The sequence below is a fragment of the Populus euphratica genome, unplaced genomic scaffold (assembly GCF_000495115.2).
Source record: "Populus euphratica unplaced genomic scaffold, PopEup_1.0 scaffold6.1, whole genome shotgun sequence".
In the NCBI taxonomy this organism is placed as follows: Eukaryota; Viridiplantae; Streptophyta; class Magnoliopsida; order Malpighiales; family Salicaceae; genus Populus; species Populus euphratica.
In genome coordinates, this window is record NW_011499849.1 from 1177228 (window position 1) to 1313085 (window position 135858).

Here is a 135858-nt window from a genome sequence, read left to right on the forward strand (position 1 = left end):
GGCCTTGGATGGGTTGGGGGGGGGGGCCTGCTTCAAACTGAAACAAAATCCAGCTATTATGGCCTCTGTGACTCTGTCTACTTCTCAGATGACAAAAAAACGAGCAGTGCCTCTGCGTTGCCCAGTTCCCCACCTCCCCCCACGCCCCACCATCCCAGGCTCCATTTTGTTCTGCTTCTGCATATAACTAGCTTTCCTCCCGCAAGGCCACAACATGGATTTAATATGCATTTCTTCATTATATATATGGATTCAAAAAGGCAGACTATTTATAATAGCAGCAAGAAGAAAACAAGTTATATAGCATGTGAATTCAAATCACACTATAAATTTATATTTACGCGTATGTAAACAAACACGAAAAAGAGGATGATAACATGGGGGGTGGCCCATTTCATTGCTGTTCATGAGGGGTACAGGTTAGACTCTCTTTCTTTTTGGTTACTTGTCTTTTAAAATGTAAATGCTGTACGTGTTCTTGTGTGCAGGTAGTCCTACAAGATAGGCCACTTCTCATTTTTACTTATTCTCTCTCTTGCAAGAAAGTTATTTTTTTTAAGTAAATTATAAAAAAAAAAAAAATTTAAAAATAAATTATTTTTTGATATGTAGTAGTGTTATAAAAAACAAACTGAAAAATATTTTTTAGTATTTGATTATGTTATGGAAAATAAACTAGAAAATAACTTATTAATATTTTATTTTTCTTAAGTTTATTAAAATAATGAGGAACAAACCTTACAAATTAAAAAATTGAATGAGAATGAAATTAAAAAAAATATAATTTTATAAATTATCTTAAATAAAATAAATAATAATCAAAATAATAGAGATCAAATCTTTAAAATAAAAAAGATGAAAAATTTAAAATAATAATAATCAACATTTCATAAATTATTTCAAATAAAATAAGTAACAATCAAAAGAATGAGGATTAAATTTGATAAAAAAAAATTTAATAAAAAAATAATTAAAGAAAAACAAGTAACAATTATAAAAATAAAAAAGTTTGAGAATCAAATAAATTTTAAAAAATAAAAAAAATATTAGTTTAATATATTTTTAAATAAAAAATATTTTAAAAAATTATTATTATTACCGTACTAAAACTAATTGCATGGCGTGGTGGTGTGCTATGGTGTTAACATTAATTAGATAATCTTGCCCACGGAGCATGACTTGTATGGACCAGTCGCCTTCTACAGTTTTATTGCAAGCTAGCCTCACGATTTGTTATTCTACTATTTTCGTCCATGATGTCTTGTCTTTTCTCATTAAGCATTATGAAACTACAAACAATACAATATATTACAAGTAACATTAAATTAATTTTTGTATGAGAAAGGTGTGATCCCCCCAGGATATTTTTAGTTGAAAAACATTATTAAATTAAACCAATAAATATAAAACAAACCCTTCAATATATATATATATATATATAAGGAAGTTAACTACGTAAGTAAACGCATGCTAGGGACTAGCCAGCGATTGAGGAGTCATAGGATTCCAGTTATAAACAAGGGCAACGAGAAAATCAGCAGAGGTTAAAATCAGGGGAGATAAAAAAAAACTAAAAAATTGATTAAATTAAAAAACTAAAAAAAATTAATTGAAAAAACTAAATTTAAAAAATTAATTAAAAAAATTAAAAACAAAAAAACTTCAGCTCTGTCTAGTTTCAGTTTCAAAATTTTAAAATTAATTAAACAAAACCGAACAAAACCGGTTTAATTTCAAGTTTCAACCTCACTTCAAACCCAAATATAAAAGACTCATTTTTTTACTGAAACCCTATTCTTCTACTATTATGTTATCTCACAGCCAACTCTCTCCTCCCTCCTCGTCTGCTCACATTTCCCCTATTTTTTTACTTTTATTTTCTCTCACAGCTTGTTTGCTCACATTCCCCACATGCCCCCTTCCCTCCCCGCTCCCCTCTCCTCCCTCTTCTCTCTCATTTCTTAGTTTTGTGTGGTTAGAGATGAAAAAAACCCAAGTATTTTTTCATTATTTACTCGCTTCTATTCATTGAGAAAATAAATATAAGTTTTTTTAAAAAAATTAATGAATTTCTTAAATTGTTTTGAAAGAAATAATTATTTAACCAGCAACAATAAGTTTTGAAAGAAAAAATTAAATTGAATAATGGTTGATTTGAGCTTGTTAGTCAATTCAAATTAAAATTTAAAAAATATTAATTTTAATTTATTTAGTTTTTTAAAATAATTACTCTCGATTAAAATTAAATTATATATATAAAAAAAAACATTAATATTTATCTCACTTAAAGAGTACTTGGAATTTTCCTCCCATCTGGACTTTTCAACAACATCAAATCAAAAGTATATTGTCATGACTATCATCGTTGGAGTGTTAAATATGCAAGCACACATATGTTGTGCATATTCTGACCCCTTTGGACGTTTGTGATCCACGGTGCGTGCGTGAACCCTAATTCCGACTCTCATTTACAATTTTTTTTTTAATGGAACAACTATTCTTTACAGATAATATAGGGTTGAATTGATCATCTCGCTTTTTATGCGTATTTACGTACAGTAAGCATACAAATTTAATCTTTGAATAAAAAATATAATGCCTATTATTCATAAATATTTCAATTTTTTATTTTTTAAATAATGCAAGTGCTTTGATTCTCTTGATGGTAAAATCAATCCTTTTTTTATTTTTTATTAATTATATTATAGATTTGATGGTTGTCCAAGAAAGTTCTTGTATTTGATATATATTAAACATAAAAAAACTAACAAATTAAATCTTTATATTTTTTTTTTATTATGGTTTCTTTATCATCACTGAATTTACGAGGTACCACAATTTAACTTGATATTTTTTTTTTAATCTCTCTCTTTGGTATTGGGTTTTTTATACTCCTGATAGGCTCGTAATGTTTTTTTTTTGTTAATTTTTATACATATTATTTAAATCACTGCCACAAATGTAGTTAAATATCCGAGTTGCAATTTTAGGGGACACTGTTTTGGTCAGTCTCCGTGCACATTTGTACTGATGTTTCTCGGGTTTTGTTAAAGGGGGTGCCCCCCACCCCCCAATTGAAAGTACAGCAACATAGCATAATATTAATGTGTCTTACAGGCAGGTTCCCCAGTCTATCATAAAGTCTAATTTGGTTGTCCCATAGCCGCAAATCCACCTAGGCTCCCGCTAATGTGTGATTTAATTAATTACAGGTGCATTACTAAGGGAAAATACTTTGAATTGTAATCTTGCTTTTCTCCCCTTCTTCTTCTTCTAATCCCTTTTCTTTTCTTTTCCGTAATGAGACTCTTTTTTTTAATCATTTTACATTGTATTTACCTACTTCTTTTATGTTGAAAACTCAGCATGCAAATGATGTGATGTGTGTATATTTTTTTTTTTTAATGTTGTTTTCCCATTTAGACTATAAAAAGAATTAAAAAGTCAGGTGTACGTTGTGGTCTTTTTATGGACGAGGCACACTTGCCCACCCTGGGTGCTTGCCTCTGTTTCACCTTTATTTTATTTTTCTCTCTCTTGAATTTATATTGAAGATTATTTAAAATAAATAAATTAGAATATATATTTAGAGTATTATTTTGTTACGTAGCTTTCATGTTTTTTCTTAAACTTTATTTAGTTGTCTTCTTATAGATTTTTATTTTTGGTTTATGTATAATTAAATTAAAAAATATGTTCTTAAAAAAGATTTTTAAGTTCGGATCGCGGGTTTTGCGGATTAATATATATTTTAAAAATTAATTTAAAAATTGTATTTTTTTTCTTCAATTTAAATTTAAATTTATTAAAATAAATAAATAAAATTTATATTTGGGATATTTTGCTTATATCCTCCAACAAGCTAGCATTATAATAATGTTTTTTTAAAATTGATTAACGTCAGAATCATCAAAACATCTTTCGTTCTGTTAAGACTTTCTTTCAGGCTTTTATTAGCAAAACAACTATTTTGACAAATAAATATAAAGATAAGGAACGCATTAAATTTGTTTTTGTTTATTCTAATTGCTTTCAAATTTATTTTATTTTTTTATATCCTACTCTCAGCAGAATAACATAGCTCCCTGGCTATAGTCTTAGTTTATCCCTCGTATATTTTGCTTTTTTTTTTTTTTTTTTTTGAGATGGGGTGAATCTAATTCCAGTACTCTAGAAGAGGCTCGACCATCAATTATATCCATCATAATTTTTTAACATGCAAGGACGAAGACTCCCTAGCTAGCTAGCTAGGAGAGGACATCTTGCTTTGATCTCGCACGTTGAGTACGAAAGTGCAGACTATTTTCAGGGTCTAATCTGATTTTATTTAGTCGGCCACATGATATTTGGAATGCTTAAGCAAGTCAAGACTCGATCAAGAAAATCTCAAGAAAATAATAATAATAATAATAATACCCATTAATCACCTAAAATCATAATCATTAAGAACTCTGAAAATAATTATGTGTGTGTGTGCAAATCAATCGAGCACATGCTTGTATGTATGCCCCCATGGGGTGCACAATGAACAAAGATGCGTGTCTCTTGTAAATTAACTTTGAAAATAATAATAATATATACGGTGATCTTTAAGTCGTGAATGCCCATCATGGGATATATGTATATATCAACCCAGCATATGCTGTCAGCTTTGAATCGAATAAGTTTGGGCCACGTGTCGTGGAGAATTCTTTTCCAATCTTCTTATTCAGTTGCTGGCTGCTGAGGATGTGACACGTGTCCAGCATCTCCATCCCACTACCCCCCTTCCTTTAGTGGTCCACCGATCGTGTCATTTTGTATTGGTGCCAGTAACACATTTTCCATATATTTATATATATATAAATTTATATATAGATTCTGAACCCGAAGGTTCAAGATATATATATATATATATATATATATATATATATATATATATATAAATATAAAAGGTTAACGAGATGGACATGCCATTGTTTTATTTAATTTTTAAGAGACGAGCTAGGCACAATTAAGATTTGTGCATCCAAGACTTTTGGATTCCACAGATGGGAGTCAATCTCTTGAAAAAAAGAAGAAGAAAAAAGCATTCATAATTAATTACCTTACAGGAAAACAAAAAACATACGTGCACCACAATGGCCGCCCCATTCAGCCCCCATTGGTGGAGAGACACCAGAAGAGAACACCAAAGAAAGCAGCAAAGAACACGACAAAAAGATGTCGATGGAAGTTTAATTATATATATAATCCGACGCAGAAACACAAGTTAATTATTTCACATCGGATTCTAGAGTAAAGCTCGCCTAAATGTGGAAAAGGTCCATTCCCTTTTCTTTACTTATCTGAACGTCTTTTCGTAAACCACCCATCCATATATAGAGATCAAAGTGAGTGGCTCCTTAATTTATCTGTCTCCTCCATGGTCAGGAGGCTGTGGCCACTATTTGTTTTTCCATAACAAGTGCTGGAGGACCTTCTCGTCTTGGTAAAAGACGAAGGAATGTGTCAAAAGTGCCCATTTCTAAATGGATTCCTTTCCATAGCCGAAAGTTACGCCCTCTTCTTCTTCCTGTTATTATTAATATATATATATTTTTATTAAATGTTCTTAGAATTTTATCTATTCTACATCTTTAACTATATATATATAATAGGGCTGGCTATACATGAAGGCTTAGCCTACTACTGTATAAAATTTTGAGTTACACGGATCCTCCTGTTCCCCGCTCAGTGACCCCACACTTGATGCCTGCATAAAAGTAATTTCCAAAAGGGCTCGATTTTCCAGGTCTAAAATTATTGTCTACTTAGTGCAATATTGTACGATCCATCCACCATATTTCCCGCAGCCATTGCCCCCCTTGAGATTCATGCATCACCGTGTCTTCCGTTCGCGGTACACAGGCATGCCGCTTCACAAGATGATAGATCATAATCAGCATATTCCTAATTACAGTTGGATTGTTAAAAGGTTACATATATTCATCCTCAGTTAAAATATATATTCTCTGTTTATGAATCTCGGTTAAATGTTTTCAAGATCTTTGTTGATCCTAGCCACTACAAACATACAGAACTGGATCTTGATCAAATGCATGCAGCAAAAAGTGGTTCGTATTTATCATTCAGCAGAGCTCTTACTCTTGCGTCTCATTTTCCCTCTTGATTTACAAAGAAAAAGGAAAGAAATCGCCAGGCAGGGAGAGAAGAGTGGAAAAGCATAGTATAGTTCTGACATGGAATGTGGGTTTCTGATGTATGACCAGGCTAGCATGCCGTGCTGACCTGGCGTGTGAAGGCATATATGCAAAGGATTAGAACCCTAGCTATGTATGCCAAATTAGTGGGATCGTGCATGTGTGTACCATTCAAAGATGCCAATCGTGTGGCATTTGCATAGTCTTACACACATGAATAGGGACAGTCAGTTCCGTATTGGCTTTCTGTAAGGTAAAGGGCCCCCTTGATGTTGCACGGTGCAAATGTTGGACCATTTTTCTGTTTTATCAACGGCACATGCGCTTAGGGGCCGACACGTTCTCTAACTTTAGTTTGGGTGTCACCTAGTGGGGGCATGGGTACCACATTAGAGGGAACAATGTTGTCATTCAAAAGACGGAGGTTAAGAGGTTTGTTCTTGGGTTTTGAATGATTTGATAAATTGACGATAATTTTTGTCTCTTAGGAAACCTGGCTAGCTTATATTCGTGTAAAATGAGAGCTCCATTACTACTTACCGAGGCATAAATATTGCTATTGCTTGATTCCCAGAAAATAAGAAGAATTTAATTTCCTCCAATTAGCAGGAGACTTTTCATTTCTTGGAAAGTTCTTTCAAGTCTCAAAGAAACTCTTAATCAATAATTTGGCCCACGTCGTGTTATTCTCACTCGCCCAGCAACTCCATTCTTTATTACTTTAAGCCAAAGTCAATCCTTTTTATACACTTTCCTTTTGCTATATAACAACAGAGAAGGTCAATCTACGTAGCCATGATAGCCACCCTCGATGATAGAAGATGAGCCACGCCTTTTGCCACTAGTGAAAAAGAAGCTGAGAGATAAACGTTTTGTTTATTGGGACGAAAATAGAGACACAAATGCTAACAACGGCCTTTTTATGCATAACACGTGGATGATAGAGAGCTACAAAGGGTTGCAAAACCATGTTTTCATCCTGGATCAGCCGCTCTTATCTTTGCTTAATTTGAAGTGAAAGCGAAGCATATAAAAGATGCCACCTTAGTGGCGTGATGACCATTTTTTGTTTGTTTATGTGATATTATTCTCAGTGTTTGACTCGTTTCCATTGTTTTATGGTTTGACCATAAATGTGTGTGGCTTCAAACTGTGGATTTCCACATTATTAAGAGGACAGCCAACTAATCATTTCATCGAACAACCAATCAATAACAACGCGACTTTAGACTTTTCGCCAAGCCGTCCAAGAAGCTATTTTAGCTCTAGTGAATACAAGAAGAAGATCCCAGAATCTCGTGTTCCAGATAAAGATCAAATTCCTCGATGCTTGATGGTGATCAAAGCCGTTGTATAACCACCAAGTAGTTCAATCAAAATATTTTTTTCTTTGTGTGTGTGTGTGTGTGAATGTGGTCAGAAATCGTATAGCATAATACGTGGGAGAGTATAGAAACAAAAGCTAAGCCATTCAGTGGGTGGTTAACATAAGCATTGTGCAAAAAGAACGACAAAGTTGGACAAGGACAAAGGTTTTGGTCTCAAGAAACCAGGATCGGCAGCCATTCATCATACGGAAGCTAGCGTGCTTATTGTGATTATCACCACTCATTGTTAGTGCGGGAGTCCAACTTCCAAGTCCAACCTATTTCTATAGCGACAAATCAAGAATGACAAGAGGAATTCTATGAAGGAAAGGATAGATAGATGTGCATGTATGATATGATCCGTAATTCATCGCCTTTTGTACATTTCTTTAAGTAATTAATGGATGCGCTGGCTAACATGGGCCTTGAGCATTAGTCTTAGCAATGAGTAACAAAGACGCACGCATGCTTGCCAATTTGATCAACACTACTTGTTGTTTGCAGCATTACAAATCCAATTTCGTGCGTAGAAGGCAAGAATCTGGATTTTCAATAATTCGCAAGCAATGACACGAGCTCGATGACCGGTCTATTAGCAATAAATGATATTTAATCCCATTTTTGTCACACTGAAAACACATGAGATAAAATGTATAATGCTCGCTAGCGGATGAGACTATGGCTCAATCGACCTATATATATCACATTATAAGACGTTATTATTTAAAAGTTATATTATATTTATACATATATATATATTTCTTAACATAAAACAAGAAAAATATCTCCCATGTTGGATTAATCAGTTTTAATATTTCCAAAGTTATTTAAACTTTTACTTTTGATAGAAGTTAAATTATATATCATTCACATTTTAGTATTATTTTTTCAAATAAAGTCCTTTTTATATTAAGATATTAAGTAATGTGATATGAAATGTAGTAAATGTTTTTTTTTTAAAAAAAATGAAGCACAATTAGACTTTTTTTTAATAAATATTCATTGACTATAAAAAATATTTTTATAAATTTTTTTATTTACACTTATGTTAATTTTTTCATTCAGTTTTAATTGATGAAAAAATATATAGACAGTTACATAGATTAATTAGATAGATATGTTTAGATTAGATAAATGCAAAGATATAAAACATATTTAGTATACATAAAGAAATAATTTAAATTATAAATAAATTTTTTAAAATCTGGAATTTAGAGTTAATTGTATTGAGATTCTAATAAATTATTTTTAATTGGTATGAGACCCACTACTATTTTATCTTCCCTCTTCTCTCTCACACAACCAACAACGTACTGCCACACTAAAAAAATTAGTAAATTTTGACTTAGAAAATAAATCCATGAAAGCTATAAAACTTACACGCATTTGATTACGCATTTGGCTTAATTAGCAACATCAGTTTTAATTAATTAACTAATCTTTGTGCCTCAATGTTCGTGGGAATTTATTTGTATTTTACAATGGTATTTTAAATGTTATAAAGACATTCATATATAATTCAAAATAGTTGTTTTACATATGCAAAGGCCTCTATGTACACAATTTAGAACATTGTATTGTATTAATTTGACACTAAGAAAGTTGTGGAGTGAATCATTAATTAAAAAAAAAACTATGTAATCATTAAATACCAAATAATTTTTTACAAATGGATATATCAGTTTTAAAAACAATATGGGTAATTAACATAACATTCTTCACATCTAAAAACAGTGTTGTTAGAGATTGTATAATCTTGACCTAGTTATTTTCACTCATATTACGGGGTGGTCTATTTTTTATAATTTATTTATATATAAACTTAATTTGATTATAATAATATTTTATTTTATACTATACATAATCTATCTATTTTGCTAAATAATATAATTTATTTTATTAATTATGCCAATTAATATAGATAACTCTATCTTTTTTTTTTGTGCTTTTTGACCCATTACCTACAAAGAAAATGTATCTATATTGTCGTTGTCCTCGGGAAAAAAACTAATTGGCATTATTAAAGGAACAGAGTTTAACAAATATGGGACGCAATGGAGTTATCAAAGCCGGATTTTATAATATGGTTCTTTGAATGTGTTAATCAACAATGTAATTACAACTTTCGACTATATATTACCAAAAAAACAATGTAATTACAATGAGTGGTACACGTTTGATAGCTGCAATCCCATGCTATATACTATGTATATGCTGCTACCACATTTTTTTTTGCGGAGATTGACCATTTAATTTTGGATCATTCTCTAACGAGGAGGGATGTTTTTGAATCACAGCATGCAAAATAACAATACATTAATAGAAAGAAAAGGGAACAATACGAAATAAGGAACACAAGATTTACATGGTTTAGTCAACTTAGACTGCGTCCATTGACAAATGTAAAAGGAATGCAATGAAAAATTATGGGAATTATAGTGTCTTTTAAACCTTTTTGGGATTGCTCTCACCTTTACACTCAATTTTTCTCATTTCTTTTTTTATACTTGAAAGGTATGGATTAGCGCTAATTACAATCCCCTTTCTTCATCAATTTGATAACAAATTGGTGCCTCCAATTTATTCATTGTATCGGTGCCTGCAATTTAGGCACAATAATAGACATTAGGCCCACTTTCTCCTACTTGAAATATTTAATAATTTAATCATGTATATAATAATAATTGAAATATTTAATAATTTAATCATGTATTCATGTATAATAATTATTATTATTCTTTTGTCTTTTATACACTTATTATTTGTATATTGTTTACATTCTTGATAAGTCATAAAGAATCTACACTATATATATTTATTAGTATGGGCCAGTTTAGTCGAAATATTTGTTATGTTTTACATGGTATGAGTCTTCTTTAAATCCATACTTTTTATTTTTCATCACTTCTTAAATAAAATAATATTAAATATTTATATGTTTTATTCTTAGGTAAAATGTTGGATTCCTTGTGATATCTATGACAATATGATTATCACAATATAAAAGAATATTTTCTTGTATTATTATTCTTTTGTCTTTTATACACTTATTATTTGTATATTGTTTACATTCTTGATAAGTCATAAAGAATCTACACTATATATATTTATTAGTATGGGCCAGTTTAGTCGAAATATTTGTTATGTTTTACATGGTATGAGTCTTCTTTAAATCCATACTTTTTATTTTTCATCACTTCTTAAATAAAATAATATTAAATATTTATATGTTTTATTCTTAGGTAAAATGTTGGATTCCTTGTAATATCTATGACAATATGATTATCACAATATAAAAGAATATTTTTTTATCGTCAAGCTCCTCTATAAGTTTTTTTATCTATATTTTTTTTTTACAAGCTTATATAAATGTCATGTTATTAGATTATATTATGAATAAAGCTATAACAATCAAAAGTTTGAAAGCCTTTAAGTTTGTAAATGTCATGTCAATTCTCTTTTGCATAACTAGTTAATGTGATAAACACCTTTGTCACGTGATGTATTTCTTCTATTAATATAAATAGGTTTGTAGTTATTTTCTTTTCTTTAATATTACTAATATCCTTTGATAATTTTTATAATGTTATTGTTTATGTGAATCTTGCAACTAGGACTATTAAATGAGTGCACCAATAAAATATTATTCTTCGAGCCTTTTAAAAGTCATACTCTTAAAATAGTATGAATTAAGTTATCATACATTTTCAGTTTGATGATTTCGATACCAATAATCTCCAAGGCATGATCATTACTCATAAAAACTGAACCTTTAAAGATGATACCATTTGCATGAAACCAATCCTGTTGAAGAGTCATGTTTTATATTACTCTCGAATCTATTAACTGGACCTTAGTGAGCTTTTTTTTTTTCTCAAAAGATTGTCACTACTTTGTTATATAAAATTTCTCCAACATCTAAAATGTTTGCAATACATTCTTGAGATTTTGATAACTCAAAGGTGTTCTCATATCATTTTTATACCAACAGTTCTTTTTAAAGTGTCATTTTCAATCATAGTTGTAACATTTTATAATTCTTTTATGTTTTGGTTTAGACTTTTTTTGTCGTTGACTTCTATTGGACCAACGTTCTATTGATCTTTCTTTTAACATTAATAATGTTTTTGTTTGGTGTGAATTATTCATTATATATATTTTTTTCGTATATCTATTTTCTTCCTTCAAAATAGCGATTGCAACATTATCAAAAATTAGACAGTCTATTAGGTCATTATTGGTTAAGGTGATAATGAGTTAGTCATATGAATATGAAAGACTTTAAATTAGAAGATTTATATGTTTATTTTCCTTTATTTGTTAACCTAATAAAGTGAGTTGTGAAAATAAAATATATATTATGATGATGTAGTCCATCACTAACATGTTTTTGGGCATTTGAAGGGTATAAAATCCCCTTAATTTTTTTTTTTAATATGTAGAGACTTGAAATTAGATAGCTTTGTCAAAGTATCTTTATATCTCCTTTATAGTTTTCTTCTCTAACACATTTAATAATATTTTTTTATCTAATGTTAAATATATATTAGCAATAACATTTTCATCCATCCCAATTGTCATCATCAATCATTTTCGTATGCCTATCTGTAATTGCTGTCAATAATTATCTTTTCTTAAAATTACCTTTATTAATATCTTTTATAAAAAAAAATTAATGACATTAAACTTTTGAATCTTGTACTTTATTATTATTTTGTTCATCATAATCTAGCAGTTATTATTGGCATGATCTTATGCGTACAAATTGTGACGTATACTAAAATAGTATCATATGAATGATACTTTTACTAAATACCTAAAAAAGATTAAAAAATTATAAATGGTTCCACTTAAAATCTAAATTTTTTAAACAGAGCTTCTTAGTTCATATATCTTCATTATACTGAATTTCTATACATGTGAATTGTATATATATCTAACATCTCATACATGAACATTGTCATATATATGAACAATATATGTATGAAAAAAAATATTCCACCAAAAAGCTTTAATGGCACTTGCTAGTATCATAACAAGCAAAACAATCATACATAACTAGAAAGAACAAGGTAAAATGACAAATAAGATAGATAAAATTTATATGATTCATCTAATTTTAATTTTATTTATGGAGAAGTATAAAAATATTGTGCTTGAAAATTATGGAAATCACAATAACCCTGTATTAATATTAATAGGATAATAATTAACAATTTTTTTACTAATAAGAGTAAACACCTCACATTCTCTTCTTAAAATACATGATAAAGTATATCTCTCAAACTCTTGCGTGTTGATTTCACTTTTTCACTCCTTAATTTTTTCTCATTTATTTCCTTAATACTTGAAAGGCAACTTATTTATGGGTTAAGTACTCTTACATTTAGCACCAAATTGGTGCCTACAATTCTTCCTTTCCATCAATTTGGTACCAGATTGGTGCTTGCAAGTTTAGGCATAGGAATTGACAGTAGGCTCCACGGGATTCACTTGCCCACATATATAATTTTTACAAATTGTTGTACTGTTTTAAACCTTGATCTCCTACATTTTGATTTTTATTTAATCATCCCTTGGATTTGATCGTTTATTATCATTTTGCATGTCGATTTCTTACCATTTCAATATTATGAGTGTTTATATAAATTCCAAAAACATAATGCAATATAGTTATGTGTGTTTATGGAGAACAAAAAAAACACCGTAAAAAAAATATCCTCATCATCAATAGCAAGATCAGTTGGCAATGTGTATATATATATATATAGACGGATGGTAAAATATTTTTTCAAATATATTATCAATAGAACCAATCAGTTGCCATTTAGGCCTTGCAAATTTCTACCAATCGTCACTTCTAATATTTAGCAAAAGCTATTTTTGGTTGGTAATTTTAGCAACCTCGTGAGAAGCGATTGGTAATATTACCGACCGTCCCATGCATGGTTGCTAATAACGGCAGCTGGATGATCGTCGTGGATAATTTACCAACCACGATATGAGTTGCAATATTTTTTTAATTATTGTTCGGCAACTTTCTTTTAAGTTTTAGCCAATTCCAAATTTTGTTAGGTGTGCCTGTTTGTTTTTCTCTCAATTTGATATAAATCATTATCTAAATTTATTAAGTAGAAATTGTGAACAAAGACAGCACAGTTGTCTTTGTTCACAGTTTCTAGCAGTTTTGTGTTGTTTTGATGTGTTAATTTATTGTCATTATTTTTTTAAATACTGTATAACAATCATTTTAAAATTGATAAAAATTAGGGTATGTTGGCTCACTTAAATTAAATAACCTGTACAATAAACTAGCTTTTCCCATCCCTTAAAGAATGTTAGATTCCCTCGTTATAGAAGGAAATCGCATTTACTATTTTTGAGAGGAAATGTTACATTCCTTGCTAGAGTAGTCATGTCTACCCTGTCACACTCGAGATTCTATTGCTCTTTAGGGCTGGGCTCCCTGCCTGGCCATGGGTGCGTGGACCCGCTGCGCCCACGGGAACTGATGCGCAGGCTTTGTGCTCTCGAATATTTATAAATAAAAAAGAAAGTGGTTCGATTATTTCAACTTTTGAAGGAAAATAAATCCCGGCTGTTCGATTCTTCTTCAGTTAATTTGAAGAAAACAAATTAACTCTTTTTTTTTCTAATTGATCTAGAAACTCGATAGATTTTAAAGCGATTGCTATATTTATTTAAAACTACCTGGCTCGCAAAAGCTCAAAAACCAAACATCGCTACAATTTAATAAATAAATAAATAAATAACCATCCGACTTTCACTTAATGTGGTCAGCTTGATTCCGATTTTTGAAAGTTCAGGATTTTCTTATCCGAACTAATGAATTCGGCATTTTTTTCAACCTAAACATTCGAATGCTCGTCCTTAAAAGTTTTTGCTCGATCATGCATCGCGCCTTTCGGGTCCAAATTAGTCTGTGGAATATAAGTATTGTTCTCGAGTCCATGTACGTATAACGGAGAGTTCATTTTTTTCAATCACTCGGAGATTTAATTTAACATGACTAATTAGTTGCCACTAAAAAAACAAAATGGTTAAAATAATTCTCAGCGTTGAAGTGCACAAGTCATCTCCGAGCTCAAAAAACTTGACCCTGGGCCCTAGCAATAGCTACTGCTCGATCGAATTATTTGCCCACCAGCAAATATTGGACAGGTTCCATCCAGGATAACATACCGATGGAACACTTCAAGCCTTGCCCACGATGTAAGACCACACACACTCTTGTTGATGACCCAAACAGCCACCAATTCACTTGTACAAATGGCTTGCGAGCTTGCTCGACCAGAGCCTAGCCTATAGAGTCTACATTGTAGCTACACGGCCTAATACAGATAACTTTTTGTTTCTTTTTCAGTTTGAAAATAATAATTTTTTTTTAAAAAAAAAAAATTATATCAACATAATCGTGTCTGAAGGCCGAGTGTATAATTGGAAGAACGGGCCCAAAATGCTTGACTCGGGCCTGTATTCTGTGTATTCACTTGGAGTAAAAAGATTATTAAAGAAAGCCCGTGAGCTTATCCTCACCTTTACAATTTGGATTGAGCTTCGCCTAATTTAAGTGTATCCCAAGGTTGATGATTGATCTGAAGCGTGGGAGATTAAATTATAATTAAAAAGAAAAACACTGAGTGAGGAAGAGGATTTACTGTATCCTAGACTCGTAACACTGTTTATTCTAATAGTGTCAGGACAGAAATACCTTGGTGCTGTAAAAAAAATAAATTAGGGGTGGAGGACATTATGATTTTTTTATCGAGTCTTTATGATATAATTGTTATTTTTTCTTCTTAATTTTCATGCTCTCCCTTAAAGAAGCTCTTCAATTGGTTGTAATTTCATGTTTAATCCATCTTTTTTTTTATTATTTATTTTAGGGTTTTTATTTTTAATTTTATATTATTTTTATTCTTTCCTTCTATATTAAATTGTTTTAGAGCCAAGCTTTGTAATGTTTCCTGGTTATCTCATTCACATTGTTTAGGTTACAGATTTTAATTGGTTTTTCTAGTTTGATGGGTTTTTGTTTTTTTTATTGATTTTTTTTCAATTTTATTTTTTTATGTTGGATTTGCTTGGAATTAGACTTTTATTTTTTTTCTGTTTAAATTAGTTTATTTATTATTATTGTATGTTCTTTTATTATCTGTTTAAATTATACTATTTTTTTTTTTGCTTGGTCTAGTCTTTGCCTTGATTTATGTTTTTTTTTAACTTATTTAAAACATGTTTATATTGCCAAGGCGTCTTTTTTATCCAAAAAATTATTTTAGCTTGCGGAGTAGCGTATGTATACCCACAAATATAGTAAATCGCTAAACTTAAAGATTATGAACACCTATGAAAACAAGTTTTTATACTGAACTTCAGAGATAGTATGTATGATATATGTAATTATAAAAAAATGTAATGAAGAAGATGATAAGAGCATGGACCAGTAAATCTAGAAATTAGAACTTATGAAATTAGAATCTTGTCTTACTCGGCTGTTCTTTAATGTCTATATAGACACGAACCATGTTAATCTGTATAAGACAAGGATAAAGTAGGGAAAGAAATATTATATCTAAATTAATGACAATCATTCAAGGTAATAGTCTTTAATAATTGATGGTTCACCGTCGAGTGAAAAAGATAATGTCATGTAGATTATTCACTAGGTATAAGCATCCATAGCATAATTATCAAACTCAGTTATGATAGGAAGACTTGTGAGTATTTAATATCTTATACCAATTATACAAAGGGTACGTGGAGCAGCTTAGAACCTAGCTATTCTTGTCAAGGTCTATGTCTTCTAGGTTACTTCTATTCAAGCTAGTGCCTTTTAGCAGGTCCATTCCTCCACCCAGGAGTGTAGCTTTGTTGGATTATGTTAGTACCCTAGGCTCGATGTGAAATCTAGTTCATTATTGGTCGATTGGGTCAACAAGGCTCTTTGAAAGCTATGTCACCCATCCTGGGTCCAAATGAGTATTGGGTCACGTGGTGTGCAAGCCCAAATATGTGTAATTTGTAGTGGATCTTTAAGTACATTTCATAACCCGTTTGTATTTTAGAATCGTGTCACCCTCCTCCTTGGTGTCACGGATTTAGTGATCATATGTGCAAATCTCGTATCCATCATTGCTATTAGTAGAACTGAGTTTTCAAAATACTTGGAGACCGAAATGTTATCATTTAATAAGTAAGAGGACCAAAGTGAACTTTTGGCCTTGGAAACTGCCACCCAATTTATTCTTTTTTATACTCTGGTCCCCTTTGTTCCAATTATGACCCTTCTTAATATTTTTTGACGAGTATTGTGCATACAGTCCACTGTTGAAGAGGGAATTTCTGACCTGGGTTTTATTCAATGAATTTGATCGTCGAGGAGATTTGGTTTAGAATTGCAATAGTAACTTCTTGTTGGCAATTTGTCCGGATTTTATGGATGCAAAAATGGCAGTATATCCATGTTCACGATCAGCACTGGACTTTCGTTTCCTTAAATTGTCAAAAAAAATTTATCTAAAAAGATATAAAATCATCACATGAATTGATTGAATTTGCGAATTTGGTCGTGAAGAATTAATTTCCAAAATTTAATAATTAAAAGTCTTTTTTGAAAACTCAATTGGAGGAAGGATGTTAAGTTAACTGGGTTTTGTCTATTCTTTAAACTATTTTTTTTTTCGTCAAAACTTTTTGTTTTTTTAATTTTGTTTAATGAACAGGACTGTATCGTTTTTTTTTTTTTTAGGATTAGGATCCTGCATACAAAGATTTAAGTGCCCATGTTTTACACTGAACATGAGATTCATTATATATATATATATATTGAAAATTAAAAAAAATCATTTTCATTTTCTTTTTCTTTGTGTTTTATTTACTTTAATGGACAGATATCATACTATTAACATGATTAACAAAGAAACAAATCTTAATGACATTGTTTGTGATAGATTGGAGGTCCTAATTGTAAGAAAAAAAGAAGAGAGATCCTGGAATGTAAAACTACATTTTTCAATATATTTTTTAAAATTTATTTTTAATATTAATATATAAAAAATCAAAAAATCAAAATTTTGATTAATATTAATATATAAAAAATTAAAAAAATCAATATTTTGAAAAAAAAAAATTAACTACGCTTCCAAACACCAATTTGGATTCTTTTTGGGCGGGTCTTTGCCGGCTTAGACCGGACTGCCATCCCTGCTTTCGACCCAACACACAAGCTCTGCTTTCTTGTGGCTACTGGGGTCAGTGGCAGAGAGCCAGAGCACACTGCTCCATGCCCACTTCAAGTCCGCAACTAGAACATCATCTTTTTTTGGCTAAAACATTTTCTGTTTAACCAACCAGCGAAACTCCCCATTTCAACAGCAAGATTTACTACCATTGCATTTAGGAGATGGGATATTTGATTATGGTGTGGAGATGTGAAAACGTACACCTGCAAAAATGAAGGTTGTTGCTGATGAACGTTTGACTCCAATAAAGCAGGATACCAAGAAGGGAAGACTTCGTTATTACCCGTAAGTTCTGTTCTTTTTGCTTGTTTTTTTTTTTCCCGAATTATTCCACATCTCTTTGTGCCAATGCACTTAGCTCTTGTTGCTGCCTTGTTTTTATTGTTTCTGGTTTTTATTCAGCTACAATATAAATTGGAATCACGGGTTGCTTCCACAAAGTTGGGAAGACCCGTCATTTGCATTCAATGAAAGTTGAAGGGGCATTCGGAGATTAATGATCCTGGTACAATCTTGTCTTACATATATATGTGATTCTGATATAAATATTGCTTTGATAACTAAGATGAATACGTGTTTAATGACTTTTTTCGATTTTAGTTGATGTTTCTGTCATTGACGAGGGGGAGCTCAATTGGAAAATAGTTGCCATTTCTTTTGATGACCCAAAAGCTTCCCTTGTCAATGATGTTGAAAAACATTTTCCAGCAATACTTGTCTTTTCTCCTCGATTATGTATCTTTTGACTAAAGTAACAAATACGCGTTGTTGTTTAGTTGTGATGTCAGAGTTTGAAGCTAAGACAATTTGAGACTTGTTTCTGGACTAAACACTACAAAATTATTCTGCAATTATAATAGTATAAGCATTTGCATTGTGCAGTGCTGATTGTTGTGTGGAATAGAAAAGTGTCTTATTTGCTCCCATGAGCCATATGATCGTGAACAACGTTGGATTTGGTTGTTTTAGATTGTAATACTTGTATGTAGAAGGAAGATTGAATGATAGTTGAATTTTTTCCAGGAGTTATGTATGTTTAAACTACAGGTTGAGAAATAGACCCTTCAAGAGCTTGTTTGAGCTGTAGGTTGAGCGTGAATGTTTTTTTTTTTTTTGACCTTTGAGTACTTAGGGTCATGACCATTCATGGATAGATTAAACTTTTTGGATAGAAAACTCTATTGTAGTAGTTATGATTGTTCATAAACTATAAATTGAAGTGTTGGGAATACTTGTAAATATATCTTCTTCTAGAAAAAATATCTTTCTTTTTAATTTCTAAAAGAAATCTTGAAAGGTGCCATCCTAGATTTTCTAGTGGCTTTGATGAGAGCTGGAGTGTGTTTGCTTTGAAACCTATAACAAACTACATTTATAATGATAGCAAATACCACTTTAAAGAGACAGAATATTTGTTTATTGATTAAAAGTCATTTATTCATCCCTTAAATCCCCAAGTATCACCGAACTCCACTTTGATTTCTGGTAATACATTAATATATATTAAAGAATAATATAAATTTTATCTTAGAATATATCTTAAATTAATAATTTAAATCATTAGATTAAGATAATTTTTTAACATGATTTTAAAATCTCGTTAATTAAACAATTATAAATTCAAATCTCACTACTCCATTTTAATTAATAAAACTAACGAGTGGCATGGATACTTTTACAGTTTATGAGTGCCTTAGGGGCATATAGAATCGTTTTATTTTGGTGAACAATGAGAAATGTTTCATTAAATGTAATCCAGAACCAAATAATTCCATTCCTTGTGATGTTCCCGCAGAATCCTTTCAACATTTACTTTCAGGCACCGTAGTCGCCTCGTCTCCAAATTTCATTTTGAATGAATACATATAGATGACTTTCTTGCAATGGTGTTGCTTAATTTTTCCTTGACTTGTGAGTTTCACTGGTGCAAACTCACTTCAAACTGCTGATCTGAAGCCTGCTGCCGTTTCTAGTTGATAAAGCATCACCTGCTCTTGTTTTGTTTCTCTGCGAGAAGAGGGTTCAGCAAAAACATGATGATTTCGACCACAATACCATTATTTCCTTGTAATACACTATTCTGATATATATTTTTTTCAAGAGAGCGCTTTACCATTACGAACTTTAACCTACTTCTAACTGTGCTTTTATATTCATTTTTAGGTGATGCCTCTTGACCAATTCTTGCTGTACGTTTTCCGCGCATAGGAGATTCTTTTGCAATGGCCGCCTGGCGTGCTGCATGCAGACACAGTTTATGTAAATGAAAGCTGTCAAATTATCTTGCTTCTGGCTTTGATTAATTGACCAATTTGATTGATCTTAGTATGCTATAAGGATTGAGTCTTCTATGAGAGGCTGAGGAGGCTTCAATGACAGAAGCTTTTAAGGAGGTTGGGCCTCTTAAAGTCATCTGTAGATGGTCATTAAGGGTAAATCATGGTCTTCCCTTAAACTATAGTTGTAGAGAGCCTCCAATGTTGACATGTGTTAAAGCCAAAGACCAGACCCCGGCGGTTACCATGCACACTAGCCCACTGGATTACGTATTATATCTCTTAATCGTAATTATTAATCTAGTGACCCGACCCTACATTACAAATGGAATCTCGGTGCTCCGAGGTTGGCGCACGCTGTGTTTTACAAATTAAAGCCACTGTTTTGAAACCCCAGCCAGCAGTTGACTTATGATTTAGGTCAAAAATTAGATTGACTTTTGATTCAGTTAATTTGAGGAAAATTCAGTTAAAAATCATTGATTTTTTTTATAAAATAAAAAAATTAAATTAATATAAGTCAAGTTGAAATTAACTCAACTAATCAATAACCCGGAACTTTTGGATTGAATCCAAATCAGTTTTAAAAACTATAATTAAATCATCACTAGCCCTGCAAAATCCTCTATTTGGCAAAGAGTTTATTTATTATATTATATTATACCATGGCAAATAGTTAAATCAATTTCCAAAAAATGATTTTGTTGCTATCTCATTATATCAGATCAGTTTCAGAGAAAGAAACATAAAAAAAAAATATAGCAGTAGATTCTAATTAATAAGCATGACAATATATCCTAAACAATTGAAACTTATAGTTATAACTAGTTTTTGTCACGCACGATGTATAGTTATAACTAGTTTTTGTCACGCACAGTGGTAAAATTTCAAATTAATTTTGAATATAATAAAAATATATATATCAATGTTACGGAAGTGTTTTACATGAATACAAAGATTTTATTTACACTTAATTAAATAAATTTTAAAAAATATATATGAATCGATAAATAAATAGTAAAAGAATTGTTAATACTTAATACTAATTAAATATTTAAATGGAAAGTTAATATTTATTTTAAAATTAAAAAAAAAAAACAAAATATGCAGATATTTAACCCTAATTATTCTTTTTAATTTATGCAATTTTTTTTATCTAAAAGGTTGTTTTTTCTTACCAAAGAAAAATTATTTTCATTTTTATAAATGAATTATGCAAACAAATTTTATTTATATCAAATATAAAAAAATTAAAGATAAATTATAATAATCTTTTTGAAACATCATAAAAATACAAAATATTTTTTTTAAAATAATCACAATCTTTTAAAAAAAAAATGAACTAAGAAGTTTTAAAAATTAGAGAGAGGGGTATTAGTTGATATTTAAATAAAAAATAATGTAAAGTAAAAAAAATATAAAAATAGAGAGGGTCTTAATTAAATTATTTAAGAAATAATCAAAATAAAAAAAAAGTATCAGCTAAGCATACATGTATGGTTTAAAAGAAACACTCGGGCCTTGTTTAAGTTTTTTTCTTACTTCACTTATTTTTTCACTCGGGCCTTGTTTAAGTTTTTTTCTTACTTCACTTTTTTTTTTTATTAAAAAAACAGATGACATGTTGTGTGGTAAAAAGATATACGAAGATTTTTGCCTTAACAATCCATTTTTCATCATATTTTCACCATAAAAATCTATATAAAACACCGAAAGACCTAAAATTTACTAAAAATGAAAATTAATTAAATATAAAAATTAACCTCATTTGCCTTTCCAACCATGATTAGAAATATCTCCAATAAACTCATTTTGGGAACAAAAAACTCATTGACACAAATATCCTTCTTTTTAGTGGTTAGATTACAAATATCCTTCTATTTTTTTGGTTAATTAATAACCTTATTGTTTTTTATCAAACTTGTCTCTCATTTTTTAAACCCAAGAACTTGAAAATGAATCAAACCAAAAGGTTATAGACCAAAACATAAATTCTAAAAACTTTAAAATTAATCAAGCATTTTCTCTGTGATTTACATTAGGGTCATCTTATTTTAATTTCATCTGTATACTATAATTTTAAACTTTATCTCATGAAATTACATCACAGAAGGAATATATTAAAAAATAAGAAGATGAAATTAAAAAATTTAACGACCCATCTACGTAAAAATATTGAATTTGAACAAAGGTAAGTACGAGATTAGTATCTATGTTCATGGCGATCATGATGTTACTCATCCAACAATCAAAATTCTAAAGTATTTCATATGCAAGTTTCATGGCAGTAAAAAAACTGGAATAAAATACTTTATGGATGCTAATGTTGGTAATAAAATCATACTTGAATTTGATATAGATAATTTGGGTCATAATAACAATGATGGTGATGTTGACAACATTATAGGTGTTTATAATATATGAAGAATGTAAATCTTAATAATTTAGATAGTGAAAGAATTGACGATGATATTTTAAGTATAGAAAGAGCTAATAGAATTGACGAGGTTAGTAATGAATATACAAAATATAGGAAAGATGATGATAATAATGAGAAAGATGATTATTATATTTCTTTTAATAAAAAGGAATTTGAATTTGTTATTAAAGTAGAACACAAATGAATTGATGTTTAGAAGATGATTTATGTTTCAATAAAAGTTTGGATGATGATTTAGAATGAAAGAATAATCAGAAAATAAATTCTAAAGAGGATGATTTTGATGTTGAGGTAGTGCAAAATTAAATAGTAGTTATGAGGAAGTTGAAGATGGAAGTGAACAAGTTTAAATGTAAGATATTAAAGTGAAAGTTGATAAATCAATAAAGTTTAAAAATGTCAATCATTTCAGGAATTTTTTTTTGAGAATACAAAGTATAACATGAATATCATGTGAAGAGATATATTAATAATAATAATAATAAAAAGTTAGAATTACATGCATTGATAATGGTTGTGAGAGGAAGGTTTATACTTTTGTTGTCCCGATAACAAGATTGTCATGATAAAGACTTTAAATCTACATTTAATACCCTGATAATTGTCATTTTTTCACATTTCTTGCATTTGTTATACTTAAATTTTAGTACATTCAAGATGTTGCATGTTTATAAGCTATTATTAGGTTTTGATGAATATGAAAACATGTATTCAACTTTGTTTGCTATAAATTTTGGGTTATTATTGAGAATGAAGAAGTTTGGGCTATTATTAGCTATAAATGAAATGAATTTTATGTTAGCAGTGTGTGTAGAGGATTTTGGGTTTAGATTGGGCAAATATAATTATGAGTTTTGTGCGATAAAATGATAAAGATTTGTTGAAAATATTTGTTTTGATGAATTTTTTTTTTTTTTTTTATATTTATTAGAGATATCAAGGAACGAGGGAAATCATTCGTGAATAGTTGTGTTCACGGGTAATGTCAAGGGAAAAGGGATTGAATTTGTTATAAACACGAAGTTGGTGATATTTTTGTAAATCCAAATCCCCGTCTAAAAACTATTTTTTCACAAAAATTGACAATGATAATGTAGTTATGACAAAGGTCATGTATTGGCAATTATTTTTTTTTATTTTTAACAAATAAAAGTTTTTTAATTATTAATTGAAAATAATAACAAACTTATAAATATTATGATATTTTTTAATTTTTTGTGTGTAGAATGTGAAGTTTTATAAAATTATTAAAGTTAAGGAAATAAAATGTAATTTTTTAAAAAATTAGGGTAAAATAAAAAATCAATCAAACTATAAAATTTTCTATAATTATACCATAATAAAAAAAATTATTATTTTTTGTGTCGAATATCATCATCTTGGTTTTAATTTTTTTCAAGTAATAAAATCTTATTTTATTTTTTCCAAATCAAGTATTAATTTCCATGGCAAGTTATCAAAATAAATTATCATGTTTAAAAAGACAGGATTGACAAAACAATTAGGTGATTATAATAGAAAACGATTCAAAGATTAAAAGAAAAGGAAAATGAAAGAAATACAGTGCAAATCCATAATTAACACTGAAGTAATTTTATAGTAATTAAAAATTAATTATTTGCATCTTATTAATTATCTCATTAAAGAAAAAAGACGGATACAAAGAGAAGAAGAAATAAAATAAAAAACTGTATGCAAATAATGTGTGCGTCTGAGATATACGGCAAGAGACGCGTAGACTTTCCAAGTACAAGCAACCACTTGTCGTTCGTTAAATGGAACACCACCGCGTAATTTAGCGCTAAATCAACCCCTCCCTCCAGCTGGACCGTGCTCCGCCCCCAGCTATCCCTTCAACGATCTCCTCTTCCCCGCTCCGCGCTAGAAATATTAAAAAAAGGGGGCACCAGATCTTAGCCTTCCATCTCTGAAATCCACTACCATCGCCTCTAAAAGCATCCGAACAAAATCTTGAAATCTAAAATCCATTTTCATTCTATAAATTTTTTTAAAAAAACTGGAAATCATAAATTCCATTTAACTTCATTTTAGGGTTTTTTCATGTGGATTAGTCTCCATCGTCCATCAAATCTTGATTTGATAATGTAAGCTGCTCAAAACCAATAAAATGGCATCAATCCGTCGAACACTCTCACAGGTTTACCAAGACCGCAGCTACCAAAATGGCGTCGCTTCAGCACAAGCTCACAAGCTCTTCAGCACTAACAACAACAGCGGCAAATATTCTTCCTGGACCTCCACCTCCGCCGCCGCAGCAGCTTCCGTCTATCTCCGCCGCAAAGGATTTCGCAGATCCTTTTATAGGTGCACGATATTCTTCATCCTAGGGCTTTTGCTTGGTATCTTCCCGTTCGGTCAAGTGGATAACGATATCAATAAGCATGATTTCTCCTTCGAAATGAAGCCGCCAGATGTCAATGTCCAATTGGACACCAAAGATAATTTCGCTCTCGCTGCCGTGTCCCTCGGCGTCGAGAAAACGACACCGCAATTGGATCGATTTTCAAGGTTTGATTATGCAGAGAGAAAGCAAGTGATTGTGATAACACCGACATATAATCGAGCATTACAAGCTTACTTCCTGAATAGATTAGGTCAGGTGTTGAGGTTAGTGCAGCCGCCATTGTTGTGGATTGTGGTGGAGATGACGTCAGCATCGGCCGAGACAGCGGAGATATTGAGGAAAACCGGGGTGATGTATAGGCATTTGGTTTGTGTTAATAAGAATAACACGAATGTGAAGGACAGAGGAGTGCATCAGAGGAATGCGGGATTGGAGCATATAGAAAGGCATAGACTTGATGGGATTGTGTATTTTGCTGATGATGATAATGTATATTCGCTTGAATTGTTTGAGAGCTTGAGAAATATCAGGTGAATTTTCTTTGTTTTTTTTCATTAATTAATTTTGCTAAGTGTCTTTTATGCCTGTCTGTGTGTTGTTGGAATGCTAACTTGTGGAATTCTGGTTTTTTTGTATGTAGTGATGTGTGTGTTAGTTAGGGGATTAAGTTTGTGTGTCTCTGGTTGCTCTAAGAAATTAGGTTTAATTTTGCTTGGTTGCTAATGGGGAAATGCTCTTTAGTCGCCACCTTTTCTATTGGTTATTTGATGGTACCTTAAATAGGGAGGCATTTGATTGCTTACATTTTTTGGTTGTTGGTACTGTCTGTTTTCCAGATTAGGTCCATATGTTTCTGTTTTATTTACATTTTTTGTTTATCTATTCATTTGATTCAGCAGATTGATCGACTTCCTGTTTACAGCAAATCTTCCGTGCTGATGGGTTTTCTGTATTTTAAGTTTTTAAGCTGTGAAGAGGTTGTTAGTAAGATAACTCAAGACACGAGGGGGTTATTATTATTTGTTTTCTTGTGCTTTATACGCCACCTTGTCCTGCCATCTTTCTTTTTTTGATTTGTTTGTTTACTCGGGTTATATACTTTCAGCTGCTTAAGAAATGTTATTTCATCACTTGTCATGAGACTTTATTGATGGAAAACTTTATAAACTCCCTGATTTTTTGTATTATCTCCAGTGGGAAAAAGGAAACAAGAAGGAATTGATGAGAACTTGCAAATCTAGCCACTTAATTTTCAAGCCTTTTTTTTTTTTTTGCAAAGGAAACTGAGAATAACTTTACCTGTCTCTAGTAAAGATGCTGATTCTGTTCAGCTGATATAGGTAGATATTCTTGTTGTTGCAATGGTGTGGATTTCGCATACATGTTGTTCACAGACCTTTTAACTTTGAAGCTTAATTGTTATGGAGTTGGTGCTCTTTTCCTATGCTTTCATTCACAAATTTCTCGTATTGCATGCTTGTTTTGTAGTCATTTTGGCACTTGGCCTGTTGCAATGCTTGCACAAAGCAAAAACAAAGCAATTGTGGAAGGTCCGGTATGCAATGCCAGTCAAGTAATTGGATGGCATACAAATGAGAAAAGTAAAAGACTCCGCAGGTTTCATGTTGATATGTCTGGATTTGCTTTCAACAGCACTATCTTGTGGGACCCAAAGAGGTGGAACCGCCCCTTTTCAAATCCAATTCGACAGTTAGATACAGTGAAGGAGGGTTTTCAAGTATGCATCATGCCAATCGCATTTTGTGGATGTTCCTGATATTGCTTTAAATATGTCAAATACTATGTTTGATATTCAATCCCCTCTATTCCCTGATTTTTTAGCTTTTTCACAGGAGACCACATTCATTGAGCAAGTGGTAGAAGATGAAAGTCAAATGGAAAGTGTACCGCCCAGCTGTTCAAGGATACTGAACTGGCATCTTCATTTAGATGCTCATGGTCTTGTCTATCCCAGAGGCTGGCTGCTCCAGAAGAACCTAGAAGTTGTTCAGCCCATCACGTGATTGAGCTTCAAAGTGCAATTTTGATGCTAAAGATCAAGAGAGGTATGCTGTCAAACTTTTCACGAGTAGTGCTGTTATGCCTTTTGGATTATAGACTTTAATTTCAACCGTTGTTGTTGTGATCCAAACAACAAGAACAAAACAAAGTGTTGGGAAAGATTAACCTCCCTCAAAAATTAAACAAGGGAGAAATATACCGACCAAAAAGAAATTCACCTCCACTCAAATGGTGGTTCTATTTTATTTTCCACTTGTAATACTCTATGGATTATCAATTTTATGCTTTTTCAAAGAAAAGAAAAGAAAGGAAAGGAAAGGAAAAAAGAAAGGTTATCTTGGAAAGGTTAACATTTATTTTCACACTCTCAGTTCTTGCTTCGTGCAGTGGCTTGTCATCCCCAACCATTTTTTTGCTTCATTTGTGACATCTTCATCAAGCAGCCTCCATAGATACTCAGCAGCCTATGACAAAGAAACAGGAGTATTTGTTTGGGCATAATTTCTTAGAATGATATTCTTTGTTAGAAACAAGAATGCCCTTTTTGTTGTAGAGTTCTGGTGCTTGATTCTTGTGGGGATTTATTGCGTAATTTCTTAAGATTTGCCCCCCGGCATCTAAAAACAGATGTATGTGCGTTTGAGGACAGCCAGGACGGCTGTTGTGGATGCATTCTTTGTATTTGAGTGGTAGGCCTTTCAAAAGAATCAAGAAAATTGCAAGTTGTAAAAGTTAGTTGTTATAAAAGTTACCTTGATGTTTCTGGCGTTGCCCTTGCCTTTTTTTTTTTTTTTTTTTTTATCTTTGTCCATCCAAGTTTTAATTCCATGTTGATTGCATAAAAACAGCTTTCTGCCCGAGCGGCCGTTGCACGAGATTAACTCGTGCTCGGTATTATTTTTGTTTAGATTCCTTGCATCTTGGCTAACCATCGTGTGGTAATGTAATTTTCACAATTGAGAGGTACAAGCTCTTTCCTTTTCTTAGCATGAATATATCAACGCCCAGTATCCGCTTATGAAAAGAATCGAAATTGGACATTGAATCATTTTTTCTTGTCACAGCATGGAAGCATAGGTAACAGTCTTTCATCGCCTGAGCAGCTGCTAAACTACTATGAACCATTCACATTGAACGAGTCAAACTGTTCAATATACACTAGGGTTGCATATGGTTAGTATCCAAAAACAGATACATGTTTGGTTGAGTAAAAAGACATACACTTGTCTCTGGGATAGTTTTAAAATGATTTTTTGCAGTTGGAGGGTAAAAATTACAGGAAAACATGTTTTTGATTTTTTTATCCTCACTGTCTTCATCTTACCTATACAGTGAGTGATTCGATGACCCCTTCACCATGGCTAAATGCAAGTGTCTGGACAACGGCGAGGATATGATATGCTTTAAGGCATTCTAGCCTATGCAAGTATTAAACAAGATGCAGATTTACCTTGGCCCAGAACAAGTTCAAATCAACAAAAATCTAGAAAAAATAATTTAGATTGCTATTACTTTCAAAAAAACAGTACTTTTTTTTTTGTATCTTTAATTTTATTTATTTATTTTCAAGAACGTTTTTCTTGAAAAACCTAAGAAAATATGTTATTAAACACAGATTATCTAAAATAGAAAACAAAAACCTTATTTGAATTAAATTGAAAATAATAGAAAAGAGATGATCAGAAAACATGCGCCCCAAACAAAAAGAAAAGTACAATTTGAAAGACAACCATTTAATTTTTTTAATTTTATAAAAAAATTAAAGAAAAATCTTTATCTTTTAAAACAAAATTCTGGAAAACTGAAATTCCCCCCTGGTTAATTAGTATTCATCATTTTAAGGAAGGGAGAACTTTTAAGTGCTAGTTAGGTTGTTTAAAACGAAAATGGGTTAGAAGTCATATTCGAGGCCCAACTCCTAGCAGCTCATGAGGTTCTTGATGGAATTTTGGCGACAACAGCTGGAATAAACCGAAAGATACTGTCATCCTGTCATGACTCAAGGTACCTGAATTATAAACGAATTTGGCCACGTAGTTCAACGCTCTATGCTAAAAAATACCATGTTATATTGCCTTCATACACATTCTTCCTTTTCAAGTTACTGTGTTCCTTCGGCCGAAGAGGAAGAACCATCTGAAATCATAGCCCCCCCAACTGTTTTAGCATGGATACCGACTGACATTACACATGTTCACTAAGCATTCTCTGGATTACAGAGGGATTGAAGAACAAAATTTTCAAAGAATAAATTACAGAAATTTTTTTTCTTAAAAACGGGGTTACAATTATGGCACAAGGGGGAGGGGATGGCAGGGAACGGAGCGGGAGGTGTTTCTTGAAGGCAATTCCTAGCCAACAACACCATCCCACATCACCAGGCTGACTTCTCTTAAATCTTCATTCAAGTTTGCCAGAAGCATCTGAGCTTAGCAGTCACTTTATTAGCCAGCCAATTTGTATCTCCCTTCCTAGCAAGTTGACCTACTGAATGGGACACCATCATCCAGATTGGTCCCATGATGCTCTGCCGTGCACTTAGTCAATCTTGACTCCTAACATGCTAATTATCACGCGGTGTTCGCTCCATGAGCTGAAGAACTTGTGCTTGAAGGGTGCAAAGATGAAATTGGTAGCTGCTGCATGTGCCGTTCATTTACAAGACCAAGAATTGCAAGAGTCGATCTGCAAAATGCAGTGCAGTGAAGTAAATGAAACCCTTATCTGCAACATATAGTGCAACAAAATTGACTAAAAAAAATCATGGGTCGGTCATCAAAACATGTAAGCAACCTCGTCATCGTTCATCCAAAAACAAACCTTTTGAGGTGCTTTTTCATTGATTTAAAAGCACCTCAGCATAAAGAAGCTTAAAGGCAAGAACAGCTCTTAACAACTCTCACCCTTGATGTGTATAACCAGTGAAACAAATGTTAAGATTTCATAAAGGTGATTCTAACAATATATCGTGTATTCAATTTATGGTAGCAAAGAAGTGTTCCTGGCAACTCAATATAATTAACTTATAAATTGTAACTTCAAATTATCATTTATTTTCCAACCATCAATACAGGAGACATTACTAGGAATCAGAAAGGATAATTTCCAAAAACTGAAAATCCACAAAAGCCTTGGCCAATGAAAGGGCAGTGACTGGAATAAGCCAAGAAATGTTTGACACTGATAGGGGGATTATCCAAGACTTTAAGATGCTCATTTCACTTGGGAGATCATAAACTTCTTAATTCAGTAAAACAGCAGCATTGCAAAAGGCAAACTGAAAAAAATAACAGCACTATGAAAAAGGAGTCTACTAGATTCTCTGATCAAACTGGGTGATAGATTGGGTCCTTTAGAATTGTACCTGGGTAGAGAAGTTTTTGTACTTAGTTGGCTGGCATAAGTAGCCAAAGGGCCTCTGAGGTTAGCATGCTTGTTCAGAGCACTTTCAAGCTGCGGGGGAGGTAGCTGCAAGCAAATATAAAAAGAAAAGCTGCAGTTTGAGAATGAACAGAAAAGTAAAGAAAAACAAGGAGAAATTCTCCATTTTCAAGAAATATAAAAATACCTGCAACAAAACCTGAAAAGAATGTGGCCTTGTTTGAGAGACACATTTCAAGAAGCCAACCCACAACTTTGGCATTTTCCACACCTAAACACATGGTATGCACAAGAGGCAAGTTGTCTCATAATCACGAACAGATCAAGTATAATCGTCATTTCCATTCAAGTACAGTCAACATACCTGTCTGCTCACGAGTTTGGAGAGTATTTCCATAACAAAATCAACCTGGAGAGCAAGCATTATTGTTATATATTAAAAGTAAATTATTGAAATGAAATAATAAGAATATCCAGACCACAAAATGTGTCCATGCATTAAATAACACAACAATGTAGAATGTCTCTAGGAGCTGCAAATTTAGGATTTGAGTTTAAGTCTATTAGCACAAGTATTTCTCCATCTTGTTCTTTCCCTGGTATGTGCTTGTACCATTATCTGGGATTCAACTGCAGTACAAAGTCAACAACATGTTCCCTCCCTCCATCTTTTTTCTTTCCATGAAATGTAATTGTGTCATTATTCAAATTCAACTCCAATAAAAAGTCACAGGACCCTTCCTCCTTCACTCCCTACCATCCCACACACACACACTATTGGTAGTGTTGTTGCAGCAGCATTCTAGGTCCAAACTTCTGCATACATAAAGTATTCCTTGAAGCCGGTGTATGAGATGATTTGTATACAAGCTGTTTGGAACCCTGTGAATTGAATTCAATTCACAGGGTTAAATCAATCATTATGTTTGGAATCCTTGTGAGAGTATTAATTTGAATTCCAAATCATAAAAAAAGTGCAAAAGTTACTCAGATGGAAGACCATATGATTTGCCACAGTAATTCCAGATGCTCTTTCTTTTCTCCCAAAAATTGAAATCTTCTTTATGAAGAGGAAAAAATTGTGAACTGAGAAAGTAATTGACAAAAAATGCTATGTATTCTTTTAAGTTACTATGTGTCAAACATGAAAACAGGTCTCCACTGTCAGGTTCAGATTCCCCAAGGAAGGCAAAGCTAAACGATGCACCAGTAGTTATCCCAGAAGAAAGAATATCTTGTTGATCCATCTCTCCCAGATATCAAAAACAGCATCTATCCAACTGATGAATTCCAAATGTAATCATTCAAGGTAAGACCTAGTTCACGTGCCTATTCCCATGATTGGACTGAGCGTGAGGGGATAACAAAGATGGTGTTTTTCCCTTTATCTCTTGGAAGGGATTTAATGCTTCAGTTAAATTCTTCTAAATTACTATGTATCAGTAAATCAGAGAAATTTGTGCCGTGAATAGGGAGAGGGACTGCAAGATAGAGGTGAACCTTTTTTTTTTTTTTTTTGTGTGTGTGGGTAGGGGGGGGGGGTTAATCATTCATTGTTCTAAATATGGGAGACACAGTTAGAGAGAACTGAATTTCCCGGGATTTGAAAGGAGTGTTTGTCACTTTGTCTGATATTCAGTGTGGTTGGATATTCTTAGTCTTAATTTTATTCTCCAATGCACTGTATAGAAGTATGCCAAATTCTCCTACTTGTAATGATTCATTCTGTTTTCATGAATATTATAATCTTCAATACAAAGAGGAAAAAAGAAACAAAGAATAACTGATAAATAAGGTGCTTTTCATATCATCTTTTGGAAGGGAGTTAATGCCGCAGCTAAACTCTCTAAATTACAATGAAATAGTAAATTTTGGAAATACGTCTATGAATGATGGCAGACAACCTATAGTTTTGAATTTTTGTGTTTTGACCAGGTAATCCCCATGAGAGTTGACAATTGTAACTGGGGTTCCCAATTCAGGCAAGAGTGAGTGGATTGATGCTCTTTTATGCAATCTTAATGAAAGTGTTGGAACAATGTAAGCTAGTTCCTTTTTGGTTATGTTTGGATATTTCTAGAATAAGTTTTTTAAACAAATATATATTTTTTGAATTTTTTTTCAATAAATGTTTAATAACCAATTAATATGAGATAAGTCTATTATCTTTTTTAAAAATACTTATATTTTTGTGTCATTTTAAATAAATATAATGGTCCTTGTAACAAAAAAAAAATGATTTTTATAACAAAAATGATTTCTAAATTAAGGACAAGATAGTCAAGATTGTCAATTCAATTCATTTCCACATGTATTCCAAACAGCATAATTGAATTCAATTCTATGGTTTCATATTTTATTTCAAACATATGAATTGTAATAGGTTATGAATTGAATTCAAATTTACTTATGAATTCAATTCAATTCAGCATATGATTTGGTTACAAACAGGATGATAAAGCTTAAATGGCAATGCGGCAAATAAATTAGATAAAACATGAAGGTTTACCAATGAAGGAAAAGCATCAATTGCCTGAATAACTGTTCTCATAAAGAGTAGAGGAAGAGGAGTTTGATCGACCTGTCACATAAATACAGTTACTCCAAGTATCCAAGTAAATATAACATTCATCATCCAGAGAGCGAGGGATGTTCTTTATATACCATCTGATTAAGTGCCTTGGCCAGGACCTGCTGTGTGAAAACTGTCCGTTGCTCAAAACAAGCTGAACAGGCATCTGTTATCTGTATACATAGAACAGAAGAATTAAGAGCATGGAGAACAATATACTGAAAGGAACATCTACTTTAAAACCTGTAAACCTTCAGCAAATAGAAAAGTAAGTTCAGCATAGCAATTAAGTAATTAAGTTAGCATAATTTGAGCCACAGTTTAATGAATCATCGATGAGGGATACAATTAGCTAAGTTGTAAGAGTTTAAACATAGTTTTGTTGAGTTGGTGCAGTATAGGACAAGTAAGAACGGCTGCACAAGAATATATTGGACCAAAGAAAAATCTTAGATGCATTGAAAAGTGTTCATGTCAAATCCCAATTAAAGGGTAAGTCTTAGTTGATACATGGGTAAAAACTATGACTAGATTCATGCTTCCCCAATTCAACATGCTCAAGAAACTGAATAAAAAGGTTTTGGCATAAAAGATGCATGAGTAGCATCCATATCAGTTGACATTACAGCAAACATAAGAATTCACAGTTCATCATAGCTTACCAGGTGAAAAAAAATTGAATGTTTTCTTAGGATGAAAACTATTAATTCAGAAACTTGGGATTTACCTTTTTGAGTGGAAGCCCATCTTTATTAGGATTAATATCATGGATGGCAACCAACACTTCTGCTGGCGTTAAAGCTGGACCTGTATGAGCTGAACCCTGTATGAACAGTTATTTAAAGTAAGCAATTTTCTTGCCTTCATAAAGGAAAAGGTGAGAAAAGGTATAATCAGATTATTGTAAGCTCAAGCAGTTGGTGTAAAGAACAAAGGCTCAGCCAAGTCATCCATACTATTTGTGTGCATATTATTAGCCAAGCCTTCCAAGATCTACAGAGTTCAAAATTCTTCAAAATGAAATTGTTAAAACTTAATAGGTTCCGCAGCCGAATCGTTTACAGTTCTGGATCATTTATATTTATCCTTTTTAGAAAAAAAATGATATTATCCAACATTGGTTAAGTATAAAATTCAATGGCCATATGTTGTGAATGTGCCACTCCCACAATCCACTTAGCCTTTATAGCAAATGATTTTCGAGAAATTACATAAAAATCATTTTCTCACAAAGAGTGATAGGGCAAGTGAAGCCCAGTGACATATACCATTTCAGTCTCCAAACATCCAAAGAAGCCTATAAATAAAGGAGATTAGTGTGACCAACAAGGGTGAAAATTAGATTCTCCATGATAAGTTGTTTTTAAGAAAAAACATGCAACAGTAAAGCATGATATATAGTTCAAGAAAAATAAAATCACATATAAAGTTTCACAAGAACCTGTAAAATATGAGCAAGTGCCATCTGGAATTTTTCTATAGGAAGTCCAACAAGCCGAGGGAAAATAGGCAAAACCTGCCATCATAAAATGAGTAACATCCAAACATTTAATAAAACCCTACAAGAATTTGACAGTAGCATTCAAGCCAGACTTTGCGAAACAAGGAGGATGTGAGTATTACTAAAAGTGACCATCTAGAATGTCATGCAAAAAGAGAACAACACTAACTGAACTGAGGTTTGCACACATTTGCTTTCTTGTGGTTGAGAAATTAATCCTATATATGAGGGTCAATGCATTTAACCCTTTTAACTGATCTGACATTTTGGTATGATTGGAAGCTATTTTTCCTTCTTAATTTCATTGGTCTTCAGTTTCCTATGGATCCAGTCGGAAATTCTGGTATCAATAATCAATAAATGACATGCTGACAAAAGTCTACACAATGATCAATACAAATGAAAGAACAAGTCACCAAGTGACTGTTTTACAAACAGTGTGTGTTAATCCACAGATTTGCTAGAGTGGCCCAGGCGTACCAACTCTAAAACCATTTAGATAATTGCAAATATTCTTTCTAGTAATGTTACTCAACAAATTGAACCACAAAGTTTAAGAACATCAATCCACATGCCCCAGAAACTAATTCTAACAGTGAAAAAAATGAGGACAGCTGAAGAGGGAAATGAATATGTATAAAATTTGAAATATAAAAATTAAAAGTTAAACTCAGTTATACAAGAAGCCAATTCGATAAAACACTTAGTCCTCATTTTTCCTGAGAAAGATAGAGAATCTTTTTAACTCATTTGTAGGGCACAAAAAGATGGCTATTATATAGATGTCACAGCAGCATAAAAGTTACAATGGATGATTTCTATGTTTCTAAGTCCACACTTCTGTCCACAACTTCATCTTTCTGAATTTAATTGACACAAACAAACATGCAGGTGCTTGATAAAATAATATAGATATAAGCAAGATAAAAATAATGGAGCTAACCTCATTCTTCGAAAGTGAAGATAAAATTGGAATAAGAATCGTGGCATCCTGCAGGAGGAAGCTTAGCAGAGTTACGGACCAATATGACAGTTATTTAAAGCTGGAAATTGTAAAAGCTTGGTTCTCAAAGTAACCTCTAACTTAGTTTCGTATAAATGTTTGACCGTGGTTATCAGATTAACAGAAGGTGTTGTTTCTTGAGTCAATATTTGCAGCACCTAGCCAAAAAAAAAAAAAAAAAAAACCACAATCAGCACCAGTCATGAATAGAAAATCTGAAAATAGAAGCGTAAGAGTAAAAAATGGAACAGGATTTCATAAAAAATCTCCAAAAGAAAGTTACCAGCATCAAAAGATTTTCACATCCTTCTGGTGGATCAGATATTATTCGAAGCAGCTCAGAATAAGATGAGCCTAGGGCCCTTATTAGAACAGGAATATGGCGATGAACAGCCTGCATTCCAAAAGGCAAGTCAAAACTGTACAGAACAAATAATGGCTTGAGCAGTAGCATTTACTCTGTCAGCCAGGAAAGAAAGAAGAAGGAAGAGGTAACTTGATCATATATATTCAAAAAAGAGAGAAGAAATCACTTGGGAAGTCTATCCTCTACATGACAATAGCCACATGTCACCACATCATTACAAGCTATTAAAATTACAAAAATTAATTAAACGAACAAAGAGAGACCTGTTTTACAGTTTTTGGTGCTTGTCCATAGATATCAAATACAATTTGAAGGAGACCAGGGTTCTGAAAGATTAGAAAGCTTGGTCAGCATCGTGAAAAACCTCAAATTAAAAGGCTATTTTAAATTAACTGTGGAAGGTCACAGAAATGGTGCAAGATAGACAAACCTTTGTACATAAAGCAAAAAATAAAGAAATATGTCTTTGCACTTCAGGAAATGACATGGTCGAAACACTATGGACTAATGGTTGTGCACCCTTCATGGAGTCATTTTCACAATTTCCAGTCTCTGAGACTTGAGAACCACTTACAGACACTTCCTGGCTTATCACCTACAAAGAATTTTCATCAGAAAAAATGTTTTGGTTTTAGAATCACTTTTGATGAAAGATCCCTTTCTTCCCCAAGTTCTCAACAGTCCTAAACAGGGGTATATTATCTTCAAGTACCAAAAGAACTAGTTCGCCACCGTGCTAAACAGATTAGAAACTGTTAAAAAAGGAGAGAAATATTGTCGAGGTATATACAACTCTCCTGGTCTGTCATAGGTGCAACTAGCACAGAACTGTTGAATTGTTCAAGGGCATAGAAGGAGCATAACTATATACCTCTGATCATGGCACATGCCTTCAATCTGGAGGAATAATCCATCCATCCAGTCAGGGTGTATAGCTCACATTTGAAGGCCCAATAGAAGCAAAATACAACATTCATATCCCTCCAGACACCCCATAGGATTAATGAAGTCTCCACATTTAAGATAGCATTGACCTCAATACATAAAATATGAATATGTCAAAAAAAGCATATGTTCCATACCTCTCCTTCCCTTTGATCAGTGGATACTGACTGTGAAGGCTTGATATCTGAAGCATGCTGTTCCACAACAGAGAGCAGCATATTTGTTGCAAATTGCTCAATATTTTGTGATATGTAGTTTAGCTGATAGAGTTTGTTTGCCACCTGCCCAGAACAAAATAGATGGAGAACAAATGATCCAGTTTCATTCACTGTAGGTGGAGATAGAAATGAAATTCAGTTTGACATGAAAATTCAAGCCAACAGCTTCTGAAGTCCATTAGCAGAATGTAAACAGTTTTGACGGCCAAAAAGGGAAGCATACCAGCCGGATAGCTTTCGATCGAATGTCATCTTGTGAATGAACAGCACACTGCCATCAAGATATAAATGCATCAGTAATAAATGTTATTTATAGTTACATAGGAGTACTTTCTACATATTGCTGCTAAAATGCCTTCTAGTGGGGCTTCACCAATTCTTTTTTCATATTAGATTAAAAAAAGCATCAGTAAGGGAACTTTTTGTGTAAAATGACAGGAAAATTTAGTATAAAAGTTGGACTAATTTAACCAAACCAACTTGCAAAAATAAAATACTTATACAAGATTGATCTGCCATAATTCATAAATGCATCAGACAGGGTGAAAGAAAACAGTGATGACGCTATGCCAAAAAAACAGCTTTCACTGAAAAACAGTGAATAACATAACCAGATTCATGTAACTATTGTTGGCCTCAGTCACCAGCTTTATTATCTCATATTTGCAATAGGTTTTACTTTTCTTGTTCATAATAATGGACAACCAACAGAAAAAGAGTAATGAAATCCATATCAGGCAAGGAAACCCATAAAAGTTTCCAATCTGCATTAACACCTCCCTCCACTGGAAAGGTTTCCTTCTTTCAGAATTAGTTTGCCTTTAGATAATCCAAAATTAGGCTATCTGGATTTTAAATACAAAGAACACCTAAGGGTTTTAGGAACCAAACGGAGAATGTTTTGGAATTCCTATAAAATGTCCACATCAAATCACTCTCCTCCAATATCACACAGAGAATAACTGACTCAAAGTGAAGCATTTCATAAGCATGAATTTAAACATACAAATCATACTCAATGCCAATAGATTAGCGTAGCCAAGTTACCTTCAAAGCTATATCTAAGAATGCCTGCCGGTTGTTTGGACGCCCCAAAATCAAACCCCAGACAGCTCCTAGCCCCTGAGTTACTCGCTCACCATCACGAACTTCTTTTTCATGTGAATCAAAAATATCACAGTGGCAGAGATCGTCTAACAATTTGAAGGCGGACTCAGGCAAGAAAGGAACTTCACCGAGAAGTTTACTAAAAGACTTGTCTGAAGCTGGAAAAGCATCCAACAAAGATCTGGCCTGTATTGAGAGATTAAATTATTATTTGTAAACAAGTCATTTAAGACAAACCGCTGAAGAAAAATTCATACCACTACCAAAAGGAATTTCTCATATAGAACAGCAGCATATGAAGCACTTCCAACAGAATCTAAAATTGTTAGAGAGTGTAGATGGTACAAAAAATGCAACACAAGTTCTTGCCCCTGACAAAAAAAAAAAAAAACATGAAAAGTTAGATCACAGAAAATTAAGGTAAGAAATAATAAACAGAAGACGATAAGCTTATTGACTCCAATAATGAAAAATGTACTCATAGCAACAAATTTGTAAGAAAGTACACATTTCATTGATCATAAACTTACTCACAAAACACTACTAAATGTTGTATTATTTTTCTTGAAAATAGTGCAGGCGCAATTCCTAGATTTTTATAAGATTTGACATCACAAACATTTTGCAGCACCAACTTTGATGATTATCAGCTCACACTCACAGAGAGAATGTTAGATAGAGAGAGTTACAAATTTTCATGCACATCATAAAAGATATCACAGTGAATTCTACTCTGAGACAAATTTCAAAGCATCCAGACACGAAGCGATAGAAGATACATCAAAACAAGTTGAAACAGCTAGTTCAAGAGAGAAAATACCTTATTTTGTCGGTAATCCACTAAAACATGTTTTTGCAGCATCACAACAACATCATCATCTGCATCAATCTGAAAGAAAACAACACTACGACTTTGAAAAACCAACTATATATAGGATAGCAGGTTGCATCGAACAGTGCTTATAATCTTTAACTCCTGATCTGGCTTATACTAATCTATTATTCTGCACACTACATGCAGGCCGACATTGGCCATACCTGAGCAACTAATCGGGCAAGTACCGCCATTCGTGTCTCGCTGCATTCAGTCCCAGAGAGATGCTTGTAAGATTCAATAATCCGTTCAACTGCTAACTGTCTCACAGTTTTCTGCTGTTCTTCAGTGAGCTCAACGTATGGGGGAAGCTGAGGTAAATCAACTTGACAGATCTCTTCAGGCACAGATATGTTTGAGACATCTGGGGAAAGCTGCTCAGGTTCCATCACAGATGACGTGTCAGCACCAGATGCCACTTCAAAATCTGACAACTTCAATACAACATCACCCTCCTCAGAAGTGTGAGGAGGAGAAAACGCTTGATCTGAAGAAGCTTTGGCCTCTGACATGGGGACAATTTCCTCAGGTCTACAGATAACCTCCTCGCTCATGCTTACTTGATCAGTTTTAGAAACCAGTAGACCTTCTAAACTCTTGTCCTCAATTTTGCTGTTTGAAATATAAGGTTCCGGAGGATTCTCAACTGATGTCACCACAGGAAGAGGAGAAGCCTTGCTTAAAGAAACAGAGCTGTCCATTTCAGGCTGCATTCCACCATGGTCATCCACAATGGCAACAGATGGTACTCCAACTGATGTAGCAGTACGACGTGGATCCAGGCGGCGTGGATCCTGAGAAAGCAACTAGCAAGTTATTTGAAAATAAAGGATAATTCAATATAACCAGCAACAAGTGACTCAGATAGACTGGGCATACCGGAACATGCAAAAAAATAATTATAGGCTAGTGAGCATACCCTTCTAGGATCACGTTTCGAATCTACAGGGAAATTATTGACAACGGGTGCATCAGACAATGATAAATTGCCTGCAGTAACCACTGGAATGGGTCCTTGAGCAGAGGAAACTGGAGCCGATGGTGCCACTGCCTGTGCTGAACTACTTGAAGAGCAATTTTGCAGAGGCAAGCTGCCAAGCCTTGTTAAAGGGGGGGAGGACTTAGGCAAATGCTTCATATTAGTAATGACAATATCAGCAAGCAGATCAGGATGAATATTTGAAATAAGAAGTTCAAGTGATTCAGCACCCCTCTCTCCTTCAGCAAGCAATGCACCAATCATAGCAATCATTTGTTCTGCAGGAGTCAAATCACTATCTGATAGATGAACATTAGCAGAGGCGCCATTATCAAATACAGAATCCGATCCAGATTCATTGATTTGGATTGGTGTAGTTGACAGAATGTTAGGACCATATCGGCTCCGCTTTTGAGCCATTTCATGACCATTAGCTTGCTCTTCATTATCCATAGGCACAGATCTTTTCCGGAGCTGATCTCCTGAAACAGGCAGTTGGCTTGTCGGCTGATCATCCTAAGGATCACAAACAAATCAAACAAGGCAATCAAAATTCAGTGAAAGATTATAATTCCAACAATAACAAGAGCGACTACAGCTGTGGTGGACAGTGTTTTGAAAGGGTAATTACCCTGCTAAACCTGACTTCACGAGAAGTGCGCTCATTATTTTTAATCATTTTATCAACTTGCCGGATGGCTTGCTCAGCAGCATCCCCAGCATTCATTGCACGTAAAGCCCCTAACAATTTATCCCTTGACTGAAAATGAAATAAAAACCGAATTGTCAGTGTGAAGATAAATAAAAGAATTCTGATACCACTTCCCTCAATTATTGATTTCTTCATTCTAGTTTCAAAGCAGGGTAACATTTTATTTGTGTTGCTGTTTCATCCTTAAAGACCACATATGGACAGTACTATGTTTGTAATCTATAACCTCTCATCAAATAATCTTTCATGTGCAGGATGACAAGAGCTAAAAGATTTTGCATTTGGCAAGTGGCACCAACATTAGCAGCAGATTCTGGTTAAAACATAGAATTGATAGGCAGAGCTATAACTGTCATAAAACCAACAGCAGTAAGGAAGGGAGAGACTGAAATAGTTATTTATAAACTCCACAACAAAGAATTTAATGATTTGGTAGTTTTCTTAACTTTCAAATTCCTTTAATTTTATTGGGATACAATTGGTGGTTTCAAAATTTAATGAACTTATTTTTTTCAAATAAAGCATGTATATTCAAAATTAAGGAACAAAAAATATGAAGATAAAGGGTTTTTACCTGTAAATTAGTATACAATGACCTATTGAATAATGGCATGTAATGCAAAGTGAGAAGGATTTTTTTTTTATCAAAAAGAGGTTAAAATGTCAAGCAACTTGACCTCCAAGATGGTTGGATAAGTACACCGCAGGAATCCCAAAAAGGCAGTTCTTAAAGAGTACTGGATACTAGCAACATGACATCCCTTCTCAACTTTTGGATCAAAATCAAGCAAGGCAGATAGAATAGTCTCATAATGAAGCGCCCTCTTCCGCGCAACAGCTGCAAGACTGTCAAACAGATAAGTAGGTCATCAGATACAGAAGAATCTAATATAATACCGTGTACAAAATAATTTGAGATAAATCTAAGAAAGACACAAAATAAGGACCTAAATGATGCCAAGAATATTAATGAATGACACATACAAACTCATTGAGACTTGAGATGAAAGTACTTAAGAAAAATGGAAACCAAAAAATAGAAAACAAGGATGATTAAAAGGAACATAATCTGAAAACATTGCTAGGAAGGGAAGCTATTGCTTAGACAAATGAAAAGGGTGCATCACAACTCTACCCCACAAATATATTAGAGTTTAAAGAAAAATCCGATACTAAAGACCACAAGGAAATGCTTGAACAACACATGTAGAGCATATAAAGCAAGTAAAAGATAGAAGATGACAGTCATTTGAAGGCAAAGTGCACAGAAAACCCACAACTTTCCCTGTTCTCAATCATTGAGCTCACTATAATCCTCAAACGCACAGAGTTATACAACCATTGCAGACAAAAGGAAATTTTATTCAAATAGGAAAGGAACAAGATTCCAGAAAGCAGAATAAGACATCCTCCATATGAAAAGGTAGATAGATTCACATTAGCTGGATTTAATAAGGTCAACACTCTTAAAAGTTTATAGGGCAACCAGACTGGGCAGTAAATGGACATCCTAGAACAATAACACAGACCAGCAATAATGTTGTATACGCAGTATGAATTTTTCAAAGAAAAAAAATCCCTGTATGAAATTAAACAGAAACTCAAACTGGCTTGTAATACCATATTAACAATTAACATTGACAATGAATTACTAACTCCATGTAAGAATCGAGTCCAAATAAACATTAATCTGTTTTATGCTGTCATAAACAGTGAAAAGGGTTAATGCATGCTAGTCCTTAAGCTCTCCCCTTTTGGGTTCATTCAACTTTTTTCAAGACTTGTCATAAAGACTTATGAAGGTAATCCATATTCTATGACATTTGGAGAATCAAATGATGAAATATTTATCACCCCCATTGCAATGCATAAGTATGGTACAGTCTCTCTAAATCTCCTGTCACTGAATCTTCTGAACTCTTTCATTGGCATCAGCCACCAACAAAATCTAACAACTTTTCTTTTCCTTTATAGTAAAAAAAGATAGGTTCCCTTCAGAGCTACTCATGTTTAGCTTTTCAAATTGTGTGCTTGTCTCCAATAAGAACTAATGGACAACTATAAAACTATCTTTAAAGGTCATGAAGAATTTAGAATTGGGATGGTCCACATTAACCAATGAACACTCCACAGCATTACAACTTGATGAACACTAAAGGAATGGATGCTATAAATGATGAAATCTCATAGACAAAGAAGTCTATTTTGAGAGCTCCTGCTTACTGCTGCACATAATCAACTGAGTTATCTACTCATGGGAGAATCCAAGAAAATAACATAAAGTACTTAATTAGTCTGGTTAAATCTACCTGCTCTTCTGAAAATAAGAAAAGACACCAGTGTATAGCATGTGGAGTTGCAATCATGCATCCAAACATCCAATCCCATCGTATACAACAAACTATGACTACAATAACAACTAGAAGAAAGTAGCATGAGAGTAATGAATTCAATTCATTTAAACAAACCCTCAATCAAAGTTTTCATAACATCAATATTATTGCAAAACCATGTTCTATGACAGAATGTCATGCTATGGCCCTTGTGAGTTTTTCTACATAATGTGAAAGCTTTTCAGTAATCCAGCATACGAAGTATCAATGCTACCACATAAAAATCTTTAGATATAAGTTACATTTATTTTTATCATCTAATATACAGCCATGTATCTAAAGGGGGGAACACCATCACTTTCATTAGTATATTTCATCAAAAACATGACATTATTCCTCACATTTTGAGAACATATTTGAAAGAAGCGGCGGCTGTCCATTCAAACAGTTTATCTTTGTTCAACATTGAAGATAACCTCATTTTAAGAGGAAACGAATTTGTTTTGATAAATTCATGGAGTTCAACAGGGAACGTGTCTGCCATTCTTCCATGCATTTCCTTTCCCTTTTATCATTATATCCCTGTCACACAATACTTCTTTGGGCTTTAATATACCCTATAACAACAATTAAGGACCTCATTCTCATACCAACATAATAAAATAGCAAATAGCTTTGCCTATGCATTCATAATGTATGTAAACCTGGTCACCAAGTACAAATACTGCAATTTGAAGAAATAAACTCAGCAAAACAGTCATCTGTATAAACAATATTTAGCAGCTGCAGATCACCAAAGAAAATGACACCGTAGAAACAGAGACTAAGCATTTGCAACCCTTAAACAACAACATCATCATCACCGAGATATTTGCAAGTGACAGCAAGAAGCAAAACTCCAAGCATGCTTTTTAAGTACAGATACATTGCAAAAATCTTTTTGTGCTGTTTTTGATTTCCTATCTCTATTGATGGTTAAATATAAAATTCCAAGCATATTTGCTTTATTTGCTTCAGTTACAATCCACAAGAACAGAAACAAAATAAAACTTCCATCCATGTGAATACTTCAAGGATAATGAAAGACCATTAGTGTTCACCAAATAGTCATATTGATGCATCCTTTCACCCACTCTTTCCAGAAGCTTTTAGAAGCATAACAAATTAAGAATCATTCACTGACTTTGGAGAAAAGTATTCAAGCAAAAAAAGTTCCATAGCTGTGATGTCTTCCTTTCTGCATATAGTCCTGCTGGGTGGCAAAGGCCCATTTGCAAACTTCTAATATTTTTTAAAGAATGATTGGTTCCAGAGTCAAGGATGCATGTATTGCACAATAAAATTTCAAAGAAAAAATTCAACACCCATCTCAAAAGCCATCAGAACATAGATAATACATTTGACATTATGGACAATGACCTAAGAGGCAGAACTCGATTATATAAGCTGAGTTACTATTACTGACAATAAAACCAGCAGATATACATAAACTTCATGAAAAAAATGCAGTGCAGCTAAAACAGTTGATAGAAATTTGGAACCGTGATAATTGAATAGCAAGTTTGGCAGGGTAATCCCTAGTTAAAAAATAATTTCAATTAATTAAGATGTTGAATTGTGCATTAACTGTAACAAAACAATAGGTACATTTTCAAATATCTAGAACATTGTCAAAAAAATTGTAAAGCATATTGTCTCTCTAACAGTTTACAAAGCTTAAACTGCGTAGCTTGACTACCCAGTCTTTCTCAGCACCTGGGGAGATCATTTACCATCAGTTAACCATTCCTATCACTTGGCAAATGGTGCTTGAAAGTATCCAAAAAACATAGACATTGTCTAGCCCTGTAACTCCCATTGTCTGAACCACCAATGCAGCAGTATCCAGGCCCAATAATTCGTCATAAGAGAGTAGGTCAGCATGCTGCAATCATACCGCAAACAAGCAGTTGAACTTGTACTACAACCTGTTTCCAAATTTTGGTTATCCCTCCAAAATTTTGAAGATAATGTAACTCAAGGCAAAATGCAGTTTACTACCTACATCTATAACAAATTCAAGGCTTTCGAATTGGAAGATAACCTGACAGATCAGAACTGGTAAATTCATGGTTGAATTACTATAATTGAAATAAAATGTTCACGTTCATATGGCACACTGAGGCTACTAATGGCTACTTAAACTGCCAGCTGGGATAAGGAAAAAAATTCAAAGATGCAGCAAAAAAGCCTGCAAAAGTTTTTGGAAGGGTAAAGGGCACAGTGAAATTGAAAATGAGCCCATGATGTAATTATTGGGGAAATGGCACATTGCACGTCCACATGTGTCTGTGTGTCTGCAACTCTGCATATATGGGGGAAAAAAGAAGTGGCATATTGTTTGTGAGTGCTTGTGTCTACAAATATGTATGCATGTTCTAACTTTTATATCAGAATGCATAAGAGCTAGGATAAAGTACGAAAAAATGGTGTTGCTTTATATGTCATGAACACACCAAATGAGAATGAAAACTGGCTGGTATTGATGAATGCATCTGGATATCCAGACAAACAAAACAACTAATAGGGTATGAGCAGTATTTAGGTGCACAAAGATGCATGCACAAATATGGTATTAATGTGAAAAAAATAAATTATAAAAGTAGGCATTTTACAAATAGTTTTCCCCTTCTTAAGAAGGCAGCCTGTGATGCTCGGAAAGCCTTTAGACCTTCCATCCATTGAAATGGATAGAATGAATGACCCACACCATCCAGAAGACAACAAAGAGCAACAGACCTATAAGATTTCTGATAGTAATCCCACAACACAGATGCTGACATATCTCATTATAGCTAAATAAAGGGATACACTTCAAGGTTTTGGCTCTTTAGACTCCAAAAGAAAATGTCAAGAAACTATTTACCCAAAAACAATCAAGAAAGAAAGTAGCAAAGATGGAAAAAGGGAAGGGCACAGTTAATTTAAGAGTTACCACAAAAGAAGATAGGCACCATAAAACTATCAAATCTATGGTTTTTTTAGCTACAAAAAAAAATTGCAATGAACCATTATCATCCTATTATATCCATGTCCATTTACTAATATAGAAAAATTTATTAAAAGCATGTGGCTCACCAATTGACAACAGCAATCATCAGTGCACCAGGAAGACTACCAGGCGACCATAAAAAATCCAAAAGAATGACAAGTGTCTTATTGGCATCTGACATGAGAGAAACTGGATCCAAAACAGGATGCCCACCAGCTACCCATGAAATGTTGAATAACCGTCTGCTTCCTATAGGAATTAGAGCCAAATCAGAAGGCAGGGCTATTACTTCTTTTATAAGAAAAGCACAGGTCAAAGTCAAGAAAAGACTTCAGACAGAAAACACCATAATCAAATCATCTTACAGAAATAAACAATTAAAGGTCAGAATGTAATACCTTCTGCAACAAGTCTATCAGAATCAGTGGTCTCGGTAGTAAAAAGCAAGATGTACGTTTCCAAAAATTTCAACGCCAGCAACTTTATCCCAATAGGTCCAGGCTACAGTCAAATTAAAGCAACATTCAGTTTATTAAATATTTTTCAAATGCCTCGTGCAAAGGAATAGAAAGTTCCCTCAAGTTGAAAAGATTTGACTTAATCAATAGCAGCAGCAGTTGATGTTATAACAGTTCAATGAATGAAGAATCCCTCTACCATTGAACAGAATAACATAATATCACATGTCTACAGCCAGTTGTTTTGACTAGTTACTTTAAGCACAAGAAACTTTCTTACAGCCTGTTAACATGCAGGAAGGTTCCAAAAATCCAATTGCTCACAAGCTAGCTAGCTCTTCTAAACACAGCAAATGGCAGACGAATGAATTGATAATTTTTGTGACAAGGCCCATACACCCACACAACACCCCCCCTCAAAAAAAAAAAAAAGAACAAAGAAAGAAAACACACAACACGACTTATTTATAGGGAATAAGTTACCCAAGTACCATTCGATGAGAACATCATTAACCATGAATTAATTGGCACGTGGTGAGATCTGCAAATAAACAACCATATTCACGCCATACCTCCAATGCAATTGCAAAGACAGCATCCTTGAACTTAAGCATCCATATCCATAGTCCTTCGAGCCATCGTTCAACCTTACCACGCCGGTGACACTGTAATTTTCCAAAATAAGCATGATAAAAAAAGTGCGAAGATAAAATAAAGCATTTTAAGAAAAAACAATTAAGAATTTCAGTAATAGCAAGAGAAACGATGGATTACATTGAAATGTCTGTCAAAATAAAGGAAAATTTCTTTATAAGCTAAATCCAAAATGAGAACAAACCAAGTTGAATCGAACTTCAGATTTTTCGCCCAGTAAAGGGATAGTTGGGTAGAGACAGAAAGATACCTGCAGTGCCATTTCCTCTAGAACACCACAATATAAATGCGTGCCACTAACAATAGACTCCCTTGCAACAACAGAATCGTTATCTCTTAAAAGTCCCAATAAGACAGGTATTAGTATTGAGCAATTCTCCATTGCTTTCAAACCAATTTCTTCAATTACCCTGACAGCCACATAAAATAAAAATAATCACAGGAATAAATTTTGTCTAGCCATTTTACTATAAACAATCAATCACAAAAACAAAATGATGAAGCTAGCATGCATAAGCATATTGACTATTACAAAGAAACCCTAACCCTAAAACTACCTCTCATGATCACACAATTACCAACCAAATTCGAGCAACCATAACAAAAATTAGGATGAATTGACCAAAAAACGTAGAAAGTAGGGTTTCGAAACTAACTCGACAAGCTTTTGTCGGACGATTCCCTCCGGCGAGTACTGCAGTTCTACTAAAGAAGGAAAAAGCTCAGCCGCCAACGACGGCTCGAGTGACAATAAAACATCTTTGGCTTGCTTAAGAGAAGATAGCTTAACGGTCAAATCGCCGTGAGAATTCGCTGCCGCGAGGAGAGAGAGCGCTTCGTCCATTGAAGCCATTGTTGAGCGTAGAATTTGGTTCTGTACACAGCGGGGATTTTGATTTTGGAGTGAATGGGTGGGTTAGGGTTTGAAGAGAGAGAGATGTGGTTTTGTCGCTAGAAAAGGCATGGAATTGAAAGTTCGATTTATTTTTTGAAATCAGCGGGATTTAGATGTTGGCGTTTGACACCTTTTGGGATCGGGCTTTTTGGCTTTATAAATAGGTAAAATGATGAGGACGCCGACGACGATGTCGTTGCAGAGCGTGAAAGGGCCCGGCGTTACTGTGCGTGTGTGCGTTTTTATTTTTTATTTGGCAAGATTACATTTTAACATAGTTTATTTGGTCCAAGTTGCAGGTTGAAATTCATTAGAAATAATGTGGTAAAAATTGTGTTTAAGAAATATTTTATATTTTTAAATATATAAAAATAATATTTTATATTTTTAAAATTTATTTTTAATATTAACATATTAAAAATAATTTAAAACAAAAATAGCTTTCAATTATTTTAAAAGAGCAATACAACAACAATTCTACGTACTCTTTTTGTTGACACTAACATTTAGTATTTATTTGAAAATATAATAGGGATTATTTTTAAAATTGTTTTTTACTTAAAATAATATTTTTTTTATTTTTAAAAATTTATTTTTGATATCAAATATTAAAATAAAAAAATCTAAAAATAATTGATTTTAAAAAAAAGTACAATTCAACCTCAATGACATCCACCACCTTGATATGTTTCTGAAAAAACAACAAAATATATCTCATTTCTTGCAAATTTACCATTGTAATTTATTTAATAACTAAAAAGTTTTTATTTTAAATGTTGCAACTTTATCATTAAATTAAAAAATAAAACCTGGCCACCATTTTCAACTTTTCTCTTTTCTTTTATAGATCCTGACCCTTGCGCCCTAAATTCTCAAATTCAAGGGATGATTTGGGCATGCGGGAAGCCTTGTTTGTAGGGCTAAAGGAACAATCTTACTGAACATGTTCTAGCAAAAATGGATCCCTTGTCTAGTTTGAGATGCTTGAATTTTTCCCATAGCAATATTGAATTAAGAATGTCGAGTTATGGTGTGTGTTTGAGGATGTGGTTATAATTATATATTTTTTAATTAAAAAATTATATTAATAATATTTTTTATTTTTTAAAAATTATTTTTGAAATTAATATACCAAAATGATTTAAAAACATAAAAAATATATTAATTTAAAATTTAAAAAATATTTTTTTTCAAAAACGTTTTTGAAACACATTGTCGAACACACACTAAACTTAATAGTTTTGAATATTTGAAGCAATATTTTTTTTTATATAATTGTAGGTGTCTGGATTAGTTTATGTACACTTCAATTAATTTTTCGATGCTCTGAAATTAAAGATCAGGTAAGCATCCAAAAAATTTACAGTACTCGAACTAGTAACTCTTAAGTAATAAATTCAAAACATAACCAATCAAACTAGGGCTAGGCATTTTCAGTTTAGTCCAGTTCTCGATCAAAATAAATAACTAACTCAAGGTTATTATTTTTTTCAAAATTTTGAGCTGAACCGAACTAAATACTAGTTTAAACTAGCTAGTTTTGGTTCTGTAAGATTTTTTTCCTTCCAAACCGGTCGGTTCCCTAACTTTAAAATCTAAAAAATGAAACAGTTTTGGTATAAGCAGTTCTCAAATTCTAAAAAAAAATTATTTTTAACAGCCCAATCTTGTCAAGAAGACTTGTTTTGATGCCTATAAACATCTTTTCATGATATCAATCATGATACAAGCTTTTGCATGTAGAGGAATGCCTTATTTTTTTGTTGTTGCAACATCTCTCTTTGTTGTGCTAGGAGTATTCCATTTAATAATAACTAGCATTAATTTTTGGGGTTACAACCTTGTATTTTTTTTCATGAAAGCTTTGATAACAACAGAAAAGGCTCCTTGTAAGTGAGTTATAGCTTGTTGGAGTTGAAAATTTAATGTGTTCGAGTTTGATGAAGGAAAAAAAAAGAAAGCTGAGGAGAAGTCTAGGAGGTTCATCAAGTAAGTATTTATATGTGTGCTTTTGCGAGAGGGGAGCTTGCTAGTTAAGATCCATATAATAAGAGATGCAGAGGTAAAGGGAAGGAAAAAATGCAGAGAGCAAATGGTCAGGGAATGCCACTTTGGGTTTAAAGTTAGAAAAAACATTATATATACACTTGTTTTTTTAGGTGCTGACTAGACTAGGATGAACCAATTTAGTTTTATCAGTTTTAAACTTTAAAAACTGAATTGAACCTATTTTTTTTTTATTTTTTAATTAGTTAATTCAGTTTTTTTTGTTTGGTTTTTTGAATCTTTTATTTTGTTTTCTTAGTTTGTTAGTTTTTTTAATCACTCCCGTCGAAAGCATTATCGGATGCTTGTTTACATACCAAATGTGAAAGCCCTTTATTTTACACGCGGGGACTTGTCCCAGGATAATTTAAGTGGTTGCATTCCCAAGTCCATTTCGAGGATAAACAAGCTCGGGATTCTGGAGAGATACCACTTGAGCTTGGAAAATATTTTTTCATGTAATATGATTTTTTCAAATGAAAACCTTACACGATTAAAATAAGCATTAACAAGAATTCAGGTAATTTGAATTAATGAGAAAAAAATCCAAAGCCCTCTTTCATTAGTCATTTTGTTTTCTAGAAAAAACATATCTTTTTTTCCATAACAATATTTTTAAAAAAATTAAAACCTAGCACCATGTGAAAAGGATTTTTTTTTATTTTAAAAAAGCATGTTGTAGGAATTCTAATGCTGTGGTATAAGAAAATAAAAGAATAATTTTTTTTAAAATATATATCATTGAATCGCCACGTCGTCCTCATGTTTTTTTAATTCCAAACATGTCATCCTCAGTTCAATTTCTCACATTTAGTGGCCAATAAGTCAAGGTACAATGTATTTAGATGTCAAAAAGTCTAATTCTGACTTATTTGCACTTAAAAACGTCTTATAAAGCTAAAATACCCCAAAAGACCCTTCAATATGCCTGAAACACGAGATCAATAGAGGGAAAAAAATATTTTTATTTTTAAATTGTATTTTATATTTATCAAAATACTAAATTTATCATAAATCAACTTGATTGTTATTAAAAACACAGTATGAAAATACAAAATAAAAAAACCTTGAATACTAGTTTAATAAATTTTGATTTTAAAAGTAATTTAGTTTTTTTTTTTTTGTTAGAGATTAGAAAGTGTTTTCTAGAGCTGAGAGAAGAAATTCATTTTTCTTCAAGAAGGTATAAGTCCTGATGTTGATTGAAAATCACTTCTTATTGATCGTCTTTCATAAAGTTAAATAAATATAAAAAAGTTCATGGTTTATAAAAAAGTGTTTTCATGAAACAATAACCCAAATTGAAATTTGTTTTTCTTAAAATAATTTTTAATTGTAGCGAATAAATTAATTGTATTATCATTGTTTTATTTTTCAAGACAAGTGTCATCTTCCATGTGTTTAGAATTCATGCCACGTTTTTAAACTAAAACTATCAGCCCCAATGTTAAAGTAGATTGAAGGACGAAACATAAACGAAATGATAAAAAAAATACCATGACAGTCGAATTAGAAAAAATAAAAAATAAAGTTTGAGGGCTATGCTCGGTTTACTCAGGATTTAAAAAAAAAAAATCTGGAGAAAAAATTAATCTACTGTAGCTCAAAAATTTGACATTTTTTCATCTTAATTATTAAACTTTGTTTTTTTTTTCAATTACATTCATACAAGTCATGTTGACGTGATTTTATTTATTGTTACGTGCTTCAATTTATATGTTCTTGTGTGTTTCATCTGTTATTAAATATTTTAATATTAAATTTAATTTAATTTTACAAAAAAAGCAAGCTGTCTTCAAAATTAAAATTGATCAAAATTAATAATTTTAAAAAACTTTTCAGATGGTGTAGAGATGTTAAGTTGGTATTTAAAGTTTCACTTTTTTCATATTTGATCACTCTTTTTCAAGTTTTTTACTTTTTAATTCTCAAATTCATTTTATCATTGTTATTATTATTATTATTATAGTATTGAAATATCTTAAAAAAAAGAGATAAAGTCATTGAGAGAGAGAGAGATAGAAAGCTCTAGAAGATCAAATTACAACAACCAGTAACTATAATTTTGACGCATTTTTTTATTTTTTTTAAGAGGAGAATTATTTGGAAATAGATTTTTTATTAAATGATATCTTGAAAGGTGAACCGAGACTTAAAAATAATTTTTAAATTATTTTGATTTTAAGGTTTTCTGTCAGATAAAAATATATTTTCATAGTTAGTAATGGTGTTTTAGAGTTCATATGGTGAGGTTTTCATTTTTTTTAGTAAATATTATTTTAATATTTAGGTTTTTAGAGTCTCTAATTTGGACATTGATTTTCTAAAAATCAGAGTTAACTTTGATAGTTGAGAAATGTCGCGAGTGAATGAAGTGCCATTCACGTCTTTGGACCTTAGTCACCAGCTTAACCTTCCAGGCTCAAGAGCACCCGTTTGTTTTTTTTTTCTTCAGGCCCGGAGGGAGGTGGATCTCTTCGGCCTCAGCTTGCTAGGCATTTTTCCAAGCGCCCCTGTTTTATATATATATATATTATAATATAATTGACTCAAAATAAATTTATTCGTAGAATATTTAAATAATTAATTGACTTTGCCATAATTTTAAAATAATATTATAAATTTTAATGAGAGCTTAACAACTATTTTTTTTAGTAATTATATATCAACTTAGTATATTTATCTATTTAAGATTTCCCCCTGGAATATCCAACACGGATTGAATATTTATCAAATTATTTTTTATTGCAAAATTTTATATAGTTTTTCCTAGATTTTATATTGTTTAATATCTCGTTTAAAAATTATCAATTTATGATTATGTGCTTTTTAATTGAAACTTTCTTTTAAAAATTTTATAGGTTTTAATTTAAAACAATATTTTAGATTAAAAAATACATGTTTTTATAAAAAGAAGAAAAAGAAAAAGAAACATATAAATAAGAGAATAAAGTTTGGACAAGAAAGATATATTTTTAACTTTTTATTTCAAATCAATAGAATGTTTTCTAATTTATATTTCATTTTTTTTTATTTTTCATTCAATAAACCATACTGTTAATACAAAAATACATCAATAAGAAAAGAGAATGTTGATGATTTTTTTTATAATAGAATTTAAATCATTATATCTCCTAATAATATTTAATTTTATTGTCACGTAATTCAATTAAAAAATTACCCATGTTAGCAGGTCAAAATTTTACATTTGCATCAATATTTTACTTCTTATAATAAACATAATCAAGTTCTCTATTTAATCTGTAATTAAAATTAATATTTTTTCGTGATTTACCAATCTATATTTTTTTTCATTCATATTATAAAACATAACAATAAATGACGTGTCATTCGCTGTTTTTTAATAAAAACCTTTGACGCCACCTTCATCTTCTAGACCCAAGAACACCAGGCATAGTTTTATTTATTTTGGGCTAAGGCGTAGGGCCCATCTCTCTAGCGTAGGTTAGCCTGAACTTTTTGATTTTCAAATAATATTAAAAATAAATTTTAAAAAATAAAAAATATAATTTTAAAATATTTTAAATAAACAATAACTATTATAATATCAAACTTCTTGTTTTTTTTTTGTCTTGTGAAAAGCATCTCAAAACGTAACGAGCGAAAGAAAGAACAAATAAAATCTGGAATTGGGGGTTAGGGTTAGAAAAAAACAAAAATGGAGGGATGGGATCCAAACACGAAATCCACACTGACCCAGATCCCGCTGTTAACAACGAAGGCAGGTCCAAGAGATGGAGCTGCATGGACAACGAGGCTGAAAGAGGAATACAAGGCTTTGATCGCCTATACACAGATGAACAAGTCAAACGATAACGATTGGTTTCGTATCTCGGCAGCCAATCCTGAAGGGACACGTTGGACTGGCAAGTGCTGGTACGTTCATAATCTCCTCAAGTACGAGTTTGATCTTCAGTTTGATATTCCTGTTACCTACCCTTCTACCGCGCCTGAACTCGAGTTGCCTCAGCTTGATGGAAAAACGCAGAAGGTTGATTTCTTGTGCTTTTTTCCCTCTTCTTTTTGTTGGATTTTTTTTATTTTTTTAAAAAATTGTTTTCTGTGATCATGCTTGTAGATGTATAGAGGAGGGAAGATTTGTCTGACGGTTCATTTCAAGCCGCTCTGGGCTAAAAATTGGTATGTTTTAATTAAATTGAATCAGTGCTGGGTTGATGCTTTGATTGATTTATTTGATATTGTGGATTAAGATTTTTTGTCTGTTTGTTGAAGAATCATTGTAAATTGAAAACGAATGAAGAGATCAAACAATATGTATTGTTGAGATGCTAAGATTTGGGATTATTAGAATGTGGAAACTTTACTTTTACATGCACAATTCATAGTTGGATTTTCATTTGTTAATGAAATTGGAGAAATAGCACGGGGAGTCGAATAAGTCAGTTTGCTAAGGCTATCATTATTATTTTTTCTTTATTAACGGAGCTCATTTGTCCATTCTTCTCATTTTTTAAGCTATTTTCCCATGGACTCTTACGACTTACGAGGAGTTTTGTTGTTTTGAGTCTTTTGATATACTGTTTTTTTCTTTGTTGACTCAGTAGTTGCACTGCCCCTGGCTGTCTGTTTTGTGGTGGTTGGTCTTCTTTAGGGACTCTGAACATTAATGTTGTAATGTTACATTATGTATGAATTGGCATGAGATAATATTGATTTTCAGAGGTGGGCATTCCCATATTTGGTCAAAAATGGATTTATCTCTTGGAACTTTTTATGTTGCTGATACTGTTCTGCTTCTTGAATTACATTTTATCTCACTAGCTTTCATCCAATCTCACCTTATAATTTCTTTTTTATCCTTTCCATTTAGCGGAATTATGAACTGATAAAATATTTTGAATTTTGCTCCTGGGTGGTCAGTCCTAGGTTTGGCATAGCACATGCACTTTGTTTGGGTCTTGCTCCATGGCTTGCGGCCGAGGTCCCAGTCCTTGTGGATTCTGGTATGATTAAGCACAAAGATGATGCAACCTCAACCAGTGAGTCTTAGTTATTCAATGAACCATTCCAGCTGTAAAAGTATCTAGTGCCAGATTTCTTGACTTGGTCATAGAGAATAAGCATTAAATCATAAATGTACAACTTTGAGGAGTGTGAAATCCATCTGCTGAGATTGCAATTTCTATTGGTTTGGATGCATAGACTTGAATTTTGTAACTCTTAGTTTCAAAATGCAGATACATAATGATAATATTCCCCATTTATGTCAATTTTGTGTGTGTACTTTTGATAGCTTAATGATACCATGAGCTGTTTCTTTATTGAATCTCAGATACATTTTTTTGGGATTTATTTATGTGCTCCTGTCCTTCTTGCAAAATATTAGCTTCTGTTTTATTAAAAACAAATTTGTTAGGGATTAAAAAGTTCTCTCTTGGAAAAATTGTGTACCTTATCTCAAGCTTGTTAGAGGAACCCTTTCTTTCCTCGAAGCTCCCTGACAACAATTGCAGCAGTTTGTTGCTGATTGTACTTTGGTTCATCGTAGCTTGTCGTTCAGCTTGGTAATTGGTTCATCATGCCAGCAGAAGCATGCCATAAACATGACGATAAAAGCCTCTTAGGAGTAAATAGAGGAAAAATCCAATACTGTAATTGGAGACTTGGAATTAATTCAATCCGTGAGTGTGTTCATGCGGTGAGTTGAAGACCAGACAGGTTGATTTAGTTATGCATAAAATATGTTAAGATGAAAAGAAAATGTGGCGTTAAAGCCTCAGAAGAAGCAATGCGCGCACTGCAAGCCCTTTTAACTTGCAAATTGCAACAATCCCAGTTCCTTTCCCAGAGCATATCTCCCACCTTATTTCAATGCAGACTACGGGAAACAGAATATACATGAAGCAAGGATCACTGGCATAAATGAGGGGGAGTCTCTTCGGCCACAGTTATCCTGATGCTTTGGATAAAGACATCCATTCTCAGTTCCTTGGTCTAAGATCTACCACGTCACGGCACAAAACAAGTTCTGTTAATATTCAATGATAAAGTGCTGTCTGTAAATGAATTTATACTCGCAAGGACCTAGAAGAGATTTACCTAAGAAGTAGAAGAGCTGCTTGCAGTATCACGCCTCTGCTGCGATGCTGATGATCCAACATAACTATGTGGGTGTGGTATATTCTTTGCCAATCCGCTCCCTTGCTCGCCTCACACCGTTTCTCGAGTTCAGGACCACTGTTGGAGTGCACAGAGAAGTTGGAGACCTTCCCTCAAAGACTTGATATTATAGCAATCTGGGATTGTCAAAGATCGAAGTGAATCCAGGTTCTCCACTCATGTTGGCAATTCCATTAGTTTTGTTTGGCAATTCCATTAGTTTTGTTCATAAGCTTATGATGGTCAAACTTTTAAGTGCAGAGAGATGTTGCAGGTCATTTCGCAGAGAAGCCAGATATGAACAATACATAATAGAATAATAGATAGGCGCTCAAGAGCTGTAGCAAAGTTAAGCTGTGACAATTCTCAATAGAGAGTGGTCGGAGCGAGCTCATTCCTTCTAGGATTTCCTGTGGCAAGGAGGCTAAACTAGGACACTCAATAATCTCCAAAATCTCTAGAGATGTTAACCTTGTCAATCCACGTGGCAAAGTGCCCAGCTCCTAACACCAACCAATTCTTAACGACTTCACATCCCTGAGTTTTCCGAAGTTTTCACTTTTCAGGCACTGGAGTTAAGCCTGGGACGAGAGAATTGTCAAAGATAGAAGTGAATTGTTTTCGAACAGTGCTTTTGGCATGGAAGTAACCACGGGAATTTCTCAATAAGAGCTGTTGTAGCTGAGATGTGCGTGTGCTGTTGATACTAACAAATTCAGTCCCCGAAAAGAACACGCACTAACTTGGAATTTGTTTGAACCGAGTCAACTTGAATTTTTAAAAATTTTATTTTTTTATTATTTAAAAAAAATTATTTTAATATATTTCTTTAAAAAACAACTGTACCAACACTCTCCCAAGAAATCCAAGCAACGGAGAATTTTCCCTTTTTTGTGTTTTACAAATAGAAATAAGCAAAAGACAAGTCTTATTTGTCAAATTTCTAGCACAATTGAAAATTCCATAAGCAAAATACATTTGTAGTCGAACGAAGATGACATAATTGAAGGATGTTATATATATATATATATATATATATATAAGAGTCTGAAACATCATTAAAAAACCACTTCATACACAACGCGCTCCAATTCGATTAAAGCTAAATAAAACGAATTGAATCGTTGATATTAAGAGAGGCATAATATATGTTACGAGATGTATTTAGCTTATCCTCGTTTTATTCCTTTCAGTTTCACTCTCTCCAATCTGAAAGCACCCGACTAGTAATTAGGACCAGCTGCAAGAATCTCCTCCGTCAGCATGCTGTTCTTTCCAATCTTATAATTTGTGAACACCTCGAAATTATTCTTGAAAAGACCAGCCAGCTTCAACTGGGTATCCTTGTATGCATTCTTGTCCGTCCACTACAAGTAAAATTACATGCATTAATGGAAGGCACATGTTTGAAGGGTTAAGAAATAAGTTGAGAAATAGGATAAAGACAGCCAACATACAGTGTTGACAGGATCCAAGATTTCTGAAGGCACGCCCTCAATCTCAGTTGGGATTTCGAGACCAAAAACTTCAGTCTTTTTATAGCTAGCTTTCAAAAGGCTACCGGAGTGGATTGCATCGATGATCCTCCGAGTGTATGCCAGCTTGATACGTTTTCCGGATCCATAACTGCCAAACACTTGGAAAATTATCCACTGAACCGAAATGTGTGATATATAAAATGTGTCAATTGTCAAGCAGCATACCTTCCACCTGACCAACCGGTATTGACAAGCCATCCTGTAGCCCCATGTTTCTGCATCTTTTCAGACAGCATGGCCGCATACTTGGTAGGATGCATCATTATAAATGCTGCACCGAAGCAGGCTGAAAATGTTGCCTGCGGCTCCTTTATACCATCCTCCGTCCCGGCTACCTGTTTAGGAGTTGAGATAATTACTAATCAAGTCTCTCTATTGAACCAGGAGTCTAATTGACCTTGTCAAGTTGAAGAGGGAAGTAGAACATCTATTGCAGATCAATCTGGGATCGGATTGAAGATGGGACAAGTTTATGATTACCAGAGCTGTATAACCACTGATGAAGTGATACATGGTCTGTGCCAAGCTCAGCTTGCTCACAGGTGGGAGCACGCCAAATGCATCACATGCCAGTAGAATGATGTTCTTCGGATGGGGACCAACGCACGGTATCTTAGCATTTGGAATGTAATCAATAGGATATGCTGCTCGTGTGTTTTCTGCAACCAGAAAAACCAGCTTAGCATGTATCAAGGTGAGTTTGCAAGAAGAGCTGAGTTAGCAGCCCAATAGAGGAGATTTTTAATTTTACAAAAATCCTTTTGATATGCACATACGAGTGGTATAGACATCTTATTTCAGCTCAATCAAATATACGTTGATTTATTATTACCTGTAACTGAGCTGTCCATGTAATCCACTTCTCGAGTATGCTCATCAAACACCACATTCTCCAATACTACCACATATAGGCAATATTCTTATTAGCTATAATCAGTACAACCAAATGGAAATTACTTAAAAAGGGAGAACAATATCACGTGCTTGCTGAAGTGAAGCGCTTCCACATCACAAGTTCTCATTTGATGTTATCCATAATAGAGAATAAAACTTGTTGGCATTTTCTCAAAACAAGGAATTGGAAGACGGATCAGTATACATATACATATATATTACCAGTCCCAAACTTGATGGCATTCCAAATATCGGGCTCCTTCTCTCGAGAGAGATCAATGCACTTGGCATAGCAACCGCCTTCTATGTTTGACACACCATTCTCACTCCAGCAATGTTCGTCATCTCCAATTAAATACCTATTATGATCTGTGGACAGAGTTGTCTTCCCGGTGCCTGTGACAAACAAAACCAAAGGGAGAATTGTTAGCAACAATTTGTAATAGAAACGAGTATCATGTGGAGATCTTACGAGGCACATATCAGTAGGCAGTTGATTGCTCCATGTTGCATGGTTAAGTTCCAAGTTAACTGTACCTGATAATCCAAAGAAGAGGGCAACATCCCCATCTTTCCCCATATTGCAGCCAGAGTGAAGGGAGAGGATTTGACGTTTAGGCATGAGATAATGCATTACCCCGAATAGACCCTTCTTCATTTCCCCAGCATATTGGGTGCCAAGGATGACCATCTCCTTCCTAGCAAGATTGATGTCTATGCTAGTAGAAGAAGTCATGTAATGGGTGTAACGGTTACATGGGAACTGACCGGCGTTGTATATAGTGAAGTCCGGAGTCCCGAAGTTCTCTAGCTCTTCAGGAGTGGGTCGGATACACCTGTAACCCACCCAATTATCGAAAATAAACTAAACTAACACATCATCGCATCTCTTGTCACACTTGCCTAACTTTTTTAAATAAGGATGAACAATTGGAAGCACATAATTTTGCACCGTCAATGCACTCTAAGCTAGGAACAGCTAACATGTCTAGGTAACAATGCATGGAAAATTACCTAAAATTCAAAGCATATGAAAGATAGGGAGACAAATTGTTAAAATGACTAGGTAGTTTTTGCCTCATCACTTACATGTTGTGCATGAACAAGGAATGGTAAGCCCTGGCTGAAACGATACGGACTTTAATTCTGTGTTCAGGGTCCCAATTCAGGAACTGGTCATTTACAAAGACCTGAAATGCAGGTTTACCATTGTCACTCTCACGTCAGTTAACAAATCACCACAAAACGTAAAAGATTTTTTTTTTCTTGAAGGATGAAAAGACTACTGGATAGTCATATGTATTGCTGAGTAGCTCAGATACAAATCAGATGGCAATCAAAATGTCAATCATTTATTTTTACCACGAATTAAGAAGCCTGGGATCCTTTCTGTCTATGGAAAAACCTCAAAGTAGAAGACAGTACAGCAAAAACAGTTACATCAGAGGACCCTTCATGCCAATTATATTTCTGTTGTATATTTTCTAAGTGACTCCTTGATAGTTACTCGAATGAATTATCAACTATCAAGCCTTCGTGTTCCAAACTAGTTGTTACGTTTATACTACCAATTCCTTGGCAGAAACAAATAGACATGAACCAAAGTAGCACAGCTTGACAAGTTCAATCAGTTCAGAGGAGCATGCAAAAGACCCTCAAATGTCCTGAAGGAAAGAACTTTGGATTGAGATGGAAGACCTCGTGCATTGAATATCATTTAGAATCTAGTGCTTGTTAGTTATAACCACTCATCAGCAACTCTTACTTTACATAGACACCACATTCAAATCAATCTTGTGGGATCTTCCACGACCAGCCTGTGGACACCAGTCGTGGAAGTGAAAAGGCCTGGATTAGCCACAACAGACCAAAAAAAATCCAAGCTCAGGTATATCTTAGCACCCGGTCCCAACTCACACAAACCTTACAAGTTGCACCCGGGGCCATGTCAAAAAGAAAACATGGACAAAAAGAGGGCACGACTGCTTGGCTCATGTTAAGACGTAAAGGTTACGATTCAATTGCAAGACAGCCAGAAAGAAGGTTTGGGCAGTCTGCAGATCTCTAATCTGTAATCTTGGGACCCGGGAAGCATAAGATTCGTGGAAACATATAGAGACAGGCCAAGGCCATGCCGCTATATGGATTCTTTCTTAATTAGCTTGTGCTACGCAAAGCTCTTAGCTTCTTCTTTTTTTTTGTTAACTTCTTAACGTAAAAAAAAGTTCGGCATTGTTATAGATTTTTCATACAGCAAGAAATTTTTTAATTATCTACTCAAAATATGATGCATTCATTTAAGGAAGTAAATCAGGGTTTAAGTATGCCAAGAGATTTTAAAGGTACTTAAAGGCCAAGTCGTAAGGTTAAAAACAAGCACAAATAAAGATACTTGATTATGTGCCGCTAAAAGCTTTTTAGTTTTTTTAACTTAATAATATGGAACTAATATTTTATATAAGAAAAGTAATACTTTTAAATTCCATTAAAACAAAAATAATTTGTTAATAAAGGTCTTCCTTTTTCTTATTAATATCTTTAATTTAAAAAGCCTAATAATTTTTTCTATATTATTTATTTAATAAAAATTAAAATCATTCAAAAAACATACCCAAAAAAATCACGTCTATTTAAAATAAATATGAAAGAGATACCTCTCTAACTAAAATTCCTTCTTTGACAACATTGTATCATTATTTAAAAAAAAATTATAAAACAACACTCTAATAATTTTAATATAAGTGTATTAAAAAACTATAATAATAAAATAATGCTTATGCTTTATCGTGGAAAGTTCTTTAAAATTATTGTAATTAGATAGTTATAATTGAAATTTTCCGATTCAAATCCTAAATTAATTTAAATTTTAAATTAAATTATTTAGTAGTTGATTAAATTATTTAATAGTTGATTTAATATTATCTTGTTGATTTAATCGATCTAAAAAATAAATAATTTTTTTAAAAATAAAAAATAAATGAAATTACGAATCCACAGAATTTTCATTCCGGTGTCACAGTGTTTTAGTGATGTCGTTTAGTTTTTCTTTTTCAAGAGACAATAAAGAAGTGGGCCATAAGCAACACTATGAAGCTACTATTATCATCATTGTGGATTACACTATTTAACATTCAAGAACAGAACTGTTATGGCGGCGGCAAGAAAACATTTTTAAAAAAAAAAATGAATTTAGTAACAAAGACGTAGAAAGAAATGGTGATATTTGTGAGATTAGACTAAAATTAATTACTAATTAGTTACTGGTTAATACTGTATTGTATAATGTTTCAGTTGTTATTGCCAGCAAGTTAGGACCTGTCTCCCATGAAATACGAAGACCATCTAAACAATACGAAGTTGTAACTGACAAGCGACCAATTGTTAATAAGTCAAGCAGGGGCTAATCACTTAAGGTGGGGTTTGTTATTGTCGTAATTATTGATTTTTAAAGTATTTTTTATTTGCCAATATATTTAAATAATATTTTTTATTTTTTAAATTTATTTTTATATCATTACCTAAAAATATATAAAATAATAATTTTATATATAAAAAATAAATCTTGCAAAAAAAACATTTGGGCGCTTTTTCAAACGCTAGAGAAAGGCTTAAGCTCTAGCAAGTGACAAATAATTAATTAGACTTGTTTTTCACAGATGGATTAATTTGAATAACCATAAAAGCAGAGAGAGCTCAACTTTAAGCGATCAATTATCAATATATATACCTTGTCCAGCGAGTTCAAATAATCGACAGCTCTTTCTCTGTTAACCATGAAAGTATGTTCATCCATTTCAATATTAGGCGAGCCCCTGCAAAGGAAATTGGTGAATCAGAATTAAGGACTAAACTAATGTAAAGGGATCTAGATAATTAATTAATAGCAGCAAAAAATTCATTTGAAGAGACTTACTTTCCCCACCAAAGATCATCTTCGGTGGTTTCATCCCTGACAACACGTTTATCTCTAGGTGACCTGCCTGTTTTTGCCCCGGAAAGTGTAGCTAAGGCGCCAGATGATGCTATGAATGAACCTTTCTCGTACTTAATTGCTTGTTCATAGAGTTCTGCACCACGAGGAGACGGTTCATATAGACAGTCTGATAAATTCGTCCAAGGAGCATGCAAGAGAGAGTGGAACTAAATAGACAGAGTGAAATCTCAAGGAAGGTTTGATTAATTATACCAGCAGGAGAAAGATTGTAGAGGTAATGGGTAAACTTTAGAGAACTGTCACTAGCGCTGATGGTGGGCGTATAATGATGATGATGGGCAATTTGTTGCCCCTCTCCCTTCCTTGCCGGGTCCCCTTTCACTAACTTTGGCCCTGTCTCTCTCATCAGTGATGCCAAGGAAGCACTGTAAAAGGCAACAACATAGAAAAGAAATCATAAAGAATTGACAACACAATAACCAAATCAAAATCGTAATTAATCTATGAATACTATAATCTGATCACCTGATGGACTGGAGTTGCTGTTTCTGGCGTTCTTCTTCAGAGATAGCATTGAAAGCACCCTGAGCTCCCTTGATGGGAGTGGTGGGTGCTGATTTTTTCCTCTGTAGAGAATGGAGTTCATCGATCGTTTTGGCTTTCACTGGTGTTCCACTGTCATCATGACACACGTCGTTTGCCTTCTTGTTATGATCTTGTGTCTGGATTTTAGGCAGCCCTTTCCGTCCAGTACTCCTAGGAGTACTGCTAGCAAAGCTAAACTCTCCATTGTCAGGTGCCTTGTTGTCCATCTTCTTCTTCTTCTATATGCGATCTGCAAAAAGTCACAGCTTTAAGATTTTATGCTATAATTGAATATTGAATACCCCTTGCAGAGGGAACAAGAAAGTTTCGAGCTGAAAAACTAACTGATCAGGATAAGAACAAAAAAGAAAACATTGAAATGCTAAAAATTAGCTGACAAGGATAAGGATGATGGCAGGGAAATTTCTTGAAACGAACAGAGGAAGGAAGGAGAATTGTCACTCACAAACAGGTACCAAGTGTCAGATTTTTCTGTTTCTAACGCAAGGTGAAAGAGGCGGGATCCAGGCAAGTATGATCTCCAAATGCACTGGCTAATCCTCTTATAAAAGGCCAACTTAACCAGGGTTTAGCTAACCATAGTTAAGAGCCTTAGACAGTTAAGTTTATGCTGCAATAGCGACTAATAAACTGGAAAAATCCAAAGTCGAATTAGTGGGAGTTTGGGATTATGTTTGAAAAGCATTTCTGGGAAAAATTAATTTTTTAAAAAAATTAATATATTTTTAATATTTTTAAATCATTTTCATACGTTGATTTTAAAAATAATTTTTAAAAATTAAAAAATATTATTAATATATTTTTTTAAATAAAAAATAACAATACCCACTCTTAATCACGCTTTTAAAATAATATGCTAGGACATGTTGTGAGTATGGATCAGGGTGTTTGGAAGCTGTCATGAAAATGGCATATGGTCACACATGTCCTCCTTGTAAAGCAATAAAATCAGTCCTATCATGGATGTTCAACACTGGCCACATGAGAATGTGGCTATGATTGTCGGATGGAGAAATTTCATAGGGTTAATATTGTAATTTCCAAATAATATTTATATCATGGAAAAATAATTTTATTTTATATTTTTGTGTTTATCTTTGAATGTTTGAGAATGTGTTAGTGATTATTTTTTAAAGTATTTTTATTTAAAATATATTAAAATAATATATATTTTTTATTTTTTAAAATCAATTTTAATATCAACATATTAGAATAATTAAAAATTATAAAAATTATATTTTTAAATCAAACAAATTTAAATTTTTTAAAATACAGTTTTAATTACATTTTAAAATAACCTTTTTAGTTTAAGGATTTATCAAGGAATACGTATTCATCTAAATTTTAAAGATTGAGATTTTATGAATTTTAAATTTGAAGTTGAATGACTTATTTTCAATTAAATTTGAAAGATAAACTTAATTTTTACATTTTTACATGCAAAAACTTTCCTAGGAAATATTAATCCACTGGGTGTGCTTTTTTGATCTGCACATGCGATGGATGTAAACTAATCACAAGCTTTGCGTGAACGAGCGGCTGATGAGAAATGATCATATGATTTAAATATCACCATGACTTGGAAACATGACATTCTTAATCAGATAAATTTATTTGTTTTTTTCTTTTTTAAAGGCTTTCCATTTCCATGTCATATTATAGCGTAATCTGCGGATAAAAAGCACATAAACTTCTAATCAGTATTTTTAAATATTAATTGATGGCTTGCTCAGAACATGTCAAACCCTTGATTTCTGCCCTCTCAAGACCTCCTCTCCTTACTTTATAAAAATTCTAAATAAAAAGCTATCATCTACTTGACCATGCGCACGCTGGCGCAGATGAATTTTGATTTTTTTAACATATTATTTTTTATTATAATAATAATTATTTTTTGTTTTAAAATATATTAAAATAATATTTTTTAATTTTAATATTAAAAAAATATTTTTTTTAAAAAAAAATGTTTGTTATTAGAGGTGAAAAAAATAAAAAACTGATTAAATCAAGAAAATAATAAAAATAACAAAAAAACAATGAAAAAAATTGATTAAAATTTTAAAAAAAATGATCGGTTTGGTTTTAGTTTTATAAACTTAAAAATAAAAAATCAAACCGAACCGAACATATACTTAAACTGGTCGATTTTGGTTTTATAAGCCTGAAAAAAAAAACTGAACCGAACTCAAATTAAAAAAAAAATCTAAAAAACAGAGCCAAATAAAAAAAAATCTAGCTAAAAAGAAAAATTATAGCCAAAACCAGAAAAAATCAAGCCAAATAAAAAAATTAAATCAAATCAATTTGAACGTGTTTTATTTTAAAAACCGAATCAAACTTAAATTGACCGATTTAAATTGATTTTAATTTTTTTAAATTCAATTTAATTATTTTTTTAAATAAAAACCGAATAAAGTTAAAAATAATCATTAAAGGGATGCATCATCCCTATCTATAAAAGACTTAAAGAGCCACCGTCAACGATGCATCATACCTTGTATTTTACGAGTGGCCAAGCCCAATGAGTTTCAGCCCACCTACTATTCTTCAATTTCTTTTTTTTTCCTGTTTTTTTTTAAGCAACATATTTCTTAAGTTAACCCTTCTTTTTGGGATTAGCGCATCCAATAACACATTTTCGAAATTTAGATTCAACCTTTTTTTCTTAATTACGAGTTTAGCTTTAAATAGATTACTAGTAGATAAATTGATACACTCGTAATTCAAAAAAAATTACAATCTTCTTTATATTTGAGTTTCGCATGATGACATAAAAAATATATTGATTTATTAATCAAATCAAGTTCTTAAAGATAGAATAAATTAAGTTATTTTTAAATAAAATAAACAGATTTGGTTTAACAGCCATGTATCCTAAAATCGTCAGTTTTGTTTTGCTATAACGTGACGAAATTGATGTTCATATCCTGTGATCATATATGTACCTGTTTTTCAATTAAAAAAATCTCTGCAGTTTTCAATGAAAAAGAAATAATAACTAATGTTGAAGGTTTAGCTTAATAAAAAATTGTTTAAGAATGTGATAAAAATGATTTTTAAAAGTGCTTTTTTTAATATATTAAAATAATATATATATTTTATTTTTAAAAATTTATTTTTAACAACACCATGTCAAAATAATAAAAATTAATTTTAAATTAAAAAATTAATTTTTTTAAAATATATATAATGCAATCACAACACTAAACACCGTCCGATGAAAGCCACCAGACAAGAACCCGGAGACAGCACACCTTGGTTTCAGCGCCTGATGATTAAAACAAAACTGGAAAATGTTAGATAGAACTTATTTTTGCTGACCAGAGATGGTCATGTTTTTTTTTCAAGGGAAGAAAAATTTACGGGAACGTGTGGTCATTGTGACATTAAATGACATGGAATAATTTGTGTTTATCTGTGTGTGGCGTGAGATATTGTTTTTAAGTGATTTTTATTCAAAAATATATTTAAATATTTTTTAGATTTTTTTAATATCGATATATAAAAATTATACAAAAACAAAAAAATATTATTTTAATATTATTTTTATTAAACACTTTTAAAACATAATCAAACATAATTTCAAACCACAAAGTTTTAACTGCAAGGTACACAGCATCCAAACATGGGGGTATTTTAACCCTTCGCTAATGGTGATTTGCCACGGATACCGAAAGCAATTTCAACGGATGCCAAAGGGGTCCAAAGGTTGAAAATTTTCATCTAAGTACCTGTCATGAGATTCTGGATATATTAGAAATTATTTTCTAAAATGTTTTTTATTTAGAAAAATAATTTATATTTTTTAAATTAACACATCAAAATAATATAAAAATACTAAAAAATTAATTTAAAACTTGAAAATTTTAAAAAATAGAAACATAATTTTACCAGAAAACCAAACAACGCCTTCAAGCTCCCCACTGAAAATTTAATTTTTCTATTCTTCTTAGTGAAGCAAGATTTGTTTTATTTTTAATTTGTAGGTTTTAGAATTTTAGGTGCCGCGCACCTGCCGCGCTTGAACAGTTAATTAATTAAGGTCAAAAAGAGCTCCCGAGGAGTCCCTTGCCACGTATAGGTCCTCTTATCGGGTCGGGGGTTGGTTGTTAAACCAGTGATATATTTAATCGAAGTCAGACATGTATCTATCCTAGTTATGAAGCCACCACTTCGGTTTCGGATAGGCTTAACTCTGGCAATCCACGTCGGATCCACACCCATTCTTGCTGCTCGTCCTTTGACTCCTACAAGCAGTAACCACTTAATTTATTATATAAGGATTCCCTGGGTGTCTCTCTTAATTGGAGTTTTTTTTTTGGCACAGCGTACCCAAAAAACAAACCTGGATTTCCCTATTTTTAGCAGTTTTTTTAATTAAAAAAGGATTATCGCAGGATGTATAGACTAGATTAGTGTGGTTCAAGTTATGCTGCAAGTTGAACCCAATTTTTCTTATTATAAAAGGAATGTTGAGATGATGTTAATAATTAAAAATAAAATAAAAAATAAGACTTGAGTGATTGACTCAACTTAATTTAATAATCACAATTAATTTAATAATATAATTAAAAAACAATGACATTAAATAAACTAAACCAGGAAAAATATATAATGATCAACTAAAAAAATACTTCATCTTAATATTCTATAATAAAATAAAAATTAAATAAAAATATAATAATTCTATAAAAAATAAAAATAAAAACATTCGAATCTCAATTCTTATCCGATCAAATGTTAAGAAATAATAATAAAAATAAATCAAATTAAAAAGTGATGAGAAAACAATGTTAAGATAACATTTAATTCTAATTGGTCATTGTGATTCTCGAGGAAAAAATAAAGAATAGAAAAAAAAAAAGCTTGTCAAAACCCAAGCAGCGCCTCCACTGACATGTTCCGAACCATTAAGAAAAATGCGGCACGTGATTTCTAACATCACCATAAAGTCACTATTTTGTTGATGAAAAATACTTTGTGCACCACTCAAACACCCTGGATAGCTCGCACCAACCTGTTTTTCATACAAGTTTACCATAATTCTTGTATTTATTTTAATTTTAATTTGATTTTTTAATATTTAATTATTTAAAATCAATGAAATTTTATTTTATTTTACTAAAATAAACACAAAAAAATTCACTGATATTGCAAGATACTCGTATCAGGATAACTAAAACAAACCACCAAAATAAATCTCCAACAAAATCAATGCAAAGAAATAAAATTAAAACAAAAAGTTGAGGAACTAAAAAAAAAATATTTTTTTCTCTTATCATGCAAATCAATCTTTAATATTGCCAATAAAGGCACCAAATATCTATTTAAGCTTTAAATTCAATCTTGAAATGCTAATTATTTTAAAACAATCAATAAAAAGGAAATCATTGTTTGAACGTCCAATGAACCTCTCACAAGCTACAATGTTTTTATTAGTTTTTTTTTCTTCTATAATGCAAGTAAAGATAGAAACGGATTGTGAAAAAACAAAAGGAAAAGGAAGTTCATAGGACGGGCTGCGTTCTCCCCGGTGTTTTCCCAGGTTAAAGCTGATTGGATTTGCCCTACCATCAAGGGGTTGATTTTGGGAAGAAATTTTGATGAAGACCATCAAATCGTGTGGACCCACGGAGAAATCTGAACGTCTCTCTCCTTTTTTTTAAATGGGCCAAGATCTGGCCCATAATCATTCCAGATAGTTGTTTTAAGTTTACGCATGAGGCCTTGTTACCTAGAGGATAGAAGAAAAAACTAGTCAAGGCCCGATAATGAATTGGTCTAACAGAGGCCCAATAATACTGGTCTGTAAAGTTTCTTTAGACGATCCACCATGCACAACTGGTTACACCAAATCGGGCACGTTCTAACACAGTCACGAGCAACACACTGGCAAGGCCCATGCAAGAGTTAAACTTCAAGGTTACTCCAAAAGAGAGTTCAATCATGGTACGACGCGATTTGACACAGGAACGATATTTTGGAGCTATTACAAGAGACAGTTGGTTTTTTATTTTTTAAAAATATTTATTATTTATTTATTTTTAATATTTTCATGTTTTTTATTTATAGGATGATGTTAAAAATAATTTTTTAAAAATATTTTACTTTATTTTTGAATTTAAATAACACACTTTGGGATATGAATTGTTAAAAGAAAGTTAGCACAGAAGGAAGATAACCAGCGATGTTCACCTTTTAATCCACCCGCAATTTTCAATTAAATAGTGCTAAGAACAATTGGCACGAGACCAGCGATTTAAACATCTGTACTGCATGGAGGTTGAGATCCAACGAGTGTCGAGCAATGTGTTAACAACTGTCATTTAATGTTAAGTTAAATTTTGGTCATATTTTCACAGGTTTAATTAACATTACAGTAATGATTGTTTTTTAAGTTTAAAAGTATATTAAATTAATATTTTTTAAAAAAATTAATTTTAACATAAAAAATCTAAAAACAAAATAAAATAATTTTAAATAAAATCGAATTTTTTTGAAAACGTGGTTCATGCGGCCAAAACAAACACCCACTTTGTGGTTAGCTGAGAGTAACCTTCCCCTAAGTGGGGAAAAAGACGTCCAGAATTAATTGATTAATTAAAAAATACATAAAAAAATAGGACGGCCCATGGTGCCGGCGACAATTATCTTGGAATGCACCCTAATCAAATACTAAAAATGAAAAGAAGATGAATTCAAGCTAAAAACTGCCCTAAAAAGGGTATGATCTGTTGTTGGTGGCTGGTGTTTTATAATCTGTAAATAGCAATGCAGGTGGAATTCCTCTAAAATTGAAACCGAAGAAACATAATAATGGAGCTCAAGATTTTAAATTAATCATCACATGATCAAGTCTCAGCTTTACTCCAAGACTACGCTGCACTGTTTTGCTCCTCAAGTTCTGAAACAACTTGCTTGAAATTAGTTTTTAATTATCTATTTGTTTTTTAGATTATTTTAATGTATCAATATAAAAATTCATTTTAAAAAATAAAAAATATTATTTAAATATATTTTTAATTAAAAAAAAACTTCAAAAAACAATAACTGTCGGACACCCTGAAATCGAGCAACTTGCCATGTTATTTTTTGGTGAATAAAATTAATCCTTAGCTACAGTCCCGTTCGTATCCTGAAGCGTGAGTATAGCTGCTCTCCACGATCTTCACATCAAAAGTTGTGGCAAACAGAGACCCAGAAATCATAGAAAGCAATATCATTCACAACTTCAAGGCCCACCTCTTCCCACCTTATCTCTTTCCTGGGTGTACTGCCCTATATCCCTGCCTTCTCAGGAAGAAAGGGTGGCCACGAAGGCCTAGCTTGACCACTGGATCCACAGGTGCATCCAGTGATCGAATAGACTGCAGACTGCTACGATGCAAGTCATGTGTCCGGCTAAATTGGGAGCAAAGGACAAGAACAAGCATGGGTTCGATTTTCTGTGTACCTCTTCTTGTTAAAGAACACCAAGAGATGCCAATTTCAAGTCCATATAGATCATGATGAGGGTGTAAATATCTGAATAAATTCCTGATTTTCCAGAAAGAATGGTAGTTTGATGCTCTCCTTTGTTTTTGTGTGGTGGCATCTCACACATTATTGTCTGGTTCGGTTTTGAAATAGACAGGCCAATAAGAAAAAAATAATAATGGTGTGCCGTTCATGTTTATTTTATCAAAGCTCACAAATCCAGACACGAATTGAATTTCGTTTTTTTTTTTTTATTTTAAGCTCGCCTTCGCTGATAGATCTTTCCTAGATGCTTTATGTTATCTTTTGTTGTTCGCTGAGTTAAATTTCTCCTAATGTATAAAATATTTAGGTGATATTAGTATTTTTTTAAAGGTAAAGTAATAATAACATGGGATACAAATCATTGATTTAATTGAGTATAATAAATTTAATTAATTTAATAACACGAATAAAAACAAACATCATCAATAAATAAGACAAATAAAAAAATAATTATTATTAACTATAAAAAATAATTATCATTGTCATGCTAAAAATGAGTATAAAGAAAAGTTTGATAAAAACTCATCATCATTCCACTATAAATATCACCCAATAATTAAAAAGTGATTACAAAAATAGCTATAATCCCATCGAGAAAGACTTTATAATGACATTGAATAAGTTTGTATGCATCTTTATAATAACATGAAAAATAAATCAAATAAAATATAATTTAGAGAGCATTTTAAGTTCATATTTAATCAAATTATTTTATTTAATCAAAAAATAAAAACAAAAACATCTTTTTAAAAAGACTAAAGATAACTCAGGTTGATTTTAAAATTAGTTAAAAATCTTATACAAAGTAAAAAAATAAATAAAAACTCATATAAATTTTCTAAACATATGTTAATCCTTTACATTTATATTTTTTGAAATTCTAAATCCAGGTTCAATTAAGTAGTTCAATTTTTAATAAATTTAATTTTAAATAATAAAAAATTAATTTTTTTAAGAAATATCAAAGTAAATAATTTATTTTCTATAAAAAACCATTTATTTTTTTTAGAAATTATTTTCTATTAGACAATCTCTTAGTATTAAATATTAAGGATTGGCCATGTAGAAGATTGGTGGCCTAAAATGAACCTGGGCAATAGCATTGGGTCATGTCTTACTGGGAGGTGGTGGGGTGCCTGGCTGGACTCCTTTCCAAACCCATAGAGATACAAGCAGAGCTGGCAAGGCTTATTTTGCCCGAACCCATCATCATATGCATGTCTGGTTAAATTGCTAAGGAACTGAAAAGAGAGGAGCAAAATACAAGGCGATAAAATGTCCCGTATCATTTATATATGGGAGAACATGACTCTCTTTTTTGTTTTTTACTTAAGTGTTGAAATTAAAATGAATCCAGATATAATAGATTATGTTATTTAAGTCAATTTAATAAACTTTTTTTATTAATATAGATATTTGAACTAACTTACTTGTACTTCTTAATTAATTTTATAAATTTTAAAATTAATAATTATTTAAATTTTAACATTTTAAAATTCATAAAACTCAAATTAATAATTTTAAAAAATAAATTTAATACCTCGTCAGTATACCCTTCAGTAATTCAATAACTTTTTCCTTCTATTTTAGCGGGAGGGAGGTAGGGGGAGAGAGAGAGAGCCGCAGAGAGAGAGAGCTGGAGTGTGGATAGAATAGAAGAAATACACAGCACACCATCCGCCAATCAGAATTCAGAAAATCACACAGACCAAATCAACAAATCCTCCACTTCACATCTCCAAGCCCCCCCCACGAGCCTCAGGTGCAAAAGTCAATAATTTTGCTCCGAAGCCCTGCCACACTCAACTAGCCTTTTACATCCAAATAAAAAAAAACAAGGAAGCCAGGCCAGACCAAACCAACAACCACACGCCCCCTCCTCCATCTCCACAAACTCGCAACAAGTAAAACCCCTGTCTGAAATCGTCTCCTGACGTTGAATGGCTGTTGCGAGTGGATTTGCTACAACTATATCGGGTGCCAAAATGGAGACATTGTTATCGTTGAATTCTTCTTCTTATTCTACATCATCTGTATCCTTTGTTTTGCCACAGGATATGCGGGTTTCTTGCAAACCCCCTAGAAATAATTATAGGAGAAAAGTCTTGCTGAATAATAAAGGAGGAGGGGTGAGATGCGAGGTTTCTACTGCTTCGAATGATGTTGCTCTTGCTGCTGAAATTGATCCCGCTAGAGTCTCTAGCATGTCTGCTCTTGAACAGCTTAAGACCTCTGCTGTTGACAGTGAGTTGTTTTTCTTACACTCTTGAATTTTTTTTCTTCAGATTCTGTTGTTTTTACTGATTTCTGGGTTTCTATCCTGTTTCTCAATTGCGGCCTTCTCAACCATGAATGAGTTGCTTAATTGTAATCTAGATTGCTATCTAAATCAAAATTGCGTGGTCTTTGTGTGTGGTTTTACATTTCATAACATGCGAGTGTGTAGCAGGATTCTGAGATTATTTTTAATAAATTCCAGTTTGCAAACTAAAATGTATACCTTAATCATGTATTTGGATTCTGAGATTCACAATCAGCGTTTAACCTTTTTGCATCTTATGATGCAACAAAGGAAATATTGGTTTGGGTTTCAGCATTTTCCATAGAGGGTATAATCATCAAGTTTTTGTGGTGTTATTGCTTGGCTGATGGTCTCTTTGTCGATTTCCACCAGGATATACAAAAGAGAGGGCTAGCATCGTGGTAATTGGGCTTAGTATTCACACTGCACCAGTTGAAATGCGCGAAAAGCTTGCCATTCCAGAAGCAGAATGGCCCCGAGCTATTGGGGAGCTTTGTGGTTTGAATCACATAGAAGAAGCCGCTGTGCTTAGCACTTGTAATAGAATGGAAATATATGTTGTTGCCCTATCTCAGCATCGCGGGGTCAAAGAAGTGACCGAATGGATGTCAAAGGTCTTTCTTGTTCCTGTACTTGGTTTATCATGGAATTTAAGAGAACTTTCATTTTTACCGTCCTATTTACTCCATCAGTACGTAGGAAGAGAGTTTTTCTTCCTATAAAGAAAATGCAGGATTAGACTTGCCATTATAAGTTTATAAGAGGTGGTCTGGCTAGACGACCTTGAGCAATTACAACTTTCTATGCTATCACCAAGTTTACTGCCATTGAATGATTTGGATTTTTCTGTCCTGATTTTGCTTTAATATGCGTGGCATGCGAGCTTCTCATGCTTTCTCAGGTCTTGTTTTTCTAAAATGGCATTTAGATGTTAAAATACTATTTCTCTTCTTTTCAGACAAGCGGTGTCCCTGTTTCTGAAATTTGTGAGCATCGGTTTTTGCTGTACAATAATGATGCTACACAGCATCTGTTTGAAGTATCTGCTGGTCTCGACTCGCTTGTTCTGGGAGAAGGTCAGATTCTTGCTCAAGTTAAACAAGTTGTCAAAGTTGGCCAAGGGGTTGTTGGTTTCGGGAGGAACATTAGTGGGCTGTTTAAGCATGCAATCACTGTTGGAAAGCGGGTTAGAACCGAGACAAATATCGCTGCTGGGGCTGTTTCTGTGAGCTCAGCTGCTGTTGAGCTAGCTTTGATGAAGCTCCCTGAATCTTCTCATGCCAGTGCCAGAATGTTGGTAATTGGGGCAGGGAAGATGGGGAAGCTTGTCATTAAACACTTAGCAGCAAAAGGTTGCACAAAGATGGTAGTTGTAAACAGAACAGGGGATAGAGTTGCAGCCATCCGCGAGGAGTTGAAGGATGTTGAGATCATATACAAGCCCTTTTCAGATATGCTAACTTGTGCTGCTGAAGCTGATGTTGTTTTCACAAGCACATCATCAGAAACTCTGTTATTTGTGAGAGACGATGTTAAAGATCTTCCTCCTGTTGGTTCAGAAGTTGGGGGTTCGAGGCTATTTGTTGATATCTCTGTTCCCAGAAATGTGGGTTCATGTGTTAGCGACCTTGAAAATGTGCGAGTTTACAATGTTGATGACCTGAAGGAGGTTGTGGCTGCTAACAAAGAAGACCGCCTGCGAAAAGCAATGGAAGCTCAGGCAATCATTAATGAAGAATCAAAACAATTTGAAGCCTGGAGGGATTCACTGGAGACTGTTCCTACCATCAAGAAATTGAGGGCTTATGCTGAGAGAATCAGACTTGCAGAGCTGGAGAAATGCCTTTCAAAAATGGGTGATGATATCTCAAAGAAAACTAGGAGAGCAGTGGATGATCTTAGCCGTGGTATAGTGAACAAGCTCCTTCATGGTCCGATGCAGCACCTGAGATGTGATGGTAGTGACAGCCGGACTCTCAGCGAGACCCTTGAGAATATGCATGCTCTTAACAGAATGTTCAGCCTCGAGACAGAAGTAGCTGTTTTGGAACAAAAGATTCGGGCCAAACAAAGCCAGAAGTAAGTTCCAACATAAAATAGCTTCATGACACTTCATTAACCTCCGAATTGAATAAGAGGAAATCTTCCTCAACTTTCTGTGAATGCTGCCCCGAAGTGTAAGCTTCACTTTTTATGATTGAACTGTGATTCCCTTGAAGGAACACGTCCATTGATTTATCTGGTGCAATACACTGTTTTTAATTGGGAAATTGCTTCTTCTCCTTTTTTTTTTTGTATGCATCCAGTGTTACCAGTAGCATCATCTTTCTAGTATACAGTAGGGTGATATAGAGGTGAGCTTGATCCGTGTATCGATTTGTTGTAAGAGTTCATGGCATGTATCCGGTATACTCTTATCGTTGTAATTAAGTATATGCTTATTTTAATATAAAGCTGCCTTTTACTAGTATCTCTTTCGCGTGCACGCCTGCATGATGCACGCACCCTTTTGTTTGTTTAGAAGGATGGAAAGGGTGAATGTGGAAGGAAGTGAAGGGAGAGGGTAATTATTATTCCATCAGCTAGTTTGGTTACCAAGGGAGAGGAAAAATGGGAGACGCCCGAATTGGGCAGACTGCAAATTACAGAATATGGAAGGATGGGAGGGATCCTTCCCTCGGGCCTCGCATGCACTTCGGAAAAGCTCCTGTGGGCTTCGGCAACCGTGAAGTCCCAATAACTTGACTACTCTTGGTTTCTGTCAAAGAGGGACGCTGCTTCCTGGTTTTATCATCTCAGTGATCAAATGCTGCAAGGGATGGTGGTCGCTAAGCATAACAGGTAAAAAAAATAAAATAAAATGAAGAATACATGCCAATGTCTGATCCAGGTTTCAGACAGAAAATTCTTTACCATGGGACAATAATTGGTCATCAACCCAAGTGGCCAATAGTCGGGGCTATTAGAAAATGTGGTTATAATATTTTTCATGGTGAAATATATTAAAATAATATTTTTTTTTATTTTTATCTGTTATATATATAAAAATTAATTTTTAATAAAATAAATAAATATTTTAAAAACATGAATATAACTGTCTTTTCAAACACTTATCTGGAGCATGTTTGGCCTGTGCCATGTTATTTTGTGAAATTCAACATATCAAATTGTTTCATAATTAACTATTGTGGTTTTCTAGTAGTAAAACTACTTAAATTAAAATTATCATTAAAGATATAATTTAAATTAAATATTTTCTTTGATAATTTAAACATTATTTTTCAAAAAGCTAAATGACTTGTTTAAGAGAATTCTTTATTTGAAAAATACACAAATATCATAAAGAGAAAAAACAGTAAAAAAGAAACAATAATCAAAACATCACAAGGTTATTTTTCAATTAATAATTTGACTATGATCAATAAGAACTAATATACTTGTAATAATATTAGTTAATCTTAAATATTATTACCTATGTAATTAAATATTAGCTAATTATTACATATAAAACAAATATGATTGAGGTTAGTTAATTTTTCAAATATTGAGGTCGTCTTTGTCTTTTAAATAAAATAAGCACACCTCCTTTATATGTGTTTGATATAAACTAATTTTAGCCTTTAAAGGCTATGAAAGGCAAAAGTTCCCTCAAAATTGGTGTTGAGCCTTACTCCTTGCAAATGGAGTTAAATCCCCCTTCACGTATTTCAACATCTCCTTTGCTTTCATAGTATAAGAATCCCAGTATAAGATACGAGCCGAGACAAATAAAAAAATGCTTGAAAAACAAGAACTACAAAAGAATATAAGTTTTTGATTGATTGTTTGATTGAAATGTATCAAGAAAGGAAACACAAAACTTAAGTTGGTTTTAAATAATGTAACTAGCAAGGTCGCTAGCGCTACGTTGCGACGAGCTTATTTTTAATTTCTTAAAAAAGTAGGAGTAGAATCTAAGTTTATTTAAGGTCTATCAAACTAGATCGAAAGCATATTTGAGTTCTGCAATGGTCAGGATCCAAAGTTATTTAAGATACTAAACAATCTAGCTCAAGTCTAGTCTTGAGTTAGTCTTGGCCTAGGCTATGCAAAATCCAAGGTTATTTGAGAGTACATGGCAGGATCAAAGTTTATTTTTAGATCCTGCAATTAAAAATTTATATGTAATTTATAAATAAAAGTAAAAGTAAAATTAAATGTAATTTAATAAAATTATTATTACAATATATTTAGTAAAATTAGTAGATGATATAATATTTTCTTTCAAATTCATCAATTATTTTATTAATAATATTAATTACAATAAAATATATAAATTTTATTGAAAATAATAATATTTATAATATAAATCATAATATTTCTAGTATTAATATTATTAATTATTATAAAAAAATAATATTATTTATAACTACAAAAATAATAATGCTTTTGAGATTAATACTATTAGTTATACTAAAAATATAATAATAATTTTAATATTAATTGTACCAAAAAAATAATATTAAGAGAACAAATAATAATATTTTTGACATCAACACTATTAATTAGATTAAAAAATAATAATATTTTTAACACCAATACTATCAATTATACCAAAAAAATATATTAAGGAAAAATATAATAATTCTTTTAATATTAATTATACAAAAAAATATAAACAAAAAAAAAATATTTTTACTATTAATACTCTAAAAATTAATTATATTGAAAAAAAATATTAAAAAATTAATAATAATATTTTTAATACAAATAATTGTAACTATACTAAAAGTGTAGCAACTTAAGCTCTATATGGAGTTTAGGTTATACCCAAGAGGAAGCAGAGTAAGCACCAGGTAGCATTATGCTACGGTCTCGGGTGAAAACGCCCAAACACCATGTAGTGTTTGGTATACCCATAGTTAGCACCCAATGCTATTTTGGGTTATGTCCTGTTAGGCCAAAGGCTAGCCTTGGGTTGTACATGATAGCTCCCACATCAAAGCCCCACCTGATGCTTAGATTACAATGCAAAGCAAGCATGCTAAGCGTCACATGGCGCTTGAGCTATCTTCCCTCAAGAGAGAACCTAAGCGTCACGTATCCCAACATGATTTTTAATAGTAATAATAATTTTTTAAAATATATTAGTAAAGATAATAATATTTATACTCTTATAAATTTTAATGGAAATAATAATATTTATAATACAAATAATAATATTTTTAGTAGCAATAATATGAATTATTATAAAAATAATATTATATATAACACCAAATACAATAATATTTCAAAGACTAATACTATTAATTATTCCAAAAAAATAATATTAAGAGAACAAATAATAATAGTTTTAAGATGAACATTATTAATTAGATTAAAAAAATAATAATATTTTTAATGCAAATACTATCAATTATACCAAAAAATATATAATATCTTTTAATATTAATTTTACTAAAAAATAATATCAACAAAACAAACAATAATAATTTTACTATTAATACTCCAAAAAATTAATTAAACAAAAAAATTAAAAAAACTAATAATAATATCTTTAATACTAATACTTGTGACTATACTAAAATTGTAAGCAACCTAAGCCCCATGTGGCGCTTAGGTTGCACCAAAGAAGAAGCAGATGAAATACTAGGTGGCGCTGTTGCCGTCCTAGGAGTTGCTGCCCAAGCGCCGTGTGGTGTTTGGTTTGCCCGCGACCAATGCCAAAGCCTTGGGCTATGCATGGTAGTGTCCAAGTCACAACGCCACCTAGTACTTAGATTGTAGTGTAGAGGAATGTCAAGCGTCACGTGATGCTTAGGTTGTCTGCTCTTAAGAGGGAACTCAAGCGTCATGTGTCCTAACATGATTTTTTTCATAGTAATAGCAATTTTTTAATCATTATAATAATAATATTTACACTCTTATAAATTTTAATGAAAATAATAATGTTTATAATACAAATAATAATATTTTTAGTAACAATAATATGAATTATTATAAAAATAATATTATTTATAACACCAAATATAATAATAGTTTATATATGAATACTATTAATTATACTAAAAAATAACATTAATAGAACAAATAATAAAAGTTTTGAAATCAATACTATTAATTAGACTAAAAAAATGATAATATTTTTAACGCCAACTATCAATTATATTAAAAAAAACATATTAAGAAATAATATAATTTTAAAATTAATTATATTAAAAAAATAATATTAACAAAACAAACAATAATAGTTTTACCATTAATACTCTAAACATTAATTATACTAAAACAAAGAACTTTTTAATACAATTATATTAAAAATATAGGGAGCTCAAGCGTCATGTGGTGCTTAGACTGCACCTAAAAAAAAAGAAATCAATCGCCATATGGTGTTTGGGCAGCTTGTGAGCGTGGCAGCCAAAACGCCACATGCTCTTTTGGTCTACCCTAACGTTGAAGGATAGACAAACCAAGTGTCAGGTGACGATGCGCTTGTCACCCTGATTTGCCCCAAGCGCCAAGGCCAAGCAAACCAAATGTTAGGGGGCTTGCCTCCAAGCTAGCGTTCCTCCCCTCAACTCAACCACATCTTTGTTAAAGAGTGTATTTCATAATAAAAGTTGTTACAATTTATAATTACAAACATTTATAGTGAAATATATTGCAATCTATAATGAATTTATATATAATAAATAGTATTTTATATTATAGTAAAGTACTAATAAGTCAGTTTTAGTTATAATGAATCTCCTATAAAATAAATTTTGTAAGCTCATGTGATATTTAAGTTAAAGTTAGTAAAATGAGGGAAGAACGAAATGTATGATGGGAAAGGAAAATAATAAAAATGCAAAAGAAAAATAATCATGATAATTTTGTCTTTCATGATCTCTAATCCTTGAATATTTATTTATACATGAATTACATGAATTAGCTGTCGTGACCGGTAGGATTGCAAACCTCCTCATAAGAGTAATCAAGATAAATTATCACATATTTATTCATTTATCATAATCTTACACATGTAAAATGAGATTATTTTTTTCTTACATAGTGTTCAATTTTCAATGCCAGTAACAAGTCTACATGCATTACATTGGATTGTTTTACAACTTCGAGAGGGTAAAAATTATGGTATGACACGTGTACGTTGCTTGCAGATTATTTCCAAAAATTGTTTTACATAAAATGCCTTCGTTGTCCTTATCGTTGTCGTTGTCGGTGATAGTTTTTTAAAGTAACTTCGCGTGAATTTATCCATCGCTACCTTTTTCACTGCTAGGACAAGCCATCTATACATCTGCCTGAAGAATCCAAAGTGTGTGGTGTGCGGTAGAAACCAACGCCAATATAGAAGCTACGTTTTCCTTCAGCTAATCTTTACCATGGCAATGGTACATGTAGATATTTTCTTCCAAGATCATGTACCTAGGATTGAGAGGATTGCAATAAGAGGAGGAAAAGAAAAGAACATTGAAATCTTTACCGGCGATCCTTCTCTTTCTTTTCCCAGAAAGTTTAAAAGTGCAATGATCCTGCGTACGTCAAAAGGTTAAAGGGGCTCTAAAATCAGAAAGAATGTGGTGCATCTTTTGTAAACACTAGGATGTACGCCCATTTCATGAGGAATTCCTGCCCCTATCAGCATATAAAAATTCACACACACGTCCCTCTCTAGCTATGGAATCAAACAAACTCAAGATCCCATTGTGCTTTTTAGTCACAAACTAGGAGAAACCATTGCTTTGCATTGATAGCTGTGTTATTTGCTATGGAGAAGTCACATTTTAAGTGAGGCTCGTACATCAAAGCAGGCTTTAGGAAGGTCCAGTCCCTAACAAGTGGGATGACCACTCCTCCAACTCAATAGATTACGAGAAATTGTATTTGAATAGAGTAATTAATTTACAAGCACTGGAAAACAGATCATAGAACGTTTTAAGATCAGAGGATTGGTATTTACTTCGATTTACATTAGTCAACATATTTATAAATTGAATTTCTTTTATATATATATATATATATCGAGAGAGAGAGAGAGAGAACAGATTAATGTGCTAGAGAAGAACACTACTTTGCCCCCTCGTATTGATCTAGTTTTGCTAGCTTGCTCGCCTTCACCGTCGGAGAAGTCAAATTCTGATTGATGATGGTGGGCCGTTTCCTGAGACTTGGACCAGACCACGAGTCCTTATTTTGATGCAGCCATGGACTAGGAGGGAGAGAGTGATGCAACACTACAAAGAAATGACTGAAAGTTGTCCTAAAGAACTGATCTAAAGACAACCAAATTTAGAATAAGGGATGCAACATTCCACAGACAGCTACACATTGATTGATGGGCAAGAGCGAGGCTATGACAGAAACGCGGTAAAATAAGGATACTGGTTGTCAGATTAAATCATAACTCTGAGGAAATTCGTGCTAACATCTCTAATGATGCTAATTAGACCATAAACATATATCAAAACGTAGTGGGATACAAGATCAACTGCATTTGAAATCAAGAAATTGTTCAAATTACACAGAAGAGGTCGGGCCAAAATGATGCCTGGAACAGAAAAATATATAAAAGCAAAACATAACATGGGGGACATAAGCCCATCAATATCACCCCCCTCTCAAAGGGGTCCAAGGCACTTTCCTCTTCTTTTTTTTCCCTTAAAAAAACCAAAGAAAAACGGCAAGGAATCATAACAACAAAATGATTCAATCATCATTTCAAGCCCCAGCGACCTCAATGATTCTGTCCTATTACCATTGATTCCACATACACATGACACGGTCCTAAAACTAGCCCACTTATTCGTTAAAGTCCTAAAACGATATGATTGTTAACCAGTAACAACAACCATAAACAAAAAACAAAATATAAAAAGCTCCATTATCCTAACATTTACACCTTTTTGTTGAAGAGATGATGATGATGATCTCCTACAAATACAATACAAATTCTCTCTCAACAAGAGCTGTGGATTGAGTTTTGAAAAGGAAAAAAAAGCACAAAACAAAAGACAAGCTTTGAGCACCCACCCAATCAATTCCTGTGGGGTATCGATCTCTCTCTAATGTTATCACCCCCCCTGCAGAAAAGACCGCGCCGTCTGCTACCAGCTTGTCCCCCCTTTTAAATAAAACTATGCTTCCAAATCCAAAGTTCTCTAATATTTTTCTCCCATGAATTTTTAACAAAATCAATTATTTCACCCTATTTTTTCCACCCGTTAAAATCTAGCATTTTCAAAGCCGTGCAAGTCACTGACTCTATTCAACGACTTTTTCATCGTGGCTACTTTAGCCAGCTTCTCAGCCGCCCTCCAAGCTGAAGTGGGGGTAAGTGGCTCGCCATTCTCATCCATCGCAACCATTTCTCTCCGCCGTTGCATCATCATTTGCTGCTGCTGCTGCTGCTGCTGCTGCAATTGATGATGCTGCTGCAATTGATGATGCTGCTTCCGCCATTGCACCTCTGCCAATTCAGCCTCCAACCTCCTAACATACTCGTCAGCTGATATTAAACTAGATTGCAATATCAAAGCTCGAGATGATACGAGCAAGTGATGTGCACTTGTAAACTCATTATGCTCCACGAGCCGCCTAGCCTCGGCCAAGGCTCGAGTTGTGATAAACAAATTACTCAGATGTTGGATCTTAGGGCCTGTTGACGGGAGAGCGTGGGGCCGTGGGACTAGTAGAGACTGATCACGGTCATACACGACCTCTTGCGTGGCGGGATCTTTGTAAAGGCATCGAGCAGACATCACATGGTGGGACCCAACAGCCGATTGTGGAACTCTCAGCTCCACTAACAGCTCTCTCTCTTCTTCGGCGTACAAATCGCCAAGCCGAACGGAACCCGAACCGAGCACATTTGGTCTAGAATTGCAAGGATAAACCGCTACAATTTCAGCAGGAGCGGAGCTGGAGGCGAATCCAAGCTGAATTCTTAAATCCTGCACCACAACACTCAATAAACCACCAACACATTTAGCAAAGGCATCCTCGGCGGGCTCGTGGCTGTTGCCACCGCTGTGACCAAACCCAAATGAATGAACCGGGATCTCGATATGTGCAAAGCGGGTAGACGACTTGTGGATAGACGTGTGCCTATGATTTGAGTTATTATCCGATACCCTCTCGTCCTGACCGTCTGATAATAACATGATGCTGGCCACAGGATTTCTCTCCCTCCTGTCTTCAAGCACCTTAGTCGCTTTCCTCAAAGCTTCACCAACACTACTGCCTTGACCACAAACAAGTCGGTCAATAATGCGCCGAGCTGACCGCTGTCCATTAGGAGTCATTCTCTTCAAAGGCAATAGCCTTTTAGGACTACTCGAAAAGGCCACAATAGAAAGTCGATCAGCCGAGCCAAGAGAAGAAATAACCAGACGCATGGCGCGTTTCAGCATTTGCAATTTAGCCCCGCTCATGCTAGCACTAACATCAAGAACCGTTATCAAATCAATGGGTGCTCTGCGGGAAGGGTCTAAAAGAGATGCTGTTGAATTTGAACTGTTGCGTGTGGTCAGCGATGGCAATGGTGGTGGAGCTTTCACTCTCAAAGCCACTGCATAAGTTTCATACCCGCGGCCTACAGATATGACAGCTACTTCTGGCAATAATCTGACCTGAACATTCCTCGAAAAATCTCGGTCATTGATTGAAACTTCATCCGATTTGACGACTGAAGTAGAATGGGTGGGGAAGAATCCTTGAAATTCTTCAACACCGTCATCATTTTCATCCACACTTTCGTCAGCTTCAGGAATTGGGTTGAATCTGGCACCGGCAGTTGGAGATAATAATGGTTCATCGTCATCATACGATCTTGAATCGGAATATTTTGGTGTTCTTGGTTGTGGTTGTTGCAGGGTGGGTGTGGTTGTGGTTTTTATGGCTCTTGGTGATGATTCTACAATGACAACCTTTTTCTCTTCTACTTTGGTGTTGGTGTTGGTGCTGGGGTCTTCTAAATTATTGTCATTTTGGTGGAGGTTTTTGTGGATGGCAAGTAAAGGAACATCTTTCCAGGTAGAGTTGCAGACAGGGCACACAAGACTGCCATGCTTACGAACATAGGAAGCTATGCAAGGGAAGTGAAAGGCATGTGCACACTCTGCTGTGTAAATTGCTGTGCCTTGACCTCTTTTTACGCTATTCAAGCAGATTCCGCAGCTACTCTGCAACAACAATAAAACAAAACCCATCAATTGTCAAAAAAGTCAAATCTCTTTATGATAAGTAGCAATGAGATCTCAATCACACCGAAAATCAACCTTCCTGAGATTAAAGATAAAACTAAGAGAGAGAAATAAGAATCTTTTTTCATAGCTGGAAATGGAGAAATCTTACTCTGAATTTGAAGCTATTCTTGAAGAGAGACAATTTAAGAGGAGATCTAGGAGAAGATGGATTTAAGCTCAGTAGTGATTTGGGGTTTTTAGTAGCCGTGGTTATTTTCGGTGCGGTTTTGCAATGGAAGGCGGGGCTCTCGTTTGTTGAAGGAGAGTCTACAGTATTTGTGCGGCAACGCAGGTTGGGATTCTGAGACAGCAAACGAGGCGTACTGGGGTTGCTTGAACTGGAGAAAAATCCTAGCTTTGCACACCTTCTGGGGCTAGGACTTGGACTTGGACTTGTGGTTTGTTGCTTATCAGAGATTGTGGTTTCTCGGTCTCTAGGAATTGTTGTGCAAAAAGCTCTTCTCCAACCGGTACCCATTTTTCAGTTAGGGGCCAGAGCAAGAATCAAAGAAATCCCCACCTTTCTTTTATCTTTATAGAGAGATGAGGAAGAAGATAACAGAAGGAGTTTTGTTTTGAAGGATCAAAGGCTGACACTGAAGACAAAAAGAGTGCAGGATTGAATTCAGAAATACAACAGCGGCATGGGATCAAATGCAAAAAACAAAATAAAGGCGATGAGACAAAGTAGTGAGATTTATAGATTGATAGTATAATATGAATAGAACCCCAAGTCTGTATTTCTCTCTCTCTTTTGCTCTTCCCCTCTTTTTTATTGCTCTATACCATCGATGGCCCCGAAAAGATATCTGGCAGAAGGCAAAAGGCTTTGATGAGATCTACAGCTCTCTCTATCTCTCTCTATCTCTATATGTTCGATGCACAGAGAGAAGTTTAGCTGTCTATATATCCATCTTGGAAATGGTTAAATAATGAATTTACCACGGTGACTGACACCTGCTGGTTATATTTACTTCTCCGGTCAACGAAAGCTAGCCACATGGTCTAGCTATCCTGTATTTTTTTTATCTTTTATCTTGTTTTGATAACTTATTAAAAAATAATTTTTTAAAAATAAAAATAATATTTTAATATATTTTTGAATAAAAAATATTGATAAAAATCCGTCATCTCATTTCTAAAGTCTCTAAAATAAAAAAATATAGCTAATTGAAATTCACATGACTAATCCGAGGGGAACCCAAACCCAAAGAAACAAGGTTTTTTGGCATTGAACTAGGAGATTGCATGGCCGACTTAGGAATTGGCAGAAGACAATCAATCGTATATGATTTAACTCAATATCCCTTGTTTTTTTTTTAGTTCAACCAAACCAAAAACCAGAGAGACTAGCTTTGCTGTCAAGGGTTTGTCCTTTTAACCATCGAAGTTCAAATCCTGAATTACTACTATTCAGATTATATAAAAAAAAAAAATCAATTAAAGCTCGATGACAAGTCAAAAAACAAAACTTAACGGATGGTTTTTCTTTAACAAGGTGCGCGATCCTATTGAAAGATCCATGTAAGAAAGTGTAGCCTACAACATCGTTAGAATGCTAGCAGAACCATAACTGGAACTACTTAGAGCTCGCCTGTCTCTCCTGCATGATTCACAGATGGTAGATGTGTTCTTGTTCTCTCCTGCACGACTCTGGAAGAAGCAATATCAGCCGTCGATCTCTTTTTGTCATTTTAGCATGATTGCATTGATCAAATGAAAAAAGAATCTCTTAAACGTGGGACCGTATAGGAGGGGCAGTTGTACGAGATATAGGTACCTAGGATTGGAGGCAGGCTACCGAAGTAAAAATGTTTTTAGTAGGAGCGAGGAAGGCTTTTGAAATACACATGTCAGGAACTAACCTTGCATATTTTGAAATTTAATTGCTGTATCGCAGTAGAAAGTAAAGACATTAAATGCGTCTATAGAAGTCAGATTTTCGCCAGTGGCTCATACACCCATTGCACTGGTCCTTTCTAGGGGTGTCGGTAGTTTGCAGGGCTCTTTCAAATCCTTCATGTTTTACTGTTTGTTTTTATATTTTAAAATTATTTTAATCCATGATATTAAAAATAATTTTAAAAAATTAAAAAAAACTTTAAAAAATAATTATAACTATACTTCTCAGCATACTTTTTAACATGATAAAAATCAAAGTACTTTCCCCGTGAGGGTCCGTGTTTACCTCCTATCGGGGTCCCATTTTTACCTCGCTAGGGTGGTAAATTTCTGTTAAAAAAAACAAATGCAACGAGAATCCACTGTGCATTTAAATACATGTTTACTGGGTTAATTACTACTATGCCCTTCAAACAACATCATTACAAGATTAACCGCGCGACCACATTCTTTTTACCTTTTAAAAACACAGTATAATAGTCATACCACCCTAAAAACCAAAATGTTTTAAAAAATTGCACACAGATAATTAGATTTTTTTTTACGTTTAAAAAGTACATATATTGTAAAGACTATAGCGTTTTTACATGCTAAAATTGCTCAACTTACATTGAAGGATTTATTCATCCTTTTATATTAGTTATTATTTTCAATAATAACGAGGGGCTATTTTATGTTTTCAATAATATAAATATTATTAAAAAAAAAATTTGATACATGCAGTTAACTCGAAACCAATCATTTTTATGTTTTCAATAATATAAATATTATTTAAAAAAAAATTTGATACGTACTGTGCTGTTAACTCGAAACCAATCACTTGATATTTTATTTAATTTTATTTTTTAATATTTAATTTATTAAAAAATTATCTTCATTCTTTTTCAATATCTTTTTATAAAATTATCTTAATTTTGTGTCCATATTTATATGGTTAGCTGATCAGGTTGATTAAGATATTTTATTATTATTTTTTTATAATTAAATTTTATAAGTTTATTTCATTTGCTTTTATAGGTACTTCCAAATCACGTATATTTAGCTTGCTAACTGGATGAAATTGAGTCAGATTATTTTGGGCTTTTCTATTTTATCAGTTTTATTTTCATTTTATTTTTTGTGGTTGCATTTTTCTATTCATTTGAATTAGTTAATTTTATTAAACACAATCTAGTCAGTAATTTTTTCAAAAAAGATATACTTTCATCTACTTAGCATTTATTTTCAAACTGGAAAAATCTGGGTAGGCCCGCGTTATATCACGTCCCTGTCTAGTAATTAGCGATAGTGAGATTGTGGTGTAAATGCCTATGGAAGATGCTGTCATGTCGAGAAGGAATCTGTGCTTGCTTGCATGCATAATGAAGACAATACAGCAGAGAAGGTCGAGAAAACGAGCAGCCAACTAGAAGGGGTAAGTATTATCCTTCATGACGACAGGAGATAATGTTAGCTTACAGGAGATAGGAGCAATTCACTTTCCTTGTCTGAGATATGGCGATTGAATCTACACATTCTAACTGTCTCGGCCTCATCTCCTGTTCATTTTCATTATCCAAGCATCAGTATTGGTTTTGATAGAGATCCTAAAATGGGATGTATGATGGTAGATACTTAACCAAATGCTAAAATCTTCATCAAACATGCACTGCCTCTGGTTTCTATATTTGTTCTCGACAAGGGATCCGGTGGTCCGTAGTGATCATGGCTTCAAAAGACCGGGAAGAGAGAGAGAGCGAGAGCGAGAGAGAGAGATTGCCCTCCAACTTTAACCAGCATGGTAAATATTCTAGTCAGTCAATTTTCTCAAGAAGTTTTCAATTCGATCCCTTCGAATAAAAACTTCATTTCTCTTTCCTGGCCACTTAAGCATTTATCTTATTAACTCTCATAAGCAAGGAAACCCCCCCCTTTCCCCTTCAGAAATATGCATGTTATTTTCATGTTCAAAGATATTTAATTGACATAAGAATATTTATTTACTTTCTTTTCTAGTACATAAAAGAAAAATAAGATATCAAAAACAACAAGCGATGATATTTAAACCAATATAAATGATGAATGCTTTCTAATATTATAAAAATATATCATTGTGATATTTTTTAAACATCGTAATGATTGTATTTGTTAACAAAAAAAATGAAAATAAATAATTTCATAAAAAAATGAAAAAAAAATTCAATTCCCAACAAATAAAATAACAACAATAAAATTGAAAAGAAAATAATTATAAAAACAAAAATGAAATTTACTCAAAGCCGGCATATAAGTAAATTCTTTAAAAAAAAACATCATTCAAAAGATCTAGACATAATAATTTTTTATCTTATATGGCTTGAGCAAATATCAAACAAAATCTATAACCTCGTCTTGGGAGCGAGATAATTCCATAAAAAACAGGTCGACTGAAATCATAAAACTCAATTATCAAACCAACTTAATTTTAAAGAGCGAAGTTGAGAAAAATAATGAAAAGCATTGAAAAAAAATATCAAAGTCAAACCTAGTGAGCTTGCTAAATTAATGAGTTATAATATAATATCAAGATAACTCCATATAAAGAAAAGTTAGAAAAATAACGCATGCCAATTTTCAATGAACCCGATAATGAGTAATAAAATTAAAACAATAAAAAGAATTTAAAAACACTTAGAGCCAATCCAATTTAATCTTTAAAACTTGTAACGTGGAACATATGGCTGAATTACAACATAAAATGTAAACCAAAAAAAAAATATTAATATCAAATTCTTAACCAACCAAAATAATCAAGAATAAAATAAAAAAAATAAATTTACTCAAAAAAATGAATCAGAAAGAAAAAAATTATTGATTTAAAAAGAATGATGACCAGATTTAATACAAAAAAAATAAAATCAAATCATAAATAATGAAATTAAAAAATAATTTCAATTAAAAAAAGATAAAAAATAAAAATACTAATAAAAAAAAATTGAACAAATTTGATATAAAAATCAAATGTCAATGGATAAAATTTTAAAAAATAACTCAACAAATAATTCAAGATAAAATACACTGTAATAAAATAAAAATGAATACTTGATTTGATTCAACAGTTAAATAACTAGATTTTTTTTTTCAATGGCCAACCTTTTTTTTCAGGAAGAGAAAGAGGAAATAAAGAGGGGAAAAAACCGTGAATCTTCTAGTGACATGTGCCCTTACACGATAATGAAGGCAACGGGGTACATCAAGTGTCATTCTAGAATCCGACGTTTTGAGTGTTTACGGTGTCACGTGTGCTACTAGAAAGAGACAGATAACACTCACTTGTCAACATGTGTAATTTATTTAAATTATATTTTATACATATTAAAGTATCTAATTATCCCTTATTTTACATGAGAATAATAATAATACTAAAAGACATAGCAAAAGTATGAAATTGCTGCATCCAAAGCTAAAACAATTAATTACAAGAAAATTTTAAGTTATTACATTGTATATATAAAAAACAATTAATTACAAGAAAATTTTAAGTCATTACATTGTATATAAAAAATAAAAAAAAAACCCATAATACATCTTGAACGAGATAGATTTTTATTTCAAAGGTAATTTAATAATAATCACAATATGCAACAAAATAGGAATTATTATTCATTAAAGTATCATATTATTACAGTGATATTATCATTCATAATGTGAATGACAATATTACATACAGTGATACGAGTAATTTATTAATAAATGGCAATTCAAGTATCATATCATTATAGTGATATTGTTGTTTATAATGTGAATGATAATATTACATACAGTAATACGAGTAATTTATTAATAAATGATAATTCAAGCATGTTGCATGAAAAAATAAAATTAATTGTCTGATATTAAAACTCTATCTAAATTTTGTTCAAATTTAATTTTTTTATTCTTTTAAATCATTAACTAAATTAAATTTTAGATTAAAAAAGTAAATAATAAATATAATAAAAATTATTTTTTGTTACATATAGATGTTGATAAATTTGTTAATAAATTTTTCTCAAAATAATTAAAATAATTTTAAATTTTAATTAACATCATAATTCACAATCATATATTCTAAGATATGTTATTTCATCAAATCTCTCTGCTGCTGTGCTAATTCCCCGTTTCGTTTTAATTTGTATTCTAATCGCCTAATTCACAGCTTTATTTTTTTATTTTTTTATTTTTAATAGCTGGTATCTCCTAATGTAAAACCTTGACCATATGAAATCCAGTTGTCTCCCTTACTCAAATGTTTTTTTGGGTAAAGGGTCCCTCTAGGTCTCGAAACTCGAAAAGCATGGAACTATTAAAGAAACGAGGCAGCTCCTCCCCTAACTCTAATCCATAGAGGCATCCAAAATGAACTACTCGCAGTAAATTGCTCATTAAAGTTAGCGAAAACCAAAAAGGTCAAGAAAATGGAGTCACGGTTCTGGTACCTTCCCAAAAAGAGTGATTTGACAGTGGTAAGTTAGAGTGCATGTCATCAGTAGTCAATTATTCAGACACTCACGTGGGTCCCTTTTCTTAAGATCCGTAAACTTAAGACTAAAGCCACGAGATAATCCATGCCGTATAGCTTGGCTAATGTCTTTCCTCCTCACTGCTGACGTTTTTGTTTTCTCGGGGAATACCAAAGCTGGATTGGTGAAATGTCAACTCCTTCAGGGAATAAAGTATTAAAATTAGAGTATAGTTTTTGTCTTAACTAATCACTTTGGAGCTGCAAAGTTTATTAGTTATTTTTTAGTAGGAGTTAGGCAAAGTAAAGATACTTTTTTACTTCCTTTTACACTTCCGTGTCCTTGATGATGCCATGGAAGTAGCTAGGTTAGCCTCCCTTGTTTGTTTCGGATGAAGCTACACGGTAGGTTTCAGTGGCGTTTGGCCGGTTTTTCGATGCTCATGTTTTTGGAGACAACACTCAAGCCCTGGTAAAATGTATCCTTTCACTGCAATGGAGGAAGGAAACAGTGCGTGCATGATCACTACGTCTGAACTTGCAATTGTCGGGTTTAGTACTCCTGGTACTTTTAATCTACTGCTGCATGATTGGCTAGTCGACTTCAATTTTATTTTTTGATATTTAGAGGAAAATGGGAAACAACACGAGCCTGTTTGTGGGAGAGCATTGAATTTATGATGGGACAAATCGCTTTGAAATGCAAAAGTTTTTGAGACCAAAGTAGATGACATCTCGTTGAAGAGATGTCGCGCTACAAAAGAAGGTTGACACATGCCATTTTCATTTTATTTCTCGCACATACTAGCTCTATTCGTGCCTCCGCTTGTGATCTTCAATCCACCGCCCCTGCAGCTAGCTAGGTGGAATCCAATGTTAATTTCTAGGTCTAGTGACACTTATTTTAAGCTTGATGGTAACATCCATTATAATATATAAAAATGGTTATATATATATGTATACATGTGAAGAAGCAAACTAACAAGATATGGCCGGAATCAAAATCAGTGAAAGTCATAAATCTCAACTCAATCTTTTGAAATATAGTACCACTTTTTTAAAACCATGAATTATATATATGTATTTGGAAACTCATTATCGATACATATGTTGACGAAACATGAAACCGTCAACAGTTCATGGGCCAACCCAACTTTAGAATGACAAGACATGTCTTTAATTGTATTTAATATTATCATAATAGTTATTTAAAAAATATTAAAAAAATATTTTTTTAAAATTTAATTTTTATACGAGTGTATCAAAATTATTTTAAAAAGTAAAAAAATAATTCAAAGAGAGAAAGAAAGTAATTTTTTTTTAATTATTTTTAAAAATATCTTTAAAATACAAAAATAAACAAATGCTTTTAAAAAGAAAATCACTGAATATTTTTTCCTTAAAGTGAACGAGGTTGTCCTATATTTCAAGATTTTATCATTTAATATAATATGTTGATTGTTGGAATGAAATTTTTGTTAGGTGAATAGTCAAAGAATATTTTATTTTCCTACAGTGAGAAGCGTCATCGAGTTTCAAACACGAGAAAAGGGAGTCTCCATTGCTTTTCTTATTTTGTGGTATCAAAAAAATATGAGTTTCAATCTAAAATTTAATTTTTTATATTTTTTTTTGGTTATGTTTATTTGAAAGTATGGTTATTATTATTTTTTAAAATATTTTTTACTTAAAAATTATTTTTAATATATGCACATTAAAATAATCTAAAAATACTTAAAATATACTAATTAAAAACAAAAAAAATTAAATTTTTTAAAATACTTTTAAAATATAAAAATAAACCTACCTAAATTAAGTTGAGGATTTCAAGTTCATACAACGAGAAGTATCTCATTAGAAACAAACGCGAATATAACGAAGCAAAGGACGTGTTGATTATATATGTCCAAAAGCGGGCGGCACCAAAACGTGTTTCTGGTCAACGTAGAAGTATTTTTAGAGGCAAAGTCAGTGTGTAATTGCAATTTGCGAGTCGTTAGTTACTTAAAATAACATTTTCTTCGTGGGGAACCTAGTTTGTGATCCCCAGTGGCCTCCTAGCATACCATGTGGGATGTCCGAGTCATCATCACGCTCCTTGTCCTGCATCTACGTGGCATCCATTATTTTTGAATAAATGTCATGTATTTTTCAGCTAATCATTGTTCGCTATAAATTTCACAAAACGATAATTGATGTCGTTGGCTACAAATTTACAAAAGAAATAAGATGCTGTTGGCTGCAAAACCTCTTCCTCCTCCTCTTGTCTTCTTCTTATTATTTCGTTTCTCAAGGAAAATCTTGGAGCTATAACATTCTGAGCACAAACTGCTTTATAAAATAGTTTTTGTTGTTATATTCATTTTTTAAACACTTTTTATAATAAATATTTAGAAAATTATTCGCAATTGAAAGGATGCACGTTATTCAAAACACGCAAAAACTAAAAATTTAAATTTTATAAGAAAATATTTTTGGAAGATTAAAAAATAAATTAAAAGTAAAAATTTAATAAATATTAACAAAAACTAAAAAAATGGGAGGCTGAAATTGTTCCAGCTTAGTTTATTTTTAAAAATCTTAGCTTTTTCTGTTTCAATTGTATTATTTTTTCCTAGTTTATTTTTAAAAATCTTAGCTTTTTTTTTGTTTCAATTGTATTATTTTACTAATTTATTTATTAATTTTTAAAGACACTGATACCCTAGATTAGTATTTAATATGACTTTTTTTATTGTATGATTAAAAGAAATGTTATTGAATCTATTAGGATTTTTACATTAAATTGAATCAATCTAATATATTATTTTTTTAATATATATTTTTTAAGATACAAACTTCAATATTTTTTAAAAAAGTCAAATTATTTCTTCTTGATTATTCATATTGTCTTTCAACTTGCATATCTGGTTATTGATTATTTTTTTATCATTTTCTTTATCCTTTGTATTTTTACAGCCATCAAGTTAAATGAGCTATATCTAAATATTTTTTATATAATTTAATCTGAAACTTAAATTTGATAAAAAAATAAGTTAAAATTTTTTAAATTTGATTCATTGGACTACATCCAGTGATTATATGAAAGATTTTTCATAATTATAGTTTTTTAAGTTAAAAAAGATCTAACTAGCGATATAGGTGTAAAGATTGATAAAAAAAGAAGTGTTTCGACTCGCAATATGTCAGCATCAGCCTGAAATCTCCTATTAAAAAAAACTTTAGATGGGTTCAAATATAACATACAAAATTGGTAATGGTTGATTTTGTCCTTCAAATCCTATATTCTCCATCATTTTCACTCAAAAAAATGAATCAAAATCATCTAAAGAGCACATAGAATATATTTTGAATCTCAAAGAGAAAGTCGATGACATCACTCTCGATGGTTTTAATGTTCGGCTGAAGTTTTCTCTATTTTTTCTGTATCTACAAATGGAATGTGAAAGAAATGAGGGGAGGGGGGGGGTTGAAATGAAAATACCGGGATCTAATGACACATGAATAGTAAATAAATGGCGATTTACAAACGCGTGAGTTGTGAGGATGAGTGAATAATAATCGTTGTAGTTATAGTGATTTCATACAATATTTTAATATTATTATAAGGAAATAAGAAATTCCCATTCGCACTCTAACTCCTAAAATTCAAATAGAATGAAGAGAACAATCAGAACCGATTCAGAAAAGGTGCAAAACATTCCATGAAGATCGAGGAGAGTCCATGTAAGAGACGGGGAAACAAATTAAAAATAATAAGAAGAAGAGTGACAATTTAGTGGTTTTTTTTCATAATAAAAACCGAGGGAACAAATTTAATATCGCAAAACCACGTTTTCGAAAAGGTTTCCCACTACCAACACGGGCATCGAAGGAAAAAAAAGAGGTTTCCCACTACCAACACGGGCATCGATGGAAAACAAAAAACAAAAAAAAAGGGAGTTTAATCACAATTTAGTGATTTTTTTCTCAAATTCATGGAACTCCCTTCCATCCACACAAGAGCAAGAAGGGCATTAATTGGGACACGTCTAAATCCAAGAAACAGTCCTTGTTGAGAAACAGCGTCAACTAAAGCCACCTTCAACTATATTTCTAGGCTGAAAGACACAGTAGAAGACTGAAAAGGCAACAAAAAGAAAAAGAAACAAAATGATGCAGTGAACCAGAGGCAAATAAACGACAAATAATGAAAGGGGCACAAAAAAACAGGGACATAATAGCTTAAAATTGAGAAAACATGCACATAAAAAAGGGGAAAACGAAGCTAGTGATGCATATGAACAGAGAAAGCAACACACAACCGAGTATAAATTATCAAATAAATCCTTGGCATGACAGTAAAACAATACACAACAGAGATTTTTAAGAGAAAGAGAGGCACAGCACATGTACAAATCAAGCACAACAACACAGATTAAGACAACAACAACAATCAATCAATGGATATATATTAGTAAGAAAAAGACATAATCAAGATCATCGTCATAGACATATATAGAGCCACGGACAGGGAAAAGCAGTGAAAAAAATTCTTATAAAAGCGAGCTCGTCAACCAACATCGAAACCAAACCTAATTGAAATCAATAACAACAAAATAGCAAGGCACAGATGGCAGAGTCGGCGAGCAAAAGAAAGAAATAAAAAAGGAAGGCATAGCAAGAAAAAACAAAACAATTAAGAACCCAACACAAAGGTGAAATAATATATTTTTTATTTTTATTAAATTTATTTTTAATTTTAATACATCAAAACCATTCCTAAATATAAAAAAAAAATTAAAAAAAAATTTGACCAACATTTATTTATACCACACTTCCAAACAAGAACAAAATCTAACGTTCATATATGTTATATCAAGTCCTACTATGAAACACAAAATAGAAAGGTCCTCCTTGTGAAGTTTGCTTCCGAAATTGATTTCAACCCCTCGATCCAGCGGCCAAATGCCAATCATAAAATGATTAGTCGAGCGAGCTTCTCAAGTCTTGAATACTCCGTGGCAGCGTGAAGTTTGCTTCCGAAATTGATTTCAAGTCTTGAAAACTCCGTGGCAACACACTGCATTTCTCTCTTTTGTTTTGGTGCTTGGGTTTCGGAAGAGACAGGTGCATCTGCTTGTGGATGTTCCATATAATCAAAGGGCTGTACATCTCGATTATTAAGAATTTAATTATTAATTGATGAAAAAGAAATGAGACTAGGTGAGCTAACATGATGAACCCTAATCAAACACCCTTTCGACGGATACCAATACAAAATTTGGTTCCGCGTATCTTGAGAAGGTGGTAGCTATTACGAGCACCATTTTTAAAAGAAATAAAGCAATCACTGCTAAGTGTATATTTAAAGCCATGCTCTCGAACCCACTCACCGGCACGTGAATGGGAGGTCAAGTTTAGGTTTAGCCCATTTATCAGGTGGCTAATTAAGAAGATCAAGTTTTATGTTAAATTGTAATTAATAGGTGAATTATTTAATCAAGTTGCACCATCAATCCAGAATGTAGAAGACGCTGTTCTCGAGACGAATGAACCCATGTAGAAAACCCCCACATTCCACGTGATCGAGTTGGACACCCATATGAAAGAAGATCCCATCATTTAGCCGACTCTAGTTTCCACATGCCTTTTTTTATTACTTGATCAAGACCATGCTAGTAAAAAATTACTTCTTCTTTATAATAATCTGAGAAGTGTTATAAATTTAAAGATATATTTAAGACCAAGCAATATACCCGTTAAATATAATAAATAAGAACAATTGAGATTACAAAAACAATAAAAAAACATTTTTATATTATATTATCTTGTAAATGTAGTTGTAGACTAACATCATCTCAACAATACTTCTATTTATAATTGAATATATATTAATACATGTGAGCTTAGATGTCATAAAAAGATATATAGTTCAAATGAAATGAACTTAGAAATAATGAATGAACATAAAGATGAATATGTGAAAGAAGGCAAATAAATATTCACATATAAAGTATGGTTTATGGCACTCCTACTTGGATTTTTTTTGTACAACCTTATGCATTGGAAACCGCCTCATTAAAAACCTTACCAACCCAATAAAAAGAAAAATGTTAATCAAGGAAAAAATAGTTTAGCTCGTATTAACTCTTTCTTATGAATATATCACCTTGAATCTTTAAGTTGTTACATTTTAATAACAAGTTGCAATCTTTAAAATATTGTAATTAGTAATGTTTTAGTAAACAAGTTCACTAGATTATCTTTCGAGTAAATTTATTTAAGTTCAATATCACTATACTTATCAAGATCATGTGTAAAATTGTTTTTTGATGAAATGTATTTTATTCTATCTCATTTGATGTATTATCCTTTTAATTAAGTTATTCATGTGGTATTGTCTTTATACAATATGATTGGAGTTCCTCTGCTGAAGTATAAACTATATGTTCTGTGAATATATTGAGTCATTGATCTTAGTTGCACACACTCTCAACTTATTTAATGGATTGCGGTTATTTCAACATGATTAGATGAAGTGACAAATAACGTTTGCCTTGTAAATCTTCATGATATAGTAATATTACAACACTTAAAGAGATAACATGTTTGAAACCAACTTTATGTGGATGAAAGATAAAGTAGTATTACAACACGTAAAGAGATAACATGTTTGAAACCAACTTTTATGTGGATGAAATAAATATCCAGTATCATCATACCTAACCAATCCATGATTAACATTTTTTAAATAAAATAAGCTCATATCTATAGTTAAGATAGATAATGAAAAATATGTTTAACTTCATTCCTATGTCTTCGAGTAGGAAAATAATTATATCTTGCTAGCAAATTTACATAGAATGCTACACCAAGTCGTATATTATTAGCAAGATATATTGATGCATCAATTACACTCGCGTATGATATCTAGAGATCAAGTAGTTCTTCATCATCATCATCTGTGCAAGTTGATTAGTGGCTGAGAATTCCATTTGCTAAATGCTCGATCTGTAAGCTAAGAATTTTCATCTTAATCTCTTTTTTTATATAATTTATTGTCTTTGATATCTCTTAAGGAGTTCCAATAACATTTAAATATCAATATACTTAATAATAATAGTAAAGTCAAATTTTGGCTTTTTTTATAAGAATACATGGACATATAAAATCATTATTATATAATTGTTTTAATAAATATTCACCAAGATAATTATATCATATGCATCATGATTGCTTTAATGCATGTAAGGATCTTTACAGCTTGATTGGGTTAATTTTTTAGTAATTTGAATTATATGCTTCATACATTTTAAATCACTTAAGAATGTGCATATAAACATCATTATCAATTGACCCGTATTAATAGGTCTAATTATATCCATCATACACATCTAGTCATTCATAAGTTACCATGCTAGCGAGATACATAAATACAATTGCATATTCTGCAGGAGAATATGTTTTAATAGGTTCTAATTACATTCATCAAACACATATTTTATTTTTCATGAGTTGTCAGGCTAATGAGATATCGAAATGTAATTGTATCTGCTACATGAAAATATGTTTCATCGTAATTAATGATAGATCTTTGTGAAAAACCTTGTGCCATTAGCCTTATATGTTGTGATTTCATTCTTCTCATTTTGTTTTCACATAAATATTCATTTGTATCCAGTTAGCTTTATACCTTCAAGTGTTTTGCAAGTGAATTTGATTTGTCTGGATTGTTTTTTTCTATCTTTGTCAATCATTTCCACGTTGATATTCTTTAAAAGATTTAAGCTCAAGTTCCTCGTTTTCAATAATGGTATCAAGCTATATATTATATGAAAACTGATGTCAACAACTGTCTCATTTTGATTTCATCTTTATTTCGTAAAAACATAACTTATTGAGATTTCCTCATTTTCATTGTATTCAAGTATCTAAGTCTCTTATGGATTTTATGATTAGTTATGTTTATATCATTATGAATGTTTGCCTCTTCGATAATGCCAACTTGATTATATGTTTCTTTTTATCGACGATTTTTGTCTTTTGAATTGGTTAGCTTACCACGCTTCTGGTGTGCCTTAGATTTATTTGCTATAATTTTAACAGATTGTTCTATTAGGACTTAAATTTAGTAGGTGTATTTGCTATAATTTTAACAGATTGTTCTACTAGGACTTAAATTTAGTGGGTGTTTGTTTACGCGGTAGCTTCTACTTTTAAAACTGACGATTGTTTACGCGGTAGCTTCTGTTTTTAAAACTGACCACGTAAACATGAAGTTTGGTAACATAAAAACTTAATTGCTTTTCATGTGAGACCCGTGTATATTTTTACTCGAAACACCATTTCATGAGAAGCAGCTGGGAGCTGCTTCTGACTCCTGCAATCAGGTGAATATAATTCACCTAGACGTGAGGCACTGTTCACGTGAACAGTACCAGTTGAATAACTCCTTGCATTAAAAAAATTATTTTTTTAAATTATATTTTCTTTAAAAATTAGTGTTTAATATTATTTAATAACATTATATAAATTAGAATAAGATCACTTGATAATGTAGTGTTTAGAGAATTTGATCACAAGTCCAATTATGTTTTTTCCGGGTCCGATCCAGTTAAAAAAATTTAATTTTTATTTTTATTTATAATTATTTTTTATTCAAAAAATTAGAAGGAGATCGTTTGATAACATAACAAAAAATTCAGTTTTTGTTGTTGCGCATTTAAAAAACCATAGAAAATATAGTTCTTGTTGAATAGATTTCGTACGTGATGAAATTGCACATAGTTTAATGGAATAATAAAAAAATATTTGATATCAATATTATTTATTTCATGATGTAATAACAATAATTAAATTTATAATATTTAAATTAAAAACCATCAATATATATTAATTAATTATTTATTTATTTTATAACCTCAATTTGAAAAACATTCTTTTAACCAAATACATTAAACTAATTTTTATTCAACTTCAATTTTAACCAAACATATATTTTTTCAAACAAACTTCAACTAAAAGTATTTTTTATAAAACAACTTTTTTTCAAATCACAACTACAACAGCTACCACAATACCAAACACACTATTAGGCTGGAGCATTTACAGTTGGTATATGAGATTCGGTTACTCCTTTTAAATCAGTGGATGCATCTGGTGGATAATCTGTTATTTGTTGTGAGCGAAATATCTTTTGAACTTTTTGTTTATGTTATTTTATATGAGGGTCAAAATTCAATAATAATTATCCATTTCATATAATATTTTTATTCAATTGTTTAATTTATCCTTTTAATATTGAAAGTATAGTCTCATCAAAATGATTATCAGTGTGATATAAATGCATTAAATCAATATGAAAAGGCAATTCTATCCATATGAAAAGGCAATCCTACTTTTAAGGAAGAACATTGGGCCTTTAAAAATTATAATTATTTCAAAATAGGAAATTTTTAAACACATGATGTGCAATCATTAGATTTTTCACTTCCATGGATGTAGCAAAAAATCGATATTGTTTGGAATCTCAAGTCTTTGACTGTGTTTGATATGAGGTGAAAGTTTAGAGAGAAACTATTAAAAAAAAAGATTTAAAGAATATATCAAGTCTTTGACTGTGTTTGATATGAGGCGAAAGTTTAGAGAGAAACTATTAAAAAAATAAGATTTAAAGAATATAAAAAAAAAATTAAAAAAAAGTTTTAAGGATGCTTGGTAAGAGTTGAAGAAATTATTGATAATGATAGAATGTAGCTAATATTAATAAGATTAGTCAAAATTAAATAATATTATAAAAGTTTAAAATCACATATATTTGTGGTTTTAAGTAGAAATGAAAGAATAAATGAGAGTGGAATAATATTGAATTAAAAAAAAAAGATGAGAAAAGGCACAAAAACTAAGAGTTCCCCCCCTTGAAAATTACTTTATCCTTCCCTCCCCAAGGTAACACTTGACCATATTTTTGAGGTTAAATGTTAACTTTTCTAAGTTCTTGTCTTCTAAAAATTATCCCAGTGAAAAATTACAAGGATAATTTCTCATCTCTTTACTCTCGTACCGTACATCACCTTTCACTAAAGAAATCCTAGACGTTTAGATCGATTGGATATCCATAGATCTTCTTAACAGCAAAAATCTTCGACGATTTGTTAGATTTTTTTCGAGAGTAGATTCCTCGTTTTCAATCAAACAGACCCACGATTCGATCATTCCCTATGCCTTCTTTTATTTTTATTTTTTTTTCATCAAAAGCCCATTTTCCAAGGGAAAAAAAAGAGTACCCCCACTTGTTCAAAATTGAGACTTTATTTAACGTAATTGCGAAAGAACTTTGGTGTGCGTCTTTAAGCTTCGGATTTACAGATGCAAAATGGGCGATGCAGGGTCTCGTCGGAATCAAATTCTTTCAATGTAGAGGCTAAACCTTCAAATAGCTAACGGCAGTCGTTCTAATTAGAGACTGAGAGTGCTTTTATGGCCTTGTAAGAGGGACTGCCAGCCCCACTTGCTTAAATCTTAATCTAACTAGAAAAAAAGCTAGCTAATTGCGAAGAACTGCATGCAGGTACCATGTGTCACATACCACGGCTGCATATGGGAATGTGAATGCAAGCATGATGGAACCCTGATTTACAAGGCAGTTGACCTTTTTATTATCTTTCCATTGCATAAAGTGTTGTTTTTTTATTTTATCTAGGGTTTCCTGGTGATGAGATCTCAAATCACTTGAAGCCATTTGATAATTAACATTACTCGGATTCGATCATGTCATTAGGATTTGAATAAGGTGACATCCCCCTATTCCCCACTGACCATTCTGAAACTAGTAGACTTCGGTGCGCTGGCGGCGGCGTGGGCTAGCAAGCCATGAGTGCTCTCGGCATCTCTAATTATGTTGTAAATTGATAATACATTTTGGGCTCCTTAATATTAATTAACCTACAAAATTATCAACGATTATATTAAGCATGCAATAACTAGCATGACACCCAAGAAAACAGTCTCATTGGAGGCTTTTGTGAGAGAACCGAGAGTTATTTAACATTAAAGAAAAATGAATGAAAGAAAAAGGGGAGAAATGTAGTTGAAGTCACATGGATGATCAGTTTAAAAAGGAAATAAATGGCGTTGGTCACTCGAAGAGAAAACCCTTGAATTCATTTAAGATTTGAGGAGAAGACCTAGATGAGATTTGACAATGAAAGCTTTCCTCCCTGCTGGTTGTTGAGATTTTTCAACAAATGGGGCACATGTCATGAACTATATACAACCGTTTGAAACCCTAACAACCATATCATATTCCAATTATAAATCATGAGCATGCCCATCTATTTTTTTCTGCTTTCTTCCGGACAAGATATATTTATTACAAAGACTAGCCCTCCACATGACAACACCAATCAGCAGTCCTTCTATTTTATTTTCAGTCTCCGATATCCGGTATTCCTGTTTCGGTTGAAAATGGAAACTTAAGCAATAACCTCTCTCTATTTTTCTTCTTATTACTCCATATCCAAAGATGTGTTAAGAAGCAAATTTGATTTTCCATGATACTTGTAGCTAGCAACGAAATGGCGTTAAACTTAAAATAAGAGCCTCGGGCCGGACATCATGAGTCGACTCGAATCATAGCATACACGATCTCGTCATTCAATATGGTAATGATATGTTACTTTAATAATAACACAGAAGAGCCGGTAATAACTACAAATTAAGCTAATGAGGGATGATTGCACAAGAGATGACAACACTCAATTTTATGACCGAATGCAAAGCCCCATTCCCTCTGAGATGCGCATTTTTATCCAGCTAATATGGAAGTGGATGTAAGCATGGCTTGTTTCTAGCATTATTAAAGGGTTCTGAAAATGATTTAAAAAAAAAAACACAAGGAGCCGTGTCGTGGAAAGGGACACTGAATTTTGATAAAGCATCAATCATTGACATGGATGTGGCCAATTTCATGGTACAATGTCAAATTGGCATTGATCATCAAAGACAACATGTATCTGTCCAAGCTTAGCACCTAACCAAAGTGTTGAAGTGGTGTTGTCAAACGAAGATGCCATTAATTTTGCAAATTGGACACACAAATCTTTTTATCATCGAGAAGGTTGAGTTTGGCCATCTTTCATGCAAGATATTCTTGACCTGAAAGCGCACGGTTGAAAAATAAAATAGAGGCAGCCTAAGAATATTTCAGTTTAGTGTTTTTTATTTTTCAAAGTATTTTCACATCATCTTCTACGTCATTTAAGATTAACTTCCTTTTCATATAAGCTTAGTGCATCATAAAAATAGTTTTCTTAAATCGTAGTCCTGGTATTCAAATTTAAAAAATAACAAGACTTATTCCCGTGCTCAATCATGAGCGAGATTTTTTTTTCCATTGTAAAAAAAAATGTTAGTGTAAAAAGATATGACATCGAGTAGTAATTTAAATAATATAAATAAAAAAATATAACAATAAAAAAAATTAAAAAAACAATTAAGAAAAAAAAAGTTAAAAGAATTAAATCTAAATCCATTCAGGTCATCAAACAACCTAATATTCAAGGGTGAAATGATAAAAAATAATAAATAATAAAAAAATCCCTGATAAACTAGGTGAACTCGCAAACTTTATAAGGAGTATAGAATTGAAATAGTTTTATAAAATAAAAAATTAAAAAATTAAAGGATATAAAACAAAAGTCAACCCGCACTAATATTTGAAACCAATATTTCTAGTTATAAACTCAAAGATAATTTTATAGAAGGCAAAACGTAGGAAATAACAAAAAAAAAGGATAATACATATAAAAAAATCAGTTTAAAAAAAATAAAAGTAAATCTAAATGAACCTACTAAACCTGGTTTAATCCTTAAAACTCACAATTCATAAAATTCTAAATTCAAGTTCAACTAGGAATTTTAATTCCCAATTAAATTGTTTTAAAGAATGAAATGGTGAAAAAGATATTAATATAAAAACTTGCCAAAAATAATAACAAAAGGAGCGAAGATAAAATTTGATACAAAAAAAACCAAAGAATGATGAAATTGTAGAAAAAACAAATTTAAAACTGATCTTGAACAAAATAAATAGTAATTAAAAAATAATGATCAAATTTGAAAGATTAAAAAAACATAAAAAGTGAAATTAAAAAATATTTGTAATTTGATATATTATTTATAGATTAAAAAATTACAATAGGTTAAATTAAAAATTATATATAATTTTAAAAATTATTTAAAATTTTAAAAAGTTTTCAATATAACATGTACCAGAAATAAATGAGAAATAAATTGTCAGGGGTAGTCTAAATTCTAGAAGGGGTTGGCATTGAATTCAAGATGAAGAGAAAAAAAAAACAAAACGACATCAACACCCAACCCGAGGTCCTTTAGGAGCATATGCCACCTCAATGTATTAGAAGCAGTAAGACCTTCAGATCGCACCATGCCTGAATGGCACAGGGGCTATAACACACACAATAACATGCTTGATTAATTTTTAAATTTATAGACAAAACTAATGTGAAATGATAACCAAAAGAACAGAACTTTTGTGAGAAACTTGTGTTAATTTTATCTCTGTGTGCATTGAAGTAATTATATTATTTAAAAAAATAAAAAATATCAAAATATCCTTGAATAATAGGTATTATATTATTTTATTATATGGTTGCACTAATAATTCTATTGTACAACAAAAAATGAAATGACTAATATAACTTTATATAATTTATAAAAAGTAATTACATCATGATAAAAAATTGTCTTGTCTCCCATTCCTAATTCAAAGCTTTTATGGCTTAGGGGTAAAATCATGGTAAGGTAGATTTTGGTGGTATGTTTTTCGTTTTTAAATGCAAAAGATTTTCTAAACTCACAAGCATTTAAACCCTATAAAGACACATACTATTGAGAGTTTCTGGCTTTTAGATTCAAATTTCTGAATAATTTCTCAAGAACCAAACACTGGGAAACCCGTCCCGGTGTTAAATTGAGAATTTTCAATGTGGAAGTTTCAGATTCAAGATTTTTGGGAATGGTCACAAGCGAGAGCTCAAGCTATCATGGAGGAGGATAGAGGCATCATCCTATGGGAGGGAGAGCATTTACACCCTGAGGCCTTTTCGCCGTTTTATGACAACTGTCAAGAATCAAGATGGCAGCTGGGATCCTAATCATTTGGATCTGAGATGGCCCAGCCAGATTCTAGTAATTACGACCCTACCAGCATCTCCTGCTATGACTGGAGCTGGGATCTAGGATGGTGATTCATTCCCTTGAGCTCTGATGCGTTCACTCTGTGGCCCTTTATAATGCTGGCAAAGAAAAACTCTGAGCCTTTAACTCTGGCTGATGGGGTTTTTTTTTTTTGTGATTTTGTGAGGTTTAATTTGATTTATTAAAATGTGATATTGAAAGGTTTGTGAAAGAACACGTTCATTTCTCAGTGTGATTGGAATGGAGCAAGTAGCAGTAGTGATTGTGTGGTAGTTTCGATATTAATGCAATTATCCAAAGCCCCCACCACAACTGAACACGAGTAAAATCACCCACCACAAATCCCTTTGACAAAAACATATCCATATTAATTATTATTTATTTTTATATTTTAAAAAGTATTTTAAAAAAAATTAAATTTTTTTATTTTAAATTAATATTTTTTATATTATCAGATTATTTTGATACTTTAAAGTCAAAAATATTTTTTTAAAAATAAAAAAATCACTTTAGTACAATAATAAATAAAAAATATTTTTAAAAACAATTATAATCATACTTTCATACATGAATCTTTTTAAATTTTAATTTTTCTTTTATTTAAAATTATTTATATATATATATTACATTATTTTAATATATTTTTTGAAAATAAAAAATATTATTTTAATATATTTTTAAATGAAAAGATATTTTAAAAAATAATCCTCTATCATATCATGTATATATCCAGAACACCAACGTAATTCCTATCTATCCATGTTATCCATGTTGTGTCGGGGCCATTGAATTTAAGCAATGGATCAGAACTAATTAAATGGTACCACACTAGGACATCCTATAATGGAGAGGCTACTTAGGCCTACATTTTGCCCCTTTTCAGAACAGGGAAATCAATAAAACTCCCTCTCTCCATCCCTATAGCGTGCTGTCATAATCTTCTCGGAGTTAAAGTAAAAAAAACCGGGGCCAAAATCCATAGCCTATCACCAATCGGGTTCGGTTTCACGGGGTCATTGAGAAGCAATTCTTTCCTTCGCTAACTAGGTGGCTATAGGCAATTATGAGTAGCACATAAAGCATGCAAATAGGTATAATATTATAAACTATCGTAACTCCATTGATACTTTGACAGTGATTTGATTCACTAATAAGTTCACTTTGTTGTTATCCAATGCTCTCTCTCTCTCTTTTTTGACATTTCTCCTAAGGGTACTTTTTTTGGGTGGCGTCTCCATTCTACAAATGGCTCAACAAAATCCGAAAATGGCGGTCAATTATTTTTGCTACATGGAGCACAACGTTCTGTTTTTTTTGTTTTTTTTTTTCTTCTGGGGGTGGAACTCTCTGCCTTGTTGAGGATGCCCTAAATACAAAGAACAAGCCATGTGGATATGTTTGGTTGACTAAAGCTTAATTTTAATGCTAAACCTGCTCTCGTGTATCTCAGCTAAATGACTCGTTGATCCTTCAAGCCAAGGGGAGACGGGATGATTTGGATGTGTTGTGTCCATGTATACCTTTGCATTAAGAATTTATGCGTCGAATCCATAGCTGAGATCGAGGGCTTGAAGCTCAGCCAAGTTCAATGTCATTTAAACAGAAGCAGAACATGCCCTTAACAGCAACTGCTTGCATGATTGATTGCGTATCGATTATCTTAGTCATTTGTTGAAAATGATCACTCATTAGGGTCAAGGCACCCATTATGGAAGTAGATGGTGGGAAATAAAAAATCATGATTGCACCAAGAATTTCTCTAACCAATCTCTTTATCAGAACTTTAATTGCAACCAACATTGCTAACCACTCCACTCCCTAGCTACACGCTGAATACTTTATGCCATGTAGAATAATTATTATACATCTGCCTAACTACTAATACATGCCACTCATTGAAGGGAAGTTGTCTTCGTTTCTTGCTAACTTTGCCATCCTTCTGCTTCTAAATTTGCAAACATAATTGCAGAAGGATGGTCTGTTTTAACTCTTTCAGATAAGTAATTCAAGGAATGGGCTCTGCATTTGGAGCCAGGCGATGGGTTTTGAACAGATAAATGTCGTCATTGATACGGGCAAATCTGCACCTCGTGAATGATAGGATTTTCATTTTAGTATCTCGGTGTCACTTCGCTTATGGAATTGTTCTTCAAAGTAAATGTTTCTAAGAGAAAATTTTGATCTGATGAATGCATATCCGTGTCTGAGATATATGCAGGTCATGGGTTTCGATCAGAAAATGCCCATGCTGATAATTTGTGATCATTTGTCGTGAAGTCTCAAAAATTCAAATAGTCTAGCAACACAGCTTTTGAGTTAGATAAGTAATTAATTAACTGATACTAAAAATCCCATCAATTTTTCTTATCCAATAGCTTATATCTGATAGGTTAAGATGATCTATGATTAACACTTATAAAAGATTCTCTTTTATAGAAGAAGGAAATTACAAATATTTAAGGAAGTATCTTTTTATAAATAAAAATCCATCTTTATTGGAACATGTATGTGTTATAGGAAATTTATATTTGTAAAAAAATCTTTATCTAATGAATTTTTTTATAAAACATATTAATAAAATCTCTATTGTGATACACTCCAGTTAACCATATAATATTTCCTTCCAAGTAAGTGTTTGGTGATATGCCCTAAGATGCATGCACAAAGTTAAATGAAGAGAAGTTAAGAGGTCACTAGACTCTGCTCAAATCACCAACAGGTTGCCCTAAGATTCATCTGTCGATTTTCAGAAAATTCAAAAAGTTCCTGATATTATCATCAATGTCACCAAGTGGTTCACACGTGACATAACCAGTTGAAAAGAGAGCACTTGTCACCATATTATGACCCTAAGATCAAATTTTGGATGATTAGAGATTTGATCCAACTAGTTTAATCAGTATCGAGTCTAATGGTGACATATGACTTGTATTAACTGCAGAGTGATCGAGAAGGCTACTACTTTATCAGAAGACAAAAGCGAAGTCTGTGCAAGGTGAATAAATGTCAAAAGACTCGTATTATAATAGAATATTATCCACATTATCTTCTAAATGCAAACAATAAGGGTAGGGTCCCACCTTAAAGGATGTTGAAATTAACATTATTTAATGATAGACTAGTATTCAGTGACAGATACACTTTCAGGTTTCATGTTATGATCATGGATGACCAGGTACTTGTTGAGATTGAAAAGGAAAGGTGGTGCTGTTGCTCTTCTGGTGCTAATAATGCATCCCACTCTAGATTAAAAAAAAATGTTGACAATGTTACTCAAGCAATGAAAAGAAGTGGAGCACAAAGATTCTCAGCTATAATGAGTCATGTTACTTGATTATAGTAGATTTTTAACCTGATTAGTTCCCCTGTAGAGAGGATAAAGTAACAGATTCTTCGAAGAGTCGAGTTGCTTTCTAAGCTCTCAATGTTTTCGTCTCCGCACTTCAGGAAAAATGGATTTTATATGTCTCATCTCAACTTTCTTCCAGGGAAGAGGGCATCACTGGGAACAAAAGTTGCAGCAGCAGAGGTCTGACTGCCATTTAAATTTCCAGGCATTGCAGTCAGACTGTAGAAAGCTTCATGCACGAGTAGACCTAGCACTTGCCTAAAGGAGAATTGAACTATGAGCGATTTCACTTTTGCATGTCAAGTAGAAATAGGCAGACTAGCACCTACTACCAGAGTTTGAAGCCCGAATCGGAATTCATGTTACTACAACTGGTTAAGGCTTTTCCACAGGACAAGGTTGTCAGGCTAATTACCCAGTTTGTTCAAAGCTGTTAAGGAAGATTTATTAGAGTCGAAGATGGTGAGATACAAATGTAAAACAGCTCCCCGATAATTTGGCACTGATGTTGGAACATCTAAGACTCCCTTGCGATCATCCTTTACAATTTCTATGGAGTGAATTATTGTCTCAATTAGCAACTGACACGCGTTACTTGCCCAATTCCCCATCAAACAGCCTCAATGTAATCCTGTTCAAGTAGCTATTTCACTTGATTTGAGAGGAGAGCGTACCTCAGGGAAAAGAATACTTTTTCCATGAATTTAGACGGAATCTGCTTCCCTCCTAGCTTTTCATCACTGACAAATTTCCCTAACTCGTCTTGGGCCCTTGTATGAAAGACATTGTGCAGGCTATGGTGTCTTTAATCGTATTACACAGAGACAACTATTATTGGATCTTGTCGAATTTTGTTTCATCCCATCACTTTCCAATCCTCGGGACAACTTCTCTGCATGAACATGAAGATTATGAAATTACTTTCGGAATCTTTTTGTACTGCAGTTATAGCTGGAATTCATTACACGGATATTAGATTTGGCTTTATCTGGATCTTCATCTTCATCTTCAGCGTCAACTTCATAGGCTTGTTCATCTATCATGAGGGTAGCCAAGAAACCACGCAAGCAACTAGTTTTCTCAGCAGGTTAAAGTCAGTAACTTCCATGCACCAACACTCTTCTTATTCTAAGAGCTAGTTTCGTACATGCCCAGTAAAATGTGGCACCAGCCCTTTCCCTCAGGCCAATAACTTGCATCTCGGGCTCCCTGCCATCCAAAGCCTCTTCACTGTTCTTGCTGTCACACATGCATTATTCTGATCAAAAACATCAATAATGCAGCCCTGTCAACTGACAATCACATGCCTACGACGAGTACTTTCCGACAAAAGGATCTACAGGACAGACAATATCTCATTTGTTTATGCACACTACTAATGAAACCACCACTTAAATTATATTTGACATCATCATAAGGGTGTGATTTCCTCCCCCATCATCTCCAACTATTAGAGAACCTTGTGAAAAGATAATCATTCCTCTAGCACGCTAAATTCTTGCTTTCCATTGCGTTGATAAGAATGACACAGAATATCACTCAGCCCGCCATTAACGAATATAAAAGCAAGCTCAGTGGACAGATTACTTGGATAAGGTCTTTTACCATACTCCATTCAACACAAACTGACAGTAGAGATTGACAAATCCAGTTCAAATAAAATTTAAAAAAAAAAAAGATCAACAAACAATGCACTTTACAAACTAAAGTCCTGTACGAAACAGGAAACGATCCAGACTCTCGAAGCATAGAATTGCAGTTGCACTCCCAAATGCAGGTCTTTGCAGATTTATAATTTTAACAGACTAAACAGATAATTTTCTTGAAACAGAAACATAAACGTACTAAGATAAAAACCGCAGGTAATCATGATCTTTCTACCCTTTCCAGCACCTTATCATATCCCTTGCACCCCCACCTGAAACCTGACTCCTGCTCCCCTTACTAATTTCCCAAATTCAACACTCAAAGGCTGCTGGATGGATAGCACAAATCATGCGAACAGCTGGCTAATTCCTGTTTTTGCATTTCTCCATGGCCCTTGGGGCTGCAATAAAAATAAACACTTGTATGCAATTAGCTTGAGAAAAGAAATTTTATACGACGTAATTGGTAGGGTTTAACACTCAAATCCTTAACAAGAATCACGGTAAATTACAAGCAAGCATAAAATTAGGCTCAGCCGGCACAAGCTAGGATCCACTTCAAAAACATTGGTTCACAAAAACATTTTAGGGCATCAGGAATTATTGTTAGATAAATAACTTGCAAAAAATGAATCGGGTCGGTTTGTGTAGCACAATTTCAGAATATTTAATAAGTAAAATTCGTACCTGTAAAGCACAAAATCTGTTTCTGACATTTTACATATAAACCAGCATGGTATAAAGTAAAAAATGATCTTCAAAGACTGATAAAAGGTGCATAAGCAATCACAATTTTAAAAGTTATTAATAATATTGATTTCAGAAATATGGATAACATTGTGAACTGAGACCAACAGCTAGTATTTGTACTACCAATGTAATAAAATTCCTTGTGGTCAACAGTTCCATTTTTTAACGGGGCTCCAAGTCTTAATTTTCTAGCACTAATTTCAGCGTAATTCAGCATAACATTTAATGCAGAAATTACAAGGTCAAAATCGAAGTTAATAACGAGTCATGTCTGACCCCTTGCACTCACCCCACCAAAACAACAGACCAGACTGTATTGTTGAATTACATCCACAACAAAATATAAGGATCTATATAAGATCATTACATCCACAACAAAATATAAGGATCTATGATCTTAAGACAAGCCCAGGATTACAACTTTTCCACCAATATGTGTTTTGTCCTCTTTTGTTTCATGTTGGGGCGACTTTCTACTAGGTGAGATTTGAAAAAACAAATTTCATCAGAGAAGTATTTTTTAAAGCACACTTGATTTGTCTAGGACAAGTTCTACAGTCAAATCATGAATGGCTTATATAATTCTCAAGACAAAACATTTCAATGGTTCTTATACACTCTATTAGTCAGAACAGTAGTAAAATTGGCTTGAGATTACATAACAAACGCACCTAGGCCAATGGCATCAGAGCTCTTCATGATCCTCAGCCTCTTGCATGTTTCAATAAACATCCTGAACAGGTAGGCAGACAGAATTAGAATGCAGGTTTATCAAGCAACTTACATTAAGAATATTTCTTGCTATTACATGATCATGAATTGAGCTTGTTAATATTGCTTGGCAGATGAACAATGTAAGAAGTTATATTCAAATTTCATCCTTTCATATATGATCCAGTCAATTTTTTGCAAATATAAAGAGAAGTTTGAATGAAACCACAGTTTATGACCATGAATGTAGATCAATGAAGATCGGTTCATGTCAATTCGCAATCTTTACTCACTCAAGTTCCCAGTTGTTCCCTGATTTAATTTCAAAATTGAAGTACAGCAGGGACATGGCAAAGGTATAAACAGTTTTGACCAAGGTCAATATCACAACTAGGCAAAAAAATTGATTTAACCCTCATGCAAGTGTCGTCATGGTGGGGGCAGGGGCGGGGTAGTTTGGGTGGCTATACAGAATAGAGTTTCTGTTTCCTTGCACTAAATCCCAGCTACTTCCTAGAGCTATTTAATATGAAAGATCAGTTCATTCTTGTTCATATAAAAATAATATGGTTAGCAATGGCTAAAGATTTCAGATATTATTGAAGTCAACAACAAGAACCAATTTCGATTGAGGCAAACAAGCAAAACCGGTCAGCACTTACTCCCAGGGAACATCGCCAACAAGCATCCAGTCTCCGTCTTTATCCTCATAAGTGAGAACATATTCTGAGCCATGCAGCAGATCCTTCAGCTTGCTCTCGCTCAGCATCTCCCTTCCTGGAGCTCCATGGGATCCATATTGGCCTGACATCATAACAGAGTAGCAATAACTCGATCCATAAACAAACATAACACGTGTCCACTGTAAAATACTAGCTCAACACTTAATATAATAAAAATGTCCAACCACCACATTCTACATATCAAATCAAAAATTTTATTTTGCTCACCTATGGTGAAACAGCTGAACATCTTCTCGAGGGCAGAAGACAATTCCTGATATGCAGAGTAGTTTCTCAAATCCACTTTTCTAAGATAAGGAGCACCATCCATGCTGACTTTGATAAATAAAGCACCTGGCCCTGCTTTACCATCAACTTCTTCTGTGTTCTTTGAGGTGGTGGCAAGGGAATTCTTCCTAAATGATTTGATGGGTGGCCAACCCACAACTTGTGCCCTGCCAAAAGAAGGGATAGCAGGGATTATTCTCAATGTCTTGCAGTTAATCTTATGTCTTGACACAAAAACACTTCATACTTTGGAGCAGGTGCACTGCTGTTGTTTGCGGAGCTGTTATGAAGTGGTCTGGTCTCATTTGCCGCATGAGGTCTCTCTTGTCCTGCCTTTGGGGCTGCTATCTCTTTCACTTTAGCTTGTTGAACTCCAGGGTTCTCCAACATGCCAGGTTTCATTCCCATGTTCGGTGAGGGCCTGGGTGAGAGCATTGCATTTACCTCCGAATTTGACAGAAACTTGCTCTGCAACACAGATGAATACTTTCCAAGTTAGAATCATGAGTAAATATCATTCTATTCCCTTCAGTAAATAAAAAGGCAGCTTTTTTCACCTCTGAAAACTCATCCATGGCATCAGAGAACACTCTCTTGTTACCCGAAACAACATTTTTCTGTGTTGAGGTGTAGTGACCATCAATTGAGGGATGCAAAGGGAAGAAGGGTTTCTCATCAAGTAATGCCGAGCTCAACAGGGAAAGCTCGTGATGCCTTTCTGGAGACTGAGACCCAGGAAGCCCAAGCCGCAATTCAGTAGCCTTCAGATTTAAACTAGTCTTTCTTTCATTGGATGCTGCAGAGACTGCCGAGCTGTCCACGGAAGAACAATCAGACAGACCCATATAGTTACGCTCTTTCAATTCCAAACCATTCAGGCATGCACTTTCTGCAGAGACCGGAGAAGACAGTAGAGTGACATTACTTTGACCCTCCTCCTCCACAACACCAAGTAGTGGTGGAGACATCAGAATTAAGAATAAAAACACTCGGAATTCTTTTTGTTACCTGCTCAGTTTCACAGCACAGAAACTTCATTAACAAACACCAATGTTTGGATATTCATCAAACAAAATCATATCGGCGAAAACAAAACCTCAAATCTCTTTAAATAGAGAACAAGTAAATAGCAAAAAATTCATCAACCGCTGGCTGCCTGCCCTCAGGAAGCAAACAATATAACAAGCACATGGTGGTTGATTAATACTGAAATTTCCCTAATTCAATCAAGCATCCGTTGGATGATAAATTATTCTCGGTCAAAGGGCCACACTTAAAGCAATAAGCACAAGTAAAATCACACAATTTGCAAAGATAAAATAAAACCAGGCGTGATGCTTACAGTCGAAGCAATTTTAGCTACTTTCTAAAACACATCAAGATCTAAACACAAATTTTTTAAAAACTAAAAATAAAAATTGCGAAAGCAAGTATCCAATAACACTAAAAATCTTAATAAATGTAAATATATATATATATATTAAAAACTAAACTTGAATTAATTAATTAGCAGCAGAAGTAAAAACACCTTCCTGAGTTAAAACGGGCTAAAATAAAATAAAAGGAAAATACCTTCCTGAGTCAAAACGAGCTAAAATAAAATAAAAATAAACTTACGGCATGTTATAAACGGGGAAAAAAAAAAGAGGCTGCATAACCATTTACAACTGTAGAGATCTAATCTAACGTTAATGAATAAATCCATTTTCCGACTGAAGAATTTACTAGAGGAAAAGGATGAGGAATAAAACACATTTTGAACTTGAAATAACTGCAGTCAAGTAAAAGTAGTGCATGCTTAATAAACCACGCCTCAAATAACTCGCTGTTTTTTTTTCAAGAAAGAACAAAAAGGATAGATAAATCTTGTTTGGATGCCGAGAAAGTATGAAAAAAAATAGAAACAAAAATTTTAAGCTGCCGCGAGACAGTCTCCATGCAACTATTGAGCTGAAAAACCTACTCTTGAAATGGGTTATCCCAGTACGGAAACTAAAAACAGCAAAAAGATTGCAGCATTTGTTTCAGTAACAAACAAACAGTGTCCAGCAAAAGCCAGAACGCAGAAAGATGAGAGCGCAAAAATAAGAGATAAAAAGAAAAAACGTGTGCAAATTAAAAAAAAAAATCAGAAACAGATCAAGAAAGGGCGCTGAGTAATTTGTTTACCTGTGACTTGGATTTGTGGATTTGTAGCAGGAGAAGAGAAGTGAAGATTTCAATTGTGAGGGTTTTGTTTCTGTTTTAGAAGCAGAGAGAGAGAGAGAGAGCGTTTGGAAAGAGAAGTAGCGGAGGGGGGAAGAAGGAGAGAGAGAGTTAAGGATCCTCCATTTTGGCACAAAGTAACAAAAGCTTATTTGCTGTCTGGTGTGAAACTCTATGCATTAAAATAAGAACCTTTTAGTTTCTTTATTTTTATTTTTATTAAAAGCAAAAACCTTTTTTTAGAAAGCAAAAAAAAACACCCTTCCTTTTGTTACTCTTTTTATATTTTTTTCGCCTTTCTGTCTTCCTTTTTTTTAATTGGATGATAACAATGTTTGTTTATTATGTATTTATTTATTTATCTGTTCATAAATGTAATAATCGGCCGAATAATTATGAATGAGAGAGAATCGTGTATTTTAATTTTAGTGGCTGGTGATTGGAGATGGTTGAATGGAAACCGTTGATCCGCTCGAGGGTAGATTTGGTAGTTTGCTGTGAGTGGATGGAAGCCCTTTTTGTGCCCCCCTATGAAGTAAGATTAAACCTTTTTTTTTGTAAAAACTCTTAAAAAAACTGCTTTAAGATTTATTTATTTTGTATTTTTGTATTATTTTAATATGTTAGGATTAAAAATATATATATTATTTTAATATATTTAAAAAAAAACCAATTTCAAAAACAAACTGTCATGCTTGCAGATAGCCCTGGAGTGATGGATTGAGCGATTGTTTCTCCTCGGGCAACCAATTTCCATTGTATTTGACGCAGCGATTGAAATTTAGGAAGGAGATAATTAACAAATAAGGTGAATGGGTGTGGTAAAATAGTTTTTTTTTACAATTGATACACAGCGGGCGGTTTTATTTTTACATTAAAAAAAATGAAAAAATGCCAGAAAGTAAAAAAGTTGATGAAAGATGGCTGAAATGTTCTTAAAATATTTAATTAATAACATGTTGAATGAAATATTTAAAACAATTATTAAGATACCTGGATATGTAATTGATACAGGTCAGTCATGGTTAGTGTATTAAACCCGTAATATAGAATATAAGATGGTGATGTAACTATAGAATTCGTGCAGAGAAAACATAAAGTCAAATTACAATGTACCAACATTAAAGTTTGAAATAGAATAAAAACATAGAATGAAAAAAATAATTAAAAAAGTAATTCTAGAAAACTTATATCAATGACAGGCATAGCGATGCAGGCTGGGGTAAATATTTTAAAAGCATGAAGAAAATGTCAAGGAGATACTAGGATAATATTCCAAAATAACATGAAAGAAACAAAAGATAAGTTCAATTATTTTAATAGTGTGTGTGTATATATATATATATATATAAAAGCAACCCTGTTTTAACAGCATAAAAAACAAAAAAAAAGGTAGATTTTTTAAATTTAAGTTAATATTTCAAAATCATAGCTTGTAAGATATTGTACTTGTACTTAATTAAAAATGCTATTTTACAATTAATTTAATATCAAAAAATAAAATTATAAAATAGATAATATTACAATATGTGAAATATCATACCAGAATTTAATAAAAAATATTAATTTCTAATAAATTTAATATTAAAAAAATCAATTAAACCTGGTTGAAAAAAAATAAAGGATGATAAAATTGTAAAAAGAAATTAATTTTATAAATCATCTAAAATAAAAAATAAAAAAATAAAAATTAAATATAAAAAAAAATACATAGATAATATCTGATTTTTAAATGACAGGTAAGATAATTTTTTAATACTAAAATCCACAGCAATCCAGGGTATATCTACCATACTTTTGTCGCGTGGTTTAAAGTTATTTATTCATGTGTAATTATGGGAAGTTTGATTTTTTGAAAATATTTATATCAAGGTTTTGTCTGATAATGCTAGTGTTTATGTTTTAAAATGCTTTTAAAAGGTGTTTTTGGTTTTAAAAAACATTATATTAGTATTTTTTTTAATGCTTTATGATAATTTTAATGTGTTAATATAAAAAAAATTATTGTATTTTTCAGTGAAATATATTTTAAAAACCATCATGTATATTTTACAAAATAAAACACACACTAAATGTAAGTTTTAATGGAATCAAATACATAAATAATTGAACATATCCTCCATTATATTTGAAAAACTAGCTGTGAGAGTAGATGTGTGTCGAATCCTTGTTTTTAATATAGTGTAATTTAATTTACATTTAAAAAATATTTTTAATTAAAAATATATTAAAATATATTCTTTTATATAATTACATTAAAATTATATAAAAAAACAAAATAAACATCAATCTAATGCTTCTTAAAGTTAAAAATAGTATGTAAAATAAATTGGATACAGGATCAAACACTTTATTTGCATAGGAGCAATGGATATTAAATTTTTTTTTGACCAGTGCTCTTGCTGCGTGTCATGTAAAACATGAAAGGGCGTGACTTAAATGGTAAATCTAACCTAATTTTATTTCTAGTATTTTAACATTTTTTAGGTATTTTAACAATTTATGGGTATTTTTAGTTAATGATTTGTTTTGGGGGTGTTTAAAGGGTAATGATGAAATGTTTTTGGGTTAAAATAACTTAAAAATTAGAATTTCAAGATAAAAATATACTGACTTCATTTTTCATCCACTATTACGGTAGATAAAGTCCAACTCCAGTTGGGATCACAAATAACACCAAAACTGTCTTAAAAGCTAACATGTCATCTATGTAATTTTTTTTTTATTACTAATAAATAAAATAAACCGAGCTAGCCATGCAAGCCTGGTTTTGAAAGCCCACCCTCACACTTGCGCCTTTCCTTGCCATTACTTAGACATGTTAAGGTTTTTATTTTTTGAGTTTTTAAACACATATCACAAACTTAAAAGAAAATAATTATTTAGCTCATTAAGTTCACGACTTGTATCATAAGTTTGATAAATTAAACCATAAATCTAAAGTTATTTTTTGGAATTTACATATCGATTAATATTACTCACCTTTGTAAATTTTTTTACGTGTATTTAATTTTTGAAGAGGTTTTTTTGATTTATCTATAATTTTTCAATCTTTTATACAAATAAAATTTGTTTTTAGAATAAAAATGCTTTTTTTTCATATAATATTTTTAGTTCATTAAGATCACAACCTGTATTAGAGGTTTGACAAGTTAAACCATAAATCTAAAGCTATTTTTTTGAATTTACATATCGATTAATATCACTCACTTGTGTTTTTTTTATCTACTTATTTAATTTTTTATAGAGATATTTTTGTAAATTATTTTATATGTATTTAATTTTTGAATAAATTATTCTAATTTATTTATATTTTTTTTCATCTGTTATTTAGATGAACTTTCCTTTATGAGTTCTAATGAGTAAGAAATATCACCTAGAGTAAGAAATGCTATTATTTAGGTGGAAGCTACATGAGCATTATTATTTAGGTTTATGTAAAATGTTAAATAATTCAAGATATAATTTTTACTAATTAGTTGAGTAAATATAATAATATTTCATTAAGAAAAATTTAAAGCTAAATATTACTTATTTTAATGCAGTAATCTATCAAGTTATTATAACTATATGAATCTTCAAGTCTTTGTATATTGATAAGATAATTTTCATTAATGAGAAGAATTGTTAGAAATTTGTTTTAAAAAATGGTTTATATATATATATATGTGTGTGTGTGTGTTTTTGAGTTCAAATTAAAAGTAGAGTCTATTTATTTTTAGTGTTAAGTTTTTTTAGGAAATTATTCTTTAATAAAAGTATTATAATACAAAACATTAACTTGTTTAAAATAAATCATGTGTGACAGAAATATTAATTTTAGAAAACTCTTAATTAATATATTTTATAAACTCAAGAACTCTCAATTAATATTACAAGATTTTCATATAGCTTATATTATAAAAACTTAAAGAGTTGACATTAGTTCCATGAAGTTGACATTAGTTCCATGAAGCACCAGTAGTTTAAGAGAAGGTAGGCATTAGGTTAAGTAGGCTTTGGAATCAAGCCATATGTGCATGCTCCCTTGGCTTGGGTTTAGGTAAAATAATATTTCGGTTCGTAAGGAATTTGTTTTTTTTTTTTTTTGTTACACCTGGAAACTCTTATTACTAAAATAATATTTATTTTTGATAAACTCAAGTTAATAATAATTAACGCATGCCTGGCAACGACCTTGGTCACGTACTTGTCCAAAATTTAAAACTTTAATTTTTAATTTTTAATTTAATTATTTGATAATAAAAAATATTCATAACAAATAAAAAACAGTATAATGATTTTTTTTAAATGATAAAATTATTATTTTATTAATTCAATTCACAAGATTTTGTCTTGCTGTCTATTTAATATTGTGGGGAAGGGTGATGTTTAAAAGTATTTTTTTAAAAAAATATATTAAAATAATTTGTTTTTTATATAAATATATCAAAATCATTGAAAAACTTTTAAAAAATCAATTCAATGTATTTTCAAGCCAACTGCATTTTTAAAATACACCGAATATCTGTTTAGTAATATGTTTTCAGTTGCTCTTGAGTACATTTTAAAAATGCGTTTCTTTTGAAAAAGCATGAAGTTAATGTTTTTTAGTGATTTTAATAATTTTAATATATTAATATACAAATAATAATAAAACACTTTAATTTACTTACAACTAAAATATAATTTTAAAAATTATTATATATTATAACGATAATGATAGGTTTATTTATTTTTATATTTTAAAATTATTTTTTAAAAAAATATTATTTTTTAAATTTAAAATTATTTTAATATAATAATATCTTTTATGTCTCTGACAATATCATTATCCTCTCATAATTGTTTTTTTTTTTTTTGAGGGTACAATTGCAAACTCCCGGTAATTATTTGCAAGACATTGAAAGGTTGGTTGTTCACAAATTTGATTTACGGTGAAAAATCATAAAGACAAAGGGGGTATTGCCAATCATGTCACCTGCAGCAGGTATCAAATTTGATGCCTCTCAAGATCGTCCTTCCGGTGGCAAATTTGTCTTTTGACAGTAATCTTCTCGATCACAACTAGCCAGGACGTGTCCAGATCACAGCCCCTCAGTGTCGTTTTCCCAGCTTTTTAGTTCAAAGATAATCCGATAAGACTCACAAGTGTCTTAAACTTTTTGGGCAATTGATTCCCCTATTCTCATGTGAAATGCGGATCCCCGCACAAAGACCACCTTACCCCCAATCATATCTTGGTTTGACTTTATCCAGGTGCAATCGGCAAATGCTCTACATAATCATGATGCTTTCCAATTACCGAACACTAACAGCCAGCTAGCCTTCTTCACTCTCTACAAAATACACAGTTTCATGATTATTTTTAAAAATACTATTTTAATATATCTTTTAAAAAATATATTTTAAAAAATCACCTAACTTTCAAACATCTCATAATAATTATAAGAAATAAAAAAACTCTAGTTTCAGCATTACTTGTTTATATATATTATGATAGGCTAGTTTATGTTTTGCCTTCGCCTTTTCTTTAAAAATATCTGGGTAATTCACATGTATTTTTTTCTAGAACTTTTATTTTTTTTCAAAATCATAACAGTAAGAATTATTATAACATCAAGCAGATAAACTCATGTTAATAGCACAGAATTTTACATACAAATTGATATATAAATTCACAAATAACCTCTCCATTTCATCTACACAAGTGATAACAATTGGATCCAGCCAGCATGATATATATAACATCATTATATACCGTAATAAATAGACCCATCATTTACACTATAATAATTTTTATAACTAGCTAGCATTGTTATATTGATGTCCCTGTGAAGGTATAATGAAAGGGATAGCACAATGTACTGATCAAGATTTGGATGGAGTACTCGATTTTAATAATTTGACAATATACCTTAAAAAGGGATTTTCCTGTGAATATAATATAGACGGTATAGATATTTGATTATGAAAATATTGAATTAATTTACATGCAAACCGCAAACGCTTGAGAGGAGGTAGCTGGGAAAATGAGGGAGCGTGGAGGGGTAAAGATGGGAATAAAAAGGGGAGGGAATAGGGTGTATGCTACGTAGAAAGAGGACGCATTTAGTGGAGGAGTGAGGCCGTGAGGGGACAGGGAAAAACAGGGTGAAGCGAAATGATGTGTTGGGGGACAAGAAAGCGGCTTTTAATTTTGGATTGCCGGCTACTGAAGGCGACATATAACCTCCTCCACCATTCTCTCCCCACCAGTCGGACCTAGCTTCGCGTGGTTCTCACGTTCCAATTGCTGATTCAATTTCTGCCCCTCGTGTTCTGTGTTCACCATTGTTTATTAAAGTACCGCAGTTCAATCCCTAAAATTAAAGTATTTTAATGACAACTTCTTGGAAAGACAAACAGAAAAAAAAAAAAAACACACCCCCTTTTATCTTCTTCCTTTTTTTTCAAAGACATCCCTGGACTTTTCTTTTTTTTATATTGAGATTAAATTGCTTCCATTTAAAATCATCATAAAAATTATATAAAAATTAAAACAACTGTACGAACAGTTGCTTTAAAGTCATCTCTGGTTTAAATTATTATTGCTTAGGAAAAATCGTACTATCAAGCCAAATGCTAAAGCGTTCGGTATTATAATAATGGTTAAACTTTATTTTTACATTAAATTGAGCTAAAAATATTGAAATAAAAATTAAAAACAAATACAATATTTTTTTAAAAATAAATTTATTTTAATTTTTTTTTGTAGAATTCTAATATATTAATATAAAAAATATTATTTCAATATATTTTCATACGAAAAGAAATAATCTATACAGCAAGTATTAATTGTTGGATGTATGTAAGACCGTTTCTGGTGTGGTGGCGATCGTGGATAGAGCAGTGCAAAATAGACAAACCACTGTACCACAAGGCGTCGAGGTCAATCAACAGTTGACAAAACAAACATGATTCGTAATGTGAAAGTTTATCGGTTGACATCTTACGGAACCTCTTCTTATCTACAACTACTACAATACCACGATTTTATGTATCTAGTGGGCCCATCGCTATTTTTTTAAGATTAATGTGGGTATTCAGTCAGCTTGCACGCATCACGACTAATCCCACGAGTCCTGAAGTTAATGACCATGTAAGTTTCCAATGGCCATCATATGAGCAATCAAGGACTCGAATATGAGATCACAGAAAAAACAAACCTCTTAATTCCAAATCCTTACCACTTGACCACCTGTGGTGGGCCCATCGCTATCGTTTTATTTTATAGGAACTCGTTTTTATTGAAAACAAAGTGATAGGTTAATGAGATCACAGAAAAAACAAACCTCTTAATTCCAAATCCTTACCACTTGACCACCTAAATGATTACCATCGTTATCCTTTTATTTTATAGGAACTCGTTTTTATTGAAAACAAAGTGATAGGTTACTAACACAGAGTTTCTTCAAGTTCTAAACGAGAATAAGTAAAACACAACCCGCCGTTTCTCTTTTTACATCGTACATGGCATTATTCATCCTACCTTGCTTTTTTTTTTTAACTGTAATTTTTTTTATAATTAATATTTTTAAATTATTTTAATATACTGATATTAAAAATATTTTAAAAAATAATTATAACTATTTTCTAAAATATATATATTTTTACTTGATGATTGCATTAGTTTATATATATTGATATTGTTTTAATATATTTCGAGTTCATGAAGAATGTTTTCTCTATTAATCTCATAAGAGGGAGTTTTGATTTGTTGTAAAAAACGTTAAAAAAATATTTCTATTTTTACTTTTAAAATGCATAAAAAATATCAGCCTCGTCTATATAACTTTAATTTCTTTATATATTTTTTCATATTATTTGAGGATTTCATGTTTAAATTTTAAAATTCATTTTGTTTATGTTTTAATCCCAAAAATGAAAGAGAAAATTGATAAAAAAAAAGAATTGAGAAAACAATTATCTATTTTTATATTGTTATTTAATTATTTTTTAAAATAAAATTTATTGTGAATAAAATAATTAAAATATCATCCAATTTTATCATATTTTTTATAATGACATTAACAATTAATTTTTGAATTACAAAAAATGCCCATAAACCTTAATTAAAAATAAATTATCTATTTTTATTTTTATTTTATTGTAATATTTTACATATTTTTTCATAATAATTATTTTTTTCTATTGAATCTTGTTTCTTGTTTTAATCATTATGAGTTTTTGTATTAAAAAACAATAATTATCATTAGATAACATTCTTTTCTCAAAATAAAAGGAAATAGATAAACAAGAAAATAAAATTTTGATTAAAGAGATTCATTTTTCCCTAGTTAATCCAGATAATTGAGAATTTTATGAATATTTATTTTAAATAGTATTTGATTTTTTTATTTTTTTAAATGCTATAAGTAAAAAGTAGATTTTAATTTTTTTAAAAATATTAATAAAAAATAACAATTCATATAATAAAATATATTTTTTATTGGCCTCCAACACTTACGGAATTAGGGCCTTTTATGGTGTTTTTACTATTTACAAGAACAATAAAAAATCTTAATATATTTTTTAAAATCATTTAATGACAAATCCAAGGCGCAACTTGGTTTGTTAAGACGCGAGAGAAACATGATCTCACAAGTTTGAGAGTTAGAGCGGAGCCCTCTTATTTTCAAGAATGTGACCTGTCATTTTTTTTAAGAAAATAAGTGGTGCACGAAAAATAAAACAGGGTCAAGAGCGCGGGGCCTGCCCTTTGCCAACCTTTTCTCTTTGATGAATGTTTTTTTAAAAAAAAACACTTCAGAAGATTTTTTTAGATTCACTTATTATTTAATTTTAACATGTTTTTTTGAATGTTGTTATAAATTTTTATTTAAAATTTTAAATATTATGTATTTGATATGAAAATAATAAAATATTTTTGAATTTTTTATTGAAATTTAGTTTTTTAATAAAATATTTAAATAAATTTGAAATATGTTTTCATTAATATATTTATGATGTTTTAAGGTTTTAATCACACAATATATAAATATATTATTTAAAAAAAAACCTGCTTTAATGATTTTTTAATAAGAGACGAACAAAAATAAATAAAAGATACAGCAGTATTTGATAAAAAATATTTTTATAAAAAAATTCAAAAAACCTTAAATTCCTGTTAAAAAACAAAGCTAAAAATTTTTCCAAGGCCACGAAATTTTTTCAGCGGAAGTGGTAACATAGACACGAACAATTAGTTTGGAACTAAAATTATTACATTTCTTATAAATATTTATTTTTATTATAACAGAACTTAAATAAAAATCGATTTAAAAAACTGATCGCTATATCACGTGAACCAAAAAAACAACTGGTCTCGTCTGAATTGAGCTGAATCAAGATCTAGAAGAGGTAATAATTATGTCTGAACGCGAATGGAAAATAGTAGAACACGCGCGTTGATTTTCATTATGAAAGGAGAAGAAGCTCACCCGCAGTGCTGGTGTGTGTGTACATGCATATATATATATATTGAAGGAGGGAGATTTTAAGAAACCCATCATTAACTGCAGCCACCTTTGCACGCTTTGCCCTTAAACTATGTATACATGCATTATTCAAAGAGCAGCACTTTGTTCATGTTTGATTTGGCATCATCATCATCATCATCATCTTCTTCTTCTACCGCATTTCACTCTCCTCTGCCCACGTCACTCAAACGCCATTATAATATGCAAGCATGTATATGGGCCACCCATTGAAACCTTCTGGGCCTCGATTTCCATTACAAGGAACCATTCACTCATTCGTCCAGATTTGATCTGAGATCATAATTAAAAAGGGCTCAAGAATGTGCTATAAACTACAAAGAGCTTGAGCTGAACAAACAATGGCGTTCGAAAAAAAGGAGGAAAGAAGAAGAAGCAACGTTTCATGAGTAGTGAATAGTGATGCAAGCCTTCGCCTTTATATTTTATTGCTCGACTTTACCTTATCAAAAGGCCTTCAATAATGTTGTTTTAGAGCTAAATATTCAAGCATACTCATGATAGACATTGATAATGATTTGCTGCTCGGATTTCATTTCATGAAGAGTAAGTACACGAATAGAGATTGAATCGATGACCCGAAAATTACTAGAAATTACCACCGTTGCCATTGCTAGCGTTACTCTATAAATCATGTTAAAATGTCCTCCATGAAAACAGATTGTGCGGGATGCTGTCACTGCTTCGTGCTCCATTACGTAAGTCCTCTTGGATTTTAAGGTAAGAACCCCATCTGTAGCATCAAGTACTGGTCAAGTGAACTTGCATTTCAGCAGGTTACAATTTTCAAGTCAAAAGTGGGCCATGGTGACCTTTAAAACTTGAGAGAGACCACCACGATGTTGGGCCTTTTTTCAAGTCCTGCGGGCCTCAATTTTCAAGACCATATATGGAGTCAACGGTCAAATACTGGAACTTCACGTGCGGTCTCGCCATGATTGCCGAGGAGGGCAAGATTGCTATCACATTAAATGCTTCTTTCTTGATAAATTCTTCTTTAATTTAGCTTGGTTTTTTCAATGAAAACCTGACACCCTAACAACAAAGCATGTGATGGATAGACCAAAATAATGTAGAGTCGAATGTGACATGCCTGGCTAGAAACGATAAAGCGAGCAAGTGAGGAGTTATGTAGAGGTCTCTATCATCCGAGCATGCACACGAGTGAATTATGACATACTGAAAACTACGTTGTAAATTATTAGTATTGTTGTGTAGTTCTACCACAACTTTGACGGACTTTATAGCAGGAGACGTTTTCTTTTTGCGAGTTTCAACGCATGGTGGTTGCAATTTGAACATTGAAATTGAATATTGTGAAAGGCAGTTCATCATCCATCACGAACGTTCTCTCTTTTGCTCGAACTTCCCGCATATATACAGCAAGACTTCGTGGTCGAACCAGCTTTGGATGCCTGTTTCTGTACGGCTGAGATAGATGCCAAAATTCCCAGTCAATCCCTTTGATGCCACTGGTTTGACTGTCGCATTTTGCACGACAAGCTTGGGTAAGAATGGTTGGGTTTGCATGTTATTCATGGGCTGAAAGGATTAATCGTGATGCGTGTAAATTGACTTAGACACTTTACATAAATAAAATAAAAAATAAAAAAAAAATGGTCGTCCACCGAACGAATGAAGGGTTCGGTCTTGGTGAAACAAACGCCCCCAAAAAAAAAAAAAAAGGAAAAGAAAACATGATGTGGATATGCTTGAACTGAAACATATTTTCAAGACTTCTTTATAGTCCATTTCCTGCCCAAAACCCGAAGGAACACAATTACAGGGCAAGCCAAGTGCAGATGCTAGACTCTGTTTCGTTTATAGTTCGAACTGAATTTGCGTCCTTTGGGCAGGAAATGGACTACGAGCTCTAGCTCAACCCCGCTCCGATCTGAGTTTGGGCGTGTTCAGTTTATAATGAGAACGTAACTGGCCTCGGTGAGTGTATCCTCGTTGCGGGGTAGAATTGTTTTTCTTACACAAAAAAATATGTTTAGCTACCGTAAACTTGTTAAAAGAGAAGAAGAAAAATGCATGCTTGAATTCCACCTAATTAGATTTAATAAACTGATTTTATTTTAATTATATAAAAAAATATAATAATAGATGGATTAAATTTTTTTTAATTTTTTTTTTAAAAATAAACTATGTATCTCAATTCATAACCTATTAAACATGAAAAAAATCTTGAAGTTTAATTTTTAATTAGTTAAACATGGAAGGAAAACATTGAAAAAATAATTTAAATTATAGAAAAGTATTTAAAAAATAACAATTAAAAAATAAAATAAATTTTATATTTAAATGAAAAGTGCAATTGAAAAAAATTAATTTAGTAAAAGAACTAAAAAATACAAAATAATAAGGATCAAAATTCAACAAAATGTTTAGAAATTAAAATACAAACAACAAATAGAACTAAACTATAATTTTTGAAGGAGTTGAGAGATATTAAGAGGAAAAAAAAATAAAAATCTTTCAGCAACAAACTAGATAATTACTACATGCATGCTCTGCATCAACAAGTAAAGTGCGTCATAAAGACATTTTTAATAACACAATAAATAAATATTTTAGTTATTTTACTGTATTTATTATTTTATAAGCTTGTTGAAATGATAAATTGTCCATTATTTAACATGATTATTATGTGAAAACCATTGTCAGAACATAAAAATATTTTTTTGGCTTTAGTTTAACTTTTTTATTCCAATAGTGCTTTAGCCATTTCATTATGCAATTGAAATTAAAAAAAGACTTGTTTGCCTTTCAATTAATTTGGTAATGACTAACGAATCTTATAAATATATTAAAACACTCTTTATTGACAGTGTTAAGTTTTTTTAACGAAGGGGTAAAACCGTTGAATCATTGTTCCATTGAACATTCATTTTACTTGCAAGTTACAGTAAAAATAACCCTTTTCTTTCATTAATATTTCAATCATAAAATCTGATGTACTTTGCATTTCAATTTCTAGTTGTCGAGGAAAGAGAAAGAAAGTCATTAAAAAAAATGATAGAAAAAACTCTTGAGTGATTAGATTTTAACTATATTAATTATGATTTTAGTGTTTATAAATTCATTTATTCATTTGTAATACAATTATTCAATAAAGAGAATTTCTAACTCTACCGATGTCAAACAAATAGATTGGTATTTCAAATATTTGTTTGATTTGATCTTAAGTTTTTATGAAAAATTAATTGTGTTTTGTTATTTGAAATGAGGTTTTGAAGGTTCATAAAATATTTATTTTCATGTGTTTGATTGGAAAAAGGTTAAAATTATAATTTTTGGGGTAAAAAAACTGAGATTTTAATTTTTCATCCATCTTCAATGATCAAAAAGAGTTGCATTAGTAGACAGGTTATCGGCCTAAACAGACCATGCATCGTCGGCTATCTTCAAAATAAGATTTTTTAGGCCTGGGCTCTAAAATTGACTTGCACCTGGGCCATCTTAACAGCACACATGGGCGATAATTACTGCAATTTGTAAAAATTATTTTATCATGCCATGTTTTGAAAGAAAAGTTTAGTTCTTTACAGTAATATTTTCCTTTTATTATTATTATATACATGAAACTAAAAATTCACAAGTTTTTTTTTTTTAAAAAAATTACATGAATAGTCAATGAGAATATTAGTCTTTCATTTTGTTTTTCATACAATCATATCAAAATAATTAAAATAAAATTTATCGGTTTAAAATCTTTTTACAACTCATATTTTTTATCGGTTTAAAATCTTTTTACAACTCATGATAATTTTTATTTATTTATAAAACCACACTTCGGATAAAAAAAAAACATACTTCCACTAAAACTTAATTAAAATAAACGAACAACAAAGAGAGTTTCTGGTTAATTTTTAATTTTTAATTTTTTCATGAATTTAAAAACATGCTTGCGGCATCACTCACTTGAACTCTAAAAATATTATAATAAATAGAAAGATATCCCAGTAAATGACACGTTGTCGACTCGGTGGACAACATGTCATCCTTTCTATTTATGAAAGAACGACGCATCTTTCACTCTTACATCATGGATTCCTAACTTTCTAGGCCCAATCACCTGGATTTCCTCTTACATCAGGCTGTCTGGGCCAGCCAACTCGACATGACACCACCTAGCCTTTTTTTTAAGATTTTTATTTTTCATTAATATCCGCTCTCCCTCTCTTTTTATCTTTTTTATGTTGGAGACAGTTACTTTCATGGATGCTGCAGAGCAGATCCCAAAAGGCTGGCTAAAGAACTGCCTCCTGGTACTGGATTCAATGTGACCCACAGCCATGCACTTCGAGAAGGGAACTGCGGCTCATGTGTTCGTAGTTCTGGCGATGCTTTGCCTATTTTCCCATGTAACCTGGAATGTACTCCGAGTTTAAATTTTTTTGTGAATGAAGTATTCTTCGTTTACTCAATTAAAGCTTGCAGAGTTTGAGGAAACAGCTTACGAGGAGCTATACTTGTAAGAAAGGTAGCGATCTATAGATTTTTTTTTTATTTCACGATTTAAACTCAACCATGAAACAAGCCTGCAGAGAATTTGAAGTTTTAGTAGGTGATTGTTTTGTTGATTATGCTAATTTTTTAATTTGAATTTTTTTATTTTATACTTTGATATTAAATTAAGTTTTTTTTTTTTATTAAATCCAAGACTGCAATTTGACAATTTTAAAAATTACTTCAGGTTTGGGAGAGAGATTCGCTCTGTTATTTTTTAAAAAATAGGTATGTTTTTAATTTTTATATTTCAATATTTGATATATTTAAAAATTAAGATTTATTATTTTTTATATGATTTTCTACTAGTTATGAACATAACCTGGTTATCATGAATATTTTTATTTATCATTCTTTAATAAATTTAATTGTCCTGAAAATAAATTCTTGGTTCGAATTAAATCAAATTAAATTAATTACTTAAATATTTCATTATATTTTTATTTACTTAAATATAATTTTATTGGGTTGTTATTTTAATTGAATGTTTTTTTTTATTTTTTGAGCTTTTAATATTTAATTGATTATAATTGGACTTTCTATTTTATTTTAATTTGAGTTTTACAAAGTTATCACGTTCTAGTAATATAAATTATAAAATTAATCATGATTTATCGAATTAAACTAATATTTTATTTTTTTAATTTTTTAAAATGTTGTATATCATTATCCAAATATTTTAAAAGTGTTTCCATTAAATGTGCATCAAATTTTTTACTTAACATCTTTAAAATTTCTTTTAAATTTAAAAAAACATGATCTGACTTGTAGCATAACCCATGCCAAAAATCTAGTAAAGATATTAAAAGAAAGCATTATTTTCTTGTATAAATTATAATTTTATAATTTTTTCATATTTTACCATAGCAGTGTAACAAATATACAATTTTTTTTTCTTTTTTTTTCTTTACATTTGGCATACTTATCATTTTATACTCAGTATATTTATCATAGTTTTTTTTCTTCTTTCCATTATTTTGTAATTGTTTTTTTTTAGCTTCTCTTATTTTTTTCTTAACATTTTTTCTGGAAAAAAATTATTATTTTTCTTATTTTTTTCTTAGCATTTTTTCTGGAAAAAAATTATTATTTTTTATTCACACGTGGAATATTTACCGTATTTCTATAGACATATTTGCACCATTATTTTTGTTCCTTTCATAATTTTTTCTTTTTTATTCTTTATATTTTTTTATAAAATTATCATATAAAAACTAAAAATAATGGTATTTCATTATAATATTTTTAACATTGTCTTATTTTTCTACGACGTTAATAATTAACTTAAGATATACATTTTTATTAATACATATACTTTTTATTTTATTTTATTATACATATTAACCTTTGAATTTATAGTAATATTTTCTGAGTCGAAAAAAAGTATCCAACTCATATCAAGACAAGTCCAATAAAGGTATCAACACCTTTTATTTTTATATTTATTGGTTGACAAATGGTTGTCGATCAATTAATTAAATACATGCTGTCCTTTAGACGTTCCATTATCTAGAGCGCACGATGGAAGGGATTAGGTATGCGTGGGCCTTCTATGTCCTCTGGATTCCCATTGCTCGTTAAAGCCAGGCCCGTGCACAAGTTTAAGAAACCAGAGTGCAAACTGAAGGATCTGTCAGCACACAGAATGTGGAGGAAAGCTTGGATTTTGCTCGAAATATGAATGATGCTGCTTTTAGCTCGTAAAATAAAGGTGCCAAGATACTATTCTCACGCTTGCTTGATTCAATTTTACTCTTCCTCAAAAAACTAAGAGCTTTACCATCTCCCAAAAGCATCACTGAAAAGAGAACTTGAAGCATAAAAAAAGTCCAGAAATTTTGATCATTCTTTATCGTTGATTCAACTAGCAATTTGCTAATCATAATTGAAAATGATCTTACTATAATTACCAACCAACACCTAATTTATGCTAATTCGTCATTGGGCAACCTGCACGTCTCATCTTTTTTGAGTTCTCTTGTTCAAATTCAGAATCTCTGTAACCTTTGTAGCATTGATTTGCCAATTTACTCTTTTCTATCCAAAAGCAAAAACCATCTCGAAAATATGTCGGCACTTGTTAGTGCCTTATTAAGTAAAAGGAATAGCCAAAAAATAAGAAATTTGAACTAATTAATTGATACATCCTAGTCTCTCTATTATACACACACACAAAATGATCGCGCAGTACTGTGAAGTCATTAATCAGTATAAAGGTACTGGATAAGAAGGTGGCTTCTGAATTTGAACTGTTATCTTCTCAGTTCGCGGAGGCTCACATGGACATGCCACTGCTATAAACTTTGGTACTTGATCCCCTGGCATCAAAACTGGAAGGCTCTGGCCTTGATTTTTCTTCAACTCCTGTTTGAATGTTAAAACACATACACGAGCACTTAAGTACTTCAAAATTAAGCAACGATATGATCATATTATCATCAAAAGAAACCTAAGATTTCCTTTTCTCCTCGTCGAAAAATAATATTCTCATCAATTAATCAAAACCCAAAAAAAAAAGGTGATGTTATTAGATCCCCTGAGATGCTTTACATATATGGGAAGATAAGATCATGTACAAGAATTCCCCTTGTTTAGTTTTTAATCTTGTCCCTTCCTTTTCTTTCCTATCTCTTTCCTTCCACAAGGAAATTAAATATCAAAAATTAATTCAAGAAAAAGACATCGAGATGCGAGAGAGAAAGAGAGATATACCACATGAGGGGGTGAAGATTTCTGGGGCACATGTTCTACATCTTCTTCGATGCGGGAATGATTGTCCTCGCTTGAAACTCCAAGCAGGGAAAGTACCTTTTCCCAGTGGAGGCAGCAACTGAACAAGCCACTCATGATAAACAACATAAACAATAGAAGAACTAAACCTACCGGGAACCCTAGTGATGGTCGATCTGTATCTCCCTCCTCCATTGATGATTTTAGCTAGACCTCTCTTTTTTATCTTCTCATGCGAGAGAACTAGAAGCGCATAACAATAGGGGCAATGAGGTTGGTGGTGCCAATTTATTGAGATCTGAGCTGTTCATCTAGTGGGTTGGGGTACATTGTGGTACAGCCTTCGGTACGGAAGTGGAGGGTCCTACATTGCTTGGCTCTTCCAAGTTGTTGTCTCTATTTATCGCTTCTTTACACGGAAATTTCAAGAAAGAAAGAGAGGCGCGGGACCGCTTGCTAAGTGCAGAGTGTTAATCTGTCTAATTGGCAGGAGCAGCAGCGGCAGCGGCAGCGGAAGAGAGGGATGAGGATTGAAATATCGTCCCAGCCCATCTGTAGATATGTCGTTTACAAAAACAAGAAAAAAAGCTTTATATGAGAAATCAAGAGAACTATGTATATATCTCATTTATAAAATATTTAGCTTTATAGGAGAAATCAAGGTAATACTTTTAAGCCTTTTAATCTCTTTTGGCAGTCCATTCCACCTTGTTTTTAGAAAATTTTACTTTTTTCAGTGTTCGATTAAATTTTTTAAAAGTGTTTTAAAAACAACCTTTATTATATTTAAACACTGTTAAAACGAAAAAGACAACCTTGAAAAAAACTTCCAATCGATGCATTTCAGGCAATGGATCAATATAATCTTACAGAGCTGGGTTGCTTAATTGATTGGACAGAGTTACGTATTCATAAGGAATTCAGACCCAGATGCCATGTGCTTGGTGTCCTTCGCTTTCAGGTTTGAAATTTGAGTTAAAGTTTGAGGAGGCTGCGTGAATGGAAAACATTAGAAAAATAAGAAACACTGCCGCTCGTTTCACATCACCAGAAGGGGCGGTAGAATGTACGGGTTCATGGCCACAAATGGATCTGGGTGGCACACACCCAATCAATCAATTTTCCTCTGCCACCCTTTTGCTTACGTGTAAAACAGTTTGTGACCTAACCGCACTGTACTTTTACATGCCCTACCACCATCTACCAGCTACAAGGCTAGGTGTTACAAAATTCTTCAAGTACTCCTGATATGCTGTGACTTCTGTGAACCTGGGGTTGGGCTACTGTTTCTTTTCTGCCCTTGTCTTGTCATGAAATAATAATATGAATTATAATATTAAAAAATAATATAAATTATATTTTAAAATTATATTTAATATTTTAAAATTCAAAATTGGGTTAGTTAATCATTACAAATTTAAATTTTACTATTTTTATTTATTTAATAAAAAAATAAATATGAGTTTATATAATTTTTTTCATTTAAATATATTTATTAAAAAATAATATAAAAAATATGAGTTTATATAATTTTTTTCACTTAAATATATTTATTAAAAAATAATATAAATTATATCTTAATATTTTATTTAATAATTTAAATTTTTAAATTGAATTGCTTTTTTAATATATAAATATGATTATAAAGCTCTCCCATGGGACTGAATCTTGCAGCCATCTCTTGAGTCATGTGTTATTACTACAGGAGTGGTAAGATTACCTCGTACAGAAGCATGATCTTCCCCGAGGAATAGCAAGGCACAGGCAGCGATGTTGAGTTCTCGTCGTTAAATTTTAACCTTCTGGCTTGATATAGCCACGAGTCCACAGAAACATCTAGGTGGAATTAATCTCGCAAACATAATTTCTTACTCTTGGATCATCTTTACGAGCATTAATGGTCCGCCACTGGTTGATTTCGGATAGGAGATAGTGCAGTTTGCTTTGTGCTTTTTATCTCAAAAGATTCATGATGATCATAATTCCTAATCTTGTTCAATAACTGATCCTTTGAATATCAATATTCTTTTGCAGATATTAGGTCTTAGTCAATTCCAGCATCGTATATGCATCAACTAGCGCTGCTGATTCCACTTTCAACTCAAAGTGGGAAGTGCTATGATTAATAACCTAACATGGATTAAAAATATAGCCGGTGGAAAGATCCAGTGGACAGCAGTTGGTTTGGATCTTCTACTGGTACGACGCCATGTACTCCGAACACTTTTTGACACAGATATTGCTCGATGACAAACTAAAGACAAACCCACAGTTTATAGCACGATTGTTCACATTTGCATTTTTTAAACGTACATCTATAAACTCTCCAATGGTTTCCCAAATTTAACAATGAGTGCATAAAAAAAGAAATAATTAGTGAGAAACTTTAAGGCTTTCTAGTAATAATTATGATATCTTATTAATTATTTACTATATCTATTTTTTAAAAGAATACATTCAAATAGGATAAAAAAATAATGGGTCATGGATTTTATTTTTTCTCTTTTTTTATGTATATTTTTTAAATTAATTTAAAAAATATCTAATACAATATTACTAATTATTTTTAAAACACCATATAAATTTTCACCACTACCAAATGATTGGGTTTGACTAGACATCCAACTGTTTGGGTGCGATTCAAAAGCAACTGCTACATCGTATAGACATCCCATTTTCCCCTTGCTTGTACTGTTGTGGAACCATTCATAAAATATTCCTATGCTCTTACAGGCAACGAGAGCAGAACTAGGATCTGCAAGCATAAATGTTTTGTGCCCATCAAAAGCATGCCGTGAGAGACTTTCCACTAGGTGATGGTGTCAGAGCTGCAATTAATTTAGAGAGTGATGAGGAGGGAAAGGAATCCGCTTGGAGTGACCCAACCAGTTTCTAGGCTGTGTTTCATCTTCTGGTGCAACCATTTCATACATCATCTATTTCATGCGCTTTATTGACACTTGAACAACTTATGGATTTAATGCTTAATTATGTAATTTGGTGGATTTATAGCCTCCCCTTTTAATATGCTAAAGTAAGAGAAAAATACGATTGTGATGTGTCCTAACCTAATTTCTAATTTTTTTAAAAAAATTAACAAAAAAATAAATGAATAAAAAAAAAATTGAGTATTGGTTAAAGAGAATAAAAATTGAAAGTTTAAGAACTAATAAGAATTGACTTATAAACATGAGTCATTGATTAGAAAATTAAAAAAAGTTGATAAGTTTAAGAAATTAATTAAATATAATTAAACTTTAAATTTTTAATTAATAAAATTAGAAGCTTAATTGAAAACTTGATAAGCTTGAGAATTTAATTAAACTTATAATTTATTTAATTAATAAAATTAGAAGCTTAATTAAAAAAAACCAAAGTTAGAGGTTGATATAGGACAAATTTACATGAAATTAAAGTTTAAAAATCAAAATGAATAACAGATCATAATATAGATAGTTTAGTTGACTTTTCCAGGAGTAATTATTAAAAAATATAAAGATAAAGAATTAACTAAAAACTGAATTGAGTAAATCAGAAACAAATTTTTTTTTTTTTTTTTGTAAATAACGCTTATAATACAAGGGTATAATTACAATTCATCCAGGACAAACTTAAAAAAAGTAGGTTTTCCATGAATAAGAGTCCAATTGCAAATCATCAGAAATTCAGGGGCCAATTGAAATTCGCCATATCAGTTAAGGAACGAAACGGCCCATTTTCAAAGAACACTATTCATCTACTTCGACTCATCAGGCTAGGAAAACGGTCGCCTCGCCTGCCAGCTCGCCTCCACGATGCGTCCCCAGCCATTACTCCTGCAGAAAAAGTCCTACAAGGTCGCCTCATTATCTGGAGGCGACCGCATGGCATCCTCTGGCATTATAAAAGCCAGAGGAAGGGCCACGAACATGGAGAGAGAAAAAATTAAAGAACCAGAAGAGAGAGACGAAAGAGAAGGAACAAACACGAGAACAGGAGACCAGAAACCAGAGGACAGAGAGAGCGGAAAAGAAAAAAAAAACTGAGGGACGAACGAGAGGAGAAAACACAGAGAAGATACAGAGAGGGGAGAGAACACGAAAAAAACCAGCAGAGAGAGAAGGGGACAAAGCGGAAAACACAGCAAATAAAAAGAACAGAAAAGAAAGACGACAGGGCAGAAGAAGAGAGGAGGGAATTTCAGAATCCCAGAAAAAGTCCGCAGCGTCTTCGTCCAGAACGTCCCACAGGTAAGTCTTCTTTCTTCCCCCGCTCTCAATTCAATTCACTTGGCACTGTTACATTGAATTTTAATTAAACATCTCTTGTAGCAAGCGTGCGTGAACAAGCTAATGAGGCGCGGAGGAAACCACCAACAACAGTCCAGCAATGGCAGGACTGTCGGTGTCCCAATCCAACCAAGATACGGAGTCTCAAGTTCTATGTACACATGAAGATCAGTGTCCGGGGGAAGATAAGGATCAGTTTTGCGCACGAAAAGCCTATAAAAGGCAGAGGACGCAACGAATCCCGAGGAGGAAGAGAGAACAAAAAAAAAAGAAAAAAGAGGAAGAAGAAAGCGAAATAGAAAAGAGACAGGGAGAAGTGACTAGAGGAGCAGGAACGGAGAGAACAAAAGGAAGCCAAAGACAGAGGCTTCACCCGCCACAAGCGCCTCCCGATTCTTCCTCCAAGACGTCCGCAAAAAAAATCAGGTAAGCACTCTTT

At 32.2% G+C, this 135858-nt stretch overlaps 8 protein-coding genes and 4 long non-coding RNA genes across 17 annotated transcripts in view; 5 read left to right on the forward strand and 7 right to left on the reverse strand.

The window, feature by feature from the left end:
• Positions 1–429, reverse strand: part of LOC105120452 (uncharacterized) — a 12618-nt gene extending 12189 nt beyond the window's left edge. Inside the window, exon 1 of the long non-coding RNA XR_841332.1 lies at positions 418–429. This is a non-coding gene — a long non-coding RNA (uncharacterized LOC105120452). The remainder of the gene's footprint in view (positions 1–417) is intronic.
• Positions 430–17753: 17324 nt separating this feature from the next.
• Positions 17754–18637, forward strand: LOC105120454 (uncharacterized). 2 transcript variants are annotated; one of them, XR_841334.1, is made up of 3 exons: positions 17754–18099; positions 18217–18319; positions 18415–18637. It is a non-coding gene; the product is annotated as an uncharacterized LOC105120454 (long non-coding RNA). The 2 variants fall into 2 exon arrangements; XR_841333.1 differs by having other exon boundaries at positions 18217–18637.
• A 5628-nt stretch (positions 18638–24265) lies between these two features.
• IRX9-L (Nucleotide-diphospho-sugar transferases superfamily protein) lies at positions 24266–27687 on the forward strand. 3 transcript variants are annotated; one of them, XM_011018651.1, is made up of 4 exons: positions 24267–25425; positions 26384–26633; positions 26749–26961; positions 27289–27687. In XM_011018651.1, the coding sequence occupies exons 1-3, from the start codon at positions 24659–24661 to the stop codon at positions 26917–26919; spliced, it is 1188 nt and encodes a 395-aa protein (XP_011016953.1). In that variant the 5' UTR covers positions 24267–24658; the 3' UTR covers positions 26920–26961; positions 27289–27687. The 3 variants fall into 3 exon arrangements, with proteins under 3 accessions (XP_011016954.1, XP_011016953.1, XP_011016952.1); XM_011018650.1 differs by having other exon boundaries at positions 24269–25425; positions 27305–27687; XM_011018652.1 differs by lacking the exon at positions 27289–27687 and having other exon boundaries at positions 24266–25425; positions 26738–26859.
• A 1217-nt stretch (positions 27688–28904) lies between these two features.
• On the reverse strand, positions 28905–48192 carry LOC105120456 (symplekin). Of its 2 annotated transcripts, none has more exons than XM_011018654.1 (27): positions 47709–48192; positions 47303–47462; positions 46971–47063; positions 46339–46441; positions 46027–46189; positions 41254–41422; positions 40496–40624; positions 39805–40380; positions 39050–39679; positions 38832–38900; positions 38275–38382; positions 37952–38197; positions 37128–37175; positions 36824–36967; positions 36172–36336; positions 36005–36067; positions 35658–35768; positions 35449–35532; positions 35315–35362; positions 34312–34386; positions 33598–33693; positions 32963–33043; positions 32808–32879; positions 30663–30707; positions 30486–30569; positions 30282–30385; positions 28905–29602 (listed from the first exon to the last, which is right to left on the reverse strand). In XM_011018654.1, the coding sequence occupies exons 1-27, from the start codon at positions 47903–47905 to the stop codon at positions 29488–29490; spliced, it is 3978 nt and encodes a 1325-aa protein (XP_011016956.1). In that variant the 5' UTR covers positions 47906–48192; the 3' UTR covers positions 28905–29487. The 2 variants fall into 2 exon arrangements, with proteins under 2 accessions (XP_011016956.1, XP_011016955.1); XM_011018653.1 differs by having other exon boundaries at positions 38269–38382.
• A 5387-nt stretch (positions 48193–53579) lies between these two features.
• On the forward strand, positions 53580–55245 carry LOC105120457 (ubiquitin-fold modifier-conjugating enzyme). The gene is made up of 3 exons (XM_011018655.1): positions 53580–54005; positions 54093–54154; positions 54896–55245. The coding sequence occupies exons 1-3, from the start codon at positions 53673–53675 to the stop codon at positions 55023–55025; spliced, it is 525 nt and encodes a 174-aa protein (XP_011016957.1). The 5' UTR covers positions 53580–53672; the 3' UTR covers positions 55026–55245.
• Positions 55246–55753: 508 nt separating this feature from the next.
• LOC105120458 (uncharacterized) lies at positions 55754–56865 on the reverse strand. Its single transcript, XR_841335.1, has 2 exons — positions 56075–56865; positions 55754–55976 (listed from the first exon to the last, which is right to left on the reverse strand). It is a non-coding gene; the product is annotated as an uncharacterized LOC105120458 (long non-coding RNA).
• A 269-nt stretch (positions 56866–57134) lies between these two features.
• Positions 57135–63725, reverse strand: LOC105120459 (phosphoenolpyruvate carboxykinase [ATP]-like). 2 transcript variants are annotated; one of them, XM_011018658.1, is made up of 13 exons: positions 63556–63725; positions 63026–63335; positions 62753–62925; positions 62480–62633; positions 62294–62378; positions 59656–59756; positions 59104–59402; positions 58789–58962; positions 58505–58570; positions 58153–58331; positions 57838–58007; positions 57592–57760; positions 57135–57501 (listed from the first exon to the last, which is right to left on the reverse strand). In XM_011018658.1, exons 2-13 carry the CDS (start codon positions 63310–63312, stop codon positions 57358–57360), a joined length of 2001 nt encoding a protein of 666 aa, XP_011016960.1. In that variant the 5' UTR covers positions 63313–63335; positions 63556–63725; the 3' UTR covers positions 57135–57357. The 2 variants fall into 2 exon arrangements, with proteins under 2 accessions (XP_011016960.1, XP_011016959.1); XM_011018657.1 differs by having other exon boundaries at positions 63552–63724.
• Positions 63726–72287: 8562 nt separating this feature from the next.
• On the forward strand, positions 72288–75399 carry LOC105120460 (glutamyl-tRNA reductase 1, chloroplastic). The gene is made up of 3 exons (XM_011018659.1): positions 72288–72871; positions 73302–73543; positions 73888–75399. The coding sequence occupies exons 1-3, from the start codon at positions 72568–72570 to the stop codon at positions 75010–75012; spliced, it is 1671 nt and encodes a 556-aa protein (XP_011016961.1). The 5' UTR covers positions 72288–72567; the 3' UTR covers positions 75013–75399.
• Positions 75400–81602: 6203 nt separating this feature from the next.
• Positions 81603–85042, reverse strand: LOC105120461 (Zinc finger (C3HC4-type RING finger) family protein). Its single transcript, XM_011018660.1, has 2 exons — positions 84264–85042; positions 81603–84091 (listed from the first exon to the last, which is right to left on the reverse strand). Exons 1-2 carry the CDS (start codon positions 84630–84632, stop codon positions 82133–82135), a joined length of 2328 nt encoding a protein of 775 aa, XP_011016962.1. The 5' UTR covers positions 84633–85042; the 3' UTR covers positions 81603–82132.
• A 24611-nt stretch (positions 85043–109653) lies between these two features.
• Positions 109654–114544, reverse strand: LOC105120462 (auxin-responsive protein IAA9-like). The gene is made up of 7 exons (XM_011018661.1): positions 114353–114544; positions 112741–113191; positions 112431–112651; positions 112124–112350; positions 111836–111977; positions 111134–111195; positions 109654–110113 (listed from the first exon to the last, which is right to left on the reverse strand). The coding sequence occupies exons 2-7, from the start codon at positions 113149–113151 to the stop codon at positions 110076–110078; spliced, it is 1101 nt and encodes a 366-aa protein (XP_011016963.1). The 5' UTR covers positions 113152–113191; positions 114353–114544; the 3' UTR covers positions 109654–110075.
• A 15705-nt stretch (positions 114545–130249) lies between these two features.
• LOC105120463 (uncharacterized protein At5g65660-like) lies at positions 130250–131710 on the reverse strand. The gene is made up of 2 exons (XM_011018662.1): positions 131134–131710; positions 130250–130785 (listed from the first exon to the last, which is right to left on the reverse strand). The coding sequence occupies exons 1-2, from the start codon at positions 131344–131346 to the stop codon at positions 130627–130629; spliced, it is 372 nt and encodes a 123-aa protein (XP_011016964.1). The 5' UTR covers positions 131347–131710; the 3' UTR covers positions 130250–130626.
• Positions 131711–134782: 3072 nt separating this feature from the next.
• LOC105120465 (uncharacterized) lies at positions 134783–135768 on the forward strand. The gene is made up of 2 exons (XR_841336.1): positions 134783–135380; positions 135462–135768. It is a non-coding gene; the product is annotated as an uncharacterized LOC105120465 (long non-coding RNA).
• Positions 135769–135858: the final 90 nt, after the last annotated feature.

Excerpts from the sequence above, each read along its gene's own strand:
- IRX9-L (XM_011018651.1), top strand. The coding sequence starts at position 24,659 with ATGGCATCAATCCGTCGAACACTCTCACAGGTTTACCAAGACCGCAGC. Across the intron at positions 25,426-26,383 it reads GAGAGCTTGAGAAATATCAG|TCATTTTGGCACTTGGCCTG; the intron begins GTGAATTTTCTT and ends CTTGTTTTGTAG. Across the intron at positions 26,634-26,748 it reads CAGTGAAGGAGGGTTTTCAA|GAGACCACATTCATTGAGCA; the intron begins GTATGCATCATG and ends GCTTTTTCACAG.
- LOC105120456 (XM_011018653.1), bottom strand. The coding sequence starts at position 47,905 with ATGGCTTCAATGGACGAAGCGCTCTCTCTCCTCGCGGCAGCGAATTCT. Across the intron at positions 35,769-36,004 it reads CACCAAAAACTGTAAAACAG|GCTGTTCATCGCCATATTCC; the intron begins GTCTCTCTTTGT and ends TTTGGAATGCAG. Across the intron at positions 30,570-30,662 it reads CCAAACTCGTGAGCAGACAG|GTGTGGAAAATGCCAAAGTT; the intron begins GTATGTTGACTG and ends CCATGTGTTTAG.
- LOC105120457 (XM_011018655.1), top strand. The coding sequence starts at position 53,673 with ATGGAGGGATGGGATCCAAACACGAAATCCACACTGACCCAGATCCCG. Across the intron at positions 54,006-54,092 it reads TTGATGGAAAAACGCAGAAG|ATGTATAGAGGAGGGAAGAT; the intron begins GTTGATTTCTTG and ends TCATGCTTGTAG. Across the intron at positions 54,155-54,895 it reads CCGCTCTGGGCTAAAAATTG|TCCTAGGTTTGGCATAGCAC; the intron begins GTATGTTTTAAT and ends CTGGGTGGTCAG.
- LOC105120459 (XM_011018658.1), bottom strand. The coding sequence starts at position 63,312 with ATGGACAACAAGGCACCTGACAATGGAGAGTTTAGCTTTGCTAGCAGT. Across the intron at positions 62,379-62,479 it reads GATGATCTTTGGTGGGGAAA|GGGCTCGCCTAATATTGAAA; the intron begins GTAAGTCTCTTC and ends TTTCCTTTGCAG. Across the intron at positions 58,963-59,103 it reads CCTCTTCTTTGGATTATCAG|GCACCGGGAAGACAACTCTG; the intron begins GTACAGTTAACT and ends TGTTTGTCACAG.
- LOC105120460 (XM_011018659.1), top strand. The coding sequence starts at position 72,568 with ATGGCTGTTGCGAGTGGATTTGCTACAACTATATCGGGTGCCAAAATG. Across the intron at positions 72,872-73,301 it reads TAAGACCTCTGCTGTTGACA|GATATACAAAAGAGAGGGCT; the intron begins GTGAGTTGTTTT and ends GATTTCCACCAG. Across the intron at positions 73,544-73,887 it reads TGACCGAATGGATGTCAAAG|ACAAGCGGTGTCCCTGTTTC; the intron begins GTCTTTCTTGTT and ends TCTTCTTTTCAG.
- LOC105120461 (XM_011018660.1), bottom strand. The coding sequence starts at position 84,632 with ATGGGTACCGGTTGGAGAAGAGCTTTTTGCACAACAATTCCTAGAGAC. Across the intron at positions 84,092-84,263 it reads AGAATAGCTTCAAATTCAGA|AGTAGCTGCGGAATCTGCTT; the intron begins GTAAGATTTCTC and ends TTGTTGTTGCAG.
- LOC105120462 (XM_011018661.1), bottom strand. The coding sequence starts at position 113,151 with ATGTCTCCACCACTACTTGGTGTTGTGGAGGAGGAGGGTCAAAGTAAT. Across the intron at positions 112,652-112,740 it reads CCATGGATGAGTTTTCAGAG|AGCAAGTTTCTGTCAAATTC; the intron begins GTGAAAAAAGCT and ends TCTGTGTTGCAG. Across the intron at positions 112,351-112,430 it reads AGCAGTGCACCTGCTCCAAA|GGCACAAGTTGTGGGTTGGC; the intron begins GTATGAAGTGTT and ends TTCTTTTGGCAG.
- LOC105120463 (XM_011018662.1), bottom strand. The coding sequence starts at position 131,346 with ATGGAGGAGGGAGATACAGATCGACCATCACTAGGGTTCCCGGTAGGT. Across the intron at positions 130,786-131,133 it reads AATCTTCACCCCCTCATGTG|GAGTTGAAGAAAAATCAAGG; the intron begins GTATATCTCTCT and ends ACATTCAAACAG.